Raw genomic sequence first — 108,427 nt, forward strand, 5'->3', positions numbered from 1 at the left:
TACTATGGGGGAGGCATTCGAGTGAGCAGGTGGGATGGGGGAGGGGGATAAAGGGACACAAAGACTCTCACTCAGAACATAAATTCGTCACCTGTACAGTAGTACAGCATGGAGAATATAGCCAATAATTCTGTAACATCTATGTTGACAGATAATAACCACAGTAGAGGGGGTGAGGATTTAATAATATGGGTAACTGTTGAACCACTGTGTTGTATATTTGAAATCAGTATAAGATTGTAGATCAATGATACTTCAGTAAAAGTGATGCTTTGAGTATTTATTGTAATTTAACAGATTTAACTGTAAATTTATATAATCTGATTCATTAATAGTCTTTATTCTTAACAACTAGCTCATAAAAATTTAGCAGTCTTGCAAATTGGTAAAAGTTAGCTCGTATACCCAGCTCTATTTTCGAAAGGGCACTGACTAAAGGAGGCTTTGGGAGAACAAGTAATTTGCCTAGTTGATAAGTGTCTGAGTCGATTCAAATCTAGGTCTAAAACTCTGACCCAAGTTAGGTTTATTAGTCTTCTTAGGGAAGAATAAGGGCCTGTAGAGGGTTGATTCTTTAATCATCCTGTATTGGGATGGGGGAAACATATTTGGAGGGAACTCTACAGAGAATGCATTTTCTGCTTTTTATTTAATACTATCCTACTCTTCTACATTCCCATGTTGCATGCCAGTTTTGCTAGAGTGCTTAATATCTACCCAAAAATCAGACTAGGCTGGATATTTGAAGGAAGAAGGGAACAATCAATCCGTCTACCCATCATCTGCTGTTTTCTCTTATGAACAATTTTCTTTAACTGCTTTAGGAAGTGTAAATACAGGCCTTTACCACCACGAACCCCTTACAGTACTTACCAAACTACAAGAATTCTGAAAAGCTTCATAAAACTTGTGGTCTAAAATGTTACTACGCTTGGGTTGAGGGAAAAGGACACTATCAAAGGAACTGGGGCAAGAATGTGGGGACAGGATAGCCAACTGGTAGGCCTCTTGACATACTCTAAAACTCACACATTCCGATTGTTAATGTGAGATAATGACGTAATGATCAGAGGTGTTGGAGAACTTAGAGCTCACCCTTGCCCAACCCCTTCATTTTTATGAAACAGTTGTAGTGAGGTGAAGCGACCTGTAGAACGTCAGGCTGTAGATCCAGGATTAATTCATAGCTCTTTCCACTACACCACTCGTACGGCTCTTAAACACCCTCCCTGCACAGAACTTACCCCCAAAGCACCAGGAACCTTACTGGGAACTGGCCTACAGCTGAACTGAGGACAAAACTCCCAGTCGCTTCTGGATCAAACTGCAGTAACTCTGAGTCAGAGGGCTAAGGCCAACGTAGAGAAGCTCAGAGCCTTGAACCTGTGCGGAAGCCTCACTGTGAGAGGCGAGTTAGATGCTGGTCCTGGAAATGCAGCCACGCCTCTCACAACGCCAACGCCGCACTCCCGAGCAGCAGGAACACCCGCGCGGGAAGGGCACGCAGGCGGGAGCGAGCGGAAGGCGGGTTTGCGTGCGCGCCACCGCGGCTGTAGGCGGGCTCAGGGGCGGGGCTCTGAGCTGGACCGGGGCGGGGCCGCAGGAGCTGTAGGTGTTGCAGCTGGGTAGACAGGTGCGCGAGGCAGAGCGCCTGCGACCCGTGGCAGGGCTTGTAGCAGCTCAGAGAAAAGACTGCTTTTAGCCAGGTAAGGGCCTTCTTTCGCTACATCCTCCGCAGGCGGAGAGGGCACGGAGACCCCAGCTTCTCTCCACACCCTCTTTCTCCCGCGACTTCTGGGACTCCGGGAGCACAAGCAACGTGAACTCTTCCTCCTAGGGAGAGGGTGTGGAGGAGCCGCTGATTCTTTGCTCTTTCCTCGCTTCTGGGTGCTGCGTTGGGGTTGGGCTGAGCCTTTGCTACCTGAGGGCGGGAGCTGATAGGACCCCCTCCTCTTCTGTCGGGAACACTCCTTTCTAACCAAACACTTTTTTGGCGTCGTGGAGGAAGGTGGCAGGTCAACACAATACAGATAATCTCCCAGGGAAATTTCTTATATTTAACTGCACCCTTCTTCATTTTCAGCCATTCCCTTCCTCTTCGATTTTTCTCCCCTTCTCTTCTGGCAACCGAATTCTTACACGCTTGAGGTATATTGAGAATATAGTAGTTCTTGGGCTGGATGTGTCGTCCCAGAATCGCCATCATGTATATATCGCTGGCACCTGTCACCAACATACATAAGTGTTGATATAAGGTAACTGTACACTCATGGCTACACCTACTAAGCTTGAAGTTGTAGGTGCTAGGAGCGAACCATCTGGCACCCTTCCTTGCCTTCTTACTGGTGCTTAGAAAAACAAGTTTAGCTGATCCTGGTAAGAGATATTTGAACTCCATTGTCTTTCACCTAATTACATCTTTCAAAAGTCTGCCTAATCCACATAGTTCTATTGGCTTGACTTCCAGTTATTGGAAGGTACTTAGGGAGTTATCAGCCTTTAAGACAATGCCCCTTTAAGGGAGGGGTCTTCTTTCTTTTGCCCTTGATTTAAGTGGTTAAACTGAATACTTTTAATCTGCATAGTTACCAAAAGGATCCACAAAGTATGAATATTTTAGGAACCATGAAATAAGACTTTCTTCTGTGGTCTGATGTAGACACAAAATAAGATGACCCTCAACAAACATATTTGAGGTAGATCTTCACAAAGTTATAAAACTAGCAGGTGGGAGGTTATTAAAAAGTGTGTATGTATATATATTTACTTGTTTTGTATTAATAGAATGACACATAACGTGGTACCAGGTAATTAAGAATTTATTTCACTTTTTGGACAAAACATTGAATGCCTCTTGTTTTGTCAGTCCTATTGTGGCTTCAAAGTTCCAAATGTCCCTACTCTAAAAGAGCCTAAAATTAAATGAGTTAGGCAGATGACTAGATAACAGTATTAGTAAGGTCAGTGTTATATTAGAGATCAGCCCAGAATCCTGTGGGAGCACAGATGTATAATACAGTTTTTTAAATTCCCACTTCCACTTTTCCTTAAAAGCAAAACAAAATAAATAATAACAAAACCTTTGAGTAATAGTGAATTATTCTCTTCAGTCCGTGTATTTGTATCATTCATATTTCTCATGTTGTTTTGTGCCAACATTATGGTCTTTCAAATGTGGGTTTAGGACCTATGGTCCGTTCTGTGGCAGTGCAGTAAATAGTTGGTGGAGCTATTTTCACTGTTCTGTATTGGGCCTGGAAGTGTTTTTATCAGGTAGTCCCTGAACTGTGGAGCCCCAGGAAGAGAATAGTGTGTCAGTAACATAGCAAAGCAGTTCCATTTTGCAAAAGTTACTCCATTGTACAACTGTTTAAATTGGTATATTCAAGTTTTATTCCAGACTCTGGTTAAAGGTGGGCCAAATTTCAACTTTCTAATAATTCTAAACAGAGAAAGCTTCAGAAGTGAAGTGTTTCTATTAACAGCACATCTTGATGATAGAGGGTACTTTTTCTTGCTAAGGTACCCTCAAAGTGTCTTGGGTAGAGGAGGAAAGGGTCAGAAGCATTTGAAGATTCTTTGCAGAGTTTTGATGATCTGAAGTCTTTGATAGTCTTAAGTGCTCTTCCTAACTGTAAACTTTTATTGGTTGCATGCTGTTTGCCAGTGTTCTGTGGATGAACGTGACATTGTCCCTTCTATGTGGTTATGTTTTTTCATTTTGAAATAGAGATTTTGAGTTAATAATACAAATGGTGGTTGTTTCATTTGGTAATTCGAGCCATTGTACTTGATGGACACACATACATCTCTTTGACATTGCTTACCTCCTTTCTTTCTGTTTACACTCTAGGAAAGTGATCTACCAGAAATTTTTAGGAAGACAGTGGGTATTTGCACGTGTTTAGATACTCACAATGCTTTTGCTGTTTCCTTATAATGTTTTCAAGTACAATTGTTGTTCCTCTTAGGGTTTCAAATTCTTGGCTTTCCTCTGGTATTTTTCAATAGTCAACCATAATTAACTTAGAGCCTCTGTACCAGAAAGGTTCATCAAAGACATATACACATAGACACAAAAGAATGTTGAGAATGTGGGAGATCAGTAGACATCTTTGCCATGACAGGCCACCTAAACACAAACTGGGAGCATTTGTCATTATTTGTGGTGACAGCAAAACTAGTTTTCAAGCATTCTTAATCCTGAATAGATGACTTTCATTTACAGTGGAATTGTTCTCTTTCTTCAGATAGGAAAATGTGTGACTTGGTTCCTAAATCAGGAATTTCCTTAAGAAAATACCTTTTTTTTTTCCTTAAGGCTGCTATGGTCTTTCACTATATGTTTTCAATAGAAAGTTAAAGTACTTTATTTTGGATTGTGTACAGTAATCTCCAGGTGATGTTAAAGTACTCAACACAGACTCTCAAGGTTCTTGAGTAACCAGTGAGTGGTTGTAAATTGAGTAATTTCTACTTACCGATTGTAGAATTGAGATTCCATGGTAAATGGTACTCTTAGTAGGACCATACTGATATGTTTATTCTGTGGCCAGATGCAAAGCCCTTGAAACTCAGTCAAATTATTGTACTAATGCAAACCTCTTTTCATAAAAAGTAGGAGATTGGATCCAAGAAGCAATTCATTATTTAACATGTCAAATGATTTCTTTATACTTGAAAATGTTTCTAGAGACTTCACATGTATAGTCATGAGAAGCTAACATGATACCATGAAATTTTAAATTCTTATTTTCTTTTAAAGAACTTCTTAATTATGCTACACTGAAATTAAGAACTTCCATCTTTAGGAAAAAAAGATGCAACTTTTTTGTACTTCTCAAAGCAAGTGTGAAGCTATTTTCTTCCCCTTATATATCCTATCCTAGAGATTACTATATGGAAAACTTTACAATCCGTTTAACATATTTTTTCTTGCGTGCCAAACTATTACCAGTTTTTGTTTTAGTACCCATCGATTAGTAATCCTCATGTGCTTTTACTTAGTTTTAGCTTTCCACAACCATTTTCCCCTGTAAACTGAAGTGTAGGCAAATGGCTCAGTACTTATTTTCCTCATGGTCAGTTTTACTGAACAGGTAGTATTTGCTCAGATTTGGCTTCCATCTCCCGCACTAGGGGAAACCTATCTGTCCATGCATATTACCCAGTGATTTCCCTCTATGGCCCTGTCACTGTCATCCTTACAGCTGGCAACATTTGACCAAGTGGACAACTTTTCTGGTTCTTCCTTTCATTTGGCTTTCTTGACATGACTATTTGGTTCACCATCTTATGATCTAATCACTTTCTCCTAAGCTCCTCCACTAGCTCAGGCTTTTTGCATCTTAAATGTGGGTGTTTGTCATGCCCCTGTCCAGCATCCTGTTCTCGTTATATTCTGATGTATTTTCCATGACTTCACCTACACCTTATATATGCTCATTATAGAAAACCTGGGGACAAAATAGACTATAAGGAAGACAAAATATCCATAATATGTTCCAGAGAAAGCTACTGTTTGGTATACTTCCTTTCAGTCTGTTTTTTTTTCCTTTGATAAACACACAAACACACCCATTCACATAAACACGCAGGTAATTGGTCTCATACTATTACAATAGATAGTTTTGTATCTGCTTTTTCACTTTACATTATGTCATAATTTTCCATGACATCAAAATTATTTGAAACATTTTATTGGATGTTGAATACCCTGTTGTATGGATGTTGCATAATCTGTGCATTTGGATGTTTTGATTGTTACAACATTATTAATAAGTGAAAAAATTGAGAACAAATCTATAGATAAATGTTTGTACAAATTGTTCGTTATTTCCTTAGGTTAGATGCCCAGAAGTTGAATTACTGAATCAAGGGCATGAAAATTTAAAAAATACCAAACCAGCTGCCAATTGTTTTTCATAAAGACTAACATTCTCACCGATAGTGATTTTGAATGCCCATCTTAGTGCATGCTTTGCAATACTGAATCTTGTTTTTTTATCTTTACTAATCTGATAAGCAAATGTGATTTAATTTGTATTTCTTTAATTACTAGTAAGAGTGAACATTTTTCATATATTCATTTCCATTTCAGTTTCTTCTATGAATTGTCTTTTGGTTAATCCATTCCCATTTTTATTTGGGTCTTAAGATTTTAATTATGTTGTTCTTTTATTCAGGGTTCCTTCATTTTTTGGGGGCTTTGGAGGAGGGAGTACAGATTTTTTTTAGGCCATATTGAATGAATGGAGCAAAGAAGTGGAAAGTGTACAGTGGTGTTTTAAGTACCCATTGTTATGAGAAAGCAGAGCTTGTGGTTGATGAAACAGCTCTGCAGAGTGGATGGGTGCTGGCTTGAGAGTGGGGATTCCCAACTTGGGATTCCCAACCTCTTAGGTGCTTTGGGGCAAGTCGTTTATCCTCTCTGAGCCTTATGTGTAAAATGAGAGGGTTGGACTCTTGATCCCAAAGTCCATACAATCTCTGTGCTGAAGGGAGGACTTATGAGCCACCATTTGCTAGACATTCTGAAGTTGTCTTCTGTCCCATCCCTAACTCTTCACCCGTTTTAGATATATATAGTGCCTGGAGAAGGACTGGGTGCAATAAAGGTAATTTCCACTGGCGTAGCAAGTTATAATGGAGACTGGGGACAATTTAATGTGTTTGTGCCCTTAGGGCAACAAAAGTTGCCAAGTTTGGTATTTTTTAGGCACTCCCATAGACTGACAGTTGCAGACCTGGTAAAGTAACTCATAAGAGCCCTGTTCATCTATGCCCAAAGCCCCATCATTTCTAATGGATGTAAAGCAAGTCTCATTTTATGTCAACAGGTTTAAGTTGCCAAACCAAGTTATTTAACAACTTCCACTATTCCATACGGAGTCTATTCTTAGTGTTATTTGTTTGTGATTTGTATAAGCTCTTCATTTTAAGAATATTAATTCTTTGTCCTCTGGTCAAATGTTTAACTAGTTATTTGCCTTTTAATTTTGTATATCGTATGTTACTACTCATCAATGTATCTTCTTCTTTGGCCTTTCTTTTTTTGTTTGTTTATTTAAGTCTTTTGCCATGCAGAGATGGGTTAAGTATTCACTTTGATTTCCTTCTAATTTTTATGGTTTTACTTCTTATCTTTAATTCATCTTGAATTTACTTTGGAGTACCAAACCAGTATGTTTGGTGCCTTTGCATATCTTGTGAGCTCCAGATCTATATTACCAACTACCTGGTAGACCACGTGGGTAATATCTATGCATCAGGCACCTGGGTCCACCTAGTTTCCCAGAGGAAAAAGCCTGAAGTTGTCTTGAACATGTCAGTCCTCTCCCCCCACATATAATCAATCACCAAGTCTGGTTGAGTCTATCCCAGTAAGTTATAATGGATCTTTTCTCAGTCTTCCAATTCAGATCCTTCTGTTTTGCTAGAGTCCTTGAGTAATCCTTAGAGTTAGCCTCAGTATTTCCCTTTCAGTCCAGAGTTGTCATAAAAAAAATATTCAAAGTCTGATTACCCTCATTAGGTGTTTCAGAATATCCTGGGGTTTTAGTTAAAAATGTCAATTGCCAGGGCCCACCTAGACCAACAAATCAATATATCTGGCAGGGTGGGGCCTGGGAATCTGCAGTCTTAACAAGTACCTCAAGAGATTCATTTACACACTTAAGGGAAACCAAAGGCCACGTATATTAAGTCTGAATTTCTCTGCATGCCATTCAAGACCCCCATTCCCACATCCTAACAAGCTATTTTTCCAGGCTTATCTCCCACATCACTACCCACCCACCTGGCACTGTAGCCATACAATGAATCATGGTTTCCTGGACCCACCCTGTCCTTTCCTGACTCTGTGCCTTTGCTCATGCAGTTCCCACAGCCTCATACTCGTCTTCCTCTCCCCACTCCTGCTAAAGTCCTGTTCCTTAAGAGTCCAAATAAAATGCTACTTAAGAAAGAAGTCTTTTCTCATTTCTTCTGTTTGCAGAAGAATGGCTCCTTACCCAGTCTTCACTTGGCACTTTACTTTTAGCTCATTTTTACCTTAATGCTTTCACTATTTATAATTATTGCTTCCTTAAAAGATTATAAACTAAGTGAGAACCTTGCCTTTCCTTTTCATTGGTAGCCCTTGTACAGCAGTTAAATACTCACAGAATATGTGAAATGTATCTCATCTTGCAAACACTATTATATAATAATTTTGGCTTTCCATCACACTTAGATTGAAATTTAAATCTTGTACCATTGCTTATAAATTCTTATTTAATCTGCCACTAGTCTTTGTCATGGTCTCATACTTCTGACTTATTCTCTAGCATATTATTCCTGTCTCAGGGCCTTTGCATTTGCTCTTTTCTCTGCCTGGAAAACTCCCCCATCTCTTCTCTTTACCTGGCTGGCTGCCCATCTCCTCCCCATCATTGAGGTTTCAGCTCAAATGTCATTCACTCAAAGAGGCCTTCCCTGACTGCTATCAAAACATCTGCCCCCTTTCCTACCACCACTCCAGTTACTCTCTTTGTGTTTCCCTCACAGCACTAATCACAGTGTTTAATTGTCCCACTTCCCCGATAGAATAGAAGCTTCATGAGAGCAGAGACCTTGGTCTATCGTTTTTAATGTTATATCCTTAATAGATAGAGTACTGGTGACACATGGTGAGTATTCAGTAAATATTTGTTGAATGAATGAATAAGCCTTGAAGATAGACTTCTCATTTTAACAAGTCTTGTTTTGGTTTGCAGTCCAAAGTTTTGTTGTTCTTCAATGGACAACAAAGTTTTATTGTTGTTAATGGACAACAGCTGAGGTAGTTCCATCAAGGTTCAAATCAGGTAGCCATCTCTGAAGGACTTCTGAAGGCAGCAGGACAAAAGTGTGGATACTGTGATAGCCAGGATTCAGTTCCATCTGAGTGCAGGTTTATGAAGGTGTTCACAGGTTCCAGACCACTATTTTACTAGCACTGTCAGCATCTACTGCCAGAGTTGTTACTGCTGGCCATTACTAGTCTATTAGCTCTCATTACATTTTTAAAAGCAAATACAGCAAAACTAGAATCCAACATTCTAGAATCCTGAAACAACCAGAAGTTTTTTACTGCTTTTCTTCTCTAGGAGAAAAATAAGAAAGTTATTAGAATCTCCAAAGAAAGGTGAAATTATTTTCGTTATACTTACTACATACCCTGTAATAGGATAGTGTGTTAGATTTTCATCAGCAGCTTTAAACAAGGGGGTTCTTGTTAACATCTAGTTGAAGCAGATAATGTAACTAATTAGTTCTAATTTCTTCCAGTTTCTCTTCATTAGGTAGACTTATTTTTTAACTCCATTTTTTTTTCTTGAAACTGGCTTGAATTTTTATTAAAAAATGATAATGGTTTTTATAGCAATTTATAATTTTCAAAGTACTTTTACTTTTGTTCTCTTATTTAACCCTCATAGCCATCTCTTGTGAGACCCAAAGAATTTGACTTTCCCATGCCAACGAAAAGACCACACTTTTTTAAACAGCACCATAATTTGAAGTAACTTTTAGAAGGTGAACATTAAAATTTTATCAAAACATTAATGTTTGTCACAGTCCTTAAGAAATAAGATGCCTTTATACCATTGGTTCACGTAAGTAGCAAAATTTTATCACGTCTTATGTCTGTGTGATTCGGTAGTCCTTTATGTGACTAACCTCAGCTATGCTTATCCTTGATTAAAGCATTGTTCTGGGTTAGCTGCTCAGATTTTTACAGAAAAGAAAGATTAGAGAACTTGCCTAGGGAAGAGTCACTTTTCAGTAAACCCGTTTTAGTTCTCCTACTTGAAGGGATCGGTTAAATTGATCTGAACTGGCATTTCAGATTGAGCAAGTTCTGAAAAAAAAACACATCATCTAAAATTTCAGATAAGAATGAAAGCCATTCCCTTCCTGGAAGTAGCCAGGAGTGAAACTAAGAAGGCTTGTATTTGGAGAAAACTTGATTAATTATTAAGGACAAAGGACTGGTATAAGGAGGTTATATCTTTATCGGAAGTGGCCTTCTTAAAATAGTATATATTTTTTCTGCTTTGTCATTGTAAAGAAGACTCTAATTAATTTGTCTTAAGTAAGCATGTAATTGGCAAGGAGCATGTAGTTTAGAGCATGCAGTTTATTCAGTTATGTTGGTGGGACCTTGTTGATGTCTATGGCAACTGAGAACTAGTAGAATACTGTTTTCCATTCGTATAACAGATATTTTTTGAGCCCCTACACTGTACCAAGCACCGATATTTGATGCATCTGATGTTAAAGTATGGAATGGTACAAAGGCTAAAGGAGAAACAGGCTATTCAGAGTACAGAGCTTTGTGCAATGCTTCAGTCAACTATAAATTTCCACATTCCTTTACCAATTAACTATGCTTTTTCTACTTTTCACTTTAAATTTGAATTTACTGACATAATTGTCTGTTTTCTGCTTACTGATAGAGATTTTCCTTACTATGTGTGAAAAAAAAAATACTGGAAAAAACCTCACTCCATTGGCTTATGTTTGCTCTTCTAATGAGTTAATTATCAGCTGGGAGGGCAAGGAGGAAGAACCAAGTGAATAAATAACAAATTAGATCTGAAAGAGAGACAGAATGAAACTTGGGTTAGAGCTAGTAATTCCTAATTTAAAGAAAGGAGGAGATGAGAAAAATTCTGGAGTGATTGTTCTTTAGGACCTAAAAATGTTAGACCAAGATCAGTTTTTAAAGGCTGTCATTGGAGTTTACTGTTTTACCTGTCTAAATAAGGTATGCGAAGATTACAATTACGTAAAGCTAATTTGGGTTTCCAAAGTGCAAGAAGATCAGATATTCCCATGAATGAATAAAGTAATAGAAGCTGTGTAGAAAGGTGATAGTTATATCATCTTCTGCTGAGGCTTTTTGCAGAGGTGATGAGAACACCTCAACTTTGACCCTTACAAGGTATAATTTGATAATAGAAATTTAGGCTTTTTGGTGCAGAGAAATGGTTTTGAGCAGATTTGGTGTTCTGGAAGCCACTACCAGTTTCTCAAAGATGACAGCAGAGTTGCTTGAAATATTTTTTGATTGCTGATTCAACAAAGAAAGTTGACCCTGAAATACAGTGTACAGTAGAATTGCATTTCTGATGCATTCTGTCTGCTAGAGGTTGTTTTGTTTCCATCCCAGCCTCTTAAAAAAAAAAAAGAATGAATTAACGTTTATTTAACTTCTCTGAACCTTAGTTTCTTCATCTATAAAGTGGGAAAATAATACTCTGTGTTACTGTGAAGGTGAATAGTTTATACATCAAAACAAAATAGTATCTGACACATGGTAAATGTTCAGTAAATGTTAGTTCTTTTATTGACACCACCACCAGCATTATTTATTAAGCACTTGTTTTAACCCTAAGCTAAAAGAACATTTTAGAGATGCTGAGACTAATGCTTAGAGTAATTTTCCTAATGTTACCCAGCAAGTAAGTGGTAGACTCTAAAGGTAGACCTGAGCTGATAGGAATGTGGAGCAAGCTTAGAGTTGAAACAGGCTACCCCAGCCCTTACCATTTCTAGTTTCAAGACACTTAGGAGGGTAAGACTGACCTCAGACCACCCCCAGCTACCAGGAAGGTGGTGTTTACAAGTAAGTCATTAGTGCAGACATAGAATATGTCAGACTAGTTCAAATCCTGGCTTTGTCACTTACAAGCTGTGTGAGCTTGAGCAAGTTATTTAACCTTTCTGAGTCTTGGTTTCTTCCTATGTAAGATGAGAATATTTGCCTCTTGGTACATAAGGAGATCAAATGGAATGAATCACTTTGCATGTGGCCAGTGCTCAAAACTAATCCCCAGGCTTATGCTAAGGTGGCCCAAACTTCTACCTGATTCTGATACAAGCCATCTAGATGGTAGTGATTAGGGTCTGCTTCCCTGCTCTGGCCTAATAACCCTGGGATCAAACCGTTACTGAACTCCCAAAGCTGTTTTTACATTGGAATCATAGGGGATTCTTTTCAGAAATACTAGATATGTTTGGACTCCACATGAGAGATTCAGATACTGAAGATGATCCTGACAGAGCACACATACCCCCCACTCCCACCCCAAGCATTAGACTGGCCAGTTGAGGATAGCAGCTGAAGCACAACCCCGGTGATCTTAATGCCTGAATTGTCACAGTGTCAGTCAGGCTTCTCACAGGGCTGTTGTGCTCTGGTAGGAATATTAATGAGCAGACAAGGGGTGGGTTCCCTACCAAAAGGAACTCTACAGAAATGAGGAGCTCATCTGTATAGTCAAGCAACATTTCTATTTGGAAAGAATATTAATGAGATCTGGATAGGAATCAGATACCAGGAAAGGACAGCTGCTGTAAGAGGCAATTTGAATTGTACAAGGAGTTACACATGATATTCAGAAAGTCCTTGTGCAATTTTAAAAAGTAATTTAAGTGTAGTGATAATAAACAATTTATAAATGACATTTAAAAAATAAATGTAGTTTCAAAAAGTAAATGTGTTGAGTGGCCAATATACATTTGAAAACCCTCCCCATGATTAAAGGAATGAAAACTAACACAATAATGTGCTATTTTTCACACATCTAGCAGATTGGAAAAAAATAAATGATTACTAATGCTCATTATTGACAAGGATGTGAATAATAGGCTTTCTCATAAAGCTGATGGTTCAAACATAAATTGATGCAAAAATGCACATAAATTAATACAACTTTTTTGGAGGAACACTTGGGAATGTCTATTAAAATTTTTAAGGCTTAGGCCTATTGAACTAGAAATGCTGCTTCTAGGAATTTACACCATAGATGCACACCTTCAAGTAGGCAATTGTAGAAGCATCTTCATGGCAGTCTTGTTCTTAATAATGAAGAACCTAAAGCAGCCCAAATGTTCATTGACAGGGGCCAAGTTAAATAAGTTATGGACTATTGCAGAGTAAAATGATATGTGTTAATGAAAGGTTGAGGTAGATCTGTATGTCCTGATGTGGATGTCCAAGAGGAAATAAATAATTGCTGAACAGCACATTATCATAAAACCATTGTAACTTTTCAAAAAGGTAGGTGTTGATACATGATGTATATTAATATCTTTGTACCTCAGTTTTCTCATTTGTAAAATAGGCATCATAATAGCTTCTACTTTGTGAGTTATTAAAAAGATAAAATGTGATAATATTTGTAGAATGTCTAGAACAGAGACTGACACATAGCACTATGTATTTGCTATTATTATCACAGATAGGCGATATGAGAAAATTTATACTCCAAACTGTGACAGAGGCTTTCTTTGGGAATTGGCTTGGGGAAAGGGGAGGGATAAGAGTAGGCAGAGACTTCTCTTTCTTATATAGTTTGTTCCCACGTAATTGCTTATGATGAGCAGCCCTATCCCTTGACCAATCACTGATAAGGAAGCTGGACAGTGAAGAAAATGGTAGCTCAAGGTTGGAGTGCTTGTTGAGACCTGCGGAGGAGAGGTTCCCCAAAGGAAAAGGGAGGGGAGGTAGGGAGATAGTCTGGGGAGACAGGAGGGGTGCTGATGGATTCCACTTTGGCTGCTAAAGCTCTTTTTGAAAACTACTGACCTAATTAAAAGATGATAAAAATTTTAATTGCACAAGAACCTTATGGAAGGCCCAACATTTACATCTGGACTTACCCTTTTTATAATTTAGTTACATTTATAGTAAAAAAGTGATTCATGTTTAATATGGCTTTTGAATAAAAGCTACAAAAAGTATTTGCTCAAAGTGCCCACAACATACATTTAAGAAATAGTTTTTCTAATAATGATGAAGTAAACATTTCAATGTTTTAAAGAGACCACTAATTTATTTTCAATTAGTAATATTACCTCCATTATGTAATATTATGTAGAGTAATTTCTGCAATTAAAAAAGGGAAACAGCTGAAGCAAATACTACATTTATAAATTATTTTTAGTCAGAGCCTTATTATATAGGCCTTCTTAAGACAATATGACATGTAAACTAAGCTAAGCTCGAGTAGGTGTTCTGTTAATGAGGCCTTTAGAATAGTGTTTATTGACTGTGTCTTATGCACAGAGACATACAAAGACTGTCTGACCTCAAGCAATGTGCCAGGCACTGTTTTGCATATATTATCTCCTTTTATTTTTAGAACAACCCCGTAGCATACTTTTATCATCCTCATTTTACGTAGAAGTGTAGTACAGAGAGATTGCCGTGCATCTAGTTAGCACTGGAATCAGAACTGGAATCAACTAGTGTTTCCATGATATTGCTGTGGTGTGAGAATAACCAAACAACCTCGGTGATGTGATGTGATGGGTGATGTGAGCCCTGTGTCGGGGACATGTGCTGAGAGCTCTCAGGAACCTCAGTGATCATCTATCATCTAGTGACTTTCAAACTGTAATTTTTTTTAATTGAAGTATCCTTGATATATAATCTAATATAGGTTTCAAATGTACAACACAGTGATTCAACAGTTACCCACATAATTAAATCCTCACCCCATCTAGTGCAGTTACTATTTATCAATGCAGAAATATGTTACAGAATCATTAACTGTATTCTCCATCCTGTGCTACCATCCCTGTGACTAACTTATATTGTGATTGTGAATTATTGTGCCCCATTATCCCCCTCTCCCTCTCCCACCACCTGCCTCAGTCCCTCCCCCTTGGTAACCACTAGTCACTTCTCAGTGCCTGTGAGTCTACTGCTGTCAAACTGTAATTTTTTTTAATAACAGGGTTTTTTTAAATTAAAATATAATCCATATACCTTACAATTTACCTATTTAAAGTGTGCAGTTCAGTGGGTTTTGGTATATTCACAGAGTTGTTCAGCTATCACCACAATCAATTTTATATTTTCATCACCTCCCAGAAAAGCCCCATGCTCAGTAGCAGTCAGTCTCCTTACTCCTCGAGTGCTAAGCAACCACTCATCTACTTTCTGTTCCTATAGATTTGCCTCTTCTGGACATTTCACATAAATGGAATCATATGATATGTGACTTATTGTGACTGGTTTCTTTCACTTGGCGTAATCTTTTCAAGGTTCAACCATGTTGTAGCACATAACAGTATTTCTTTCCTTTTCATGGCCAAATACTATACCTTTATGTGGACAGACCACATTCTGTTTATTCCCTCATCAGCTGATGAACATTTGGAATCTTTCCACTTTGGGGGCTATTGTGAATACTACTATTATCAACATTCGTGTATAAGTTTTTGTGTGGAATGTGGTTTCATTTCTTTCAGAGATACACACACATACATACACACTATGAGTGATTGCTGGGTGTCATATGATCATTATGTGTTTAATCTTTTGAGGACCTGCCAACCATATCCAAAGTAAGTGCACTATTTTACATACCCATAAGCGGTGTATGAGGGTTTTAGTTTCTTTACATCTTCACCAACTCTTGTCAAGCTCTAACTTCTTAATCACATCCCACAATAACAAATATTTTACATTCTTACCCAGTTTATTCACATACAAATAACTCAAACAAAGCTTTAGAAAAGAACACCAAAAGTATGTGTGACATAGTCTGATATTTTCTATTTCATTTTATTCTTTTCCGTTAATGAACAAACATGCCAGTCTGACCGGCAAAAGTTGATTGCACAACTCACAAATTGTGACCTGCAGTTAGAAAAACAATAGCCTACTTTAACCCCTTAATTTCACCCAACAGGAAGTTGAGGCCCTGAGAGATGCCTTGTTCAGTAGGTAATACTGCTAATTAGTGTCAGGTTAACAATTACAGCCTGTTGGCTTCCTGACTTTAATTTTGACATCTCAGTAAATTTAGTTGCCCTCATATTTAGTGGATAAAAACAAGTTGGAATTTCTGTTCAGATACCATTGTTCTAACCTTGTATATTTTTCTCAAGCAGCATTTTAAACTCAGGAACAATCCAAACTAGAGAAAAAAGAATAAGAAGAACTCAATTTTATTATCAAACGCCTTGGTCTACACAATAATTTTGTGCCTCCTGAGCAGAGAATTTCTAGGTGAACCAAGAGGGTGGGCAACAATTTATCAGTTCAGTGTCCCAGGTTCTGGTCCAAACCTTAGTCTCCCTTTAAAGCGCAGTGATTTTCTTTACACTGCCAGATTTGAATGGCAATATAAAATTTGAAGTGGGCAATATAAAAATATTTTATGCTGCTGTTTTTCCATTTTTTTCTTGGAGCACATGTAGGTCTTAGACCTTTTTATTTCAGTATTTTCCAACATGTGATGGGAAACCTCCAACACTAGGAATCATTTCAAGGTTCTTGTAAAATGAGATCTTCCTGAACCTACACTGGGCTAAAGAAATGAGATGGGACCTGGAAATTGGTATTTTAAACAAACTTCCTAGGTGATTCTTATGTACAAGATTGTGTACATTTTATGTCAAGGTTGTGACCTACAGAATTAAGTATTTTTTCCCCTTTTATTTCTCACCTTAGGTTCCTTTTGGGTTCTAGAATTACTATTTGGCTTGTTACCTGAAAGGCCAAATACCTGGGGTTTTTTTTCTATTTAAGTATCATTGATACACAGTCTTATGATGGTTTCACAAAAATAACACAGTGGTTCAACATTCACCCATATTATCAAGTCCTCCCCCACCACCTGCCCTGCATTGCAGTCACTGTCTATCAGTGAAGTAAGATGCCATAGAGTCATTACTTGTCTTCTCTGTGCTGTACTGCCTTCCCCAAGACCTACCTATATTATGATTACAAGTTATAGTGCCCCTTAATCCCCTGCTCCCTCCCCTTTGTTAACCGCTAGTTCCTTCTCCATGTCTGGGTGTCTGCTGCTATTTTATTTCTTCAGTTTTGCTTTGTTTTTATACTCCATAGATAAGTGAAGTCATTTGGTACTTGTCTTTCTCCAACTGGCTTATTTCACTGAACCTAATACCCTCTAGATCCATTATGTTGTTATAAATGGTAGGATTTCTTTTCTTTTTATGGCTGAATAATATTTATATGTACCACATCTTCTTTATCCATTCATCTATTGATGGACTCTTAGATTGCTTCCATTTCTTGGTTATTGTAAATAGTGCTGTGATAAACATAGGGGTGCATGTGTCTTTTAGAATCAGGGATCTTGTTTTCTTCAGGGAAATTCCTAGGAGTGGAATTACTGGGTCAAATGGTATTTCTATTTTAGTTTCTTGAGGGACCTTCATATTGTTTTCCACAACAGTTGAACCAATTTACATTCCCACCAACGGTGTAGGAGGGTTTTCCTTTCTCTGCATCCTCGCCAGCATTTGTTGTTTCTTGTCTTTTGGATGTTGGCCATCCTAACTGGTGTGAGGTGATATCTCATTGTGGTTTTAATTTGCATTTCCCTTATAATTAGCCATGTGGAGCATCTTTTCGTATGCCTGTTGGCCATCTGAATTTCTTCTTTGAAGAAGTGTCAGTTCAGATGCTCCACCTATTTTTTAATTGGGTTATTTGTTTTTGGGTGTTGAGGCATGTGAGTTCTTTGTATGTTTTGGATGTTAACCCTGCCAAATAGCTATTTGTAGGAAATACCTGAATTATGACTATAGAGGGAGTTAACTAAAACAGACTCCATTGATAGGGTTCAGTTTTATTCTACCTGAGTTTAGTACAAGAGAGTTTAGTGCATTTTTTTATGGCTATATCCAGAAGTTTCCCATAATTTGAAATTATTTATCTTAGAATAAGCAAACACAACACACTGTTTTGTTTCATTTTCTCTTGCCCCAAAGTACTAGTCTATAGAAATAGCTGAATCCAACAAATGATTTAAGATACCTGGTATCCCTCCCTTTATTAAATAAATACTTGAGTGTGCCAGTCACTGTTCTGAGAGTTAAAATACAGTATGATTTAGAAAAAAAATACAATGTGATCAGTGTTATGGGTAAATCTAGTACTTGGGAACTTAAAAGGAACCCCTTAGCCCAGCCTTGGGAGGTCAGGGAGGGCATCTAGAGTAAAGTGTCATTTAAGCCAGGACCTATAGCATAAGGTCAGAGAGGGACTAAAGCATTTTCAGATAGAGTGAAGAGTTTGTATAAAGAAGGGCCGGGGTTCAAGGGAGATAAGTTGGGCCTGCCTAAAAATGTAAGAAAACATTTACACTAAGTCCACATGTGAAAGAAAATAAAGAGGGTTGTGAAAGAAAACTTACTGATAAATAATAATTATGAAATATATGACAACTATATAATTACTTATATCTAATATAATTATATTAGATATATATAATATATCTAATATATATTTATCTAATATATATATCTAATATATATAATAATAGATATTTATAATAATAGATATATATAATATATCTAATATATATTTATCTAATATATCTAATATATATAATAATAGATATTTATTGAGTATTAGGTGCTAGGTGATATTGTACATAGTTAAGTTTAGGAACTAGTTTTAATCCTTAGGACAATGCTATGATATAGGTTCTTTTATTCCCAATTTACAGATAAAACTGAGAAAGAGTATAATAGCTTGCCCAAGATCACACAACTAGTGAGATTCGAAAAGCTACATTCGAATTCCATGTTTGAATGCTCTGTGCTGTTAGCCTCTATGCCTTTCTCTCTCTGCTGTGTATTCCTGTATTAGACATTTTATATAGAATTTTTGACAGGTTATGGTAGGTGAGGGTATACTCCTCAGAGAGGTGACTAAACTGCCAATGGTCACCTCAATTAGAAAAAGGCAGAGTAAGAACCTGTAAGTCCTCTTTTTAACCTCAGAACGTGTGCACATTTTGTTACATCATACTGTCTTTCGTGTTATATTTTTTTGTTTGACATAAGCAAAAATTCATCTGCTAGATCATCTTTGGAGAACAATTTTTACTTGTTAAATAAACTTAATTTGAGGGGTAGAAGTGAGAGGGGAGGATGCATATGATTTAGCCTGTGTTATGCTATGTATTTATGGGACATATGAAGCTATCCAGCATGCAGTGGAAGTCAGAAAGGCTACAGCTTATGATACAGCTTTGGGAATCACCTGGTCTGAGTGACCTCGGTGACTTGAAAATGGCTGAGCTCACCCAGAGAGAAGAAACCGATCCTTGAGTAATGCCTCAGAACAGGGAAGAGTGGAGGAAGATTCAGTGAGAAAACTGAGGATGGTTTGAAAGCTGGGAAAGGAACCAGGAGAATTCCATTTAAGAAAAAACAAGGAAAAATACAATTTCAAAAATGAGGGACTAATCAACAATTCAAATGGCAACAGAGAATAATAAAAACTGAGACATGGTCCTGGGATTTGACAGTTAAGAGATCTTTAGGAAAATAATTTCAGTAGGATGGTAGTGGAAGCAGAACACAGTGGGCAGAGGGATGAAAGGAAGATAGGAAAATTGAAACAATGAGTATCTGGAGACTAAGGTTTAGCTGTGAAGATAGGTGCAAGAGTGATGTGGTAGCTTGAAGGGAAAAGAGGCTTAAGAGAAAAGAAGATTATTTATTTAATCCAAAAATACATATTTCAGATATGTGTACACACACACATCAGAAATGTGAGCATGTTTTTAGGTGGAGAGAGCAAAGACAAAGGTGGAGATGAAGTAAAGTTTTGGGAATATAGAAGAGAAAGATTTCAAGCTCAGATGGACTTTGTGACCCTTATTTTTCCCCACACACAGGAGAGAAGAGGGAAAGGTTATGTCTGAGGGTACTTTCTTTTCTTATTCTTTTATCTTTGGGGTGGCAAAGTGTATCTGTGATTCACTAAGTGAATTTTTTAGGCGCCTAGTAAAAGTTGCACAGATTCCTTGGTGAGCAGTTTCCAAAAGTGAAATTGCTTCTCATTACATAACCTCTTTTTCATTACCCTTGCTCTGGATCTTAGTGTTTTTTAAGAACAAAATATCCTTAAAAGGAGGTAAGAAAAGAGAGAAATTGTTGCTGAAGTTACTCTGTCCTGATGCAAACATCTACATCTTTGCTGACCCCTGGAAATTTGTTCATTGTTACAATTTTCCTATTGTCTGTGATACATGTTTCTATAGAAATCAGGCTAAAGCTCTTCTAAAAACAGTAGCAATGTAATTCTAACATACATACTGTTACCATGTTGCTGAATAATAGTGACCCTTTTATGTATAGGATTTGAAGTTACCTAGTGGTTCCATTTTTTTCATATCACTTGAGTTTATCTCAGAATTTGAATGAGCTAAATCACATTTCTAAAAATTGTATGTACTTTATCAACAACTAGTCTTAGGACTGCATTAGAAGTATTCATTTTTTTTGTACTGATAAAATTTTAGATAAAATTTAAATCTTAATGCAATTTCATTCAAGACATATTTATAGAGTTCCTTCTATTTATATGGTACTAGATGCTAGGAGGGCAAGAGGCTAAGTAGATCTGTCCCCTCACCTCAAGAATCTTTCTGTGGAGTAGGATTTATAAAATTATGATAAGGCAGAGGAAGTGACCTGTGCTGATTGGAAATAAGGCTAGGGTGGTTCAGTAAAGGATTGAGAAAATGGTCCTTCACTTGAGTCTTGAGAGGTGAATAGATTAAGGAAGGGATAACATTCCAGGTGGAATGGAAAAATAGATGGTGTGTCAAGGAAGCAGAAATTGGTAATGACATAAGTTTGGAGATTCTAGATCTATTTTCATGTCAAAATTCTATGGAATTAGTCTTCTTACTATCAGAGAAAGAAGTTACAAATAAAAGGGGATGCTAAAATGAATCTTATGCTAGATTGGAATCAGAAGTATCATTGTGGATTCATAGTTAATATATCTATATATATCTTTATCTATACCTATATCTAAAGAGGTATATGTAGAGATAAATATAGAAACACAGTTATGTATATATACATACATGTATTTTCCTGGTCTGTCCCGTCATAGAGTGCCTAGAAGCAGTGAGAGCTCAGCAGCAATGAGCACATCTTACTGTCCAGATCTTGGTGTCTCTAATAAAAGGAACCAGGGCTCCTTGGAGAAGTGGTTAATTGCAGGGCTGGGGCAGGCAGATATGAGTCTGGAACACCTTATAGTGCTAGAAAGTAAGCAAGTGCTAAAAAAAAAAAAAAAAGAAGAAGAGGAAAAAGAAAATTGGTAGCATGTTGAAAGGACACTAGAGCCAAGCTGAAATAGCTCCAGATAGCCAAAACTTGAACAGTTTGAGCAACAAAATAAAATAGCTCATGGAATAAAATAATCCAGGAATTATTGTAACTCAGGGAATGAAAGAAATATCCATGAATCTATACTAATATAAATAATAAATGATTGAATAAATAAATAAATAAATAAGGGAGAAAGGACAATTCTTCCTTATAGAGGAATTTCACTTAGTAAATGCAGAAGGAATGAGGGTAGTAGAAAACCACACTGGAACCCCACAGTAAACATTGCTGAAGGTGAAACCCACCCGTGAATGCTAAAATTAATGAGGAAAAGTTTAAGGAGGACCAGGATTAAAGCATCTCCCCCCCCAAATGTTTTTGAATTATAAAGAGAAGACTATAGTAACTGTAAATTACAGTGGAAAAACCTGGCAGCCACCACCTTAACCAAGTGGTCATGGTTGACATCACCAGTCATAAGACATCAATATCATGTACCCTCTCTCATGGTACACTGAGGAAGGCACATCAGCTCTGCAGCATTCTTATCAAAATTCTATGACCTCGATCTAATCTGAAACTTTTTTTTTAACTTTTTTTTTGGAGCACTGTGAGATGTTCCAGACACTTCTTGTATTTGCCCTGTCCCAGCTCTGGAATCAACCACTTCTCCAAGAAGCCCTGGGTCTTTTCAGTGGACAAACCAAAAAACCCAGACTGAGGGACATACCTGACCAGTACTCTTTGAAAGCGTCAAGGTCGTGAAAGACAAGGAAAAACAGAAGAAATGTCAGAGATTGGGGAGAGCTTAAGGAGACATGACAACTAAATGCAGTGTATGTAAGGTCCTGGAACAGAAAAAAGACATTAGCGGAAAACTGGTAGAATTTGAATAAAGTCTGTAGTTTAGTTAATGCTACCGTACCAATTTTGATCATTGTACTGTGGTAATGTAAGAAAGAGCCAGGTTAAAGGATTTAGGAACTTTGTATTATCTTTGTAACTCTTGAGTAAATCTAAAATTATCTCAAAATAAAAGGTTTAAAAAACTATCAACTTCCCCAAATTTTTTCAAGTATGTGAATTTAGTCACTGTATTTTGTGTAAAACTATACCCTTAGAAATAAGTGTAGTTTAGTATTCTGAAAAAAAAAATGTAGGAACATATTTCATGTTGCTATTAAAATTTCCCTTTGCACATTGAAGTTTTTTAGATTGTTCTTTTTCTTTTAATTAGTTGCTCCCTTTTACCTGTTGACAGTCAAATTAGAACGAGTCCTTGGTACAAAATAAATAAATAAATAATAAAACTCTACCATCAATTTCTAAATAAAGTAACATTTTCTCTTAACAAGTTAAGTTTGTACTTTGTTCTCTTGAATTTTTTGAGGCTAAATTCAGGCAACTATGCCCTTTGCACAAGTAGTCACTTCAGGAGCCAAAAAAAAGAGAGAGAGACAGAGGGAGGGAGAGAAAGATATAACTGGGATTGGATTTGTAAGAACAGGATTTTATTAGTGTCAGCTCATTTACTTCTGTTCCAGCTGGTTTCAAGGAGACAATTTTCATGGTTAGGTAACTCTATAAATGAATTTACTGGAGGTTTCCTAGAGCACTACAGGCCTCACCCTAAGCAATAGCTTAAGGAAGCAGATACCTGGAGCCAAATATCCCAGTGAGTCATTGCCCAACCCTTAAACTCTCAAGGACTTTTGTTTGAGAGACCTTTATCTTCAGGTTATAGCTCACCCACAGGACCTCTAGCTCTCCCGCTCCAGGCTACCTGGTGTGATGCAAGAACTTTGAACTGGGAATTAGAACTCTGGCTCTCATTCCACTAGCTGGTGTGTTTGGGAAAATTACGGGACCTTTATGTGGCTCAATTCCCTTACTGTAAAAAAAGGGACTTGGTTATTTGACTTCTAAGCTCCCTTCTTGATGTAGAAATCTGCCATATGTATCTAAAACTGAAGGCCTCTTCTTTCTTGGCAAGTAGTTTCCCTTTCTATGTATCCCATTATTATTTTTGTATACCACTGCCCTTCCAGGCTTTGACGCAAAAAATCTTAGAGTTATGTTTGTTAAACCATTTACTTTAACTCTTGCATACAACTTCCAGCCAATCCAGCAGTTCTTCCTTCATAGTTGAAGTGAGAGTAGAATGCATATGACCAAAGAGGCCATTTTGGAGTCTGAACACTGGATTCTGCCTCGGCCATATTTTAGTTATAGGATCTTAAGGAAATTACTTGACCTCAGTGAACCATAGTTTTTTTTTTTTTTTAAGGAAATAACACTAATCTGTCTCCAGTGTTGTTGTAAGGATTAAATGAGTTAGTAAGTACCCAATAAGGGATAGCTACTGTTATTATTTGTATGTGGCAATGCAATGGATTAGATCATTTTTAAAAATTGAAGTATGTTTAAATGAAATACAATATTATATTAGTTTTAAGTATACAGCACAGTGATTTGACAGTTACACACATTATTAAATCCTCACCCCCAATAGTGCAGTCACTATCTGTCACCATAGAAAGATGTTACAGAACCATTGACTATATTCTCCATGCTGCATTTCCATCCCCATGACCACCTTATATTATGATTGAGATTTTTTTGCCTCGTTATCCCCCTCACTCAACCCACCCACTCCAACCCCTCCCCCATGGTAACCACTAGTCACTTCTCAGTGTTTGGGTCTACTGCTGTTTTGTTCATTTTGTTATGCTTTTTGTTTTTAGATTCTGAATACGTGACATCATATGGTATTTTTCTTTCTCTGCCTGACTTATTTCACTTAGCATATTCCTCTGGGTCCATCCATGTTGCAATGGATTGGATCTGAAAGTCAGCTGTGCCTTCAGAAAAAATATTCAAGAATATTGGGGCACAGACTGAATAGCTCTTTCTGGATGGGTCTTTCCAGGGGCTGGTACATGCCCTTCTCATTCTTAACAGGATTTCTAGGATTAAGGAAATTGTCTTCAAATCCGAAAATGCAACCCCATAATGCAAACCTGTGTAAGTGAAGATATTCACAATGGAGAGTATTTCAAAGGGGCCCAAGGTAAATTTAAGTTTGTCTGAAAGAATGAATGATTATCTCTGATGCTCACCATTCTGGTGAACTCTTGCCACTGCTCTCTTACTGAAAGATAGTTTTTATTGGTTTGCAGCTAGGTGGTTCAGAGATTTTGCTACCCAATTTCCTACCTTGGCTGAAAGTGATTTTTTTTTTTCATTCAGAGAACATTTATTGAGCACCTAACTGGATAGCACTTTACACTTATATATCTTTTTTTAAATTAAGGTATCATTGATATATAATCTTATAAAGGTTTCACATGAGCAACATTGTGGTTTCAACATTCACCCATATTATCAAGCCCTCCCACACCCCATTGCAATCACTGTCCATCAGCATAGTAAGATTCCTTAGAGTCATGATGAAAGTGATGGTTTTAATCATTATTCATTACTTGTAGCAAAAAGAAAATTGGAATCAAACAATACAGATTTGAATCCCAGCTCTGCTACTTTAAAGCTAAGAGATCATTGTGAAGTTATTTAACATTTCTGAATCTCAGTTTCTTCATCATAAATAGATAGTAAAAACAGTTGGGTTAACTGATTGTGCAGATTAAGTGAGATACATGTTTCCCATACACAGATGTTTTAAAATATTCCTTCCAAGTCTGATTTTTAACCTTAGCCTAGAATTTGTAGCTTCCTGTTGTATATTACTAGGATTTTTAAAGAAAGGGCTGGCATGTATATCTCAACATGTGTAAAACAAAACTCATCATTTTCCCTCTTCTTCCTTTATTGACTCTTTCTGTTAATGGCATCAACAATCTTCAAATCATTCAAGTCTGATGGTGCCAGCTTTGATTCCTTCTCTATCCCTATGTACATTTTATTCTAAGAACTGTCAATTGTCTCTTCCCACCTTTCTACTCCAACCAGTCCTAATGTAAACCTTGATTACCTTTCACTTAGACAATTTTAGGATCTTCTTGATAAGTAAATTAGATTCCAATATTTTCTCCTCTTCAAAAATTATGTCTACTATTGTAGAATCAGCTTTTAAAGGATGGTTCTCATTATGTTTATTTTCTTTTTTAGAAACTTTCTGTGTTCCACCATAAAGACTGTGGGTAATTCACTGTGGAGCTTTCATTTTACAGATGTGGAGTTTGGGGCTTAGGGAATTTTTTTTTTTTTTTTTTTTTTTTTTTGCTATAACGCTCATATGTGTGCAAAGGAGTAAGCACATTAAGAGTAGACCTCATCTCTGCTCATTCACAGGCTAATTCTTTCCATTATTGGAATATGGCCCAGACTTCTTAGCATGGTGTTCAACGCTTTTCCCAGTCAGGCCCCTTACTGTCTTTGCCTACCTTATCTTCAACTTTTCTTACACCTAGAATCTAACTGCCTAAGGTATCCTACGCTACTTCAACTCCCTGTGTAATGCTGTTCGCCCTACCTGAGATGCACTTTCCTCGTGCCTTCATTTGCTGAAATTCTGCCTGGTCTATAGGTCCCAAGTCAGTCCAATGTCTCTTGCCTTTCCTCCCATGAAGCTGAAAAAGCAGATGCTGTACTCCTAGACCATGCATTGCCTCTAACCACATTCTGCCTTGTGCTATAATCATTTGTGTACACATTGGCAAGCCCAGTAGACTATGTGCACTATGTGGGCAGGGCCCTCTCCCTACACCTTGTAGAAAAAGGTTACTCAGTAACCTGGTATTAGAGTCTATCAAAAATCATGTATTGATTCTCACCTTTATCTGTTTCATAGGGTGCTAATCACATTAAGAAATAATAGTATACTTCTGTAAAGAGAGGTGTGTTCAGGATCTGAGCCTACTCATTCCTTGAGTATAAAGTTTGTTTATCCTACCTTTATACCAAGACAGATGTTCTGACTTTTCCTGGCTTTCTGGCTGAGAGTAATCAAAACCATGGAATTGGAGTTGGGAATTAAACCGCTTTTTTCTTAATCACAGTTAGCCCCTCTAATAATTAATGCTTTTCCTGTTTTATGAACAAATTTGAGAACATGTGTTCTGTATTTTTTTCTTTTATCCAGGATTACTGTAGAAGAACTGACAATATTTATATCCATATCTACATTGGAAGCATAATTGTACCTAATAATGTCTTAAAGTATTGGTGTCCCTATACTTGGCCTACAGGGTCATTGTTGTGGTTTTACATAATTAAGTTTAGCTGATTATTACTTCTGCATCTCTTCCTTGTTAAAGAAAGAGCTGACAGTGTTTAGTGGGCCTGTCATTTGCAAACTAGAAAACAGATAGGCAAATAATTATCATATATTATTTGATACATTCAAGTTTACTTCAAACAACATATATAGAATTAAGGTTATTTTATCCAGGAAGAAAGATACTATAAAAAAAACACATTTATTTCTTACTTATTCTGTCAGGGTTTTTTCTGCTTTATCTTTATTCCTCATAAGGATACTATAAAGTAAGTACTAATATTACAGATGAGAAATCTAAGTTTTAGGGACTGACGCACAGCTTTACATGGTGGGGCCAACACTCCCACTTAGATGCATGTCTCTAGTGCCAGAGCGCCTTTCCATAAGAGGGTTCTATGTTGCCTTCCAACATGGCGATTCAAACAAACAAGTAAATGGAAACAACAAAACCAGCTTTGTTTTCAGACAAGGCTTTAGCTGGAAGAACAGGTACTACATGTGGAAAAGTAGTGTGATCTTGTAAGGTGGCTTATCACTTACTTTACATCACAGGACTTTGAGTGTTGACACAGTAGCCCATGTTGCTAGTTAAACACACTGATGGTCCATTGTTGCCAACGCCGTTCGAAGCAGTACCTGAAGCACCAGACATTCTAGAGATGGGTTATTCTGTGCGGTTGTAAAGGGAGCTGCAAGTCATACTTTCATCTAATTTTTCACTATTCAAATAAGGAAACTGGTGACTCATTTCTAATCTCACCGATTCTGGGCAAAGATTGGAACTCCTTTGGCAATTACTGGGACAAAAACCAAACAATTCAGGTTAATGGATAGAGACTAGGTGGTATCAAGGGCACAGCTCTATGTATTCTTTGAATTCTTTTTCTTTGAAGGGATTTTAGAAAAGAATTGAAGTACAGAGGTTTTATCCTCTGAATTTAAAGTGTATTATACTTCCCTCAATTGTTAATAGGCTTTAAAATAATAAGAATTATAACAAAAGCCAATACTAATATATTTTACTTAAAATGCTCTTAACACTACTATAACCTACAACCTACCTAGTATTTTAGATATATTTTCTTCTTAAATCCACATCAAAACTCCTGTAAAGGTAGGTATTAATCTTCATTTTTCAGCTGAAGAAACTAAAACTGAAAAGATTACATAATTTATTCAAGGTAACAAAGTTATGATTTCAATTGAAGTCTGTCTCTCCTTACAGCCCTCGATCTTAAATATTACACACATCGTGTCCCCAGCTCTCTCCCAACACTAAGTGGTCAGTGCTGCAGAGTTTAGGGAGAGAGGGCAGCCAAAAGACACTTGGATGTAGGTAGATCCTAATTTGGACCTGACTCTACAGAGGTGCTGATTGTACTTCCCCTGGGATGTAACTCAGAAGAGGGAACACTGCACTCCAAATGTGATTTTGGAGCAGACTTAAGTTCAGGGAAAGGCCAGTTAATGTTTGCACAGTGGGGTCAGTCATAAAGCGATGGAACTGGAAGGGACCTTAGAGATCATCTGGTCTAATCTCGTTTTATAGGAAGCTACAACCCAAAGATATTGAATCATTTGACCAAGGTATGGTTTTTGGGAAAACGGTAGAGGAATGTGGTCTGCTGATCTAGGATTCTGTGCTCTTTCACTTACACTACATGGCTGCTGGTGCTTGGATGCTGGAGAATCCACTTCTGTGTCTAATATTGTGACCTTCTTTATTGCATAGGTTTTTCAGTATCTGTAGACAAGATGGAATCAACTCCATTTAATAGACGGCAATGGACTTCACTGTCATTGAGGGTAACGGCCAAAGAACTTTCTCTTGTCAACAAGAACAAGTCATCTGCTATTGTAGAAATATTCTCCAAGTAAGTGCTGATCCTGGTCCAAAAAGACCATCGGTCTTGAGCAAACACTACCACCTGTCAGGGAAATCTGTAAAGGAAGTAAATGGTATAAAATGGCTTTATTGAGCACCTTCTGGATTTTAAGAACCATCAAGGCTCTATGGAGGATGATAATAATCAGGAGACATAGTCTCTGTACTTGAATTTTTGTTTTAGCTCGGGGAAGAAAAAGAAAACATAAAGATAATTACAAACACATAATTGTTAAACAGAATGTCAATAAATCCAAAATGAATAAGAATAAGGACTAGAAACAGAATAAGAGAGAGTGACCATCATGGGCAGAAGCTAGTCAGAAAGACTTTCTGGTGGAGATGAGTTTTGTGGCATATTTTTATCTTGCAGAAGAGAGTGTCAGGTGTACTTTATACCTGCATTGTCCATTATGGTAGCCACTACATATCTGGTTACTTGAGTTTAAGTTAATTAAAATTAAATAAGGTTTAAAATTCAGTTCATTAGCTGCACTAACACATTTCAAGTATCCAATAGCAACATATAACTGGTAGTTATCATACGGGATATCACAGAAACATTTCATCATTGCATAAAGTTCTGTTGAACAGTGTAAACTACGTAGATAAACTATAGCCTACTGGCTGTCTGTTTTAGTAATTAAAGGTTTATCAGAACACAACCATGTCCATTTGGGTACTGTCTGTGGCTGCTTTCAACAGCAAAGTTGCAGCAGAGACCATATGACCCTCAAAGTCTAATTATTTACTCTCTGGTCCCTTAAGAAAAGGTCTGACTCCTGCTCTGGACCATGAGTTCTTTGATAATGAGAGTCCCTTTCTTGCTTATTCTGTATGCCTAATAAGTAGCACGGTGACTGGAACATAGTAGGTGCTCAACAAACATTGGAGGATGGCATATGCAAATAATATACCAGGGATGGCAAACACATGGACTTCATTCAAATAGAGATTCCATGTGAGGAGGAGCTTATGGCAAGTGGTAGGTCTAGCTCACTAGTAAAATTTGTTAATAGGAAACTACGACACATTTAAGAGAAGAAAGGTGGTCAAGATTTGAACAAAGTGATTCTGGGAGCTGTATCTAGGATGTAGCCAAATACTGATAGGAGGTTTCTGTAATCTGTAACATCAGGTTTACTTCAATAACAAACCCATCAAGCATCTGCTCTGTGAAAAACACTGCCCTTCCAAACTGTTGACTTAGGTTATCACTTGAAGGAGAGTGGAGGTTGGGTGAGACCATAGAGCTCTTTTACCTTCTACATTATGCATTTTATATTGCTGTAATTTTATGTTAAATATGTATTAGTCTTATTTTAAAAAAAGAAAATATATAAAATATTTCATTAAAAAAGAGATTGAGATCTGGAAAGCTATTAAGACTTAATTCTGACCTCAGGTAACTTAATAGTATAGGTTAGTATGGTTTATATAGTCAGGGAAGTCCCCAGACTCCCTTCATCTTAAAAACTTACATGGGGTACCTGTTAATAGTATGGCATTCCAGTTATCTGTTGCTGCATTAAAAAAAAAAAAACCCTCCAACAGTGTAGTAATGGCTTGAAGTAGCGACATTTCTTTTTCTCCTGAGTCTCCAGTTTGGGCAGGGCTTGCCTCTGCTCCTCTCAGGTCAGCCAGGATGGTTCAAAGACTGGGGGCCATATCATTTAAAGGCTCACTCCTTCCCAAGACAGGGGGGATCTCAGCTGGGGCGCTGGTTGGAACACTTCCACGTGGCTTTTCTATGTGGCTGCTCGGCTTACTCGGCTGGGTTCCCTGGACAAACATCCAGAGACGGAGGGAGGGAGCAATGGAACAAAGTGGGACGGCAGTCAGAGTCAGGGGACGTGCTGCCTCTTGTGACCTAGCCTCAGAAGCTATACCGTTTCACTTTTGCCACATTCTCTTCATTAGAAGCCTGTCACTAAGGCTGACTCATATTCAGAGGGAGGGGAATTTGACTTTACTTTCTGCTAGGAGGAATGTCAAAGATTATTTTGGATGTTTTAAAAACATCCTATATGGCTTTCCAGGCTCCTCCCCTGAAGATTCTGATTCCAAATGTCTGGGAGGGGGCCCGGTAGATTGTATTTTTAACAAGTATCCCAGGTTTAGGGAAGTTAAGGAGGCTCTGGAAGTAGAAGAGATGAACTTGTGAACTTAAACATAAAGCAGAATGAATAAGGTTTCTTATAAGTTTAAGCATAGGATTGTGGAAACTGAACATGAATAAAGGCACTAGGAAAGTAAGCAGTCTAGCATGGAGAAATGCAAAGGGGAGAAGGGACTGGTACAGTTCATTAGGGCCAGATGATGGAAGGCCTCGAATGCCATGCTAAGTTTAAGATTTTAGTTAGATAAACAATGGAAACAATTGAAGGTTTTCTTGCCGGGAGAATGACATGATTAGACTTGCATTTTAGAAAGGTGCTTCTGGCAACAGTGTAAAACGTATACTGAGATTGATAGCATGGAGACATTAAGGCTCTCTGGGAACCCAAGTGAAAGCTATTAAGGGTGGAGGGCAGCAGGATGGAAAGAAAGGGAAGGATTTGAGACAGTGTTGAGATGTGATTAATGGGACTTGGAAACTCCCTGTTCTGCAGAGAAACTGCTCCACATTCTTACCCTTTTCACCCTCCCTAGCCCCACCTCTCTTTAAATGAAACTTGGCTTTCCCTCCACTTGCATTCTATCCCTGAGTAGTGGCTGCCTGCTCTTTCTGCACATGCTTCCCTGAAATACTCTGGGCCTAGGAGTCAGGACTGCTACTTTCCTACATCTCCACTGCTGTTGCTCATCCATTGTTTTTCATGCCTGTTGTGAAATTCTAAACCAGTGCTTGGAGGCTCCCTTCTAACTGTACTATATTCTTATCCTCCCCTTCATTGCAGTGGTGTGCCAACCTCCAGGCCTTCACTGGGGACACTAGCTGCCAGCTTGATTCTCAGTATTTCTCAATGGAGGTGTTCTTGGCATTTTAGATGAGGCAGATCTTCCTTGTGCAGGATATTCACCATGGTGCCCTCCTCCCAATGTTAGTAGCATCCTATGACATTGTGACAACCAAAATAGAAAAAAAGGGGTGGAGGAAAAACCCCAGTAAGATTCCCACACATTTGCAATAGTGCCCCCAGTGAAGGATCACTGGTCCATATAAACGACCTGAACTCTAGACTCACAATTTCTTGATCTTCCCTACTTCTTCAACCTGCACATTGTCTCCTGTGCCCCTGCATCCAAACACAACTTTATCATCACCCAGAAGCCATCCCTGAAATGTGTATTTGGAACACCTACTCTTTAATTAGAGCTTCCTATCCTTCCACTGTTCCACTCTCTGTTGTCCACTGACCCTGCTCTTGGGCCAAACGAGGATACCCAGGCTGTGGATGTCAGGCCCCTTCCTGGCTTCACTTTCTTCCCTGCCTAACTCGGTCATTCACTTCAGTGAAACTCTCACCACTTCCTCAGTTCCCTTCCCACCCCATTATTCTTTCATTGCCCAGCTCAGCCAGTTCTCAAGATAGAGGATTTGAGTCTTGTAGTAGCACTGATGAAAGTTAGGAAGTTGGAAAATGCTGTGCATCTTAGGGGGCTCCTTAATTTTGCAGAAAGTGCAAATCTTCTAACATTATAGGGTGACCGTCTTTTATCCTTGAAAGTTATAAGGGCAAATGGCAATTATGCAAAACTGTAAATCCTAAATCCATTAATCAGAATCAGTGTGCCAGACACTACGCTAGACTCTTGATAGAAATAGATACTATTTTTAATGAACAAAAACTTTAGGAGGGAGGGAGATTATCCTATTTTATAGTTGAGAACACTGAGATGTGGAGAGAATAACCTGCCTAATTTAATATGTTTATTTCTGTCCAGTATTTTATTTTGGTGCATATATTCTAACATATTGAACTGTTGCTAAAGGATGAATAGAATTTTATTTGGTAGGCCGGGAAGGGGAACAACAGGAGGTGAGGCACAGAAGTAGGACAGGAGTGATGTGCACTTAGGACAGTGAAAATCAGAGAACCAGCCTGGATTTCTTCTGTGGATTTTGTAGTCAGTGGAGACATTGCTGATATGCTTAAAGCTTTTAGGGTACACTCACTGTAGATTCCCAAAGCAGATTGCAGGACTGTATTCCACAAAGCATTTGCTAATTGCTACTTGCATCAACTAGTGACCCAGATTTTCAATTCGAAACCTTCCCTATTATGGGGTTCAGAATTAATAAGTTCTATACAAGCCTAGTTAAGAGACTGTAGGAAACCTTAGGAGGTTTCTGATCAGAGACTATTATAAAAGGGGTATTCAGAGGAAGCCTAATCTGGCTGATGTTTATAGAATTATTTGGGCTTTACTTTCTAATTTGTTAACAATAGATTTTACATTTATATATACATAAGAGTTCATTTTTCTAGCATCAGAGCTCTAGCATGAGTACTTTATAGCTATGGACATTTCTTTTACTAAATCTCTATACTATATAAATCATTAAATTTGAGGTAAGGAAGGTCCTATTGATGAATCAATAGGACAGCCAGCTTTGGTTTCATTCACCATCGACTTCAGCATAACATAATCCTTTGTGTGACTAAAATTTGACTATTTTGGTGGAAGTTAATTTCTTTACAGAAGATTCTTCTTTGACTCATATATTTTTGGAATTAAAGGGAATCTAGGATCCCTTCAACCAATTTTCAAGCTATCTTAATTGAGTTCTGCAGAGGAATCTCTGTGGCCCCCTTTAGGAAAATGGGAACACCTAGGACTGAACCTGAGGCCTTCAGCCCCCAGCCATCCTGCTTTGATCCCTCCCATTATGTTAGATTCTAAATAAGATACTATTTGAAAAGAGGATTCTGCAGTGAAGAGTTTAAAACTACGGATCTAGTTAACCTTTGTCCCATTCCACTGACAGATAAGGAACTTGATGTCTGGCAATTCTGACGGAAGTTCACACCCCAAGATGGTGGCAAACCTGAGCCCAGCACGCAGATCCCTGCCCCCACATCATGCCTTCCCCATGTCACAACCCCTCCACCTCTTATTATAATTTTACCCACTCCATAGTCCCAAGAAAGAAACAGTTTACATTTAGTTTTCTGTGACAGTTCTTCCTTCATTAAGAAAAAATTATGATTTCACTCATCTGTGGAGTATAAGAACAAAGAAAAAAACTGAAGGAACAAAACAGCAGCAGACTCACAGAACCCAAGAATGGACTAACAGTTACCAAAGGAAAAGGGACTGGGGAGGATGGGTGGGAAGGGAGGCATAAGGGGGAAAAGAAAAAAGGGCTATTACTATTAGCAGACATAATGTAGGGGGGATGCACAGGGAGGGCTGTACAACAGAGAAGACAAGTAGTGACTCTATAGCATCTTACTATGCTGATGGACAAGGACTGTAATGGGGTATGTAGGGGGGACTTGGTGATGGGAGGAGTCTAGTAAACATAATGTTCCTCATGTAATTGTAGATTAATGATACCCAAAAAAAAATCTTAGTTCATTAAAAAAATAAAACTTGTAAATATACAATAAATAAAATGCAGCATAAAAAAAGAAAAGAAAAGAAAAAATTGACCCTCAGATCTCCCTGGTTAACTTCCTCTTTTTTTTTTTTTTTGTTTCTCTGTTACATTTTAGTGGTGAAATTATTTCAGGGGAAAATATATTGAGTAAAAACTTGGGAGTTTCCATTTTCCCTTTGCTCTGTTTGAGGGCATACAAGCAAGAGTCATTGCTCAGGAACTCTGTTTTCTGGCCTGAGCAAAGTTGGAGACGTTGTTATTATTCCCCAGATAATTTTGGCATCCTCCATCAGCTGCCTGCCTCACAGCTGAGCATTAATGAGCAGTTGCAAGATTAAATTCAATATGTGAAGATGAAGAGACTGGAGGATGAGGAAATTGGGCGAGTTAAGAGGGATGGGTTTTTAATTATAGAAATCTTACTGCAAATATTTTTTCCCTCAGATTTGGGTCTTCAAAATGCCTTCCCCTCTGTCCAAATTAGTGACCTTCACATTTTGTGTGAGAATAGAGCTAGTTGCTGTAAAGTGCCTTTGAGGAAAATCTGAGGCCTGAATCCTAATCTAATACCGAGTTCAGAAGGATTGCATCTCAGCGTCTCTTAGCATTCTCAGAGGACAAGGTGTCAAAGTACCAAGGACCTGGCTTGGAATAGAACAGTGGTGTAGAACCTTTCTCCCTATGAATCTACTGTTTAGCAAGTAGTTCATTACAAATAAAGAATGGGAATATTTGAGTAGGAGTTCCAAAACATGATTCAAGACAGCTGTCGGTGTATACACCTTACAGATGCCTCAGTGCTAGAAGGACAGGACTGAAGATGAAAACTATTTGGATCCTCTTTCTTTAAATCTATGTTTCTGTTAAGACAGTAAAGGGGAGAGAACCTCTGAGCTTATTTACCCAGTTAACCACAGTGTAAATACCTTGCCTTGGAGAATAATTGACTAAGAATGGACCTGTCTGCTGATTGGCTCTGATTTTCATATATTGAGTTATTGTTGTAATATACTGTAGATGACTAGTCAAGGAGTGTGGAAACACAGGTGAAAGGCCAGCTTTACGTTCCTTTCTAGCTATAATCCACTGTTTCTACATTTCCATTTTTAGGGATTCAGACAAATATGTTAGTACAAGTGGGGAAAAAAAATATATATGTACAAACACATGCACCAAAGCACTATTTGTAATGGTGGAAAACTGGAAACAGTCCAAATATCCATTAAAAAGAATGTGGGTGAGTTAATTCTATTTCTAATGAGAGAGGACTGCCAGTGTTACCAAAGGCTTCTGTGTTGCTAAATGGAGATGTTTGTTAGCCTTTGTCTTCCATGAACTCTCACTTCTTTTTTCTCACGTTTTTTCTTCTCTTGGCTTTTCTGGCAGTCTCTTGGTTTTCCTCCTACCTCTCTGACTGTTCTTGTCATTCTCTCTATCACCTCTGACTGCTAAATGTTAGAGTCTCCAGGACCAAGTTCTGGGTCTCTCTACACCTTCTTCAGGGATGATACCCTATACCCCCCTGGCTGTAATACCATCTAGGGGCTGACAAAGATGTAATACCATCTAGGGGCTAAAAAATGTATATTATCAGCTCAGACCTCTCATCTAAGTGCTAGACACATGGATCTAATCCCTGACACCACCCAAATGGGTGCTTTAGTTAACATGGCTAACATTAACTTCTTGAACTTCCCCATTCCCAAGTTTGCTCCTCCTTCAGAATTCCCCATCCAGTAAACAGTACTTCCATTGACTCCGCTGCTAGAAACCCGGGAACCATTCTTGACTTGTTCTTATCCCTCCCTTCATTAACAAGCCTATTGGTTCTATTTCTGAAATATATCTCAAATCTATTCACTTTTCTTTATCTCCCATGCCACCGCACTGGGCCAAGCCAGCATTGCCTCTCACTAATGCCACCTCCATTCTCAGCCCCTGCCAGTTCAATTCTCCACAACAGCACCCAGAGCACTTTTTAAAAACAGGAATTGAATCAGTGACCATTCATCAGACCTACAATTAAATTCAAAATTGAGGTTAGCATGACGTACAAAGCCCCTGCCTCCCAGCATCATCTCCTGCTCTTTCCCTTTCTCAGTGTACTTCAGCACTACCAGAGTTCTTTGTGTACCTTATACACATGAGACAATTTCTTGCTTTGGGACCTTTGCATGTGTTATTTTTCTGTACCTGGAATGCTTTTATTGCCTCATTTTGCCTGGATAACTCCTACTGGTCAAACTTCAGATCTCAGACTTTCCTTTACACACACCCCACCCACTGCTTTCTTAATTGGGTCCTTTGTTAGGTTGCTTAATAATACTCTGTTCTTTTTCTTCAAAATATTTATCAATACGTATTTGTATGTATGTATATATATATGTTTGCATATATGTGTGTATTCTTATGCGTTTACTGCCTAAATGTAAACGGTCTAAGAACACGAATTATCTCTTTTGGTTATTTCTTTCACTACTATGTTTCTAGTACTTGGACCGTATTTTTCAATGAAAACTTCAGCTGTTCTAAAATGGAAATAGTGAGATGCAGAATAGTATGTATAATATTCTTCCATGTTTGTTACTTTGAAAAATGTGTATGTTTTGGATGTTAATCTCTTATCACATATATGATTTGCAAATATTGTTTCCATTCCATGGTTGCCTGTTCACTCTGTTGATAGTGTCCTTGATACACAGACTTTGTTGACATCCAATTTATTTGTTTTTTGTCATTATTGCCTGTGCTTTGTTGTCATTCCAAGAAATCATGGCCAAGTGCAAAGTCATGAAGCTTCACTCCTGGTTTCTTCTAAGAATTTTATAATTTTAGCTCTTACACTTCATCTTTAATCCGTTTTGACTTAAGTTTTATATATGGTATAAGGTAAGGGTCCAGTTTCATTTTTTTTGCATGTGGATATCCAGTTTTCCCAACATCACTTATTGAAAAAACTGTTCTTTACCCATTAGATGGTGCTGACCCCCTTATCCTTTGACTATATATGTTAGGATTTTTTCTGGGCTCTCTAGATTATTCCCTCAATTTGTATGTCTGCCTTTATGTCAATACCACACTATTTTGTGTTTTCTTTTTATTATGGTGAAATATTCATAGTATATAATATACAGTTTTAATCACTTTGAAGTATACAGTTCAGTAGCTTTAAAAACATTCATTGTTGTACAACCATCACCACCGTCCCTTGATTCTATTTATAGCTGTATAGTATGCCATTACATGAATATATTTTCATTTACTTACTCATCCTCTGCTAATGGACATTTGGGTTGTTTTCATTCTTTTGCCACTACAATTAATGTTATGACAAGTTTTCTAATAAAGAAGTTATTTTTGCTTGTGTGAGTATATCCATAGGCTAAATTCTAGAAACAGAATTGATAAATCATCGTTTATGCTTTTGTAATTTTATAATTTTTGTAAAATTGATTAAATACCTCCTGTAGAGGTTTTATTAATTTACTCTCAGCATGTTAGCTTTAAAAAAAAAAACTTCCTACCTGATAGGTAAAAAATGTTCTTAGTATTATTGGAATTTTCATTTTGAGGTTGATTGTCCTTTTTGTTTAAGAGCCATTTGATATTCTTTTCTGTAAACTCTGTGTTTATATCTGTGCCCATTTTTCTATTAAGTTGTTTGTTGTGTTCTTACTGATTAAGAGTTCCTTATATTTTAGGGAACTTAGCCGTTTATCTGTAATATAAGTTGCAAGTATCTTTCCAGTTTGTATTACCATAGTTCTAATCCCAAATTCTTCCATAAGCTATTTATGGTCAATGAAATCCCAGACATTTGGAAGTCCTTTCACCCTACCCTAATGTCTGTTAAATTTGAAACAGTGGCAGGACTGGAAGAATCCTTAGAGACCTTAGAAATCCTCTCACATAGTCACTTAATTTTATAGCTAAGACCCAAGGAAATGAAGTGATATTACCCAGGTTACATAGCAGGTAGGCCATGGTGCCAAAACCAGGACTTTTCTCTGGCTTCTATTTTGGAGAAGGTTATTCTAACATATACAGTAAGAAAGTTCTGAACTTATCAATTGAAAGTTGGTTTTGGTAAAAGAATTGGCCCTTTCCCAGTCTGCTCTGTTTCTTTTTTTCTCACTTCCTTTTCCTTCTGCAAATGTCTTGTGAATTCTGAAATTCTGCCTTAAGACCCACTTTTCTAGGGCTGGTTTGGTGCTGAGTTCAAGGCATGTAGATCCAAGGAGAGGCACACAGTGGGAATTCACCAAGCATGGTGCCACCTTCTATGCTTGACTCCGAGGCCCTGAAAAAGCCAGATTAAGGTTGTTCTTGGGTGGTCTGGAGATTTGGGGCAGCCTGTACCTTCCAGGCCACCTTTTCCCTGAAAAGCCCTGGGACTTCAGTTGTTTCTCAGAGATTTTCTGATCCATAAAAATGACCAAAGAAAATGAGAAGAAGAATAATAAAATTATATATACCTGTTTATCAAATTATGATGCCACTGACTGTAATCCGTGCCACTATTTTATGCATCACTAAGAAAAAATACTGCTTGATTACAATTAATTAATTAAAAGGACTAATGCTTGTTTATAGTATGTAAACTTTTCTCCCATATCTCCCTTATATGTACATAAAAAAGTAAAATAATTTTTGTTTAAATCCCAGATCATAGTATAATCTCTTTAAAGACATTTTAAGTGTCATTTGAAGACATTTTCTGTGATACACATGTAGTACCATCAAATATGTTTATTGCAGCTGAAGTGACAATACCAACAACTTAGACTAATTCTCATTCATTTGGCTGACAATTATAGGATTTCAGAGGCATTAATGTAGGGGAAATGTGCATCCTATGATTAAAGCAATGCTATAGACTTTGACTAATTTCATGGCATTTTTACATACATGACCTCATTTAATCTTCCCAGCAACCTTGAAAGTCAATATATAAAGCCATTTTCTAGATAAGGAAATTGAAGCTTAGAGAGGTTAAGTGACTTGACCAAGATCACTGTTAATAAGTGATGAAACCGGGACTTAAAACTCAGACTTTCCGCTTTATCCAGTTATTTCCCAGCATTTAACCTCACCGACTGGGATCTTTCTGTTGTACAGAGGAGATGACTGAACAGCGCAGGAAGTAAGGGCTGATCTAATTCTCTGCTTCTTCCAATAGAATTGATTAAAGATAATTGCTGGCAGAAACAGGTATGCAGAAAGTGGTTTTCTTAAAAATTGAAAAAGTAAAAATATAAGTTTAATTTGAGGACATTTTCTCCCCCCACTTCCCATTCTCCAAAGGTACCAGAAAGCAGCTGAAGAAGCAAACACGGAAAAGAAGAGAAATGTAAGTATTCAGAAGCCCCGGGGCACTTGGAACTTTCAGAGCAGAGCCCTTGTGGCCCAGTCACCTGCCGCTCTAGGGGCCTGTGCTCCAAGTCAGCTGAGCTAGGCCCGTGTGCCTCCTGGCCTGATTCGTGAGCCATTTGCTCAGCAGAACTGGGCTCTGGTTGCAGGGAATCTTACTTTTCACTGAGGTTCTCCTTTTGAGCCACTTTTTCTTTCCTGAGTTGAGTGAAAGACAGAAGGCAAAGTCTTTTGCCTGAGGTTTATAAAATGGCTTACTCTTTCTGCTCAAATCAGAATACAGGGTTTGGTTTGAAAAAAATCACCTTGCTTATTTCAGATGAAATTTTCTTTCCATGCGCCTCTCCCAAGGTCTTTCCTCTTCCACAATGCCTACCATACAGTTCACATTACATAAATTGTGCACTTTTTGAATGGCTGAATGATAGAATAAATGAAACTCATATATGCAAAAAAAAAAACATTAGCATACAAGTTTCCTAGGCTGTCATCCCTTTTCCCAAATCAAACAACCAGAATCTCTAAATCTCTGCATTTAAATCATTTAAATGGTAGCAGTTGTGCTGCTGTTATCATCCTCTGGGTTCCTTGTTTTGAGCAAACTTCTGGACCCAGTCTAGTTTGCAAGTTTCTTAGCTGCAGGATCCATCAAAGGCTAAAACCTCAAAACAGGCTCCCTGCTCAGACCCAGTCTCTGCTCTTCCCACTGGCTAACTTCCAGCTAGTCTGGGTAGTATATTTCTTTTGAGCTCTTACTTGATTTAATCTTATGAGGGAAAAACCTCACATATTTGGTCATGAATTCTTTAATTTGGCTGGATTACAAAAACATCCTCCTGGCAGTTTTCACTACCCACCCTATTTAAATTGGTACATAACATGCCCCTGTCAATTTGTTCTCTCTAAGTGGGTAATGCTGACCAGGTCTTTGGCTTAATTTTCCTGTGATTTGAAAATGGAGCCCCTCTGCTACACTGTGAGAAAAAGCTACCATCATTTCACTCACTTACGGGTTTCTTTTCTTTCCTCCTCTCTGTCCTGCTCTTTTTCCCTTTCTTTCTTCCTCCCTCTTCCCTTTCACTCATTCATTTAGCAAGTATTTCTAAGGACCTACTATGTGCCACCACTGTTTTTGGCACTAATATGGACTACATTTCTGCCATCATGGGGTTTACATTCTAGTGGGGGAGATGGGCAATAAGGAAACTGTGTCAGATGGTGAATGAAGCTAAAAAAATAACATGAAGCAAGTAATAGGAATAGAGTGTAGCCTGGTCAGGGATAGCCTCTGATGAGGAGACATTCAAACAGAGATCTGAGTACATTCTTAGTGGATTTGAGTAATAGGAAGAACAAGGTCATCTAGGACTGTTGTGAGGACCTGGACTTTAATTGCATGGGGGCCTTTGGAGAGTTTTTATGTAAAGAAGTAGTGTGATCTGACTTAAATTTTAAAAAGAGGAGGAAGAGACCATAGGAACAATGGCAGAAGAATGGAGACCAATTACAAGACAATTGCAATGATTTAGGCAAGAGATGGTAAAGGATTGGACTGGAATAGCACCCATACTGGTGATCAGACATGGTTTATATTGATGGTGGAGAAAGAAAGAAAAGAATCAAGAATGGCAACAGTGATTTGGCCCAAACACCTGGAAAAAAGCCATTAATTGAGAAGACTGTAGTAAAACTAGGTTTAGAGAAAGAGAAATAGTAAAATAGCTCAGTTTTGGACATGTTAAATGTGAGATGCTTAAGAAAACATCCAAGTGGAGATGTCATATAGGAACTTAGATTCCTAAATTTGGAATTGGAAGAGATCAGGACTGAGATAAGATGTGTATGTATCAAAGTATCTGGTATTTAAAGACATGAGATGCATGTGAAATCATCTAGGGAGTGAATATAGATAGAAATGAGAAGAGGTCTGAGGACTGAGCTCCGGGGCATCTTGATATTGAAAGGTCAGAGAGATGAGTAGGAACCAGCTAAAGAGACTGATAGGGAGCAGCTGGTGAAACAAGAGTAGAAGCAAGAGAACAGGGTGCCAGAAGTCAAGTGAAGAAGCGTTTCTATAAGGAAAGCCATCAACAGAGTCAAATACACAGATAAACTGAGAATTGACCACCAGATTTGGCAATGTAAGGTCATTGGTCACTTTGTGACCCAAACAGGGAGTGATGGGATAAAGGTTCAAGATAGTGGGCTAACAGCAGTCTACACCATGAGTGTAGGCAGACATGGAGCATCTCTTAGGTACCAGACACAAGGGGGAATAAGATGTGGTCCCTGCCCTCAAGGGTCTGTTAAGAGTTTGGGAAATAAAATTTATAATTTCACTGTGACAAGTGCCATGTAAAAGAAATACTTGGGAGGTGTGGGGGAGTCAGATAGGGAAAATTATAGCATACATCAAGGCAGTGCATACATTCCTATTTTGATTATGATTTTTCCCCCAATAAGTTTTTTAAATTACTTTAGTAATTGAGAAAAATAATAAGTTAAAAATAAGAGAATGAAATGACAGATTTAAAGAGGCAACTGGTGATCTTAATTGGAGCTACTTCAGAAGTGTTTTGGTAGTAGAATTAGGGTGAGTGAAAAGCGATCAAATAGAAGTAGCAACTACAGATGTGCTTGCAAGACCCTTCAGTGTGAGAATGCAAGAGACAGCAATATCTAGAAGAAAACACAGAAAGTTGAGGGAGGTGTACTTTTTTTTAACCAAACTTTTAATTTTGGGATAATTTTGGATTTACAGTAGTTTACTAAGTTAGTACAGTGAGTTCCCATATACCTCCACCTAGCTTCCCTAATGTTAACACCTTACTATGGTACATTCATCAAAACTAAGAAATTAACAATAGTGCAGTGCTATTACTGTCTCCTGAAGAACAGGGAGAAACATCCATATAAATGTACAGAAGTGACTGACCAGATGGAATAATACCTACCTTTTACCGTGGAAAGCAAGTGAGAGAAACAATCAGGAGCAAGTGGTATATTGGTTCCTCAGCAAATAGTGGGATCAGTTTACATAGCCTAGATTCCCAAAAATGTATTCCTCCATTTCTCTTCCTCTTCCACTTATATCTTATCTAGGACACAGAAACACAGACCATTAATACCACCATCAGTTAGACTTTCAGGTTCCCTTCAAGCATGGAATGTGCCGCTTTGGAAATCTGTGCCATTTGGGTACTCATTTCCATAATGACTGGCCACCGCTTTTCTGAGACGCGCTCAGCCTAGGAATTTCTACCCCATCCTTGGAGGCTGTACATCCAGGCAGTCCATGTTTCCAACCCTACTGCTGTTTCCTACTAAACATCCTCCTGCTTTTAAGATGAAGATTCCCTTGCCAAGATTTCAATGCTAAAGCTAATTCAACCCAACTACTTCATATGATGGGTGAAATAACTGAGACCCAAACAGAGGAAGGGACACATCCAAGATCATACATCTCAGAGTGACAAGGCTGGGATTCATCCCAATTCCAACTTGAATACTCCTGCAGAAAGGACACTTTGTAGCATCTCCAGGGTGTGCCTGATCTGGATTCAGGCAGCCAGTTAGGTCTAGAGGCAAATCTGCCAAGATTCTCTGCCTTGCTAGGTAGAATGAACAGCATGCTAGATGTCACTTTGAGAAAGGAAGTTGTGGTAGTGTAGCAACCAACAGGCCCTTGAAAACTTGTAGCCCCCTTGACTTCCCACTACCTTATTCTAGGAAAATACTTGGGAAAAAGTTAAAACCTTGATACAAATGACATCAACTAGAATTTCACCTTATTTTGTGCCCGCCTCCCCACTCTGGAACAGTAGAAACTATAGAGAGAGTAGAAAGAACAGTAAAAGACCATAACCCAAGTTCAGGATTTGGTAGATGACTGAGTACTGTGGTTGATCACCATTGTGAGGTGTGGCTGGAGAAGTAGGGTGAACCACCCATTTAATAATAATTGTCACCACCTAGTGGGTGCCTATTATGTCAAATAATATACTACATGCTATAATATCTAGCCCTGTTTCAGAAGTTAAACTTGCCCGTGGTCACTTGGCTGGATGGAACTGGATTATATAAGTAATATATGTTCATTATAGAAAATACAGGTAAAGAGAAGAAAATATAAGTGGCCCCAAATCCACTGATAACCCAGGCTATCTCAGTCAAATATTCTTCATTGTGCTGCCCAAATGGCTTTTAGGTATCACTTTTGCTCTGTACCTTCTTCTCTGTGTTTCCCAGACTGTAGCCCCTCCTCCCCATCTTTGCTCACCCTGGGGCCTAAAGACCTGGACAACTTGCATGGCCTAGATCATGCACCAGGAGTGATTTGAGGGTATGGGACCTTTAATGCTATCAGGCCACATAGCCCTACCCTTCCCCTTTTTGTCTCCACTCCAGCACTTCTGAACTTCATCCTTAAGAGCTCCTTTTAATAAAAGAGCTCATTTACTCCACATTAAAATACCCTCTAAGGGATGTCCTCCACCCAGGCTCTTGTTTTGGACACTGCTGATATTCTCTTACACAAATCCCTCTTCCTGGCCATCACAAGTCAAGTAGAAATGACAATTTTCAAGCTGCTTACTACTGTAACATAAAATTTGTTTAATACTTTGTAGAAGCTTTTTTGTGATATGAAGATGATGTATAATTTTATCTTTACATTCATTTTTATTACACAATGAATACACATTCATTGTGAAGAGAAAAAAGAAAATGCAAATGGCCATTATCCGTGATCCAAAGGTACCCTTTTAACATCTGATGTCTTTTCTTCCAGACTACTTTTCTATGCTTATATTTATAAACATATATGTGTATTATAAAATGGGATCATGCTGTCTTATAATTTGCTTTTTGCCACTCAAAAGTACCTTATGAGCATTTTTCCATGTCAATGATATACTTGGACCACATGATTACCGAGGAAAGTTGTCTCCAGTTACCAAGGCAAAATGCCACTGAGATTCTCAGGGCTCCTTTCTGGGCAGGGCAGATGAAGTCGGGACCCAGGTGACTCATCCATTGTGTGGCAGAAGGTAGCACAGAGCCCAGAGTGCTGCGTCAGTTAAGGTAGCACCAGTGACTGGAGCTGTTTCCTTAATTCACTCTTTTCCAACAAGAAAATTTTTCATGCTTCTTATAGCTCTGATCCATACATGCTTCCCTCAATGACTCATCTTGTCAGTAGAGATTTAAAGACTGAAATCAAGCAGTTGTTCTGTAACTTTTTTTTTCAAGCATTGGTACTATGTGATATGGCTCTGAGAGTGTACTCAGTAGAGTAATAGGGTGAGAGACTTAATTCCCAGTATAGCTGCTAATCCTGTTTAATTCCCCGAAGATTTTCAGTTCTACCTGGTTTGTCCTTTCTTAGTTGAAAGACGTGAGTCACAGACCTTAGGATCGGAAAGCATACAGGTATTGGAGTTTGGAGTTTGTTGGGAGGTGCTACTTAGTTTATTTATAGGAATACTTTCAAAGTTTGGGACTTTGAATTTTACTTCATTAAGCATATTTCCTCTGTTACTGTGGAACAACAGTGACAGTTTCCAGATTGTGTTCAGTCTGTCTTGTATGTATAAATTAATTCCATTTGACTCAGGTGAAAGGGACCTCCCCTAGATGTGTCAAGTCTGTCCTTCAGTCAAAAGAGGGGGTGATAGTGTTTTCATATGAAGCCTGGATATTTTTCAACCACAGGATCTGTGAAATTGTGAATTTCTGGTAACTGAGAATTTATACATGCATAAATATGTAGAGAAGAGCAGGAAGAAAAGAAGATTCGGTTCTTCTGTCAAAATAAAATTTGTATGCATGTAAATTAAGACAGATATAACGAAAAATCATTTATGCAAATACATGTAAAGTCTGGTGAGTTCTTTAAATTTCTACAAATAGTTTCAACCCTTGATGCTACTGCCCTCCATTACTGGCATTGGGTAGTTTTAGCTATACTGCATTTTGTCTACTGAAAAGAAAAAACATCAGGATTCACCATGTAATTTTGCAGCATGTAGTGACAAACTTTTACTGATACATATTTACAGTGTTTAAAGTAACTGGTATTTTGTTTCTTCTTTCTTGTTTTGCCATGAATCTTTGGATAAAAATCCCTTGTCTCTATCATTAGATCTGGGCTTTCCTTGCTTCTCATTTTGTCCTTATAAGGCTATCCTGTTTTATCACTTCCTGCTCCAGCTCCTGACTTTTTCTCTCTTCCCCTCTCCCTTTCCCTCTCCTTGGGTGGATGCTTTCTCCATGTGGCAGTAGCTGTAACTGTTCACAGCTGTCCCAAACGCCAGTGGACCAGGAGCAGCTTAGAATTTTAACTTTCATTTTACAAAGAACAGCATGTTTGAATGTTTCAGCAGGCAAGTTATAACTGGCACTTACTTCTTGTTCTTCTAGAACACTGAAAGCCTCCCGCAGCCCTTTAGAAGGGGGATCCTGACTGTGTTGAAGAAGAAGTGGGAGAACCCAGGGCTGGAAGCAGAGTCTCACACAGACCCCCTGTGGAACAGCAGCGCTGAGGTCAGGCACGGAGGCAACCATCCTCCCGCTGAAGTGGCAAGCAGCTCTGCCTCTGGGACCGAAGCTGACCAAGGGGAACGGGTCCGTGCCAGACCTAGACTTGGATCACCTTCTGAAGCCCTTTTTCAGTGTCAGTATCCACGCATCGAAGACAGTGCGCATCTTAAAGACGCCCCCACAGAAAGTAAAAAAATGGAAAATTGTCTAGGTGAATCCAGGCATGAAATAGGAAAACCGGAAATCAGTGAAAACACAGAAGCTGCAAACAAAATAGAAAAATACAATGTTCCGCTGAACAGGCTTAAGATGATGTTTGAGAAAGGTGAACCAACTCAGACCAAGGTAAGAATTGGGCTGGTTTAAAACTTGGGAAAGCCAATTCAACTGCATAAAGCTGTATTTCCAAACTAAATAGTTTGGTAGCGGCGAGTATGTGGTCAGTGTGTCTTTTGATTTAAGTTAAGTGAGTTCATTAAAATCTCAAATTATTTCCGTAGATGCTAAGATTTGTGAGTCTATGACCCAGTTCATCTGAAATCCAGCATACACGGGGATTCAAGTTGGTGTCTGGAAATGAAGAGTTTGATGCCGATTGTATTATGTGTTTTTAGTATGCTTGCCCTTTTAATTTGTCTTCCTGTGCCTTTTGTCATTTGTAGCTTTGGCGGGTGGAATTACGGCTGAATCTCTCTGCTTGGACACAGCTGCAGGCTGAGTGTTAAGGCCAGAGTTTAACATTAAGACTGAGGCTTGGTTGTCTCTTTGCTAGCTGCGTCCCATCTTCTCAACTTCCTCATTTGTACCTTCCAACAAATGTTTTCTATCAACTAAAATTCTCTCCCAGGAAAAAGTCAATGAAGATAGCCAGACTAGCTGTAGCCTTCAGGAGTTTTGACTTGCAAATGTACAGGGTTGCAGTTTCCTACAACTGCTAATGAAATTTGATCCTTCGTGTGGATTGCAGACCAGGTCCCCAGAGGGAATTACTTAACTAGAAAATGAGTTACATATGCTGGTGACTTATAACACAATCCAGGGGCAGCAGAACTGGTAAATTTTTCCAGTTTTCTCATACTTCCCTGCATATCTGGCTTTGTACATGTGGATGGTTTGTTACAGCAGTCATTATAATGAAATAAACAGATCTGACGGAAAGCAAAGCCATCATTTACTCTTGATTCCATTTAGATGGGAAAGCTGAATTTTTTAAGCTAAATATTTGGCCCAAAGCTCTCCATTTGTGAAGCAATGATATGAAGGATTCTTTCTCAGATAAAAATTAGATAAATTCATCCTAAGATCCTCAGTTGTGTTTGGTGAGACCTAGTCACTCTCTCTGTAACTTGGAGTACCCAGGTAATTTTTCTGCCTAGGAAAATTCTTGAGTGTTTTGGGATCATCTGAGGATGTAGAAAGAATTTTTAAAGGTGTGCAAACCTAGAACCCTTTTCTGTGCATGAATTTTAGCTCTGTTTTAACACTGAAACCAGTTGGCAAGAGATGTGACCACAAAGCATTTTTATGACTTTCTTTTAAACTCTCATCCCTCAATTTTTAGTCCTCTAGGCCTGCCAACTCCCACTTTCCCCTTTATAGTCTTAATAAAACAAATTCTCTTTATTTAAATGGGAAGAAGAATTTTAAATGGAAAGAAAAAATGTCAGAAATCCTAAATAGAGAGGAAGGGTCTTTGTTGGGATTCAAAGCACCATTGTATGTCCCCTCCTCACGGCCCCTGTTAGGGGCAGGACGGCTGATGTCATGCCAGCACACACAATGTTAGATTCAGTGCAGAAGGCTGGTGCATGTTGAAACTGGCCTAAGGTAGGAAATGACGGGGCTGCAGCAGACAAAAATGCTGATTATGTGTAAGGATCGGGTGAGAGACTTTTTTCTCATAAATGTCTGGTGAGAGATGGGTCAGAACAAGCCTATCCCTTTGTGGCTGGGCAGAGTGGAGAAAAATTCATATAAAGAAGGATCCTATGAGAGACCTGATGGCACCCGGCCGCCTGATTGCTAACAGTATAGGATATGGTGGGATTGGGGGATGGGGGGCATTTCTAAGATTGACCCTCGTGCCCCTCTAAACTTGCTGATTCAATAGTCATTTGTCACTTAATGGACTGCTTAGAAAGTGCAAAACACACCCGCCCTTAATTTTTATAGCTGTTTCTAAATAAGCCTCATTATCCATGTTGGAGGCAGCCTAGATTGCTTTAAATTAAAGTTTTGTCTAGCATTTCAACAGAACTGTTTTTAAAAAGCTGTGTCTGTTTTAGCTTTAGGAATAGCTAGTCTGAAACTGGGTTATGGTTATTGTTAACATAATTTAAACTTTAACATGGATGAGGTTTTTAATCAGGAAGTTGCATGATTGGATCTTTGAATGGAAGCCCTGAGAAATATGACAGGGATGATGCTAGAATCCTTTAGGAGCAAGAGTACACGAGTAAGAACGTACTTCAGAGCTACCAAATGAGTACTTCAGTAAGACACACTAATATTAGGTACCAATTGTCTGAAACTTTGGTTCCATAATTGAATTTAGAGAACTGGATTAAATCTAAACTAGCTGAGCAGGGTCAGGAAGCACATAGATAATGGAAATATGTGGTCTAATGTCATACTCTCTTATATCTTACTATCAGAGTTATTCAGAGGAGCCAAAGTTGACTGGCTTGAGGTCCACTTTTCTTAGTTTCTCTTGCTCCCTTTGTCTGAGATGATTTCTGTTCTTGACCATTTCTCGTCCAGATCTCTTCTCTCCCCTCCTGTCTTTTTCTCTCTCCCTGTGTAATCTCATCTCTTTTCATGACTCTCTGAGATGAATCACCAATTCTAATCTTGAACTCCTAACCCAAGTTTCAGCCCTATATTTCTGGTTGCCTACCAGGTCAGACATCTCTCTGTGAATATGGTTTAGGCACTCAAATTCAAGAAAAAGAATCCATTATCTTTCCAACCAAAACCTGCTTTACCCCTGGAACCCTTAAATGGATCACCAAATCTCCTGGTCTATGAAGCTTGGAATCGGTTCTTCCTTTGGCCCCTATCTTCCCTCCCACTCAGTCACTTATTAAGCCACCTGAATAAGTCTGTCCTCTACACATTTCTCAAGTATGGGCCATTCCATCTGGTCCCAAAGTAGTTGTACAACCTGCCCCACTGGCCTCTCATTTTTCGTTGTTCCCATCCATCCTCTACACTGTTGCTATTTATTTTTCTAAATATAATTATAAATTATGTTAATACATTGATTAGAAATTTTTGATTCCTCAAAACTAATCCATATTTAATATTTGGGTCTTCCACAGTCTGAGCCCAATCTACCTTTCCAGTTTCATACCAGTCTTAGACTCAAACGCAGGATTACTACTCATTCTCCAAATTATTCATGCTTGTCCCCCAGTTGCTACCTTTTGAAGGTCCATCAAGAGCTGTGAGGCCTTACCTCAGTTTCTCCCAGATGACTTAACCTTTCTCACCTGTAGAATTTTCGTTTTGCTTCTCTTTGGGCACTTTACATCATACTTCCTTTAATAGTCATGTTTAAATTTCTATACTCCCCAGTCTACAATCTCTTTCAAAGTAATAATGTTTTTCTTCCTCAGTGGTTAGCACAATGACTTGGCTCTTAGTGTTTATTCAGTAAAAGGAAGAAAAGACCCTTTGAAGCCAAATACCTGACAAATAGTGAGAATTGATTAAAGGCTATTCCTCACATATCTTCTACCTTTGGTGAGTTGATAGGTTATTCAGGTCAGATGATTTAGTTGAACATGATGGTCTAATTCCTATGAGTGAATGAATAGTGGGTGGATTAATGTAGTTTATCATCACCGGGAAAAAGAACCCACCCCCACCAACCAGTGACATACAGAATGTGATTTAGCATCTCGAACTTCACATGTATGTTGATCTGGGTTTTAAGTAACTATTCTTGACATCCTTTTCTGAAAAAGCTGATCGACTAGTATAAGCAAGTTTCAATTATAATCATGTTGACATTTGAATCTCTAATCTTTACAAGTCAGAATGTAGTTATACAAAAAATTAAGTGCATCTTCTTCCATGCCTAGGAATGACCAAGCAATGTAGGGAGCATATGACAGGCTCCTTCATCTCAGTTCTTTCTATTTGGTTCCTAACATTCTTTGTTCTAAATTCTTGGATAGGAGAATAAAGACCAAGTATTTGGGTGGTATATTTCTACCTTCACAACCTATTTAAAGTATTGTCTTGCTTGGGTCAAGATGGAACCAGTTAGATGTAATGTAAGAAAATAAGACTGGAATATGGAAATAAATCCCTTGATTTTTTTTCCACAATGCTCACTATTGCTTTTTCCATATAGTGTTTATAAAAGAAGAAAGGAGAGAAGAGAGAATGCTTCCTCACCAAAAATCCCTATTTCCTAAAACACATAAACTCGCACACTCTTCGGGGCTAACCAAGAATAGGAGATAGTAATGAGAAGGTAAAGATAAGTTTGTCCATCAGTAAATAGAATTGAAACTACTTAGAAAAAAAATTTTTTTCCTTTTCTTTTTTCCCCCATTATTCATAGTATATTGTCATGCTTCCAGTTAGTCATATTTTAATTGTGTTAACTCATTTTATGTTACAACCAGTAAATTCAGCTAAAATAGAAGTATCTAAAATAAAAATGGAAGTTTCCTTTGTCCCATCTTCCTTTTCACTAGTTTGCTACTTTTTTCCCCTTAGATTCCTAAACCCTTGAACTTCCCTTAGAACTTCTGTTCCTCTTATCACCAGGATCAGTATATGAATGGCTGGCATCACAAATGCATTATATGAATACAGCCAACAAAAGCTGCATTTGTTAATAGGAAAGTAAAACTATCCTTCTTCAAACAGTCCTGTATTTTTGTGGCTTTTCTTCTGAGTTCTTGAGTGACACTTGATGTTTTGTTTAGCTTTATATAACACTAGTACAGAACAGTGTGTATGTGTTGGTGTAGTGTAGCAAACCCTTGAGAAAATAAGTCAACCAAGCTGAAGTCTGATCTGTGTTCAGCAGATATTTTATCCACAGCCAACCAATCTACAATCTACATCAAAGAAACAATTAAATTTACCTTCTTGAAGAATGGGTAGGTGTCCATAGGGAACCTGTATATTGTTATAAAATTATCCATAGCATTTTATTTTCTCCTCTCTTGGTTAATAATTGCATGTGTTCCCTTATCTGTTTAATGATATCTTAGTAAGATTTTTCTTCTCTTTCTTAATGTCTTAAGTAAGTTATTGGGAATTACATTCCAAGAAGAATACAGTTCTGAGGATGTACATAATTGGTATTAATTGCATGTTTTTAAGTCATAATTTTAAGGTGGACTTAGGAAAAGGACTTGAATAACTATCAAAATCACTGTGGGATTTAATATAGTCATCCTAATGTAGGGGAGTATATCTTTAATTTGCTTATCAGTAAATCGTAAATCTTAAGATGACCCAATGTTAAACCTTCAATAGGTATATTGTTAGGTGCTTAAATATGGTTAACTGGTTTTGTTAAATAGAAGAATTATCTTTGTTTATATATCAATGCTATCTTTCTGATTTGTCCTATTAAAACTAATTTTTTTGCTCATTTATTATATTTACATATGGTTTATAGCTTCTTCTGTAATTTCAGAATGTAAGTAACACTGCTCTCTGTTGTTTTGACTGACTTCTCTCTACAGTAGATCATTTCTTACAAAGACCTCAGACCAGTAGAAATTAAGTTCCATTTACCCATAATTAGTAACTCTGAGTAATTCTTTGTCTTTTGATGTAAGATAATAATGGATCCAAGTGTGAAGGTGCCAGGCAAGGAATTCTGATATTTCTCCCTGTTTGTTGCCCTGAATGCCTACCTTGACATGCCAGGTGGACCAAGCATCTTTTTCCTGCTTACTTTCATGCCAGCTAACTACATACTGGTTTCTAGTCAATTTCATTACAATGTCATTACATGTTGAAAAATAATGTCAGGGACTGGAATATCCTCTAAGCAATGTATTAGAGTTTGGAGGGGCCATAAAGACTCCATTTACCCTTCAAACATCATCACCTTTGTCTTCCTGCCACTGGACTCACTCCTGGATTACACAACATAGGTGTGTATGCAGGTGAATATATTAGTCATTTCCTGTAGCCTTCTAACTCATTGATGAGTTACAATGAGTGAGAAATCCCTATCAAAATCATTGACATAAATCCTAGAAGTTTAGGGGCTGTCAGAGGTTATACAGGCATTTAGGATATTAAAATCCCTATTTTACCAATGGAAATAGTTGAGGTCAGAGAAGTTAACTGATATGCCCAATGTCATGTATCTAATTAACATCAAAAGAAGGACTGAAATTGTATAGTACCTCTTCTACCATGTAACGCTGTCTTCATGGATATTTTAATAACTGTTTGTTGGATAAAAACAACTGGCCACAGCTTTCATTTCTTTGAAATCTAAGAAAACAGAAAAAATTTAAAACATATCAATAACTGCAGCATTATTTACAATAGCCAAGGTATGGAAGCATCCTAAGTGTCCATTGATAGGTGAATGCATGAAGAAGAAATGGTATATATATGGACTATTACTCAGCCATTAAAAAAGAATGAAATCTTGCTGTGATGGATGGTCCCAATGGGTATTAAGCTAAGTGAAATAAGTCAGACAGAGAAAGACAAACACCGTATGATTTCACTTATATGTGGAATCTAAAAAAACAAAACAGACCCACAGATTCAGAAAACAATCCGGTGGTTGCCAGAGGGGAGGAGAGGGTAAGGAGGTAGGTGAAATAGTGGAAGCAGTTTAAAAGGTACAACTTCCATTTACAAAATAAAAAGGTGATACAATATACAGCATAAGGAGTATAGTTAATAACATGTAATAATTTTGTGTGGTGACATAGTAGCTAGATTTATCGAGGTGATCACTTCATAATGTATATGTGTTGAATCACTATGTTGTACACCTGAAACTAATATAATTTAACATGTCAACTGCACTTCAATTAAAAAAAATCAACAGCTGTATTCTCAAAGACTTTAGCTCTCTACTCTCTTCCCACATTTTATAGTCTCTTAACTGAATAAAAAACATCAGGGCAATGAAGAGAGGAAATACATTGGAATGCAAGAGATTTGTACTAAAACTCAAGTTAGAAGTTTATGGGTTTGGGAGGTTTGTTTTTCTTATGTAAATTAAATAATCTTCTGAACAACCACACACACACATTGTAAACCAGAAAGGAGAAGAAAAGGCCAAATAAACCAGTAAAAAGGAGTAGCCTTCACCAGTTATACACTGTTGTGCACAATGATATCCTTATCATTGCAAAACTAGTTTTTACATGGTTTTTGTCACTGTGCTCACTGCTCTGTGTGCCTTATCTTTTTGGTCTTTCTGTACAGACCTTCCTATATATCTTCCTAGTTCATGAATTTATCCTTTGAAGACAATGATGTATTTCATTAGACTGTTTAATCATTCCCTGGCAATTCAGTTATTTTCTAGCCTAATAGAACTCTAAGCATCTTGGCAGAAACATTTTATTTTTAGTTATTTTTTGGGAGCTATATTTTGAAGTGATGTTATTACTATGGTCAAAAGATATAATTAATTAAACAATCCTTGGACATATTTTCAGCTTGCTTTCAAAGATTATACTATTGTAACACCACTAGCACAATCTAAGGACAAACTTGATTCCCCATTACCTCATAGTATTTGGTTTTGTCATTTTTATCTACATATGAATTTAATAAATACAAAAGAAATGAAAATTTCTTTTTTTCCTAATTGTAACACATAATTATTGTAGAATGCTTAAAAATAAAGAAAATATAGAGAAATCCCAGCATCTGGAGATAAGTATTGTTTTACTTAAATGAGCTCAGTTTTTTGTATGAGGGTCCATGATGGGAGGAAATGTTTATCTCTGAATACTTTGAGAAGTTAAAGCCAGGTTTATCCACACCCTGTGACCCACAAGCATAGTTGAGCAAAATCCCATTTTTCCCTAAAAGTCATCCTTCCTCTACCCTTGATTTAGGAGGGATGAGAGTCTGAAGGTCAAATTTAAAAGGCCAAAAGGAAGCAGCTGAGAGAGGTGGGAGGTGCTTCGTAAATTAAAGTGTTGAGAATCAACTCTTAAACAGAATTTTTCCTGAAAATAGTATTACAGAGGACAGGAAATCCTGTTTTTTACTTGACGTTTGGGACCTAACTTACTTTTTCCTTTAAAAAAAATGTCCAGAGAGAAGAAACTCCACAGACTACTGGATAAAATCCCCAAACTCTTATTCTCTTATTGCTTCATGTTGATGTGTTTGGTTTATGGATTCACAGAGAATATTTATGGTGTGTTCTCACTAATGAGAGTTTCTACAGTCAGCTGACAGGAAGGAGGAGGACTTGTTGGGTGGGGTGAGGCCAAAGCTCTAGGAAATTCCAGAAAGTCTTCCAGTGTGTTTTCTCTCTTCTCTTAACAGATTATGATGATTAGGCTCTGTTAGGCATCTGAGTAAACAGGCTGAAATGTGATAAAAATGTTGCAGAAGGGTATTTCAGTATCAGAATTCCTGTGTTTTTTCTTTCTGTGCTCTTCTACTTCCTTGAGAAATATTGGAGGAAACCCCTCCTTTTTCCTGTAACTCAAATTGCCACTTGTAAAATGAAGATCATAAAATTCATCATAAATGCACTTGAAATCTTGTTATTCTTAATATTTGAGTGGTTTGGAGGAGAAAAGGTACTGAAAAAAACACTTTGTGCTTCACCTGGGATCTCATTAAAAGCCCTTTCATCTCAGAGTTGTATTCTTCCTCAGAACCAGTGTCAGTACAGCTTTGATCTCCAGAGATTCTTCTGTTTTTCTCCAAGCCCAAATAGCTTTGCACTTCACTTTTTTAATACTTAAAATTACTTAACCCAAAGGTTTAAATAAAAAGCTAGGAAAGGTGGGAAATTTTATACCTCTGTAATGAAAGAAAGCCTCTACACTGGCTTTCTGGTTCTACGTGGTCTTGCTCCCAGTACTATCAGTGCAGGGACCTCCCATGAGACAGAGAGGGTTGTGAGGGTTGTGACTACAAGCACAGATGGAAAACTGAACTTTCTATGGGTTGAGACATGTAACACATACTCTTGGAATTATCCTTCGACTTTACCTTTGACAGAATGTAAATATTTGACATATTGCTTCATTATTAACCTATTCCCTTTCGGTCAAAAAAAGGTATAGTATTTCCAGGCTTTTCCCCTTTTTGAGCCCTGAAAATTCTAGTTCTTACAGTGATCATCGTACAGTACAGCAGCATTTGGAATGAATCTTTGGAATTTCCTTTAATTATCTGCAAAAAGAAATGTTTTTTAAACAAAAATGTGGATGGAGGGTATCTTGCTGAACTTTTCGCTTTAGCTAATGACCTTTATTTTTAGATTTTTAGATGGGGGCTGCTCCCGGAGCAAGAGTATGTTGCATCATATGAGTCATGTGGATGTAGTTAATGTTGGTGCAACTGACCTGAATTATGATGGAGCAAAGTTAGAGCTACTACAGCTTATTTTGGTTTTTATTAAAGTAGATTTGATTAATAATGTAAATAGCAGAGGTGACTGGAGATAAATTATATTAAATGTAGATTGAATTTGCAAGAAAGTGTATTCTTATTGGTATGGTACAAGCAAACCAATCCTTGGCTCTGATTTTTGGGATGGCATGTTTTTATCTCCAAGGGGGAAAACTTGAAAAAGTGATAGTTCACTATCTTAAACTTTGCTGTGGAGTTGATTAGTCCGTTGAACTTAAAGGTTAATAACTATCTATTAATGTTGAATTCAAAAGGATACTAAGTGTTTTATCTCCGGTCATATTGGATTTCAGATACCTTTCCTGCTTTAAGTTTATCTGGAAATAAATTGAGATTTGAATGATAGGATCAAGTTGAAGACTCTCATTACAAGCTGAATAAACATGACATACTCTCTGTGTACTGTGTGTGGGAACATTCTGTGACACTAAGTGGCTTTCTCTTGAATTACTTTTCCAGTCTTAAAAATTATAATTTGCAACTTTAAGTAGATATCTGCTTTAGATATGAGAAACACAAATGTAGTAATTTATGGGAATCTCAAAATACTTTATTCAAAAAAATCTGTACCCATCCACTTTTCTATAAAAAAACCTTTTTTTAAAGCATTGTCTCTGCCCTCAGTAGGCTTTCAGTCTAGCAGAGAGACACATGACAATTTGATAAGAATTGTCACAGAAGTGTGACGACCAGTACCTTGAGGACAGAAGGCTTACTTAGATTTATGTGGGAGTGGTAAGGCAGACTTTCCAGAGGAAATGTTGCTTCTCTTACACTGAGTCTTGAAGGAACAGGCATTTGCTAGACAACAGAGGATAAAACAGTTATCTGGGTAGAGGGAACTCAGGTATAGTGTGTCTTGCCAATAGATTTCAGCCACAGGCAAGTTCACTATGAAGTCAATGTGACCAAAGAAATGACAGTAGAATGTTCTTGGGGCGAAAGGGTTATACTCAAATTTATTCCCACGATGGCAGGTCATTCACTAGAATCTGTCCACTCAGAGCAAGTCTGCATACAGCAAGCCGGTCTCTGCCTCTGAGCCTCTCTGCTGCCACATCCGTCTCAGTCTCTGTCTTCAGTGCTGGCACCACTTCAGTCTCATCTCTGCTGTCCTATAGCCTTGCAGCCATGCCACTGCATCGCCCAGAGCACTGGGCAGAGCTCTTTACATAGAGTCAGTAACAACGTACTGCCCACACATGTGTAGTGAGCTAGCCAACCAGGGCCAGCTGAGAATCCTGGCCACAGGAACCTTCACTTTAACCACACAGTGTCATGGTCCTCACGGCAGTTTGCTTTTCCTGGAAGGTAAAGGTTGAGGAAGACAATACCTAGAGAGGGTAGCTAGGGACCAGATCGAGAACTGCTCTTCTGTGACATACTACACACTTTAGATCTGATTCAAGAATTATTAGGAATCCTTTAAGAATTTTGAACAAAAGAGTAACATAGCTTTATATTTTGGGAAAATTACTTTGTATTACTTGAGATAATGGCAGCATCATGAGACTTGATAGGAAGGTGTAGAAAAACCAATTAGAAAGGTAATGTGACAGTCCAGGGAAAAGAAGATACTGACATGAACCAAGGCAATAGCAACAGGGAAGATGGAAAAGGGAAACGGGAGATGCTGCCTCCAAGACTGTGCCGTAGGGAGATATGTCAGCGTCATCCAGGACATGAGGATTCTCCTCCAATGGCTGTTTAAATTACAAGGCTTTCTCATTAACCTGGTTAGGCAGTGATCATTAGCAGAGAGGATTAGCTATATAGAGAGTTACTTATTTTTCCCTGGGCACCTGTGAATATGTAGTGCTTGCTATTTATACTAAAAACACATTCTGCGGAATATAAAAATTAATACAAAATCTCATCTCTTCTGGATTTTATTTATGAAGGAGATTTGCAGTCCTCCTTTTGGAACATTGAATGAAGATTTCCCACCTTCTGTACAAAGCTTACTATTGGGTTTTGTTTTCCAAATAGGTCCTTCGAACCCAAGGCCGAAGTGCAGGTGGAAGGAGGATCTCTGAAAACAGCTGTTCTCTGGACGATTTGGAAATAGGCCCAGGTAAGCAGAGAGTTCCGTATGTGCGACATTTTACAGAAAGTACTCACTTGTAGCAATACCTTTGGCCTCAAAGCCAATGCTTTTAAAGGAAGAGTGGCACAAATTAAAAAGGAAATCTGATACAAACCATTATCAAATCTCATTGCTCTCTACAAATAGATTCTCTGTATTTTTAATCCGTCCTTTTCAGTGGTAACCTGTGATAACCAAAGGGTACCTTTATGCATTTACAAAGCAAGTTCTACTGACACTTTTGGCTCTGTGCTCCTGTGGGGCTTGAGGTTTCCCATGGGTGGGCAGGTTCCTCTGTCAAGATTGGTTAGCCTGTATTACCAGTGATAACATAATGCCTTGAGAGTGGAATTATGTTTTGAAGGGGACATATACAGGCATTTACCAAAGGAAAAAATAATAAAGTGGAAAATCATCAGCCTCCTAATAATCCAATAAATGCAAATAATTAAAATGGCATTGAGATCTATTTTTTTCACATATTAAATAAGCCAAATTTTTAATATATATAATACTTAATTATGGTAAGCATTCTCCTTTTAATGTTGAGAAAGTGAGTGAATATTACCTGTAAATGACAGTTATATTCCCAGTCTCCTCCTTTGTACATTTAATAGAAGAAATTAAATTTGAATAGCCCAAAATTTAGAGTCTTGAAACCATTCAAGTCACATTTTATCTTCTCATAAAACATTGTTTGGATACTTTCAGGTCAGTTGTCATCTTCTACGTTCAACTCAGAGAAAATCGAAAGCAGGCGAAATCTGGAGTTGCCACGCCTGTCAGAAACCTCCATAAAGGATCGAATGGCCAAGTATCAGGCAGCTGTATCCAAACAGAGCAGTTCCAGCAACTATACAGTATGTGTTCTGCATCATTCATTCATTCACCCATCCAGCAAAAGGTCACTGAGCACAAGAACTAGAAATGTCCCCCAGGCCCTGATGTGGGAGCCGTGCCTCCTTCCATGGTCCCCAGCCGTTCTTTCACAGAAATCCTACCCTACCCTCACTGGTAATCCTGACTTTGTCTTCCTAGGCCTCATGCCCACTCCATTCATTTTCTAGTGATGTTACCATCCAGTAATGTCCCTGATAGTTTTCCTATCTCTTCTACTTAAGTTTCTTGTTCAAGAAGTAGTATCTTGTTAATTTTAATGGAGACACTTATTTTTGTTCCTGAGAGAGGAAAGAAAAAAACTGGAGAGAAAGCAGATCTATTCAACATTAATGTAGGGTGGGTTGTTTTTTTTTTGCAATTTATGAATGTATAATTCAAGGACATAAAATCACCATTTTTGAACTCCACAATTCAGCAGTGATATTTCATATAGTCACAAGGTTGTACAACCATCACCACTAATTCCAGAATATTTCTGTCACCCCAAAAAAAAAACCCATACCTGTGTCATCACTCCTAGGTCCTCCCTCCCTTCATTCCCTGGCAACCACAGATCTACTTCCTATCTTCATGGATTTGCCTATTCTGGACATTACATATTAATGAAACCATACAATCCATGGTCTGCTTAATCTTCCCTCCTTATGATGTAATGGTTTTCTAAAGAAATAGAATAATGGATAAGAAAGGCAGGGCAGGGAATGACAGGAAGGTAGCATACTCAGTAAACACAAAAATTTAGTTTTCTAAACAGAATGGAGGGTTTTTCCATTTTATACTTTCCTAGACTTCACTGGCAAGTGGACACTACAGAACTGCTTCATTGAAGTTTCCTTTTAAATACCATTTATTTATACCTACTCACTAGTATATACCCATGTACACATACATAATATAAGTATCTTTCCAACATTTGTTCCAAGATTTCAAATTACAAGCCATTAATCTCTTGATGTCCTATTTTTTAACAAAGTTGGAGGAACAGTATTGAATTTTATTTGTTCCCAGGCAGACTGAAACTGATGCCTACTAGAAATCATAATATGTATTCCAGGAGTGGAGTCTTCCTTTCCCCACATTAGGAAGTATGCATTCTCTAGTATTTATTGGTGGGCTAAGTCTCTAAGGCAATAATAATTTCACCTTGATTTTTCACTGTAGTTTTAAGAAGAGATGATTGTGTAAATCAATAGGGAAGTGGAACATCACAGGTTCATTATTCACTGTGAGTGTGAAAAATGAGCTAATTTAGACATTTCTTAAGAAGCAGGCCAGGGGATACAGCCCATAGATGATCTGTGGAGCTTAATTCCCTCTTGTTTTAGGATTTTGCTGCTCTGGAGTGCTCTCCTGCTATAAACATTCTGACCAGGTGACTGTAAGTGGAAAAACCTGTTCAGTGACTTTTTAAGAAACTCCTAATAGAGTTTTTGCATTGCAGTTTCCTGCTCTGTAAACTTGAAGAGTTGAAAACGCTTTAGGAATTCTTGTAAAAAGTACATTTTATCTCATTTCTAAAGAATTTCTTAGGCCCCTCACAGAGGGTGGTTGTAACAAGGCACACGCTTTCTGGCAGTGATTCTGGAGGCCAGGGTCAGGAATGCATTGCTGGGCAGTGCTGGGATGCACAGCGCGGGCTGCCGGCTCCCCACTGCATAGTCGCACCCTCAGAGCTCTATGCCTTAATCTGTAACTCCATACCTGAGTCAGTCAGGCCCACTCACACTCTCTTCATTGGCCCTCTGACCATAAATGACTTGTTTTCTCCCCATGCCTAAAGAATCACAGAGAATAGAAAGGTACTAGATCACAAGCAGACTAAAGGTAGGAAGTGTCCATACTCATCTACCGCTATATTGATTTGGGGTCTGGTAGATAAAGTCCATTTTAATATTTTGCCCCAAGTGCTCTTTGCAAGGAAAAAAAATGTAGTCCTGTTTATTTCTTATGACAGTACTAAAGCCTGCTTTTTTATATTGAGGCTCTGTTATGAGAAGTAGAATAAGGTATGTCTTTAGTACAATGTATGAATCTCGTGCAAAAAATGTGTTTTTGAAAGGCTCAAAAAAAGGTTATTTTATGGTATTAAATATAGTTTCAGCTTTCATATGTATGCATCATCCCTGTCTCTCTTTCCAGGCCGGGCATTTAGATATATGGTCAGTATATTTTCTTAATTATTGGCACTTGGCATATCCTTTCCCCTGCTCCAAAATGGTCTTTTCTGATAAAACTCACGAGCTTTGCATTCCCACAAGCTGCGCTGCTGGAAGTGTGAATCACAAGAATGTTGTGTGCTGGGGTGGTTTCTGCGTGTGTCTGTGTCCGTGTGTCTGTATTCTAATGAGCATCCAGTTTTAGACTCCTGTATACACATCTAACTCTGAGGTATGTCTCCACAAAGCTGCTTTTGTCATCTCACTAGTTAATGGGTGTTGCTTGTGAGAGTTGGAGGGTTAATTTGACCTGAGGCCTCTTAAAGGAACTTCTTTTTTAACATTCCACGGTTGTTTAATTGATAAACTATTAAGAGAATAGAATAGTGATTTCTTTTTTAATTCATAGACTATTTTTATTTTGTAGAATGAATTGAGAGCCAATGGTGGTGAAATCAAAACTCATAAATTAGAGCAAAAGGAGAATGTGCACCCAGGTCCCGAGGTCTGCAGCTCCCATCAGGATGGTGAAAAGGTGGGTTGGAAACTCTGATGTCCAGTTGCCAGGGACGCATGTGTTCTAAATTAGGTGCCTAAAATTAGAAACAACTCTAACTCTAGGCTGCACAGTGTCTGGGAATTTGGTAACAGCTGCCAGGACAGATTGTCATTTTTGCAGGTCACATAATTTTGGTTGGGGAGCTCTGCGACTTATATCTGCCCAGATAATGCACCTTCACTGGAAAATTCTTTTGCTTAGCTAATGCTCAGATGGCAATGAGCTAAAGTGATTTTTAAAAATCTTTTTGATTAGATATTCTCTCCAAAATATTTATATATTCTTAATTTAACATTTTATGCAAGAAAATTTCATTCTTTCACTCAAAGTATTTTGAAAGCGATGCACTATGCTAAGCACAGGAAATGCTAAGCTTAAAAATGAAATACAAACAAACCCTTCTGTGTGGTCTTTATCTGCAAGAAAGCTAACAGAGTAAAAGGGAAATGAGTAACAGGTTGGCTATCATAAGGCAGTGTGACAAGTGCCAGGAGAGGGCCAAGCATGGAAGCTCAGTCTGAGGACACTTAACCTGACTTACTTAAGAAGGTGATATCTGAGCCACGTCTTAAAGCATGTGTGGAAATAGGCCATGTGAATAAGGGAAAAGTTGAGTAAAGAAAAAGAAGGGCTCTCTGGGCAGACAACAGAGGTTTGGAAACCAGAGATTCAAACTCAGATGCCTTAGCTGCAACATGAGGTACATATAGGCGATGGTGAGAGACAGGTAGAGGGAGAGGGCCAAGGCAGGTCTTGGAAAGCTTTATATGCCACCCCAAGGGTTTGGATGTAGTCCTACAGAGAGAAAACCATGGAAGATTTTAAGCAAATAAGATTTGTGTTTTAATGCACTTAACATTAGATGAGTGGCTTAGTTAGAGTGAGTAACAGTATGTCAGGTGAATTTATCATTTTCTTTGCCAATCCATTATCCAGCCTTTTTTGTCTTTCAGTCAATATGATAAGCAAATATTTAGTTGAGGAAAAAGAGCTTTCAAATCTATTACAGTGATTAATCTTAGGAGGAGAAAAATCATTGCTTCTGTTATACATATTGACACCCTTGAGACCCCTCTTCCAAAAGGTGGGGAGATCATTAAAATAGGCTAAGAGTAATAGTTCTCAAATTTATTTGACTATAACAGACTTTTAAAAGTATGGTGTATTGGCAGAACACCAACAGGAATCATGAGATACACTACACACTTGGACTTAAGTAGGCACATAGAAAAATAATCTTAGATTAATGGCTAGAAAACTTGAATCATAAAATAGAACAGAAAGAAAATTAAATCACTTCATTCTACAAAACATAACATAAATATGTTAAAATAATAAGAAAATATTTGACAGTAATATGTTTCATAATCATAAAATCATCCAATAGATTATATACAGTTTTGCAACAGTAGGCTCACATTAGTCCCATGGGTCACATGCCATGTATCAAGTAGTTCTCTCATTGGACTACCTGGTTTTCCTATTTTTTAAAGTGGGAGATTATGTCTTAGAAACAGTTGAGTAAATATGTTTGAAATTTTTCGTATATTCTATAAAAAAGAAACAAGAGAAAAACATACCCGCATTGAAATGCTTCCATCTACCCTCGGGGTATAGCTAGAAAAATGATCATCTGGAAAGTAGTGCTTGGATTGTCTCTATCTAATTTCATGTTTGCTTCTTGATTGTCTTCATGCTGATTTGAAACTGGAACTGAACTAAACTGGGGGGATGGGAACATTTCAATTATAGCCTAAAAGGGCATCAGTGCAATTAATCACAAATTGAGGAGTGGGTGGGGAAGAAAGGAGATACAGATAGTACATAATCTTCAAGAACATACTGCAGATTTAGAAACCCTCGGCTGCCTTAAAATTCATAAAACGTTTCAGAGCCTCAGCCATCCTTTTGGCTGTTTGCCTGGCTTTTGTTAACCAATACCTAAGAACTATTTGAATTTCAGCTTGTTACAAAAGGACATTAATGCTAGGGTAAACTTGCCTGAAATAAAATATTTTGTCAAGGTATTGTTCTTCCCTTTCTCCTCTTGTGAATGAATTTGTGCTTTCTTTAATAAAACATTTGAGCAAAATCTCATGTGCTCTCTCCTGGCTGTTCCTGCAGTGAGGTCATCTGGTTGGGCATGTGCAATGATGTCATAATTGGCATCAAGTTTACCCTGCAGGTTCAAGGTGACTAAATTAGAGGTGAGAGAAGAGCATCCTGGGGTAGATAACATCTTCTAATTAGCAAGAATTGAAGAGCTTTTAATGGCCATGCACAACTTTTAGAAAATTTATCTCATATCATTAAATGAAGTAACATGTGTGTCAATCACCCCAATACCTGGCGCATAGTGAACACTCAGTAAACGTTGGCTGTTATAACTGGTTTTATGTCGTGTCAGAATTCCTGTAATGAAAAGAGAGTAATGGGAAAAAAAGGAGCATGCTGAAATTCAGATGCAGTCAGCCAACAACTTAATCTCCATTGTAAATTTACTCAGTACATTAAACATCCTGATATAAACATTCAGCATTGGCCATTCAATCTCTGACATCTGAATGAAAGGCTATTACATGGAAAGTGCATTTGGGGTCACCTCTTGACCTTTCATGATTTTGAATGTGAAGGGGGATACCAGGGTGGCCAATAGAAAGCAGAGAGAGAACTAGTAAGAAGTTCCCATTTTTTATTTAAATTTGATAGCTTCTGGGAAAAAGATTTACACCCATACGTAAGATCTGCCATCTTGTTGTTAAACACTGCCATTCTGAGGCTGGGATTAAAAAGTGAAACTAACTTGGAAGATAATACTGGAGGTTGGTTTTAGGTGAATCGGTTTTAAAGCTATCAAAAGGTCTTCTGTCCTGGAAAATTTATTTCAGCAGGATGTATTTGGTTATTTTGAAATAAGGGATTAGGAAAATAAAAGAGTAAGAATAGTTCCTATATGTAAAGACTTTATCTTGCCTTGAAGTAAGTTATGGTTAAATGGTGAGGAACTTTGCTCTCCCTGATGGAGGGTTTTGTTTTGCCTTTTTTTTCAAGAGTAGAATGATATGGTTTAGAAGTTCTTTTATAAAGGGAGATGATGCACACTTCTGGCAGCTGAGTGCAGTCTGTTTCGCGCTTTACTCTGTAATTGAGAGGCATGTTAATGTCCTCATAAAAGACATTTTGCTGCCTCTTGTTTAAATGCTCAGCTGTTCTGGGGCCCGTTATTTCCCCCAGGCAACCAGTGACTGACTGCAGTCAGCAGGTTTTTATGGCATTAACAGCAGTTTGCTCTTTTATTTTTAATGTGATTCTTAATCCCCCCCTTTTTTTGTAGGCTTCGGCAACCGAGAATAGCCTGGCAGCCCAGTCCACCCCTGCTAAAGATGACTCCCATAAGCATTTGTTCTTAGAGCTGGGGGGTAAGGTTCTTGTTCTGTATTCTGTATTCGGTCAGGGTATTTCCCCATTGCTGTCAGTACTGAGAAAGTAACATACTACATCTAGGATTTAGCCGATCAAATCTTTCACTTGGTTTTAAGAATTGATGCTTGAATACCCTTCACACTGAATTTCATGGCTTAGAGAGAAGTTAAATTCAAATAAATATGATTAACTTGGCACAGATGGAATACTTTTGAGGTTTCTCTCATTGAACTTATCCTACCTTTTGGAACAAACCTTTTCAGGGTTAAAACTGCAAAAACTAATTTTAAAGCTTCATTATAATGTAAATTTGGCCAAGAAGGATTTTATTCATTTATAAGGATAAAGAATTGGTATTTGAGTAACCTTTTAAAAATATCTTTCCCTACTTATCTAAACATGTACTATATATAGTCCACCCTCTAGACAGATTCTAGAGATTTTCTTGTTGGTGCGAATTTTGATTTTATTTTGGATTCGTTTTGAGCCTCACTTCTCCAAAAAACAGAAGCTTTTGGCTTTTTTCTTTACAATTTCCATTTTGTATTTTTATTTTCTTTTTAAATATATATTTTATCTTATCCATTATCTTTTTATTTTTATCTTTTTAAATATGTGGATTTGTATGTATAGTTCCTCCTCAGGTTAATGAGTTTACTAGACCCTGAAAACTTAGCAACTGAAGTATAAGTATGAGCTAGCCAGATCTCTAGTAAACCCTACCTTAAAATTTCAGAGAAACTCACTCTGCTTGAATCCAGGAACATTTATCTTATAATCGTTTTGCTTGGCCTAGAAATTTTTCTGAGTTTTAATTAGTTCTGCAAAACATTTCTTTGAAAAATAAGCCCTAATGCTTCAGTACTTTATTGACTTTAGTATTTCAGGAATCCTTTTGTGGTTCCTGAATAGCTGTGTAAATGACTTTTCTGTGCCTCTTCTGAGTTTTCTATGCAATAAATATATTGGCAGGAAATTAACTTACACAGGTGAAGTGTCAATGATTATGGAATTCATGAAGCCCTTTTCCATAATCTTCATCCATGGATATCTGCTCTAGGACTGACCAAAAAGTGTCAGATCAGTCACTCACACATGCACACACCCAGTATGATGTTTCTGCCCTCACATTCCCCCATTTTCCCAACTTCAGTTGAAGGAGTTGAGAGTTCTAACTACCAAAAAGTCATTAAAGTCTACAAACACCCTCAAAAGAAATAACAAATACTACAGGGCAGAAAGTGCTTCATCTGGGGTAGTTTGGATTCCTGCTGTATGTGGCAAAGGGTGAGAAAGCCTGGCTGAGCCACTGAATTTGTGAGAGAACTGGAGAGCACAGCATTTATTTAGCATTAGAATGTCCGTCACAGAAAAGCAGTGTTTTTCCTGGTGTTGAAAGATCTGTCAGTGGTGGAGGTGTCAAAACTTGGCTTTAAGGAGGAAGCTTTTCTGAGACTTCCCATGAGGTACTATAAAATGTCTTCCTTTTGTAACTCAAACAGGTAACTCCCAGGTTAAGAGTGAGGTTCAGCAGCCTGTCCATCCCAAGCCACTAAGTCCAGATGCCCAAGCCTCCAGCCTTTCTGAAAGTTCTCCTCCCAAAGCAGTGAAGGTACAACAGCAATTTCTCTCTGAGCCTTTAAACATTGGTTTGCTAGTAGAGCTCATTGCACCTTTTAATCATCATGTTCTTTATGACCTGTTTTTACTTTCCTGGGGATGAAAATGCCAAATAAGGGCATACTTAAGCCAGTCACTTTCTCTGGAAATCTTGCTGCTTCTACTCAGGTATTTGGGCCAGGAACGGGGAGGCTCACTAATATCCCTGTTTGAAATCTGAAAATTCATGAAAGCTTTAAGGAAACCTGCAGCTGAAGAAAATGACTTTCTTTTTTTTAAGTCCAAGTCCATAAATCTGTGAATGGGTGAAAGTCCACAAAATGAGAGATATGCAAAATCTGTTAAACTATAATCAGCCTGCCAGACAATGTCGGCTTAAAGATAGTGGCTCCCTGGTCTGAAGAACCTGACCATAAGCTCCCTGGTCATAAGAACTTGAACTTGGTGGTTAGCTGATTTAAATGAAAGAATGTGTGTATTGAAATGGGAGTTGGCCAGTCCATTTGCTGTAAAAATGGGTGTTCAAGTAACACTTATACTAGGGTATATAATATTATACGGTAAAGAATGAACCCAATTTTTGTACCCTAAGAGAATTTCATGAGGGTTCTCAATCTATGGCCTTCTTTTACTTACCAATTTTGAAAAATACTTACCAATTTTGAAAAAGTCTTTTCCCTTTCTATGAATATGTATTCCCATAAAAATAAACAAAGGTAAAAAGATGCCAACACCTCTTTTAGTCTAATTAGCTGACTTGCTTTAACTGAGCGCTTTACTAATGCAGTAAAATTTACTCACTTGGATTATTAATCAGACATGCCCATATTCTTTTGTGGCTTTCTTCTCTGGTGCTTTCATAAATAACCAGGTTTTCTTTCAGAAGTTTTAACACTTGAGAGAAATTCAATAGGTGGAATAGAATTAGTTTTAATATGGTTTGTACTGCCTCAACCTCATGCCCACATCTGCTATGCTTGTTTCTCTTGACTGTGGGCATGACTGATCCCTTGAGGAAAATTCTAGTGCACAGAAAGAATAAAAAGAAGAGGACATAGGTGAGGGTCTGGAACAAAGTAGGAAAGGGAAGAAACCATGATTTAAGGGGTGGATTCAAAAAGTGAGGGGGGAGGGGGAAGACATAAACCTGAAAATTTTAAAGGAAGCAGAGGTTTGTGAGGAGGGTAATTAAGGCTTATTGAAAGGGTGCAAAAAGTAAAGGAAGTAGCAAGAGGGGACAAGCAAACAGAGAAAGAACTGAGTACAGTGATCAAATCTGCACATGTATCCAACATGACCCAGCCTTCTGGCCTTAGCGATCTGCTTATGCTGTCGTCAGCACTTTCTCTTTCCAGTATCTGGAGTCCAGTAAAGTAGCAAATGCCAGGAGGTTAATTTCCTCTCCAACAGCAGCCCTTCCCGGATGCGAACCCTTGGGTTGTGGTTCTGGATCAAGAACAGCAAAGCTGACTTGGCCATGAACTGAGGGACTAGGGAAATTTCATGACAATCTAAGAACTAAACTCTGTTCTTGAGTATATTTGAATTCTCCACCCAGTCTTACTTCCTTTCCTCACCTGCTAGGCCAGATCTCCTGGTACTGGGTTGGACCTTTGAGATCCCTTCTGATTCAAACTCCAGGGTCTGACCTTATAAGTGATGTAAGACAGAGTGCCTCTCACTTAGCTCCTCCCCAGCACACCAAGGGGAGGAGATGGAATAAGGCTCCCTCTGCACGTGCCCCAGACCTGTGCCTGCTTCTTTGGTGCAGGTCACTCAGCAGTAAAATGCAGATAGGCCTGCTTTCACTGGACATATCCTTCAGATTTTGAATGTTGTATAAAGACCAAAGTAAACTGGCCTCACTTCCTATGTTTGCCTACAGTCCAAAGCTCAAATGGCTATCGTGTACAGAGCCAGGGGTGGGACCCAATCATATCTCCAGTGTTATTTAAGGGCAGTATATTTTCTTTTCCTCCAAGTTACCCTTTACATTCTACAGATAAATATATCAATGCTTTAGTAAGTGTTTATAGGAAGACCTGCTGACACAACTGATCTCATGGCTAGAGACCATACAACAGAAGTTGTTTCCTCATCTCAGGAAATTACAGCTAAGAATAAACTTGTTCACTCAGAATAGATTTTTGGGTCCTACACATCCTGGAAAAACTATTCCTTGGTGCCTGTCTGTTATTGAAATAGGACATCTAAGGGAGAAACTCAATTCATTTCAAATTTTAGCTTAATGAAATTAAAAAAAATGATACTGGTTTGTACAAGTAAGGGTTTTGTATAGTCTGAACACTGGCCAGATAACTCAGTTGATGAAATGTGGTGCTAATGAAGTTGAAGTTGCAGGTTCATTCTCAAAAAGGTGTTGCTCTGGGAACAGAGGTCAGTGAACCCTGCGAGAAGGATCAGGATCTTTCTGCTCAAGAGCCCCAAGGGTCTCTTAAGCTTTATGTCCTCCCATTGAAAGAAAGTATCCCCTAAATATTCCCAGAGAGGAGGATAAGGGAAGAAAAGGCAAGGAGATGTGACAGGTCCCAGGATTACCCACTTGCCCCCACTGTGTCCAGGACAACCCGGTCCCAGGCTTCCTGAGCTGGTCCTGATACATGTGGAGAGAAATCATGGTGGACTGCATGAGAGGACATGCACTGTGGGGACCCCTCTGTGCCCTCCCGGCTGTCCAGGTTTTATGCTGTTTTGCAAAACTACCAAATTGTGCTAGACAGTCATCTAGAATCTAGAATCTTTTCTATCTTCATCATTACTGCTTTGTCAGAACACTAACCTTTCCTCTCCATGTAAAGCCATCTATTTATAGATGTCTATTTATAGAATAGCCCCAAAATGCTTTCATTTTTATGCTTCGAAAGAGTTTCACAGAAAGCCAGGGGAAGGATTAAGGCTACACAGAGCTGGCCCAACCATTTATTGTGTGAAAATTTTCAGTTTTATTATCTAGATATTTTGCACAAATTGGAAAGGAGGAAAAGAAAGGCATTTTGTGGTGTTCTAAGGAATGAAGGCCTGACATAAACATAGAATTTTCTTCTGATTTCAAAATGTCTAAAATCCAGTTGGCTTCACTGCCTGTTGCTAAGTTCCCCACCTATATATATAATATATATATGAATCTCCCAACTGGAACCTTCATTAAACTAAAAATATATGTAAAACAAGAGGGTGAAAGAATGTAAATGAAGCCGTGCAAATTTATGGGAAAATAACTTTTAAGTAGATGCTGATCAGTAGAGGACCTGCAAGATTCCTCATATGGGATAAACATGTTAATGAACATCAATTATTTATATATTACCTCATTCATTCCTGAATTTCCCAAAGATATTATCTGTATATTTTAATTTGAAACAAAGCAAAGAGCTATGGTTTGTTCAAAGTGCTATGGTGAGATTATTTTCATTTGGGATGACATCTGCTCTCCCCCAAAGAGTTTCCTTTAGTCATGGAAATTTAACATCCCAGGACAATTTAGAAAAAAATTCTCTATTGGTTTGTGAGTCTGGAGTTCTGAGTTTTCATTTTAATTCTATTAACTGACTGTGTGAGCTTTGATAAGGTACCTTAAATCTTGGTGCTTTAGTTTCTACGTGTGAAAAATGGTGAGGGAGAGGAGATGAAAAACGTCTTACTAACTGGAAAAATATATTTTCAAGATAAAAATGTCTAATGAATATTGGCAGTATTTTAAATGTGGCTGTGCCAAGTCCAAGCATGCCATGAAGGCATGGGCAGGATGTATGCCAGGCTTACCATAATGGTAGAGATTTTTGGGCACTGACTATGCTTCCTGTTGTCTGAATAGACATGGGGGCAATTACAGAAAAGTGGCTGAGTGCCCAGGACAGAGGAAATAAAGGGAAGGCACAGCCATAGCCCCGCTGACTTGGCATATTACCATATTGGCATCCTCTTGTTTTTATGAAACTATAAGCACCCTTGGGCAGCTGGCTCGTAAACCTTACATAATATTGGAAAAGGTTTTTGTAAAAATCAAATAAGAATAATGGGAGTTGGGTAGGTCTGGCTAGTTAGAAGCTTGCGGTTATCAGATGTTTGAATTAACAGTCTATTAATTTGATGTTAAACAGTAGGAATGACTTTTTACCTGTATGGCTGAAGGCTCCATGCCAGAGAGCCATGGTGCATCAGGTGTGGGAGGTAGGAAGACACTAAGAATTGTTAGTGAGACTTTCTTTGTGTGGATGAAGGCTCATAAAAGCTCTCTCCTGAGCTGGGACATGTTCCAGCCTCAGGTAGATATGAGTGAGGGTGATTTTGCCACGATTAGCAGAGTAACTTGAAGAAGAAAGAAAACAGGGTCCTGTTCTTGGATCTGAGTCTGTAACTGAGCTTCAGCTCAGCTGCAGTGAAGCACTCCAGCACACACCAAATGCTGTGTATTCACTGAAGGTTCCTGTTTGTCTCTTCCAGCTTCTGCTTCCTGCTCCGGTACCTAATTTCTGCTCCTGCCTTCCACTTTCCTCCTAATGTGAGCTCAACTTTCAGCTTTCTCTCAGGTTCTCCTTTCTATTCACTGGGCTGTACCCTCGTGCAACAGCGTGTTCTGTCTGCGTGTTTGTAAGGGAGGCATGTTTTGTGGGCCTCCATTCCCCTTTAGCAGAATAATATCCAGTTCCTTTTATACCATGTGAAATTTCCACCTCCTGCTCTGTCTTTATGACCAGAATAAATATTCTCCTAAGTCCAGTGTTAAAAATGCAGAATCCACCCTACAGCTGAAAAAGATTTTCAATTTAGTAAATACATTTAGCCTAGTATTTTTATATTATGTGAATTGTGATTTGCACAGGCTCTCCAGTGGGTTCAATTGTATTGTTACACCCAGATTTATTCTACATTTTCATGTGTTTGTTTGCAACACAAGAATCTAATCCTTTCAGAGAAAACCTAATTAAAACTATGGTAGGACATCTCCACTTAGGTCCTATCTTGTTAGAAGTGTCCTTGCAAGAAAAAAAATCCTGAGCTCCAAATAATGCCCCTGATTACTTCCAACAACATTCAATACAGTAGCATTCAATCATATTTAATACCTGTTTATGCTTGGTAAACTAGGTTGTAGCCTGTGGCCTTTGATTCCTTTTAGGACTCTAACCCTAGGAATAGAGAGGTGCTATTGACAAGCCATTTCCACTCAGTTCTGCTCCTTCTTAAATCCCTCTGTGATGTTTGGGAGTTTACCACTAGTTTCAGTTAAATTCCTTCTATACATCTTTCCCCTTACTCCCATTTTTGTCCATTTTCTACTCTCATTTCCTGCCCAAATCTACTTGGAAAACCATTCCTATTTTTTGCTTTACTTTAGAGTGAAGCATGTGGCAAGTGAACCAGCAGTCTGAATTTTTTATGGGTCTGTTTGGGTGTTTTTAAAAAACTCATTCTTGCCCATAACCTGATTTATTGTAGGCTTACCTTAATCGTTCAGGTCTTGGGCCTTGGAACTGATTCACATTAATTACCTCCACATTGGTCTTGGCATCCAAGGGGCTACCAAGGTACCTGTGAGGGCCTCCCGGCCACCTTGACCTAAGCTGCTTCTGCATTTGCTGGCTGAGGTGTTTTCTGTTTTGGCAAGTCAAGGGTTACTCACACACACCTAGAGACTCTTATCCCCACCCCTAGTAGCCGTGTAACCATTTCTTATATAAAATCTTACAGTTTTGGAATTCTGGCTTTCATCAGTGCTAGAACACCAACTATTTTATATCCTTTAGGATTGGGTTTACCAGCTAGAACAGCTGTGCTCACCCAGTCCTTCTTCCACACTTTACATTTGTGAATTCCCAGTCTATTATGACCTCCTCCTCCCCATTATAATAGTTTTATTCTCCTTTGCTTTTTAAAAAGATTATAGAACCTATAGCTTTATTGAGCTATGCTTTCAAATGGAGTCCTAATGAAATAATTTATGTCTCTTTTAAGTTGTTTCATTTATATGGGTTTTGATTTATTTGAAAATGTTATGCCTACTGGACTGAGCAAGTCAAGATTATAAGCAGAGTAGATTAAAAGATGCTTTATCAAAGTGTCTTTGCCTAGTTTCCAAAGCCAAATGCTCTTCCTCTACTTGAAATTTCTCCCCTTCAGAGTCGTTGCTATACAAGTCTGTCCTGCTTTTACATGGCACTTGAATCAAACAAACTTCTTTCTTCTGTGTGTGTGATGATATTTTCTACTAATCTCCTGTCCACAGAAACATTTTGTGTGTACTTTTATGTGTACGTAGTGGCTTGTCTAAGCCTTCTCTGCAATCTAGCCCTAACTCCACCCATCCTCGGGTACTGCTACACTTAGAACAGCCAGACACCCTGGGAAGGGAATTCAGGAGAACCTTTTGGCTTTAAAGAGTCAGCTGACAGAATTATAGCAGGCTTAGTGTTCCTATGAGAATTGACAGGCTAGGTAGAGGAAGGAACCCTTAGATAACAAAGTAAATCCCAGGGCCCATCTCAGCAGTGTGCTAACTCATCACTGCCTTTGCTGAAGTTGTCCTTTTCTTTTTCCTTTTCCTAGAAGTTTCAGGCCCCTGTGAGAGAGACCTGTGTCGAATGTCAGAAGACAGTCTACCCGATGGAGCGTCTCTTGGCCAACCAGCAGGTGTTTCACATCAGCTGCTTCCGTTGCTCCTATTGCAACAGCAAACTTAGGTATGCCAGACCAAAACAAGTCATCTCTCTGAATAACTGGACCTCCGGAGGGAGTCTCTGGCTTGTAGAGCACTGGTATTAAAAGTTAGTGCACTAATAATGTACTGTTGAAAGCCCTTGAAATAAGTAAAAAGTACCATTTAGTGACAGGTATGCCACATGAAATGATAGTGATGTTTGGAACTTCTTGGTACATTGATATGTTAATTTATGTGTTAAGACTGAAGCTTAAATCTATGGGTTGTAGGCCCCCTGTGCCCTAATTTGGTAGAATGTTTTCCCTTGGCATTATAAAATCATGAAGTTAAGAAATCTCAACAGGATACTTTTCTAAGCCCTTACGTCAAAATGTCCCAAGCACTATAAATGATGAAAACAGCAATAATAATAGACCCTGAAGAACATTTATTTTTCCATATATTCTTTCATTTTCTTAGAAAATAACTTATGTATCATTTTTTTCAAGTATCTCAAAGTATGGTTATACATGTGGCGAATTGGTAAAGTAACTCCATATTAACTCATGTTAATCATAGTCTTAGAGAAGGAAGTAACCAGGATGTCACTCCTTCCTGCCTCCCTTCCAGGGCAAGCATCCTTTCCAAAATACTATTGAAAGATGTCCTGGCATCTGCATGCCACTTATTTGGAGGGTGATAGCCCACTGCAGCTAGTTCCAGTGTTAGCTCTAGCTCGAAGGCTTTCCCTTCTTTGGGGCCAAAATGTGCCTCTCTAACTTCCATTTGCTGGTTCTTTTTCTGCCCATTTTTTTCTCCAAAGCACACTTTTCTAAATTTTTGAATTTGTATATTTCCTCTGTGGAAGTGCTGTTGTTTTTATACCCCCTTTAAAAATTGTTACCCTGCAAGAGACACCAAGTCTCCTAAAGGCCTGCCTAGCACCGACACTAGGGTCGACTGACTTCTTGGCTACTGCTCACCACACACTCATGAGCCCATACCTTACTTTTATACAAAGGAATATCCTTATAAGTAGTTAAGGGTTACAGATACTTGGGAAATAGATGAGTGAACAGAGCCAGGTGGGATTGCCTAGGGAAAACCTCCTGGAAGAGGTAATTTTAACAGTTTTGACAAAGGGGAGTGAAGTCATTTGAAAATGGGAGCCTGTACCAGGGGCAAGAATGGCTTGTGAAGGTGCAGACCTGGAAGTGAACATGTTTTTTATAAGGATAATAGACCAAATGTGCTTAAAAGAGGGGGAGAGAATCCTAGGTGATTGATGTGCTTTTAAAGATATTTTTCTCACTTAACATCTTCTGAAAATACTGGAATTGCCAAATCTCAATTCAGTTGCTGGCATAAATAAGAATATACAGATTTGTTAACTTGATGCTCTTTTTCTTTTAACAACAGTCTAGGAACATATGCATCTTTACATGGGAGAATCTATTGCAAGCCTCACTTCAATCAACTCTTTAAATCTAAGGGCAACTATGACGAAGGCTTTGGGCACAGACCTCACAAGGATCTGTGGGCAAGCAAAAATGAAAATGAAGAGCCTTTGGAGAGACCAGACCATCCTCCAAATGCAGGGGAGACCCCTCAGAGCCCAGGAGTAGAAGATGCCCCCATTGCTAAGGTGGGTGTTCTGACTGCAAGTATGGAAGCCAAGGCTGCCTCTCAGCCGGAGAAAGAGGACAAGCCGGCTGAAACCAAGAAGTTGAGGATTGCCTGGCCGCCCCCCACTGAACTTGGCAGTTCAGTGACTGCCATGGAGGAAGGGATCAAAGTATCCAAACCCAAATGGCCTCCAGAGGATGAAGTCAGCAAGCCTGAAGCTCCTGAGGATGTCGATCTAGATCTGAAGAAGCTAAGACGATCTTCTTCACTAAAGGAAAGGAGCCGCCCATTCACTGTGGCAGCTTCATTTCGAACCGCCCCTGTCAAGAACTCAAAAACCTTGTCCCCACCTATCAGGAAAGGCTGGAGCATGTCAGATGAGGAGTTTATAGGAGGAGTAGCAGCTGAAAGAAAACAAGTAGAAAATGCCAACACCTCCGAAAAGAATGGGAGTGTGGGAAAAACAACTTGGCGAGACAAGGAATCTAACGAAGGGGAGACAAGGAGGAGAAGTAAGGAAGTTCATGGTTTTGAGATGGGGAGTGACAGTCTTGTAGAAAATGGTGCAAACTTAGATGAAGATGATAGAAACCTTTTCAAACAGCAGTCTCCACTAGAAGCCAAGTCTACAGATTGGTCCAGCTTTGTAGACACCACCACCAATGAAGAATTCACTGCTCAGAATCAGAAATCTCAGGATGTGGGATTCTGGGATGGAGAGGTAGTTGAAGAGCTGTCTGTGGAGGAACAGATAAAGAGAAATCGGTACTACGATGAGGGTGAGGATGAGGAATGACAAAATGCAATGGTGCTGGGCCTTAAATTTAGTGTTAGTGTTAGTAAGCCACTGCCCTTTATCAAAGTGATGCATGTAAACAGGTATCAGCATGAACAGTAATTTATGTGGAAGTAGCTTTGGAAAAGAGTTCTTACTTCAGAAAAATCCCATACTGCAGCTTAAGTGAACCAATTCTAAGTGCTAGAGACAATATTACTTAAATCCTCTATTTTAGTAATGATGATATACACAAGTTCTTTAAGGTCTTATGAGGGGGAGGAATATTCCAACTGATACAGTCCAGATTCTGCTGTATTCCCCAAAGGCAATAGGAAAATAGATGATTAGTAGTACACTGTTACACTCAAAATTCAATTATAGAATTAGGGAACATATAGAAGGGATTTAGGGACCTAAACATTATAACTGAATGCACTTTAGTATAAAGGGCACAGTTTGTGTATTTTTAAATGAGTACCAGTTTGTTTAGTGTTCATCTATTGAGAAATCAAATACTTAGTCTTTTAAAAAATAAATTTTAGGTTAATTTTCTTACTTTGATATATATGGGGGAATTAACTGCTTTGCATCCTGCTCTGTAAATCACGTTCTGAACTGGATTATGGAGATATAACTTCTTTTTGGAGCACCTTTTAAGCACCTTTGGTGCTTGGAGAGATCCACTGTCTCCCAAATAAGCTATGGTATTTGCCAGTGAGTTTGGGTACACTCCAAGTGACTGCCGCTTTCTTTGGTAGTATCTGTGCTTCTCATAATTTGCAGAAAGCTACAATATTTTTGTAAGATCGTTTATATGGCCGTTTGCCATGCTGCACGTTAGTGCAAAGTGAGGAATTTAAAGGAGGAATAACAGAAAAAACACCTTAAATCACTTGAACTTAGACCTCCAAGCTCCATAGTCCACTTCTGATATCCCTTTTCTCATGCACTAGTGTTTTGATACTTATCAGCTTTGAAATGTATTGATCTTTATGGCAGACAGTATCCCAGGGTGCAATTAAACCAATTATAGGCCTTTGGTGGTCGGGGTGGGGGGATGGTTTTCTAGTATTAAGGCTTTGGAATATGATAATTTGAGTACATTTGTTATACGTAATTGATATTCCAAACTTTATGTGGGAAAGGGGTTTTAAGCTATAGGCTTTTCTTTATACCGCATTTTTAGAGATTCAGTTCTAATACATTTTAGAGATGTAAAATAATCTGCTTTCTTACAGTCTTGCTTTGTTTGAAACATTTTTATTCAATAAAGCTTTTAATTTGCATTTGGACTTTTCAGTGTTCCTTTTCCATTATTATTTTACATTATTACAGTCTCTCAGGACCTGCTTTTACCTTAACAGTTTGGGAAGAAAAGGCAAATGAGTCTGATGCCCCAGAAGCGTAATGCTATGAATATATCTCTCCACTAGGTGGTGGAGTTGGGCTGATCGTTGACGTTCCTCCTCCCTAATGGTAGACAATCTTTTTTTGAAAATTGAAAGCAAACTTGCAAGAAAATTAGTGTGTACATTCCAAATAAGCCATTCATTTTACCAATCCAAAAGCCAGTGGTGGCTTTTTATTGTTAATTGTACTGAACACTTAATAATTCAGCATACAATTATGCCTAACACGCTTAATGGAATTTGCAGTGGCTCCTGCTGAAAATGGATTTGGTTGCCACTCTGGGCAGAGGCATAGTTGGTTGGTTGATTTCCTTGCCTGTTCAGGCAACAATTGTTAAGGCACTTTTTTTTTTCTAGTGGGAATGTGGGAGTATGGATTTCCTTGAATATAGGCAAGCTTTTTGAGTCATCTTGTTACATGTTCAAGGGTCTTTAGGCAGTTCTGGGGTCTTGCCTGGTCTTCTAAGTGAATGGCAGGGTACTGCTTTCTGCTCTTGGCCCCACCACACGCTCAAGTCATTGAGAAACCCCAGTTTACTGAACAGCTAATCCAGAAGCTCCTGCTGACATTCATAAACTATTCAATCTTGGCTTGAGTTTAGCCACTCTACTGTATGGCTCACTGCTACTCTATCCCACCCACACAGTACTTACTATGTCCACTGACTTGATACAAAAAGCCTGAGCTCTATGACTGGCATTTATGGATATCAGTTAAATGTGTCACCATATATATCAAGTACATCGGGACTGAAGTTATCCTTAGAAGAACCGTTTTCTTGGCCCTTCAAGGGCTAAGATAGACACATTATGGTATAGAGAGTAGCAACCAGGACTGGCTCTATAATCAACATAATAAAAGGATGTCCTTTTTAAGAGAATGACCACACAACTCTAAATGTTCATAGAAAACAAAAAAACTTACAGTCAAACAAAAGTGTTTATTGTTTATTCTCTCAGCTCTCTGAATGGAGACAACTTGTTTGGACTTGGTATGTCAATGATGGCAATAGGATGATGTGAGTTTTTCTCTTGGTGAAGCAGAAAAAGGGGCCAGGTTGGGATCTGAGAAGGTTAAGGAGACTGCATGACTGGTACAGGACCCACCAGCTTGCTGGTCAGATTACTCCTGGCCAAAGCTGAAAGTTGCACTAACTTTGCTTTCATTCATATTTCATCAACAGTGTGTTTTCTAACAGTCCCGAGATTGAGAAATTGTACAAATGTGTTTTTCTAGAGATAGATCTTAAGACCAAGATCATTGTGTGCTAGTTCCTGCATACCAACATGGTCTCTGTTCCTTCAGGGCTCTGATTTGAATTCCATGGGATCAGGGAGAGTTTCTTTTTTTTTTTTAATGTATCTTGAATATAGGGTAGTTACCATTAAGCTATTGCTGGGTTTGGATGAAAATGGCCACAGGCAGTGGTTCTCAGACCAGCAGCAATGACATTGCCTCAGTTTGTTAGAAATGAGAAATACAAATTCATGGGCCCTACCCTGAACATCCTGAATCAGAATCTCTTTGGATGGGCCCCAGAAAACTTTTAGGAAACTCTCCATGTAGGAGATGGGACAAGCTAATGTCTGAGCTGGGGCACACTAAAGTTTGAGAACCACTGAGCTAAAGCAAACCTTTTCGGCTACTCCTTAAGATGGCTCCTTTTCCCCCCTTCTCTTTCCTTGAAACTCTTTACTTCTGCTGTAAGTATGCCTTACTAGCTATAAAGTTACTCAGTCCTTGAACAAGAGATAGAGATTTAGTTCTTTTAATCTTACTTAGATCATTCTAGTTAGTTTGTAAACAGGTTTTGAGAGAGAGTACCCAGAGTTCAGGGTTCTTGGGCAGTTCAGGGACAATTTAGGGTTTAGTTTTTTGAAGGTTTCTGGTCTATGGCTCCTCTCCATTTATGTAGATCCAAAAAGAGCTCAGTGTTCATTATGGAAACCTAAAATTCAGGAGGTTCATAGGATAAGGGCTCAGGGTTCTGGAGTTTAAAGACTATAGTTCAGATGCACAGGTTTACCACTTACCTATATAACCTTGGGCAAGGTACTTGTGTAGGATCTGAAAAATCAAAAGTTAGCATAAGTGCATAAGTACAGCCATCTTAAAGGGTTAAACACCACCCTCTAGCCTAGGAGAAGGAAAATTATTAGAATCTTGAAAAACAAATTAGTCAGCCAGTGTTAAATGTAGTGACCCTCAGTTAGCTAACCTCAAATCAGTTAATCATGAACACCAGGTGGTGGGCAGCTGCGGCCTTCAGACAGCAAACCTTGGTCGGATAGTCATGCATACCAAGCTTATCTTGCTGAAACACTGTGTAAGAAAATACTGTCTTTTTTGAAAATGCTATGCTATAAAAACCTCTGGCTTTGGCTGCTCAGGGTCCTCGTTGAGACCCGCTGCGACGGGCTAACTTGGACCCCTGCTAGCTGGTTCCTGAATAAATTCCTCTTGCTTGTTGCATCAAGAGACGTCTTTCGTGAGTGATTTGGGGCAGCGTCCTCCTCTGGGAGAATCCAACACTTGACATCTCTGGACCTCAGTTTCCCCACCCATAAAATAGGAAATAAAAAAATTTCTACTCCATAGGAGTTAAATAACCTGTGTGAAATGTTCAGTGCAGTACCTGGCACAAGTTAACCACATTCAACATTGGCCATCATTTATTTTCCTTTTTCCTTTGGATATCTTCCATTTTCTTTTACCCAAAAGAAGAAAAAAAGGGTCTTCAAAAGTCCAGTTTAAGGGATAAAACAGTGAAACAAATAAAACAGGGGGTTGAGATCAAGGACTGGCACGAAGGAAGGAAACCGTTGAGAGCAAAAAAGAAAACAAAACCCTCCGGCTGTGGAGAAGAGTTAGGCGGGACCAGCTGAGATAAGCCCTATAGGGACGGCACAGGGAGTTGGAGAGGTAGGTATGGCCTGATTGGCAGCGGTCACAGCTTTTGAGTCGGCTGGGCGGGGAACGAGAAATGTCCCCATAAAGGGGATATGCCTGTAATAAGGGATGTGGCCGGAGCTGGATAGGACAGTGAGCGAGGAAGAGAGGCGTGGTGAAGCCGGCAGGCAGTAAGGACTCGGAGCCTGGATGGGTGGGCCTGGGAATGGATGGAGGCGGGGCGGGGGAAGGGGCGTGTCCAGGACTGGGGGGCGGGGTCCCAGAGAAAGGAGGCCTTGGAGGCTGCGGTGAAGGAGGTGGGCGGGGAGGCGAGATGGGCGGAGGAGAGGCCCGGCCCCACCCAGGAGGCGGGCAGAGACGTGCCGGGGGCCAGAAGGGGCCGGAAGGGGGTGGCTGCCTCCCCGGCCCCGCCCCGGTGCCGCCTGCCCGCGGGGTCCGTTGGCTGTGGCTGCAGCTGAGGCTGTGGCGGCCGTGGCCGCGCGGCGGGCGTAAGATGGCGACAGCCGTGGCGGGATCCCTGGGCCTGCTGTGGGGCTGGCTGTGGAGCGAACGCTTCTGGCTACCCCAGAACGTGAGCTGGGCCGACCTCGAGGGGCCGGGCGACGGCTACGGCTACCCGCGGGCCCGGCACATCCTCTCGGTGTTCCCGCTGGCGGCGGGCGTGTTCTCCGTGAGGCTGCTCTTCGAGCGGTGAGAGCCCGCGAGCGAGCGGCGCGAAGGGCCGGGGGCGAGGGCCGGGCCGGTTGGCCCGGGGGAGAGGCCGAGGCCCGGAAGCAGAACTGCAGGGAAAGCCCGGAAGCAGGGGGCTGGGACAGCCTCGGGCGCCGCTCATAATGCTCGGAGGGTGGCCGAGGTGGTCGCGGAGCCTAGGTAAAGACAGAGAGTTGGGGGCATGGGCAGTGAAAGAGTGAGAATCGAGGGGGATCCTGCGCCCATTCAGTTTTAGATCCCAGTGGTCGCGTGAGAGTCTCACAGGTCTCCCAACCTCCAAAGATTCTACAGACAAGGAAACTGAGGGTGAGCTGTGGCCGAGAACCCGAAACGAGAAACAGGAAAGGGCCACGGAAACCAGAGCTAGTTGGGGGCACAGAAGCTAGAAGGGTCAACACAAGAGCCAGACGTTCCAAGCAAAAGGAGCGGGTTTCTGGGAATCCAAGATTTGTGAGGACATTTAAGTTTCTGAGAGTTGAGGGGAACGGGATTAGTTATGCCCTAAACTTTGGTTTGTCAGCTCATGGACGTTTGTATGTGTATATGTATTTCAATAAAATTCTGCCACAGATGGTAAGAGAGTGTAAATGTAGGGTTAGGGTGTGGTGGAGCCTGAGGCTTCCAAAGTGGGCAGGTGACAGATCAGTTGCAGAACAGGCCTTGGAGGCCTGAGATCTAAGGAGGAGTGGTTATTTTGAAAGGATGGGGAGCTGTACGGTTTATTAGAGGACAGCTGTATTGAGCCCGCTTCTAAGTGAGTTTAACAGAATCACAGCATACTTTGACCATGTGTTACTGGTAAAAGTGATGTCACTTTTCTTTGAGTGGTTCATATCTGCCTATCTAAGATAACGACTTTCACTGAGGGTAAGTGCTAATTTTGTAATGTAGACTTACAGCTGCGGGTGATTTTAAATCAAGTCTACACAGACTTCAGGAAAGGAGACCTTTTTTTCACATAGGTCTCAGGTAATGAGGATGGATGGCACTTTGAAATCTTGTTCATTCGGCCTTTAGAGCAGGTGTGCCCTTTCTAGGATGGGAATATATTCACCTAAAATTATCTGTGCTCTCTGAAAAATTAGTATTATCTGTTTTGGATTATTTCTTTGATGTGTCTACTATTTCTGACAAAAATCTTTCAAAGATATTTGTTACATGTAGCTAGCTTGTCATTCATCCATTTAATCATAGTATTTGTGTATTGTCATTAAAGTGCTCTGCTAGATTTTCTAAGTGCAAAAATAAAGATGCTTTTAACTGAAGCAAATGAAACCAAAGATCTAAATGCCTTTTTTGGGTCCTCAGGAACTTAGTCTTGCAGTGTTTTAAATATAGTCATTGTATTAAGTATTTCTTGGATGAAGGCACAAACTACTTGTCCCTCTTAGTAATCTAGGCCCAGGTACTCTTCACCTTGGCATCTGGGTATGAGGGCTGGAAAAGAAACAATGTAATGACTGAAAAAGAAAATACACCATTCAGGACAGAAAAAAAAAAATTCATAGTCTTAGGAAAAAATTCTCTGCTTTTCATATAAGCATATACTGATATGGAAATTTCTCAGTGTTAGTGGTAAGATGAAATAGCTCTTTACTTTATAAACACCCATTTTAAACAAACTTACATATATCTTCAAATTTCCAAAGAGTTCCCCCATATGGCTGTAAGGACTTGTATATCCCCTGGCAGAGCTACTGGAAAGGATCCTTTACCTGTGGGAATTCTATCTGAATGTTTCTATGGTTCTCCAGTGTCAAGGGACTAGGGACGGATGGGAATAGAGAGCTGAAAGCACTCTAGTATGATGTTCCTTGGCTAGTAAGGACAGGCACCTTGTTCATCTCATTTTGATCTTAGGAAAGTTTAACCCTAGAAGCAGTCTCGCCGTTTTGTTTTTCTGGACACCCTACTACCTTAGTTAGCAATAGAATTGATTGCTTTATTACCAATTCCTCTCTTGCTATGCTGGTTTTCCATAAAGGTAATAGAAGCCACTCTTAGAATATACTAAGAGGTATAACAGAAACATTGATACAGCTAGTTGTATTTCGCATACTTCTCAAATCCCACCTACTTAGCTTCTAGAACCTGTTCATGTAATAATCATATACTCTAAGAGCTAGAACTCCAACCTCTTTTTACAGACAGTAAACTAAAGGCTGATAAACATCCTACAAGTTTTCAGAGGTTTCATACTCACCTGGAGAAGGAGCTAGAACCAAGATGCAGGTAGTTTTTGCCAGTCCCTTAACTCTTGCCACTGTGTGATGTGGTCATCTTTTCCTCTTCCTTAAAGCCCTTTCAGGGGTTAAGATTTAACCTCCTGGTCCTAGTATTTTAGGATTTGAAGAACAAATCCATGCTCATCTTATTCTTGATTATTTTAATATAAGGTGTTTGACTTAACTTTGTTATTTTTTTTGCTTCAAGTTGTTCTGCACATTTTAATGAGTCTTGCACTATGCCCCTTGGTAAATTATCTCTATGTTGTTTTAAGAATCTCCCAAAAAATACAGAATTTACACTTTGGTCTTACTTGCTCTTACCTTCTCATCAACTACATTGAGCATTTATTTTTTAAGTTCCCACATTCCCTGGAGAACTGCAGCCTCATCTGATAGGGATGACTTGAAAAGCCGCCTGACCATGAATAAAGTGTATCTGAGGTAACTGTTCTGCTGAAGAACTGCAGATAGATTTTTACCTACCCAGGAATGGAGGCTTTCCTTTGTGGGCCTTGTTACATTGTGGTAGCCTACACCTTGCAAAATGCCTCGGGCATAGCATGTGCTCAGTAAATATTTACTGAATGTTTGAAAAGCATCACCCTATCAGATGCCCAGAATCTCGATCTTCAACCTGAAATAGATGTTTGGCTTGACTGAGAGAGGCAAAACTGTAATTCCTTTGTTTCTGTTTTTAAATTTCACCTTACTCTATTTATGTGCATGTTATAAGCTTTCTACAGCTTTCTGTCGCTCTGTACAGTTTCATTCCCTCCCTCCCTTTCTTCCTCTCCCATCTCCCCTCCTCCCATAAACGTATTCATGCTACCCTACCCTATCAAAAGAGGGATAAGAAACTCTTCCACCTGTTTTTTTTTAACTTCTTTTAATACTATGTTGATGATTGAGACCTGAGGGAATGAGCATTCCAAGCTAGTTCCACTGTGTCTTACTTAAATTGGATTTTAAACGTAAAATTGTTTGAAATTTAATGTCTAGTCCCTTGAGCACTTGGGATCAAATAAGAGCTTGAGACTTAATAGTGACACTATCAGAGCTTTATTGGCTCATTTATTTTGAATGTAGTATTGCAATAGGAGGATTATGTTGCCAGAAGAAAATTATTTTGTCAATTATACAGGAGACAATTAGAGCTCTCCATACTGCTCATTCATTATTCCAGTTCCCTCTTCTCTCGTTACTTCCAAGGCAGCCTCACTTGGGGTGACCAAAAAAGTCTTCTAAGTACCATTTTCTGTCATAGGGGACTAAACACACTCACTTGCTGGCATGTCATGTAACTGGCAGCAGGAGTAGTGACTCATTTTTTTGTGCATGTTTCTTAACCCACTCATTTCATCTTCCTCTTGTAAGCCTTGCTGCCTCTGCTGCTTACTGCCCCCCTTTTTTTTTTCTTGCTCTCCCCCACTTCTGTTAAGTATAGGAAGAACTTTTTTCCTCTTCCTGACAGGCCTTCTGCCCTCTTCCCAGATCCATGACATGTCACAGCATAGTGACCCAGTGTTAGTAAGTCCTCCAGACTTGGGAGGGATGCGTGGGAAAGAATGGCCATAGCTTCTGACTAGACAGTAGGGGAAACTGCCCATTCCCCTGCATCCTGAAAGGTATTCTGTTGGGCATTATTGAATTGTAAATCACATAATTAAATCAGGTTTGCAGATGCAGCAGAGCAAGGTTGAAAAAGATGGTAATATGTCCCTGCCCTTTTCTAAGAATCCACCTTCTAATAAGCTCCAGATGGTCGGAAGCCATGTGTCCCTCCTCTCTCTGGGAAAACTTTAGCCAGCCCTTTCTGCATAGTGGGTATTGATGTTCTGCAGACAACTTTGAATACTGTCATGCCTGAGATCAGGTTCCTGGCTTATCCCTGGAGACATGATATTTGTCACAGAAAAGAAACAAGTTGGATATTTTTGCTTTAATCACTTCCTGATTCAGAAAATTGGGGTCTTCTAACTGGATAAAGAAAAAGTTAATGGAGAGGAGGCAGCAAGTGAAAGCTGTCCCTTCCCCATAGAGTGGAAGGGGAAGGTAGACCTATTTTGGCTTCTCTCCAGAAGTATTTTTTTTTAGGGTATGATTGATATACACTCTTATGAAGGTTTCACGTGAAGAAACAATGTGGTTACTACATTTACCCATATTATCAAGTCCCCACCCATGCCCCAATGCAGTCACTGTCCATTAGTGCAGTCAGTTGCCAGAGATCACTATGTCCCTTCTCTCTGATACACTGTTTTCCCCGTGATCCCCCACACCATGTGTACTAAACATAATATCCCTCAGTCCCCTTCTCCCTCCCTCCCCACCCTCCCTCCCACACCCCTTTCCTTTGGTAACCACTAGTTCATTCTTGGAGTCTCTGAGTCTGCTGCCATTTTGTTCCTTCAGTTTTGCTTCATTGTTATACTCCACAAATGAGGGAAATCATTTTCTCCAGAAGTACTTTTATGCAGATAAAAGCTGCCTTCCTTAAGAATTCACTTGAGTTTTGGGCTCTGTGTTTGACTCCACTCCTACTTTATCTTTAGGGAAGATAATTCAGATGTTACTGCAAAAGGAGTTAACACCACTTCTAACTACAAAAAAAAAAATGGAAACAAATTTTCCTACATACAAAGGTAGTTGTCTTAGATATGAAGAATTCTCTGAATTATCTAGAATTGTGCTGTCTAGCACAGTAGCCACTAGCTAGTACAGTAGATACTAGTTTTGGGGGATTTCAGCTGTGACTAGTCAGAATTGAGATGTGTTCTAAGTAAAAAATACACTGGATTTCAAAGATGGTAGAAAGAAAATGTAAAATATCTCAGTTTGTAATGTTGATTACATACTGACATGATATTATTTTGGATATATCAGGTTAAAGTATATTATCAAAATTAATTTCACCTATTTACTTTTTTAAATGTGGTTATTAGAAAATTTAAGTTAATTTATATATGTGGCTTGTAATATATTTCTGTTGAACAGTACTAATAGTGATTCAAATACTAATAATTTTGTTTTACTTATTAAAGAATAATTGACATACAATATTGTATTAGTTTCAGGTTACAACATAGTGATTTGATATTTACATACTTAAAAAATGGTCACCACAATTGATCTAGTTAACATCTGTGGACTTACAAAGTTGTTACAATATAATTGACCATATTTTCTATGCTGTATTACATCCTCCTGTTTTATTTACTTTGTAACTGGAAGATTGTACTCTTAAACCCTATTTTGTCCATCCCTCCATCTACCTTCCCTCTGGCAACCATCAGTTTGTTCTTTGTGTATAAAAGTTTTATGTTTTGCTTGTTTGTTTTTTCTTTAGATTCCACATATAAATTATATAATATTTTTAATCTGTCTGATTTATTTCACTTAGCATAACACTCTCTAGGTCCATCCATTTTGTTGCAAAAGGCAAGATTTCATTATTTTTTATGGATGAGTAATACTCCATTTGTGTTTTTGTATGCATTTGTATTTCACATCTTTATCCATTCATCTATCAGTGGACATTTATGTTGTTTCCATATCTTGGCTATTGTAAATAATGCTGCAGTGATCATAGGGGTGTATATTTCTTTTTGAATTAGTGTTTTCATTTTCTTCAGATAAATATTTAGAAGTCGAATTCCTAGATCATATAGTCAAGAAGAATATTCTAATGTAAATTCACATTTGATTCATATTTGGTTTTTTAGGACCAGAAGGTGATTGGTCCTAAATATATTGGACCATGCTTTAAACAACAGGTCTTTATTAAAAATTGTAGGAAAATGGGATTTTTAAGATGTAAATCGTTTCTTGAATAATTTCAATGATTAATATAGTCTATTTTTTTATTGAAGTATAGTTGATAGACAATTTTATATTAGTTTCAAGTATACAACACATTGGTTCACCAGTTACCCACATTATTAAATTCTCAGCCCAAATAGTGCATTTAACTATCTGTCAATGTAGAAAGATGTTACAGAATCATTGACTATATTTTCCATGCTGTATTACCATACCCATGACCAACTTTAATTATGATTGGGAATTTTTGTGCTCCTTTATTCCCCTCCCTTTCCCCACCCACTCATCCTAAACCCCTTCCCAATGGTAACCACCAGACATTTCTCAGCATCTGTGAGAGACTGCTATTTTGTTCATTTTGTTTTGATCTTATATTCCACAAATAAGTAAAATTATATGGTATTTGTCTTTCTCTGCCTGGCTTATTTCACTGAACATAATACCTTCTAAGAAGTTCATCCTGTTGTTACAAATGGCAGGATTTTTCTTTTTTATGGCTGAATAATATTCCATTGTGTATATGTACCACATCTTCTTTATTCATTCATCTATTGATGGACACTTTGTTGTTTCCAAATCTTGGCTATTGTAAGTAATGCCACAGTAAACATAGGGGTGCAAGTATGTTTTTGAATTAGGGATTTTGTTTTCTTTGGAATTCCTAGAAGTGGAATTACTGGGTTTTATGGTATTTCTATTTTTAGTTTTTTTGAGGAACCTCCATACTGCTTCCCATAGTGACTGTACCAATTTACATTCCCACCAATAGTGTAGAAGGGTTCCTTTTCTCCACATCCTCAGTTATAGTCTGTTTTGAATAATCTTTGATTGACAGTGCCTTCTAGCTAAGCATTCCTCTGTAGTTTTGCTTTTCTGCGTCTGTCTTTTCAGTCAAGCAGTTACTGATCTGTAAACAAACAAGTTTGTCAAGTAGTTAAACATACATAGGGTGCCACAAAGCCCTGACAAGGCATTGAGAGTAGTCACTATTATATCTATTCTCAAAATTATGGAGTTTCTTAAAAAGTGTAGCTTTAATTTTATTAAAAATAAAAATAATAATAATAATAAAGGGAGAAATGTGGGATCAACATATAAATCAAGTATAAAAATCAAATGAATATTCATATTTGACCTGATTGTTTATAGTTCATAATGCGTGATCAAAACCAACAGTTTCTGTGATGAATGCCCTTGTACTGTTCACCATGTAAGAATTTATTCACTATGTAAGAATTCGTTCACCATGTAAGAACTTGTTCGTTATGCTTCAGAAGATTGGAGACTGAGGAGAGTTAGGCTTGAGATGGATTAATGATTGTACATTGAGCATTGACCCCCCTATACTGAATTTTATTGTTGTTAACAACCATTTGATCAATAAATATGAGAGATGCCCTCTCAAGAAAAAAAAAAGTGTAGCTTTAGCTTTTGGGTAGTTTGTGTGAAGTCTCAATTATAGACATAGAGGGTCTCAGACTAAATCAGATTTTTGTGGTTGTGTTTAGTTCTTGAGGAAATCTGGTTATAGACTGAAATAGGTTAACTTGAATTTCTACTGATTCTCCAGAAATCAGTGGCCTTTGCCTACATGGAGGTGGTAGGCTATCTCATGACCCAGGAGGACAGGTGGTACATTTCCTTGAAACACTTTACCTATTAGTTGAGAATTAGGTTTTTACATATTTGTTCATTCATTCTTCAACAATTATTTATTGATCTTAGTATATGCCAAATACCAAACTATGTGCCAAGGAAAAAAAGGTGAATTAAGTCATGGTGTCTGCCCTCAGAAAGAGAGCAAGAAAATCAGTGGTTAAAATAGAGTATAATAAACGTATCCACAAGGTTAAGTTATGGGAGTTTGGAGGAGATGGATTCAGTTCCTTTTAACAATTGTTAGCTAAAATAGGCTTGATGTCTCACAAACACTTGTTTCATGGACTGTGAAGGATGGTATAAAAGTTCTTGGGAAAGAACTTTCTGTTAATCTTTTTTTCCAAAGTACTTCTTTGGCATGAGCACACTTGTTTCTACTTTAAGTAAATGTATTAGATGTACAATTACATCCATTTAAAAAAGATAAATATGTTTAATGAAAGAAATGTATGTATATACGTGGAAAAAGGAATGTTTTTTTAAAGATTTACAAGTGACACATTTTTTTAAGTACTTTTTTTTATTAAGGTATCATTGATATACAATCCTTTAAAGGTTTCACATGAGCAGCATTGTGGTTACAACATCACCCATATTATCAAGTCCCCCCCACACACACCCCATTGTAGTCACTGTCAGCATAGTAAGATGCTATAGAGTCTTAGAGGTCCTTTTCTTTTTAGTCTGTTTCTGCTTTGTTTTAAGAGCAAATTTGCCAATTAAAAAAAATAGTCCTCGAAATGTTGGATTTGGTATTACAGGTATCCTTGAAAAGTGTAGTCAGTATCTTATACACAGCAAGCACACATGTATACAACGAATGTATATAACATATTTGCTTGTACATAGCACATCTTATTCTCTTAAGAACTTAGAAAAATACACTGACATGGATGCATGTGTATAGGGAATATACAAAATAATATATGGCTGGGAGTTATTAGCACATGAGTGAATAGTACTAGTATAATTTAGTAATTCTTAAACTTTTTGTTCTCAGTGTTCTTTTTACTCTTAAAAATTATTGAATATCCCAATGAGATTTTATTTATGTGGGTTACACGTATCTATCAATTTTTCTATATTTGAAATTAAAACTTAGAAATATTAAAAATATTTCATTTAAAATAACAATAATAAACCTAATACATGTTAACATAAATAACATTTTTTGAAAAGTATTTTCCAAGAGAAAAAAATATTTACTAAGATGAACAGCATTCATTTTATATTTTTGCAAATCTCATTAATGTCTGGTTTAATAGGAGATAGCTGGATTCTTCTCATTGGTTCTGCACTCAGTCTCTCATGATATGCTGTTTTGGTTGAAGTATATAATATATAAACAAAAAGCAGCTTCATGCAGATATATCATTGGAAAGGAGAAGTATTTCTTTCTTTGATACTACACCAAAACACAACAAGTAGTAGTTTCTTAAAAGTTTGGTTGATTTGTAGAATCTGAAACCATCAATGAGCTTTTCATTCATGTTAGAATCTACTGGTTTATTTTACATTTTGAATGGATATCATGTATTGGTCACTTGAAAAATACTGGTTCACTGACTTACACAGATCTCCCAAATGTCAATACATTTCATTATACAATATTTAAAAATCATATTAATCTCTTCATAACCAATCTTATCAAAAGTCTAAGTATTGGAAGGTGGTCATGCTCAAAGATGAATATAAGTTCTTTAAGATTCTGATTTTCACTTGAAAGCTTGAATTTTATCATTGCCAACAATGTGTTAGTTTTGAAGTAACAGGCTTATTTCATTAACATTCAAGAAAATGTTTCCTAAATATCCAGGTCTGAATAACCTTAGTTTGTCTGCCAGCCATTCTTTCAGGTAAAAATTCTTTTTTTTTTTTTTTAATGAAAAAAGTGATTAGTTCAGTGCACAACTCAAACAAGCGCATTTCCTTTAAACAACCATATACTTTGGTGTGCAGCACAAGTGCTTTCTGTGTACTTCTCATTTTATCACAGAATGCTTTTTAAAAATATTTTGAGATTTAATGAAAGTAATCATTTGTATTACTTCATCAAAGACATTCTTAAGTGAAACAGTTTTTTTTTTTTTAATAGGATATATCAAGAAAGAATACAGTAACTACTACAGTTTAGTGCCACTGCCTTGGTTGTGCTCAGGTGTCATACGTTTTACCCAGCATTGCTTTGCACCATCATTGCAAATGTCAACACAGTAACAAAGGCAAATGAAGTCTTAATATTATTATGAAAATAGTTTTGACTTTATAGGTCCCCAGAGAGTATCTCAGAGACTCTCTGGGGTCTGCAGACCATACTTTGAGACCCTTTGCTGTAACTGAATGAGATCACCCAGGGTGAGTGTGTACAGTAAGAAAAGAACCTTCAGAGAACCATGAGAAAACACCAAGTTTTAAGAAAGGCAGAGGAAAAAGAAACCTGAAAGGAGATAAGAGGTATGACAGTCATACAGTATTTGGTATTATCAAAAGTTGGCATTTAATAAGTAACTTAACTTTGTCCCAGGCACTGTTCTAAGTGCTAAACATTGAATCCTCAAAGTAACTTAATGAGGTAGGTAGTACTGTTATTATTCTCATTTTACGAATGAGAAAACTGAAGCATAAAATTAAGTAATTTGTCCAAGTGATGCAACTAGCAGTGCATACCAAGCAGTCTAGTTCTTCTGCCAGACAGACAGACAGAGAAAACTAGGAAAAGTGTGGCAGTGGAAAAGCTAAGAGCAAAGAGCATCAGAGGGAGGGCATGGTTAGTAATGTTGAATGGTGCTGAGTGATTAGGTAATTTACGAGACAGAAAAGCATCCATTTAATTTCACATTAACATCATTGATAACTGTTGGCAAAAGCAGCCTCAATGGAGTATAGGGACAGAAGCCAGATGAAAGAGGGAGGGAGGTTGAACAATGTATAGAAATTAGAAAAGAAGTCATGAGAAGAGAGCTTTTTCAAGAACTTTTGAGGTGGAACTAGAGGATGTGCAGGACAGGGGGAGCTGATTTAAGATGGGGAGCATGTTTAAGGTCTGGTGAAAAGAAACAAGTAGAGAGTGAGGTTGAAGATAACAGAAAAGAAAGAAATGGAATAAAATTTCTAATCAGGAAGAGGATGATTCTAAAGAACAGGGATATTACTTTTAGATAGAAGTGGTTCTGATGCAGGAAGTTGAAAGCATTCCCTTCTCTTAGCCAAGATTCTTGAGAGTCTTGGCTATTTTCACTTTCTTTCTCTGCCTTCACGTTTCACTGCTTTAACTCAGTACTATCTTTATATTCTCCATTCCATTGAATTTGAGATTACTACAGATCTCCAAACTGCCAAATCCAGTGGATACTGAAATTCTTGTCTTGAACTCTGCTTCATTTGATTGACTCCTCTGGCCTTCCTGTCCCCTAAATTCACTTTTTATGAATCCCAGGATTCTGACCTTGGTTCTCTCTTCAGTCTATACTCCTTATGCAGTCACATCCATCCCCACAATTAAACTACCACCTACATTCTCATTCTCGCACTCTTTCATTTATTTCTCCGATCTTTGTGTGTGTGTGTGTATATCTTATTCAAGCTCCCTTTCCAAGTTTATTTGCCTACCAGATAGTTCCATTTCACTGTCACATGGATACTTCAAAATCAGCATACACATAACTCATCTTTCACTCCCAAATTTGCTTTTCTTATCCTATTCTCTGCTTGGTTGAGGGCAACATACCAGCTTAGTATCCGAAGCCAGTAACATTTGACTCTTCCTTTTCTTTTGCCTCCTATATCTATTCAGTCACCAAGTCCTATCAATTTTACTTCCTTAGCATCTCTCAGATCCAAACTTTCCTTCCATTGCTATAGCCTTAATTCAGTGCTTTTATCATTTACAGCATGGATTTTTCACAATAGCTTTTAGCTGATGACACTCCTGTATTAAATGTACAAATCCATTCATCTCTTCTCTGCCCCTGGCTTAAAGTGACTCTCTATCAGTGATTTCTCTATCACTCCATCAGTGAATTCAGTGACATAAGATAAAGTTCGCAGTTAGCATAACATACAAGGCACCTGTGATCTGGCCCCTAAGTACCTATATGATTTTTTTCTCTTGTCGCTGTCGCCACCCACACCTCCAGTTCGTACATTGCACAGTTCCTTAAGCACACTTTATCTCTTTGCTTTTGCTAGCACGTGCTGATTCCTTTGCCTAAACATCCTTTTTACTTTTTCCTTCCCTTTCCACCTTATAGAATGCACTGCAATTTTTAACATGTTTGGTTGATTCAGAATTCAGTTGTAAAGGGAAAGGACTTTCTGGATTTGTTTTCTATGGGACTCTGATTTGTCTATTGGGGGAGATTTTCAAATGCTGCTTGTGTACCTAAGGATTAAGTCCTCTAAACAGAAACTCTTTGTCTCTAACAGTCTTTATTTAAACATCTCACCCATCTTCTCTCTGTGCACCTGTGTGTTTGTCTGTGTGTGTGTGTGTGTGTGTGTGGTGGGGACCTTTTAGGTTCAAGTAATACTCTTCACCTAATGATATACTATCCTCATCAGTCTGTATAAGACCTTTCTCTTTTTATTGCTTTTCCCTTTTTCATCCCATTTCCCATTTCAATTTCTTTTTTCTTTTTTATATGTAAATTTTGAGGCTTTATATTTTATCAGAAATTGATCTAAGTCAGTGCTTCCCATTCCCATCATGGTATTGCACACATAGAAAATAATATGTGTATTGCACAGTATATTAGGCCAAAGGCCATACAGACTAAGGGTTTCTGGGTACCACAGATCTCATGGACCACCCTAAGAGCTAAGCAGCCAGCTTAAGTATAACCCACCTATGTTAACACCTACTGAAGCCTGATTGAGATTTTCAGTGTATTTATGAATAGTTTATATCCGCCAGTGATGTTGCACTGCGTCACAAAGATATAATTGTTGGTATAGCTTCTGTCTTTGGTATGAAAAAGCAAAGTAATAAGTAATTCCATCTTAATTAACCTTGGCTTAAGTTAGCTGCTGTCGTGTATCTGGAGGGCAGGAAAAGGGTAGAATAAAATGATCTCTACAAACTAGGACAGATATGTCACCGTCAAGTTAAGTCACCAGACTCATGTTCCTGGAGTGGCAGGTTGAAAGGAGTAGCTTACCGTAGACCACCAAATGCCTACTTATTCAGACCTGCAGACAAGGAAAGTCTGGTCTTACAATTATTTTTAAAACTTGGGCAACAGGTTGATCCTACAGAGGACAGAAAATCACAAGATAAGTTTGATTTCTCATTGTAATCTGACACAGCAGTTTTTAAAATAAGATGTCAGAAATCTTAAAAATGATCAAGGACCCCAGAGAGTTTTTGTTTATATGGATAATATCTATTAATATGTACTGTTTCAGAAACTAAAATGGAAAAAAGTAATATATATATTTATAATTCATTTATAAACAACAAATTGGTTATATTGGTACTATAACGTGAAAATAATTATTTTCCCAAAAATGGTGAGAAAGTTTTATTTTACAGTTATGCAAGTTCTTTAATATCTGGCAGCTGTATTATCAGCTTCTGCATTCAGTGTGTTGTGATATGTCATACAACCTGTGGAAGGTTCCACTGTTACTTATGAGAGAATGAGAGAGAAAAGAATTATTATGAAGTTAGAGAATTAATATAATAGTTTTGACCTTGCAGACCTCCTAAAAGGATCTCTGAGACCCCTGAGAATCTCCAGAGCACACACTGAGAAGTGCCAATCTAGCAGAAAAGATGAATGCCAGGTGACTGATATAAAATGAATATGTGATTGGGGAAGACAGTGTAGCTCAAAGACAAATAGGGACTCTGTGGCATCTTACTACATTGATGGATGGTGACTGCAATGGGGTATGGGGGGGACTTGATAATAAGGGTGAATGTAATAACCACATTGTTTTTCTTGTGACATAAGAGCGTATATCAATGATACCTTAATAAAAAAAAAGAAAAAAATGAATACATGATTGAGTCTGAACTCTCAAAGTTCTGATTTAAAATAATTTCACTTTCTTAAGGTAATTCATTAAATACATAAACCTGTGTATTTAATTTTCTTATCACAGAAAAAAATTAGTTTCCAAGCACAAGATCTTATTTTTGGTTTTGAGTTTCAATAAATGTGTATCAAATAAATAAATTGTCTTAGCGTCTGAACAGCTATAGCTGACTGGATGCCAGCCAGTAATTTATGTCTTCCATTGAACTCTAAACTAATGAGGGCAGGATGTAAGCTAATGACAACTCTAGGATATTAGGTCCATTCCAAGGTCCAGATAATAAAAAAAAATTATCTTGGCTCCACCCAGGTGAGCAGGATACAAATCTGTACCTGTTGTATGAGAGACTATTTCTTATTCTCATCTTCTGATGGTGGTACCATCAGGGAGTACCCAGACTGAACTTTCTAGTAAAAATAATAACTGCCTTTTAATGAATGTTTACTAAAGTATCAGGTGCTGGGTTAGGCATGCATCATGTAATTTCCTCTTTAACCCTGTGATGTAGAGATTGTTATCCTTATTCTATAGTTGAGTAACTTTCACAAAGTCTCTTAGCTGGTAAAATCTGTCTCAAGGGCCTATAATCACCTGACTGCCTCTGGATTGAAGAAGAGGCCTGGATCATGGGGTAAGAGTAGGAATTGGAAAGGATATATTTTTTGGTTTTGAATCTACTTTATACAATTCATGTAGCCAGGAGGTGATGAAGGAGCAGAGAGGGATGACTCAGTGCTTTATCTCTGATATGGCACCAACTCAACAGCAGAGAATGACTGCCTTTAATTACTCATCTGAATCCTGATCAGTCCTGGGTCCAAACAGCTCAAATAGAACAAGGGTGTGATTTGCTAGACCTGTCACTTGACAGTTACTGAGCAACTGCTGAGCACAGAACCATGTAAATACAAAAGCAGTTTTCTCTGTGCTCATATGGAGTTTAAACATAGTGAGGGCTTAAAATATTTCTACTCAGATAAAATACCAGGAATTATAAAAGTATCTACTAGCATTGGCCTTTGAATAAAACTTTTCTACCACCTATGTAAAAGAGGAAAGAATGGGTTACAGATGTGGCTAACTTTGTGCACTGAATAAATATTTCCCTATGGCTCAGAACTTTGGTGATAAGGGTAAAAGAAGTTCTCATAGAGAAAGATAATAAAGTTTCTTCTTCTTAGTCCCTCCCTTAGAGATAAATTCTGGATTCAAATGCAGATCAAGGAAATAGGTCAAGAGCACTTCATCTTATGCATCCCAGTCATAATTTCATCCTAAGATGCTAGGAGAGCTATAACTGGTTTTGACTTATTCTGAAAGTTGACTTATCCTCAAGCTTTTCCTAGAGCTGATGCTCACAAAAATCTATGGTTGTGGAGGAGAGGGAGCTCTTTCTTGAAGAACCAAGGAATAGTTCCTCCATTTTCAAAGGTCTAAAAGTTAGACATTAATTATAATTTTAAAATACCATGGAATTAAGAAAAATCTTGGAAAGCACCTCATATAACTTCTTTTAGATGCTGAAACCAAGATCCAAGAGCTAAGTGACTTGACCAAGTTTATTTGACTTATTACTGGTCTAGTAATAAGCAACTGACCTGGAACTAGAATGAATACTGTATTTTCTTTCTTATGCTTCTCTTTTGATCAGGTGGCAAAGTAACCATGACCCAGGATATTTGTATTTAGGAAGAGTGCAGTCTCAGTTCTACTCTTATATCTTCTTTTCCCTCCATTTAGATCTTCTCGAGACTTTGATATAAGGCAAACTGCCATTTGTTAAGCACTTCCCTGTGCCAAGGTCTTTGTATACTTTGTCATTGAATACTTAAAGATTCTTATAATGTAGACCAATGCTTCTAACATTTTAACATGTATATGAACCTGGCTCTTGTTAAATGCAGATGCTGATTTTGCAGGTCTGAAATGGCTTCGAGATACTGCATTTCTTAAAGCTTCCAGGAAAAGCTAATAATGCTGTTGTTCTGTGGACCTTACATTGAGTAGCAAGTATATTGATTTTATCTTCATCTTACAGATGAAAACAACCACCTTACAGCATGAAATAAATTGCCCAACTGCCTCAGGCAGTAAATGGCAGACTAGTGATTTGATTTGGGTCTTTCTAACTCTAAAGCTCAAGATGTGATAAGGGAAGCCAGATTAAAATGGAAAGAGAGTTTATGTTCTAATATGTTACTTCTCAAGTGAGTCAGTGGCAGAATCCAGGACTAAATAAGAAAATGTTTCCCTTATTTCCTCCTGTCCATCCCCCATTCCGGATCTTTCCTTCATGTTTAGCAAACCATATATAAAATTGGCCTTTGGGTTTCCTCCATTACAGGTTTATTGCCAAACCCTGTGCACTCCATGTTGGCATCCAGGGCAGTGGTCCTTATCAGGCTCAGACCCATGCCATCCTTGAAAAGGTGTTCATATCTGTTACCAAGGTAAGTGGCAAAGAAACGGGGGTATTCACATGAGGGGTTGCCTCACGGGGCAGGGGAGGATAGAGAGCAAGTGTCTACATAGATGGATAGGATGGGATGAACTTTCACGTGTGGGTAGTCCATAAAGCAAGAAGGGGAACTTTATCCCCTGAGGGACACACCTTTTGGCCAAGATCCCTTTAGCAAGTCAGGTTTACATACATTTGATTTTTAGGCCTAGCAGCCACCATCACCCTTCCTTCCCTAGGCACACATCGTATCTTCATCTTGTTTTTCCCTGCTCCAGCTTCTTTCATTACCTAATTGCATAATCAAGATGGGGATGGTACTGATAGCCTTTGCTGTTTAGGTTTTTAATGTCTTTTTGCACTCAGCTTGGGTTGGAGGGAGAACACCAAACAAGGATGTGTATAGGTGAGTGGTAAAGGCCCTTGGGGTGTGAAGTAGGACTTCTCACTAAATATTACTTTTGGAATGAAATTGGGAAAAGTAAACAGCACTGAAGCCACTGTAGTTATCACCCCTTTGCTGCTCAGCTAGGCAAATGGATTTAATGAGGGGTTTGAACAGAAGGGGATGGATTCTGACTCTGGTCATACATCTACAGTATCCTGATGAGAAAAGGCTAGAGGGCCTGTCAAAGCAACTGGACTGGGATGTCCGAAAAATCCAGTGCTGGTTTCGCCACCGGAGGAATCAGGACAAGCCCCCAACGCTCACTAAATTCTGTGAAAGCATGTAGGTGTGCAGAGGAAGGTGGGGAATGAGGAGAAGGGTGGGGTAATGACTGGACTGTTTTTTTTTTTAGAAATTATGTCTGTTTTTAGGACAACAGTCAATGGATTGTGAAGGGCTAGCCTGATTTATTATAGGCAGGAGAGAACTGGAAGTCTGGTCACCCTCGGTTTCTTAGACATGCTTGCCATTACACTAGATGTAGTTGCATTTTGTTCCCCTCTCCCAAATTGATTAGGAATGATCCCACAACTGTAGATAGATGTGCACACCCTCATACACCTTGGTAGGGATCGTACCAGCTTACTCTAAATAGACATTTTAGTTGGAAGCATCCCTTTTCTGGACATATTACACTGTATTTCACTGCGTTTTTACTAATTATCCTCTGGACATGGTATTTATCATTGTCATGCAAAAAAAATTGGTACTATCATCAGGGAGTCTGATAATGAAGAAAAGTTTATTAAAGCCAGCTCACTTCTGGAAATCTATTCTAAACAGAGTCTGGAAAATGTCTATCTTTTTGGCTTTTAAATAACAGTTACATCTTATTCTGGGAACATATTTCTTACCAGTAACAGTCATATCCCCAAATCTACTACCTTGCCTCCTTAGTCTCAAATAATTTCTTTTGAGTGAATATTCATCTAACCTCTACTCTTTGCCCACCTAGGTGGAGATTCACTTTTTATTTATGTATATTCTGCTACGGAATTAGATTTCTCTGGTCGGTGAGTATGAACTTTTTGAACCTGTGTTGGGTTTTAGTCATGCCTACATCTCTAGCGATAAGAGTTAAGTACTGTTAGATTTTTATTTCCCCCCTCTGTGATGTCTATAGCCAGGGTTTATATGCTAAATCGATTATTTTTTTGTCTGGGACCTGGCTTCAATAACTTCATAACTCTACTATTTCTTCCCTTAAATAAAGCTAATAATAGTAGTATCACTTAAGTCAGCATACTGTGTGATGGTTTACTAAGCACTTGACAAAAATCTTGTTCTTCCGAGGAGGAAACAGATACGGAAATAGAATCAATAACCATTGAAATGTGTAAAACAAGTATTAATTCCTGCTTTTTAGTTAATTGTCATTGTCAAAGAAGAATTTCAGGCTTTATAATTCCTGATTCCATGTTTTTTTTTTACTTTACAACATTGTTTTCCTCTAAGTGATAATAATTGAGGCTTCAAATCACATGAAGCAAAAGGAGGCAGAACTGAAGAGAATAGACAAATGCACAGTTATAGAGATTTTCATATTCTGCTTTCAGTAATTGACTAAATCATTAGACCACAAAAATGACTAAGGATGTAGAAGATTTGAACAACACAATCAACCAATTTGACCTAGTTGACATTTACAGAACACAATACCAACAACTGAAGAATATATAATTTTCAAGTGCACATGGAACATCAACTACGATCTTAAGACCATAAAATAAGTCTCAGTAAAATTAAAATATTGAAACCTTTAAAAAATGACCATAGTGGAATTAAATTAGAAATCAATAAAATAAGGTTTCTAGAAAATATTTGGAAGTTAAACAACTCTTCTAAACAATCTATGGATCAAGCAAGAAATGACAAAGTAAATTAGAAAATATTTTGAATGATGCTAAAAATGCAACATTTCAGAATTTGTGGGATGTTAGCTAAAGTGTACTTCGAGGGAAATTTATAACTTTAAATGTTTATATTAGAAAAGAAGTAAGCATTGAATATAAACATGAGCAACTTTTTCCTGAACACATCTCCTCTGGCAAGGGAAACAAAATAAAAAATGAACAAATGGGACTACATCATGCTAAAAAACTTTCTCTGCATTCTCGCCAGCATTTGTTGTTCCCATTCTTTTCTAAAGGACGCTATCAGCAGAACAAAAAGGGATCCTACAGTATGGGAGAATATATTTGTAAATGATATATCTAACAAGGGGTTAACATCCAAAATATATAAAGAACTCACACACCTCAACACCCAAAAAGCAAATAACCCTATTAAAAAAATGGGCAGAGGATATGAACAGCCACTTCTCCAAAGAAGAAATTCAGATAGCCAACAGGCACATGAAAAGATGCTGCACATCTCTATCTGGGAAATGCAAATTAAAACCACAATGAGATATCACCTCACACCAGTTGGAATGGCCAACATAGAAAAGACTTGGAACAACAAATGCTGGTGAGGATGCGGAGATAGGGGAACCCTCCTACACTGCTGGTGGGAATGTAAACTAGTTCAACCATTGTGGAAAGCAGTATGGAGGTTCCTCAAAAAACTCAAAATAGAAATATCATTTGACCCAGGAATTCCACTCCCAGGAATTTACCCTAAGAATGCAGCAGCCCAGTTTGAAAAAGACAGATGCACCCCTATGTTTATTACAGCACTATTTACAATAGCCAAGAAATGGAAGCAACTTAAGTGTCCATCAGTAAATGAATGGATAAAGAAGGTGTGGTACATATCAATGGAGTATTATTCAGCCTAAGAAGAAAACAAATCCTACCATTTGCAACAACATGGATGGAGCTAAAGGGTATTATGCTCAGTGAAATAAGGCAGGTGGAGAAAGACAAGTACCAAATGATTTCATTCATCTGTGGAACATAACAAAGAAAAAACTGAAGGAACAAAACAGCAGCAGACTCACAGAACACAAGAATGGACTAACAGTTGCCAAAGGGAAAGGGACTGGGGTGGGGGTGGGGGAGTAGGAAGGGAGGGAGAAGGGGAATAAGGGGCATTATGATTAGCACATATAATGTAGCGGGTGGGGGCATAGGGAAAGCTGTATAGCACAGAGAAGACAAGTAGTGATTCTATAGCATCTTACTATGCTGATGGACAGTGACTGTAATGGGGTATGTAGTGGGGACTTGATAATGGGGGGAATCTAGTAACCACAGTGTTGCTCATGTGATTTTATATTAATGATACCAAAATAAAAAAAAAATTGTGTTAAGATCAGTGATCTAAGTTTCTCTTTTAAGATCTGGAAAAAGAAGAGCAAAGTAAATCCAAAGTAAATTAAAGGAAAGAAATTATTTAAAAAATATAAGCTAACATTAATGAAATAGGCATTAGAAAACTAATTTTTTGAGAAAATGGAGAAAATTAATAAAGCCAAATGTTAGTTCTTTGAAGGGCTAACCAAAATTAATAAGCCCGTAGGAAAAAAAAAAAAAAAGATCAGTATTAGTGAGAAAAAGGGATTATCATTACAGTTCCTATAGACATTGAAAGATAATAAGAGATAATATTATGAATGACTTAATAGTAATAAATTCAACAGTTTAGAAATGGACAAATTCCTTGAAGGACATAATTGAAACTCCATTAGAGATGATAGCTTTTGGATCTTTGGCATAGAGCTCTCTCTTGGTTATCAAATGGAATCATTATTGTCTTCCTGCCTTCCTATTTGCTATATTCCAAGTGTTGATGTTTCCAAAAACTATCCTACAGCTCTCCCTGCTCTTTTTTACCTCACTGCATGGTTTTTCTATTTGTAAAACACTTTCTGGTTCTAGAAGAAAAATCTAGTCTTTTATTGACACTTTCAGAATCCCTAAATTCTCTCAAGAGGGATTCCTTTTTCTTTCCCACCTCTTTGCCCCAACATAGTGAGAAAGGGATTGTATAGGTGAGCCAGGGAGAATCCTGAAGGCTGACATGGATTATCTGTTTTCTCTTAGGCACCTTGGTTCTGGGATACCCGACAGTGCTGGGATAGCTACCCATACCAGGTAGGATCTGAGCCCTTTCAAGACGGGGCCTTATGTGTGTGTGTAAAGTGGGGAGGGGGACAGTGCTTTGCCAGTCCCAGGGTAGAGAGCACATTTCTTTGGTATTCTTGAGTCTCTTTAAGTCTTATTCAGGGTGTCTCTTTCTGAGGCTCCCATAGCAGTGAGTTTAGCGATTTTTTTGTTGCAGGTTCCCCATTACATTCACCCTATTTGGGCTGAAAAGGAAAGGAGCTTCCTGTACTTTATGAGATGCTTTCTGGTTCAGATGTCCCTTTTGAATCAGGAGTAACTTGGAGTTCTCTTTAAGAGCATATGGATTCTCATCTATACTAGAAAAATATCAGGAGGCTGCTAACAGGGTGGAAGAAAGGGAGACATCAGTGCATTTAATCCCCTGAAAGGCACTAGTCTCCCAGAATTCTGATTTGATTGTGCTATAGAAAGTATATGTTCACCAGATCTAAGCTATAAAAGATGAGAGCTGAAGATATGCATGTGGAAGGGCAGGGGGGAGGTCTAACTCAGATTTACTCCATGCCAATCCAAGGTCTGCAGTTCTTGCGGCTCTTGGAAGATGATGGAGAAGAAGGGTGTCTACTGACTCTGGACATTCATCCTCCAAGACAGAGAAAGTTAGAGAGAGTGAATCCTTGACTAGCTGGTATTCTAACTACTTCTTTCTCTCTTCCAGCCTCTAACAAGTGGGCTTTATTACTATTACATCATGGAATTGGCTTTCTATTGGTCTCTTATGTTTTCTCAGTTTACAGACATTAAAAGAAAGGTAAGGACATTGGCTTCCTCAACTCCCTAACTTCCTCCATCCTCCTTTCTAGCAGCTGCCATTTCTACCATGATGGAATCTCTGCCCTGACTGGGACCACAGAAAAGGGAGGAGAAAGTAGGTTTGCTGGGACTATGAGATCTTTGTAATGTTCTCAGAAATGACACTTGATTAATGATGAAGTATATTTGAGGCATTCAGGACAGTCCAGACTGAGAACAGTTAACCAGCTAAGAAGCATACCCCTTCCTTATTTTTCTCCAAGGTTCTTTTCATGAATAAAGCCCAGAAAACTAGGCAGAACTTAGAGATAGCAGTGCCCAATCCAGGAAAAGGCCTGATTCCAGAAAAGCTAGATCTGGTTTTTGTTTGGCTTTAGGGACTCTTATCCTCCATCTGTTCTCCCTTCTGGGTGAGAAGGGGTTGGTTTTTTTTTTAGATTATATAGTTTATTTTACCCTTTTCTTACTATTGTTTAGGAAACAATGATGCAGAGAAATTAGTTGACTTGCCCACATAGTGACAAAATTGGAAATGACCTAAGTTTTTTATAAGCAGACCAAAAGGGAAGAATCTTCACCTTTTATTAGTGTTATTTGTATTTGCCTGATAGAATGTTGTTTCTACAGCTGTAACCCTAATCCATCACAAATTCGTGGTTATCTTTGGTGAGGAAAACTAAGATTAGTGCTTATGGGAGCAGACTGAAACTAATCTGGGTTATTAATTGTTACATAACCTAGAAGCTTGTTACTTAATTCCAGTGTCTCCCTCTCCTATGGTCAGGAGATGGTTCACTTATTAAAATTTTAATGAAAAGTAGATGATACATATGAAGAGGTTTGTAATATATATGTAGGTTTTAAGACATACTAGAATATGTACTTGTGAATTCATCCCCAACTGAAGAACTAGAACTTTTGTGTCTATGTGGAGAGCACATCCTTGTTTCTCTGACCCAAATTCACCTGCCTTCTCCCAACTTCTCTCCCTCACTGGGCTGAGAAGTATTTGTTAGATATGTCTGATAACTCAGGTATTTAGAAATTTCTCTAGGTCTAACCTTGGCATTTGAATCCAAAAGGAAGTTAGAACTTTAACTGTGAAAGCAGGAAATGCTTGCACTACAATGGATTGTTTGGCATTTCTCTGAAACTTTTAAGAATAGTTTGTTTTGTCCCTTCCAGACTTCTTTTTGTTAGGTCCATTGGTTGAAATTCCCTTAATCAAAGCAGAAAAGTCTTAGAATCTCAGAGATGTTTCAGACTTGTATGTCTGACTAACACCTAGGAAATTACTTACAACTGCCACTTCATCATCTATGCTCTACAGATTCTGCAACTACCTCTTTTCTGTACTTTGAGCTATATTAACAGATTCCAGGTCAGTCACGGTAGAGTGTTGGGTCAAATGCTAAGCAGCTCCCAAAGAGTTGAAATGAAATGGAACCTCTAAGAGGTCAGATTAAGATCCTCAGAGAGCATTGTAGGGCACTGAGTCGGCTAGCATCTCTGTGGCCTTGGCTTTTACCTGTCTCTTCTACTTCCATTCCTTCCTAGGACTTCCTAATCATGTTTGTGCATCACTTGGCCACCATTGGGCTTATCACCTTCTCCTACATCAACAACATGGTCCGGGTGGGAACTCTGGTCCTGTGTCTACACGATGCCTCAGACTTCTTGCTGGAAGTAAGAACCCATCCTCTCTTCCCTCATCATTCCTTTCTCTCCTTCTCTTCCTGTCTGAGAACTGGTTTTCTCCGCACATCAATTCTTATCTTCCTTTCTCCAGGCAGCCAAGCTGGCCAATTATGCCAAATATCAGCGTCTCTGTGACACCCTTTTTGTGATCTTCAGTGCTGTGTTTGTGGTTACTCGTCTAGGAATCTATCCATTCTGGTAAGTGTTAGGGCTGTGGAGCTATAGCAGATGTGTAGCTAATGGTACTTTTTGCCAATTTAGGGAACAGACCACCAAAAACCCTATCATCTTGCTTTCTCCTTGGCCTAACTTGATAACTTCTGGACTCTCGCAGGACCACAGTTCTCTTACACAATATTTCTAGTGAGTTGTGATCCAGACTCAAAACATCCAACCCATTTGGCTGTGGCTTTCTTGACTGATTTCTGAGGAACAGTCTCATTTTATGCCTTAGTAATTCTTCTGCCTTCTTTTGACCTAATTACAAAATTGTCAGGCTCTTCTTGTTTTCCTGCTTTGTACCCTCTCCCCAACTCTGACCCCCCACACACACCACTCCCACTTCTACACTCCTTATAAAGCCAATGTCTCTGTGAGCTGGAGATTCTCCTTAGTCTGAGGGAATCAGCTACCAACTATCCTTTATATGCTTGAGGATCTGAGTAATTCCTAGGGTTATGATTAAAACTGGTATCCCACTTTGCAAAACTCTGCATGTTTGAAGTGATCAGTAATGACTTACTCCATCAGTTCCTAAGATTTCTATATCTTCCTTTGTCCCTAAAGATAGAAAACTATATAGGCTCACTTTCTCTATTCTTTGCTCACTATGGATGAATATCTCTGGAACTTCAAATGATAGAAGGTATGGAGAGAAAAGACACAGGGTTCTGCTTCTGCTCTCGGGGAACTGGGCTTCATCCCTCTCTGCCTGGCTTTGACTCTAGAACCTGACCGTTGGCCTCCCTCTTCTAGGATTCTGAACACGACCCTCTTTGAGAGTTGGGAGATAATCGGGCCCTATGCCTCCTGGTGGCTCTTCAATGGCCTTCTCCTGATCCTACAGGTTCTGCATGTCATCTGGTCCTACCTAATTGCACGAATTGCTTTCAAAGCTTTGATCAGAGGAAAGGTGAGGATAAAAGATGGCTTCGTTCTTTGGGGCTGGGTGAGAAGATTGGTATTACTCAGTAGACCTTCTCTCTCCAGCCTGGTTAGCCCCAGCTATGCAGCATTCCCAGCAAAAAGCCTGGGGCTCCAGAGTTTCCACTTTTTCTATGAGTATGAGTGTTTAGCCTTTTAAGACATGAGATGCAAGAGGAAGGATCTGCCTTCTTCCTGTCTCTAGGAATGACTGTTGTTAAATAATGAATAGGATTAAGTTTAGAAATGGCCCCAACCATTTCTACCCCTTACTTACCTACTTCACTGAATTTCATATTTTTGTTTTAGCATGGGAGCCTTTTTTCAAAGGAAATCCAGAGCTCCGAGATATAAACTGCTATAAAAGCAGTGAGGTTCAGTTGTCTAGGAGTGGTGTGGTAGTTCACAAGCCACCCCAAGATGACAACTTTGATGTTCAAGATATGGTTTATATAAGGGACTAAGTACTGGCCTTCCCCCATGTTGTATGAGGCCAGGGTCCTAAATGAGATGAGTATTTAGGGTTTCAAATACCCATTGTATGCCAAGAGCCCAGAAGCACAGAGAAAGGTGTCATTTAATGATAAAACTCTGATTAGCCCAGGGTCTGGGGATTTAGCTTTTGGTGATACAGAATCCCAAAGCGGGGAGCGTCTCTGCTAGAGGAGACATTGATTCCAGGGCAAAGGGGTAGAATGTTACCCAGGCATATATGATCTTGTGCCACTGTTCCTTTTATGGCTGCATTTGGTTTCAGAACTTGCTCAGTGTGCCTGTGCATCTTGCTGTAGCTGCTGGACATCTCTCTTCTCCTCTGCTCTTCTTTCCTGACCAGGTGGCCTATCCAGGAAGGATTAGACCCAGACTCTGTACTCCCCACTCTTTTCTCACCTTCTTCCTTTTTTCTGTGCCTGGTGGGACCTGGACAGTTTCATCTCTTGCATGTAAGTGTATCTGTGCTTCTAGTATTCAGTGAAGCATGTCTGTCTGAATGTGTTTCTCTTCCTTCCTGCTTCCCTTTCTGGTCCCCTGTGTTGTCTGAGAGCATGCCCTCTCTCCTGACCTTGTGGGGCCATTGTAGACTGGAGCTCAGGTTGCCAAATTCTTTTTCCTAAATGGAGGCAAGAGTTGAGACTGCTATTTTTTTTTCCTTTCCTTTCTTATTTATTTTTTCCTTTTTGAGCCTCCCTTTTACCTCAAAGCTAGATACACTCTGCCCTCTGGTGGAAATTACCTAAAGATCAGGTAGTTATCCAGGTCCAGAGGTCAACAGCTATAATAAACCAGTCTTAGAGCTAACCAAAGCAAGCGCCCCATACCTTGGCAACAACAATTATATCTTTGTTCCCTTCTCAACCCCTTCTCTCCTTTATTTTTTTTTTTTTTAAACAACACACATTGACTAACCTTCAGTACTAGAGGTCAGAAGTCTGACATAGGTCTCACTGGGTTTCTCTCCTTTACTTTTATGGTCCATGAAAGAGAATTTGAAATACTTTGCTTTATATGCAGAATAGTTTAGATTGGAAAACACTGCTCTAATCCACATGCTTCATTTGAAAATATAAAACAAAAGCTGAAGTTGAGAGGTGAAGATTCACAGATAATAGCATAGTTGGGATTGGGATTCTCTTCTCACTGCCAGTCCTTTTCTTTGCACCATACTGTGTATCTTGTGATATTGAAGTTGTGCAAGAGAAGGGCTTTTGCTACTGGGGAAAAGGAGAAGACTGGAGAAATGGTGTCGTAGGGTATTGATAGTTGAGGCCAGGAAGAGTAGAACTACTGAAAAAGGCCCAGTTATGGATCAGCTTTGGGGATAAAGCAAAACTTAGGATAACCAATCTGAATAACTGCAGTGGCCACAACCACCAGAAGATAGAAGCAATGATGATGTGTTGGCCTTCTCTGTATTTTGAGGTGGAAGAGAAGAAAGGGTGTCTGGAGCTCCCCTTGAACCTAAAACAGGACTCAGTGAATGACATCAGCTCTCTTAGGCTGGTCCTTAAAGACTTACCCCTTTGCCAAATCAGGTTCCTACTCTGTAGAGAACAGAAACAAAGATATGAGCGAGAAACAGGCAAAGGACATTCACAACAGCAGCCATGGTCCAAATAATATTTTGAGTCAGGTGCCACCAGAAAGTAGGCCTGACTAGGAACAGTGCCCACATACGGGCTCTGTGGGCTTAGTCTGTCTTATAATTCCAGAAGACTTCTGTTCTCACCTTTCCTACCTTTGGCCCTGTCCCACTCAGGTGTCTAAGGATGATCGCAGTGATGTGGAGAGCAGTTCAGAAGAAGAAGATGTGACCACCAGCACAAAAAGCCCCTGTGGCCACAGCTCCAGCAATGGTGCCAATCGGGTGAATGGTCACATGGGAGGCAGCTACTGGGCTGAAGAATAAGGTAGTTGGTATGGGGACTTCAGCCCACATGGACTTGTAGGGCCACTGGCAAACTACTCTTGGGCCTCCCCACATCTGCACTCTTATGACTTGGGGGTCTGCGAGGCACTGAGGAGAATCAAAGAAGCAAATATTTTCACTTTTTAAAAAAAAACTCTTCCATTTCATATTTAATAGCCTCCCAGTTCTTTCAGTAATGTTATTTGCTCTGTGTGTTTTTGTGTGTTTATGCGTGTGCATGTGCATTTATGCATATGCATGAGTTTCATTGCTTGGGTTGGGGCACAATTCTGGACTGGGGCCACTAGGCCTTGCCTGGTCCCCTTTGAACCCACCTCAATCCCAGATTTGGCTGCATCTTTAATTATGCTGGTTCTGGACTGTCCCCTCCCCTGTTGCCCATGGCTCTGAAGGCTCTGGCCATCAATGGAACAGCCAAGTTCAGCTCCAGTTCTGCACTGTTCCTCCTCCGGAGCTGGAATATTTCACATGAAGTTGTATAGAAAGAGACAACCATGGATGGATGGCCAGGATTGCTGTGGCCCCCAGCTAGATTACCGTCCTACCACCTGGTAGTGACAGGGACAGCTGCTGATACCCTGCTATTTACTCAATGGTACACAGGGAGTTGGGGGTGGGAAGGGGTAAGCTTGAGGGCTGGAGGACAACAGCCACTGGGTGAGCTGTTAACGGTTTATACTATTGTTTACTCTTCTGTGATTAAAAGTTCTTCAGCCCTCCTCTGCTGTCTCAGTCTCTTTAGTGACTCTATCTCCAGTTCTCTGAATCCATAAGCTAATTAAGAATTTTTTCAGGTCTGATTCTAGAGGCTGTTGGACACCAAATTTTTCCTTTCTGTGCATGCTAGTGGTATGAGTGCCTACATTTTAGGGCCTTATTTTTTAAGAAAAAATAAACATGTATAATGGTTACAAGAAAAAACACTGGGCAGATAAAAAATACATATATTGCCAAACCAACAGAGGCTTTGGTTGAAGAGCTAAGACCCCTTTAGTTAGATACCAGTACTTCCTATTTTATTGAATAGAGACTGTCAGCTAGCATTTTAAGATTGCAAAGAATGAACCTGAGCAGATGTTTTCTCTTCTAGTTCTGTTTTCTCTTTTTTAGCCCGTGGAGAAACAGCCTTCCATATCCAGAGTTTCTCTAATTTGAGGTTTTGGCAAAACTGACAATTGTGTATTAATCTCTCAGAATCTCTCAGAACAGTTTTCCATTTAGTGAACATTCAGATTATCAAAATATTTCCAGATGTTCTTATGTACATTAAGGCATATGGAGTGCTTCATTGTCAGGGAGATAGATGAAAACTGAAAGAAACAGATTACTGTTTTAAGAATCAGATACTCACTTGACGTTCATTGACATTGGGATATTAACCCTACCAAAATTTACCTTACTGAGTGGCTGGATGTGATTCCCACTCATCTGACACCAAATGCAATGGTGTATTTTTTCCCTACATATATGTATAACACTAACAATATTATACACAGGAGT

General features: G+C 38.5%; 2 protein-coding genes across 7 annotated transcripts; both read left to right on the forward strand.

Annotated features, from left to right (window-relative positions):
- The first annotated feature begins 1,571 nt into the window (after positions 1 to 1,571).
- On the forward strand, positions 1,572 to 76,445 carry LIMA1 (LIM domain and actin binding 1). Of its 3 annotated transcripts, XM_017675280.3 has the most exons (11): positions 1,572 to 1,706; positions 28,122 to 28,263; positions 39,127 to 39,172; positions 45,613 to 46,077; positions 57,337 to 57,421; positions 58,145 to 58,293; positions 60,917 to 61,024; positions 64,383 to 64,467; positions 65,974 to 66,083; positions 72,659 to 72,792; positions 74,169 to 76,445. In XM_017675280.3, exons 2-11 carry the CDS (start codon positions 28,145 to 28,147, stop codon positions 75,169 to 75,171), a joined length of 2,304 nt encoding a protein of 767 aa, XP_017530769.3. In that variant the 5' UTR covers positions 1,572 to 1,706; positions 28,122 to 28,144; the 3' UTR covers positions 75,172 to 76,445. The 3 variants fall into 3 exon arrangements, with proteins under 3 accessions (XP_017530769.3, XP_036848137.2, XP_017530770.3); XM_036992242.2 differs by lacking the exon at positions 39,127 to 39,172; XM_017675281.3 differs by lacking the exons at positions 64,383 to 64,467; positions 65,974 to 66,083.
- A 3,341-nt stretch (positions 76,446 to 79,786) lies between these two features.
- On the forward strand, positions 79,787 to 107,647 carry CERS5 (ceramide synthase 5). Of its 4 annotated transcripts, XM_017675283.3 has the most exons (11): positions 79,787 to 80,163; positions 96,274 to 96,379; positions 96,987 to 97,117; positions 97,791 to 97,848; positions 100,822 to 100,872; positions 101,564 to 101,656; positions 103,216 to 103,344; positions 103,448 to 103,554; positions 104,332 to 104,488; positions 105,335 to 105,443; positions 106,757 to 107,647. In XM_017675283.3, the coding sequence occupies exons 1-11, from the start codon at positions 79,787 to 79,789 to the stop codon at positions 106,762 to 106,764; spliced, it is 1,326 nt and encodes a 441-aa protein (XP_017530772.2). In that variant the 3' UTR covers positions 106,765 to 107,647. The 4 variants fall into 4 exon arrangements, with proteins under 4 accessions (XP_017530772.2, XP_073069638.1, XP_017530774.3 ...); XM_017675282.3 differs by lacking the exon at positions 105,335 to 105,443 and having other exon boundaries at positions 79,793 to 80,163; XM_017675285.3 differs by lacking the exons at positions 101,564 to 101,656; positions 105,335 to 105,443 and having other exon boundaries at positions 79,791 to 80,163.
- Positions 107,648 to 108,427: the final 780 nt, after the last annotated feature.

The sequence above is a fragment of the Manis javanica genome, chromosome 10 (genome assembly GCF_040802235.1).
Source record: "Manis javanica isolate MJ-LG chromosome 10, MJ_LKY, whole genome shotgun sequence".
Classification (NCBI taxonomy): Eukaryota; Metazoa; Chordata; class Mammalia; order Pholidota; family Manidae; genus Manis; species Manis javanica.

Excerpts from the sequence above, each read along its gene's own strand:
- CERS5 (XM_017675283.3), top strand. The coding sequence starts at position 79,787 with ATGGGCGGAGGAGAGGCCCGGCCCCACCCAGGAGGCGGGCAGAGACGT. Across the intron at positions 80,164-96,273 it reads GTGAGGCTGCTCTTCGAGCG|GTTTATTGCCAAACCCTGTG; the intron begins GTGAGAGCCCGC and ends CCTCCATTACAG. Across the intron at positions 96,380-96,986 it reads TGTTCATATCTGTTACCAAG|TATCCTGATGAGAAAAGGCT; the intron begins GTAAGTGGCAAA and ends ATACATCTACAG.
- LIMA1 (XM_017675280.3), top strand. The coding sequence starts at position 28,145 with ATGGAATCAACTCCATTTAATAGACGGCAATGGACTTCACTGTCATTG. Across the intron at positions 58,294-60,916 it reads GCAGTTCCAGCAACTATACA|AATGAATTGAGAGCCAATGG; the intron begins GTATGTGTTCTG and ends TTTATTTTGTAG. Across the intron at positions 64,468-65,973 it reads TTTGTTCTTAGAGCTGGGGG|GTAACTCCCAGGTTAAGAGT; the intron begins GTAAGGTTCTTG and ends TAACTCAAACAG.